The sequence below is a fragment of the Microtus pennsylvanicus genome, chromosome X (genome assembly GCF_037038515.1).
Source record: "Microtus pennsylvanicus isolate mMicPen1 chromosome X, mMicPen1.hap1, whole genome shotgun sequence".
NCBI lineage: Eukaryota > Metazoa > Chordata > Mammalia > Rodentia > Cricetidae > Microtus > Microtus pennsylvanicus.
Genome location: NC_134601.1, coordinates 15,314,594 through 15,458,772, shown reverse-complemented (window position 1 = coordinate 15,458,772; position 144,179 = coordinate 15,314,594). Strand labels below are relative to the sequence as shown.

Here is a 144,179-nt window from a genome sequence, read left to right as displayed (position 1 = left end):
CTTCTGTAAAGCAAAGGACACTGTCACTAAGACAAAAAGGCAACCCACTTACTGGGAGAAGATCTTCACCAACCCCGCAACTGGCAAAGGTCTGATCTCCAAAATATATAAAGAACTCAAGAAACTAGACCGTAAAAGGCTAATCAACCCAATTATAAAATGGGGCACTGAGCTGAACAGAGAATTCTCAACAGAAGAACTTCAAATGGCCAAAAGACACTTAAGGTCATGCTCAACTTCCTTAGCGATCAGGGAAATGCAAATCAAGACAACTTTAAGATACCATCTTACACCTGTCAGAATGGCTAAAATCAAAAACACCAATGATAGCCTTTGCTGGAGAGGTTGTCTAGAAAGGGGTACACTCACCCATTGTTGGTGGGAATGCAAACTTGTGCAACCACTCTGGAAAGCAGTGTGGCGGTTTCTCAGGAAATTCAGGATCAACCTACCCCTGGATCCAGCAATACCACTCTTGGGAATATACCCAAGAGAGGCCCTATCATACAACAAAAGTATATGCTCAACTATGTTCATAGCAGCATTATTTGTAATAGCCAGAACCTGGAAACAACCTAGATGCCCTTCAACGGAAGAATGGATGAAGAAAGTATGGAATATATACATATTAGAGTATTACTCAGCAGTAAAAAACAAGGACTTCCTGAATTTTGCATACAAATGGATGGAAATAGAAAACACTATCCTGAGTGAGGTAAGCCAGATTCAAAAAGAGGAACGTGGGATGTACTCACTCATATTTGGTTTCTAGCCATAAATAAAGGACATTGAGCTTATAATTCATGTTCCTAGAGAAGCTAAATAAGAAGGTGATCCAAAGACAAACACATAGGCATCCTCCTGAATATTAACCTTCATCAGGCGATGTAAGGAGACAAAGACAGAGACCCACATTGGAGCACCGGACAGAAATCTCAAGGTCCAAATCAGGAGCAGAAGGAAAGGGAGCACGAGCAAGGAACTCAGGACCACGAGGGGTGCACCCACACACTGAGACAATGGGGATGTTCTATCGGGAACTCACCAAGGCCAGTTGGCCTGGGTCTGAAAAAGCATGGGATAAATCCGGACTAGCTGAACATAGCAGACAATGAGGAATACTGAGATCTCAAGAACAATCGCAGTGGGTTTTTGATCCTACTGCACGTACTGGCTTTGGGGGAGCCTAGGCAGTTTGGATGCTCACCTTACTAGACCTGGATAGAGGTTGGCGGTCCTTGGGCTTCCCACAGGTCAGGGAACCCTGATTGCTCTTCGAGCAGATGAGGGAGGGTGACCCCAGAAGGATGTAGTATTACCTAAGTTAACTGGAAGTACATTGTAAGCAACTTCCAAAACTCTAGAATTGACAGAGACATCTTGCTGCCTGAAAAGTCACACAAATTTCCTCTGTAACATTGGGACATCCATCTTCAGCCTACAGGCCCATGGTATCTGGTAGACTTTTCCATGAAGCAGGAAATTTCAAAGACAATTCCACCAATATTGGCAGTTTGTCACTCACTTTTTTCTGTATACTGCAGAATGTCTGGCAGACTTTCATGAAGCAAAACCCCTGAAGGACCGTCTCACCTTTAGGCATGTTCAGCAGTCATTTTTCTGTGGGTCCTCCAGTTCATTAAGCATACCATGAAGCAGTCCAAGCAAGAGCAGTTTGTGGCCCAAATGACTAGCCAACGCCATAAGAACCCTCTTCAATACCCATCATCCTCTTGAAGTAGATTTGTTTTGCCAGGATCAAATGTGTCTCATTGTCATGAAAAGTTCCAAGTTCTTAAAACACTTTAAGTGCCATATTCTGTTAATCTTTGAAAGTTTTAAAGTTTATCTATCTAACTGAAAAATATTTCTGTACATCTAGAAAACCTAACATGATGGGGGAAGCTTTGTTAACCAATCATCTTTAAGAGATGGATCCAAGGATGAGGTGTGGATTTTTGGGACCCAGAGAAAAGAACATGTGCACAGACAAGGTGCCCTCTCTCTGTGTGGTTCTGCCGTGACCAAGCAGAGCCTGGACTTTCCATTCTTGTGGCCTGACTTTCCCCTTATAATAAATAAAAATCTGTTTATCCTTTAAGCTAGCCTGGTTATTTCACAAATCGAGTTAACTTCTACAGTTGACACCCAACGTCTGCCAGCTCGTTCTCTGCCAGGATCTGCACACATCCAGCCCATGTTACCTCCTTCAGCTCACCTCAGCCATGGTCTGTGCACAGAGGCAGTGTTCATTTGGATATAGAATTCTCACACAGGAGCCTTGAGTAGCCACAATTCTTTATATTTTCTCACGAAACGCCTCAGAGCCGATTCAAGTCCCTATGCCCAATCCCACACACCCCTGTCCCTGTGCCCCACCATTCATCTCCCACTGCCGTGCACCACAAAAACTTCAGATGGGACACAGGTTTTCCTGGGTGCCTCTGTTATCTTGTCATTCCTGTGCTTGTACAGCTGCTGACCAGTCAGGGGCAACCACAGAGCACACAGTCTATGATTTACACTAAATAAATGTTTTTAATCTTAGCATATCTTTTAACATTTAACTCTAAAATCAGATTCAGACCAGTCATGTAGCTCCAAGTGCGCCAACGACACCTACTGGCAGGTAACGGTTACTGCATGTACTCCAGCTCAAAATCAACCACAGGTAAAATTTAAAATTTGAAATATAAATTATGAATTTACAATTTAAAAGGGCAAGATGACGAACAACTTAACCATCCAGGGTTTCAATAGCCTTTTTACTTATACCATGTATGAGGTTATGCAAGACTTATATGATTTCCCTCCTACATCATTATCTTTGAGTCTGGGGATTAGTTTTGTCCTCCATAATTTCTCCTTAAAAACATGGTTTGATAATAGGGCCAAGAATGAGGCACTTTAAAAAATAATATAGTTTTTACAGACTGACACTTATCAATTAAAAGAAAAATTCATAACTCTGGAGGAGGATACAAACAATTTGACTAACAAAACCCAGTCGAGTGTGGTACTTTTAAAAATAATACAGTCTTTACAGACTGATAATAATCTACAACAAGAAAAATTCAACACTCTGAAGATGGATACAGCCAATTTGACAAATGAATCCCAGTCAACTTCATAGGGTTCTAAGACATTGTCTGAGAAAATTTGTACTGTTAAATGCATTAATTGGACTCTGTCAAAGGGTTATGGTAGATTAACTAATAAACTGTTTCTCCAGGAAGGTAATATGCATGCTATAAAAACTATGTCCAAGGATGAGACATTATCTCTACTGGACAGACTTTTTACTTCAACATTACAAATGAGACCTTGGGTGATTGCTCAGGTAGCCAATTGTCTCTGTCATATACTGCTCACTTTGAAAGCTGTTTGATTGTACTTCCTACCTACTAAATTATATTTTCTCCCTTCTCAAGCCTACAATGGGGTTGAAGATTAGATAGTTGTAGCTATCTTCCTCTTATGACTTAGATGAGACTCTTTGGAATGGAATGTTTATAAACAAACATTTGTCATGTGTTCCTTGATTAATATTGTTTGTGTTGGTTGTAATTTTATTCTTAATATCTGTTCCTATTGTATATAGTTGAATTGGGTTTGGATCGCTCTTGTTTAGACAAAAGGGGGAGGTGATAGGGGAAGCTTTGTTAATCAATCATCTTTAAGAGGTGGATCCAAGGGTGAGGCATTGTAAGAGGAGGGCCTGCTTGTTCATCATGGCCACCCAGCTAGCTTATCCCCAAAATAATCACACAGAAACTATATATATTAATTCACTACTTGGCCCATTAGCTCTAGTTTCTTATAGGCTAATTCTTACATCTTAATTAACCAATTTCTATTAATCTGTATATCGCCATGTAGCAGTGGCTTACTGGGTGAAATTTAGCACATCTATCTCCAGCAGTGGATCCATGGTGACCCCTGACTTTGCTTTCTTCCTCCCAGCATTCAGTTCTGTCTTCTCTGCCTACCTATGCTCTGCCCTATCAGGCCAAGGCAGTTTCTTTATTCATTAACCAATACAAACAACACACAGAGGGAACTCCCACATCACCTCCCCTTTTCTGTTTAAATAAAAATGAAGGTTTTAACTTTAACATAGTAAAATTACATATAACAGGTATCAAGCAAGAATTACAGTTATAATATTTCTATTTACTTTATCTTTTATCATAACTAAGGAAAACTAGATCTGCAACTATCTATCTATTCTTCAACACCATCAAAGACTCCAGAAGGATATAATATTACCTAAGTAAACAAGAAGTGCATTATAAACAACTTCTAGAACTCTAGAATTGACAGAGACATCTCACTGCCTGGACAGTCACCCAAAGTCCTTCTGTACGGTTGGGGCATCCATCTTCAACCTACAGACCCATAGTATCCAGCAGACTTTTCCATGAAACAGGAAACTTCTAAGATAGTATTGGCAGTTTGTCAGTCACTTTCTTCTGTGTCCTGCAGAATGTCTAGCAGACTCTTTCATGTAACAGAAATCCTGAAGAACCATCTCACCTTTAGGCAAGTTCAGTAGTAATTTCTCTTTGAGTCCTGTATCCAGTTTATACAGCTAGGCAAGAGCAGTTTCTTGCCCACATGGCTAACTGGTGCCCAACGTGGGGCTAACTGAGTCCACAGAAAGCCTGAGAAAGCTTGGAAAAGAATAGAGTAAAGCATGTTTCTTGTGGCAATCTCTTGGGTCTACTCTGCTTGCCAGAGGCAAGCAAGCGCCTCATCTGAGAGAGGCTTCCTGACTCAGCTTTAGCTGCAAAGCCTGCAGCTCATTAAGAGGTCCTGCCACACAACACTTAAACTGTGTTGAGGAAAAGCTGAACGCATGCTTTTCTGTTTTCAGCCATAGCAGGAAAAAAGCTGTGCCGTTTAAAAATGCTGGCTTTCTGGGCCATCCTGCCAGGGCAAACTCTGACTGTTTGAGGCAGGAGGGCCAGCTACCGAGAGAGGACTTGAGTGTTGTCTGTTGTAGCTTGCTGGCTGGCAGGGACCTTGCAGCCAGTACCTCAGCCATGAGGCTGGAAAGCTAAGGAATGGGCTGGATCCAGCCGTCAAAGCCACACCTTTAGTCCTACTGAGATTACTTGGTAAATTAAAGATTCATGTGGTCAGAAAAAGAGAGATATACAGTAAAGAGAGATTCAAAGACAGAGAAAATTTCTGAATGGTTTACTATGTGTTAAAAATATATGCAAGCTAAAAGTTGAAGTTCTTAAAGTAAAAAAGAAAAGGAAGAGAGTTGTTGTGTATACACACCTTTAATCCCAACACTTGGGAGGCAGAGGGAGATTGAACTCTGTGACTTCAAGGCATGGTAGCACATGCCTTTAATCCCAGTGCCTAGAAGGCAGAGACGAACAGATCTCTGTGAGTTCAAGGTGTAGTAGCAAACACCTTTAATCCCAATGCCTGGGAGGCAGAGACAGGCGGATCTCTGAGAGTTCAAAGACAGCCTGGTCTACAGATCTATGCTCAAAAAGCAAAAGGTTAATTTAGGAATGTCACAGCTTAGATTCTTAAGTGCCTAGTGATTTAAAGGCGCAAATCAAAAGTGCTCCTGGATAGTAAAAAATTGAAGATTCACAATAGGACAGATTCAGACCACTAAATGAGTCACACAGTTGGATGAGTGTACATAGGCTTGGGAGAGAGAAGAAAAAGAATATAGAGAATAAAGTTAATGGTTTAAAAAGAAAAAAGTAAAAGTAAAGTCTTTAAAGAGACAGAGTACAGATAGTTATAGATATAAATAAAAATAAGCCGCGTAAAAATGAAATATTCACAGAGAGTCTGGATTATGTACATTGTGTTTTCTTTAAAATTTTTGACTGTGAAGGAGCTAAGTACAGAGAGACATTTCATTATATGGGCTGCCCAGTGGAACCAGAACGGATATCATGAGGGTATGATTTCAGAATTTGGATCTAAGGATATGATACTTTGGAAAAGAGATTCTTCTTTTGTTTTCACAGAGGATCAGACCTTGTGGATTGCATTTATCCCGATTTGGTATGATGGACCACGTCCTCCTGAAGGGTTGCTGTGAACATCTTCAGAAAATTGCTCTGCTCAACTGCCAACTGAGATGAAACTAGCACACAGGTTATACCATGAAAGACCTAATTAACGACGCCCCCATTCAGCAGGAAGCAGTTTGGAGAGAAAAAACTGCGCCCATGTTCCCAAATACAGTTTATAAATGTTCTTTTACATTTAAAGGGGGATATGATATAGATATGAATAATTTGCATTAGTATAGATTTTGCTTTATTGATAGAGATTTACGGTCAATTTTGTTATATGTATAAATGTTTCTGATGTAACTTTTACTTGATAACTGTTTTGTTATATGTAATTTTGCTATGTTAAAGTTAAAGCCTTCCTTTTTTGTTTAAACAGAAAAAGGGGAAGTGATGTGGGAGTGTCATATATCAATCTGTTGATTTCATTGGCTAAGCAATAAAGAAAACTGCTAGGCCCATTGGATAGGCTCACCCTTAGGTGGGTGGAGTAAACAGAACAGAACGCTGGGAGGAAGAGGAAGTGAGGTCAGACTCTGCAGCTCTCCTCTCGAGAGCAGACGCAGGAGAGACGCCATGCTACCTGCTCCAGGGAAGACGCACGCTATGAAGCTCCGACCCAGGATGGACTTAGGCTAGAATCTTCCTGGTAAGACCGGTGCTCACAGATTGTTAGAGATGGGTTGATAGGGATATCAGAATTAGCCAGTAAGGGCTAGAGCTAAGGGCCAAGCAGGGTTTAAAAGAATACAGTGTCTGTGTAATTATTTCGGGCATAAGCTAGCCGGGCAGGCGGCTGGGGTTTTGGGGACACAGCCCCGCCGCGCCCCTATTACAACAGCTAACAAACTCCATAAGGAGCCTCTTCGATGCCCATCTTCTTCTTGAAGTAGTTAGTGCTACCAGGAGCAGATGTGTCTATCATGAAAAGTCTTAAGTTCTTAAACATTAAATTCCATATTCTGAAAGTCTCTGAAAGATTTGGAGAATATCAATCTAACTGATATATGTATATGTACATGTATATACATGAAAATACCTATCTAACTGATATATATATATATAACCTAAGTATCATGACTACAATCCTGACTATTATAGACGACTATTAACCTATATTTCTTAATTATACATTACATTTTTAAATGAACCACACAATCACAATACCTTAATCAAGACCAGAAATATACATATAACAAAATTGACCTTAAATTTGTATCAATAAACCAAGATCCATAACAATACAATTTATGCATATTTATATCATATCCCCCTGTAAATGTAAAGAAGCATTTATAGACAATATTTGGGAATATGGGCATAGTTTTTTCCATACTACTTCCTACTGTTTGGGGGTGTTGTTAATTAGGTCTTTTATGCTATATCCCATGTATTAGGTTCTTCTCACTCAGCAGTTTGGTGAAGTAATTTTTTGAGGGTTTTCATGGCAACCTTTCAGGGAGCGTGGTCTATCAAACCATATTGGTCTATAAACAATCCACTGGTTCTCATCTTCTGTGAAAACAAAAGAAGAATCTCATTTCCAAAGCAACATATCCTTAGACCCAAATTTGGAAGTCATGATGCCTTTATAATATATATGTTGTTTTAGTTTAGCAGCCCATACAATGAAATGTCTCTCTGTATTTAACTCCTTCACAGTCAAAAAATTCAATATATAATATATATAATCCAGACTCTCTATGAATTTTTCATCTTTACATGGCTTATTATTCTTTATTCCTTTTAATCTATGACTGTCCGTACTGTCTCTTTAAAGACTTTTTAAAAAAATGATTTACTTTTCCAACTCTCTGTCGTCTTCTTCTTCTTCTTCTTCTTCTTCTTCTTCTTCTTCTTCTTCTTCTTCTTCTTCTTCTTCTTCTTCTTCTTCTTCTTCTTCTTCTTCTTCTTCTCTCTCCCAAGGCTATGTACATTTATCCAACACTATGACTCATTTAGAGTTCTTTTATGTCTGAATTTGTCCTATTGTGAATCTAAATTTGTTTTCTGCCTAGGGATGTTTTTTAAGATGCTAAGCACTTCTTAAAAACTTAAGTTGTGTTATTGCTAGGTCAAATATGATAGTGCCTACCTACCTCACCAAGTCCAATAATGGTGGAGCCTCTTGAGCCTCTGAGCTGCTAGTGCCTCTGAGCTGTGTGCACCGCCCCACTTCTAGGCACACAGAGAGTCCACATTGCCATCAAGCAAGCCATAGCACTTTGCTCACAAACCCAATTCAAATGCTCTGTAGCCGGACCTCCTTCCTGAGTCAGAGGTTGCGCTGACAGCCTGGCACAGAAAGCCTGCATTTCAAAACAGCATGGCATTTTTTCTGCTGCTGCTTCTGCTGCTGGGTCAGGAAAATCTCTCTTAAAGGATCTGTGGCACAACACCAGCAAAGAGCAAAAATCTTTGTTAAACTCTGTATTTTTTTCTAGAATTCCTTTTCAAGCTTTCTCAGGTTTTACCATGAAGTTAGTTGACCATGTTGGAGCGCCAATTGTAGGAGGGCCTGCTTGTTCATCCCAGCTGCCCTGCTAGCTTACTGGGTAAAGTTCACAGCATCTGTCTCTGGCAGCTCCATGGCTTCTCTCTAACTCTGCCTTCCTCCTCCCATGCTAAAGGCAGGCTACTTTGGTATAAATGGACAAGAACTTGATGATTTGTATCCTATGATACAGTGATAGATACAGATAACAACACATGGATAGCATACGCATATTGTATGAAATGAAAGATTAATACCACCTCTGACAAAGAAGAGGTATACAAACCCAACAAGATACATATGATTAAGACCCGATCACCTAGTTTATGATTGCTAATTACTACTTTAATATTATATGAAGCAAATAACCCAGACTCTGAAAAATAAACAATATTTGTCCTCTTTATATGTGACTTGTACATTTTAATTTTTACATGTGTGTATATGTGGTAGATGTCATGATACAAAAAGGCAAATGTGAGAAAGGAAAAGAACTCTTGGGAAAATGGGGGAGGAGAAAAAGATGGAAATAGATTAGATATGAAATTAAAATGAAATGAGGGATCCTGGGATGAGGAAAGAGATAAGGGAGGGGAGAAGGCTAGAAGAGAGGACTCAAAGAGAAAAATCAGCAAATACAAAATATGTATGAAAATGCTATAACCAAACCCACTATATTCTGTTCTAGCAATTAAATGTAAAATAAAAAATAAAAATAATTCCAAAGTGAACCTGGCATACAAGACTGAAGAATTTTTTTACTCCATTGTATATACATTGTGGGCCTCCTTCAGACCATAATCTCTGGTGTCTTCAAAGATATCTTACTTTAGAGGGGAGACAAGGCAGCGAGACACTTGAAATCCGTGCAGTATCCACTTGTCTTTAGGGTGCTATGCATCACTAGCCCCAGTAATGGAGCCTTCTCACATGCCATAAATGGGAAAGTCCCACTGAAAACCTAAGTGGTTTCTGGAAAGAGGAGACCATTCAGCTAGAAAGCAAGGGAGTATAGATGTAGCATGAATTCTAATTGGTTTTAATGATAAAACTCTTGAGTGAAATATAGGGGTAAATGCTGAAATATGACAGAAGGAGAATAAATTCACATATTGAGTAGATGATCCTGTCTCTAGGAATCCTTAGATTGAATGCTCTATCTATGATACCTCAGACTGCATCTGAGTGCCTGCCTCCTCGCATCTTATATGCCTCTCTGCCCAGCTATATTACTTCCCATCTCCATGTCCCTACAACTGGGATTAAAGGTATGAGCAAACACCACTTGGCTGTTTCTCTTTTAGACTGATTCAATCTTGTGAATCCCAGGGTGGCCTAGAATGCACAGATATCCACATGCCTCTGTTTCCTGAGTACTGTAATTGATGGTGGGCTAGAACAATCCCCAGAAAGGGGAGAGACAGGTCAAAAGGACAGAGCTCCAGACACTGGGCCCCGTTTCTGAGCAGCTGCTAATGAAATGTGTGAGACAGTAGCCTGTAATGAACAAATGCTCATAGTACTGATCAGAAGCATGGAGGCAGGTGGTCCTCCACCAAAAGGGGGTGACTTGTGAGGATGAGAACTTTGTAGATGTTGGTCTCTGCATTCTCATCTGTGTCTTTGGGGAGCTGTAACTATTTTGTGAGGTATCTGGATGATGGCGTAAGTCACAAAACAATCCCACACCAGTTTGGATTAATAAAAGTTATGATTAATAAAAGGGTTATTTAAAAGGAAAAACTTACAGATCACTTTCCTAGACAACAGCCCTCTGCATGACCAGGAAAGGAGTCTAGTAGCCGGAAGCGGAGCCGGAAGCAAGAGAGCAAGCACATGGCTACCGCTGCATTTTAAAGCCAAAGGGACCACGCCCAAGTAGGCTGGTTTCTTAAAGGCTATTGACCGAAGGAGCAGGAGGAACTTCGACAGCACCTCCCCCTTTTGTTCAAGTAAGAGAGTTCTAAACCCAATACAAAACAATATACACTAGGAACAGATATTAAGTATAAGATTAGAATTACAATCAGCATAAACAATATTAAGCAAGGAACATATGCTAAAACTTTTAATAAATATTCTATCCTATGGAGTCTAAGTCTTGTATAGGAAATGGCTTGGCTAGATCATAAGAGGACAGTAACTGTGATTATCTAATCTTCAACCATATCGAAGGCCTGAGAAGGGAGATAATATTACTTGAACAGGAAGGAAGTACAATCAAGTAGCTTCCAAAGCGAGCAATATATGACAGAGACAATTAGCTACCTGAGCAATCACCCAAAGTCTCATTTTGCAATGTTGATGCAACCAACTTTGGCTATGGCCTAGCGTAATTGACAGACCATTTTCAGAGGCAGAAACTTTTCAAAACCGTCTTATCCTATCTTGGCAAGATTTGAAATCCTGCTTACCCATTTCTGGATATCAGGTAACTTATCAGTGGTTGAGGCATTGTCAGTCCTTGCCCAAAGGCCAGTTTTGCCAAGAAGAAAACAAGCTCCAACTGGAGTGTCTTTGGTGCTCAACATTCTCTCAGGAATATTTGGTGCTGTCAGAAGCAGTCATGTCTCATGTCAACAGAACCCTAAGTTATTTAAATGACATGTTCCACAGAACCTTGAAGTAGTTGAAGATTACCTATCTAGACAGAATATAATCTCTATGTATCTAAAGAATCTAATTGATCTAACTCTATGTACAGCAAGCATGAACAATTGACCTATAATAATTAATACCGGTATAACTTAAAGTTATAAGTTGACTTAAACTTCATGTCAGAATATTAAATAACCTGTAAACAAATGTGCAACCTGTAAATAAATGTGCAACATATGAGGACAATGACCTCAAAATGTAAATAATATATAAGTATCTATCTAAGTAGGAGTAATACATAATTCAATATGAAAATATATCCTAAAAGTTGTATTAATGTACAAAATGTCCTAAACAGAGATAATAACATACATATATACAATCTGACAAAATAATTTTGTATAGGTGTACAAATAAACAAAAGTAACATATAATTTGAACTTATATCAATATACAAAAATTATACCAACATAAATTATCCATGAAAATTAGCTCACAAGTATTCACTCTATTACCCACTATTACTATCCTGTCCCTTTTTAAAAACAAACATAGTTTTTACCCTAACCCTCTATCTAATACAAATAATAATCAATAACTCCTAAACAGTGTTCCCAACCCTATGGACAAACTTTTTGGGAATGGGGGCATCATCTTCTAGAATTACTTCCTGCTGTCATGGGGGTGATGTTCTCTTAATGGGATCCTGCAAAATTAAAGTGATGGTTAAGTCAAAATTACTGTCTAGTATAGTTGGAAATAATTTCCAAGCAGTCGATAGATAGGTTTCTTTTTTTGTTTGTTTGTTTCAAAGTTCTTATTTGGAGTCCTGGCCAGAATGTCATGAGAAAGTGCACCATTTCAGCAGCTGGTACCCAAATAAAGAAGTGGTCTTATAGTAGCGCTGTCTGCATCATGATGTCATCTCAACTAGGTAGAGTTGTTGATGTGGGGCCCTATCTTATTCCTGGAAACTTCAAAGATTACCGCAGGAAAAGGATCTATAGAAAAATCTATTGTTCATCATGAAAAATTTAAACATCATACATATATACATACATTCAATGAAGAATATGATATAGACAAAAAAGGCATGAAGAAAGTAAAAATTCTTCCTAAAGTCTTTCTTCTGTCCCATACCAGATGGCTCCTGATATGAGACAGAAACTCTGAATGTTCCTTTTAAAAACATGCTTGGATTTAGAGAAGTACAGAGCCATTGTCCAACTCCAAAACCAGCTGAATATATTAATATACATATATATATATATGTGTGTGTGTGTGTGTGTGTGTGTGCGTATGTGTGTGCATGTGTGTGTGTGTGTGTGTGTGTGTGTGTGTGTGTGTAAATGTAAGTGTAACCCATACCTGGATTCATAAACCATATTCTGTTTTCTAGATGCTTCTTAGTGGATAGTTATTTTTTCTTTTGTCAGCATTCAAACATCAAGGGTCTCTTGAATTTTTGATAATGTATATTTTCCTGCAAAGATAAGAACATAACCCTACACTAACCCTTATGAGCTTTGCTTACCACCTGTATGATAGTAGTCACCATTGTGGATGTGATATCATTTCTCTTTTTCAAGAGGTCTCTCCTTTCCAAAGCGAATCTTTATTAATTTTGATGGTATCTATAATTTTTTTTCTCCTGTGGAAACAAGAGTGAACCCCCTTCCCCATTGTAGTACATCTCCTGGTTTCTATTGTGAGGTCTACACATCCTTGAAATATACTAGTTGATTCAATTCGGAAGTTTTTTCCATTATCCAATGCCTCTCCCACTGCTGTTGTTCTTTTCTCATTAGTGTAGTAATAAGGAGCGGCGGCGGGGCTGCGTCCCCAATACCCCAGCCGCCTGCCCGGCTAGCTTTACCCGAAATAATTACACAGACACTGTATTCATTTAAACACTGCTTTGGCCCCTTCCTATCTAGCCTCTTCTAGGCTAATTCTCACATATTAATTTAGCCCATTTCTAATCATCTTTGTAGCGCCCCTAGGTGCGCTTACCGGGAAGATTCTAGCCTAAGTCCATCCTGGGTCGGAGCTTCATCACGTGCGTCTGCCTGGGAGCTGGGCATGGCGTCTCTCTGAAGCGTCTGTTCCGGAGAGCAGAGCTGTCGAGTCTGACCTCACTTCCTCTTCCTCCCAGCGTTCTGTTCTGTTTACTCCACCCACCTAAGGGTGGGCCTATCCAATGGGCCTAGCAGTTTCTTTATTGCTTAGCCAATGAAATCAACAGATTGATATATGACACTCCCACATCACATTAGCATTAAGAAAATTCAAGGTTAATAAAGCATTATGCAATCTATTTCTGGGGATATTTTCCTTCACTTTCTGTTTGTTCAGCATATCCTTCATAGTACAATTTGTACTTTTTATAACCACCTGAACTGTAGGATTATTTGATATACCTGTAATGTGCTTTATATTATAATAAGCAAAGAAGCATTTCATTTTCTTAGATACATATGCTGGACCATTGTCTGTCTTTATTTGTGCAGGAATACCCATGATGACCATAACTTCCAATAAATGTGATTACTAAATCAGCCTTTTCTGAGCTTAAGGCAGTTGCCCATTGAAAACCTGAATATGTGTCTATGGTGTAGTATACATATTTTGATTTACCAAATTCCATAAAGTGGAACACATCCATCTGCCAGATTTTATTCCTTTGAGTACCCTTTGGGTTACTTCTTCCAGGCAACAGTGTTTGATTATAGAAAGAACAAGTAGGACATCTCTTTATAATCTCCTTAGCTTGTTGCCATGTAATAGAAAACTCTTTCTTTAAACCTTTGCTATTGACGTGATGGTTTTTATGAAATTCTGAGACCTGCAACATGCTTCCAATCAATAATTAAATTTTTGAATTACCTTGTGCTAGAGGACCAGGCAGACCCGTATTGGATCAGTTGTGTGTTATGTACATAGGACAAATCCTATTTCTGATTATGTCTTGCACCTGGATAAACAATGAAGTCAATTCTGTACCATCTGGTATAAATTCAGTGGTTTCAATATGCAAGTTGACTCTTTCTGCATATTGTGAATCTGTAACTATATTAAGAGGTTCTTTAAAATCTCTTAGTACCATAAGAATGACATATAATTCTGCCTTCTGGACAGAATTACAAGGGCTTTGTTTTACCTTACTCAATTCTCTGATTAGTAACCTGCTTTCCCTGATTTAGTTGCATCAGTATAAAATGTATGGGCTCCAGTTATTGGTGCAACATATACAATTCAAGGACGAATCCAAGAAGTTCTCTTTATGAGGTTAAGTCTATCACTTTTTGGATGTTGCTATTAATTGCTCCAAAAAAATTAGCACAAGCTCTTTGCCATGGTTCATTGTCTTCTCATACCTTTTTTATTTCATCAGTAGTGAAAGGCACTATAATTTCTGCTGGGTCTATACTTGCTAGTTGACAAAGTCTCAGTTTACCTTTTATAATTAATTCAGAGACTTTTTCCATATAAGTTTTTAATTTTTTACTTGGTTAATGTGGTATAAATATCCATTCTAAAATAATATCTTCCCTCTGCATTAAAATTCCCATAGGAGAAATTCTGGAAGGCAATATGACTAAGATACAACTAGGATTTGGATTCACCCTATCCACATGTGCCTCGTGTAACTTTTCCTCTACCATTGTCAGTTCCTTTTCAGCTTCAGCTGTTAATTCTCTGGGACTATTCAAATCTTTATCACCATCTAAGGTTTTGTTTAAATGAACTATTAGATCAGGTGTTATCCCAACAGCTGGTCATATACTGGAAATGTCTCCTAACAATCTTTGAAAGTCATTAAGAGTTTGTAACAAGTCTCTCCTAATTTGTGCCTTTTGTGTTCTAATTTTCTGTAAACCTATTTTGTAACCTCGGTAATTAACAGAATCTCCTCTTTGAATGTTTTCAGGAGCTATTTGTAATCCCCATTTAGGCAAGACTTTCTTTTTTTGTTTTTTTTTTGTTTTTTTTTAATTTATTTATTTATTAAGGATTTCTGCCTCCTCCCCGCCACCGCCTCCCATTTCCCTCCCTCTCCCCCGATCAAGTCCCCCTCCCTCATCTGCTCGAAGAGCAATCAGGGTTCCCTGACCTGTGGAAAGACCAAGGACCGCCCACCTCTATCCAGGTCTAGTAAGGTGAGCATCCAAACTGCCTAGGCTCCCCCAAAGCCAGTACGTGCAGTAGGATCAAAAACCCACTGCAATTGTTCTTGAGTTCTCAGTATTCCTCATTGTCCACTATGTTCAGCTAGTCCGGATTTATCTCATGCTTTTTCAGACCCAGGCCAGCTGGCCTTGGTGAGTTCCTGATAGAACATCCCCATTGTCTCAGTGTGTGGGTGCACCCCTCGTGGTCCTGAGTTCCTTGCTCGTGCTCCCTTTCCTTCTGCTCCTGATTTGGACCTTGAGATTTCTGTCCGGTGCTCCAATGTGGGTCTCTGTCTCCTTTCATCGCCTGATAAAGGTTAATATTCATGAGGATGCCTATGTGTTTGTGTTTGGATTCACCTTCTTATTTAGCTTCTCTAAGAACATGAATTATAAGGTCAATGTCCTTTATTTATGGCTAGAAACCAAATATGAGTGAGTACATCCCATGTTCCTCTTTTTGGGTCTGGCTTACCTCACTCAGGATAGTGTTTTCTATTTCCATTCATTTGTATGCAAAATTCAAGAAGTCCTTGTTTTTTACTGCTGAGTGGTACTCTAATATGTATATATTCCATACTTTCTTCATCCATTCTTCCGTTGAAGGGCATCTAGGTTGTTTCCAGGTTCTGGCTATTACAAACAATGCTGCCATGAACATAGTTGAGCATATACTTTTGTTGTATGATAGGGCCTCTCTTGGGTATATTCCCAAGAGTGGTATTGCTGGATCCAGGGGTAGGTTGATCCCGAATTTCCTGAGAAACCGCCACACTGCTTTCCAGAGTGGTTGCACAAGTTTGCATTCCCACCAGCAATGGGTGAGTGTACCCCTTTCTCCACAACCTCTCCAGCAAAGGCTATCATTGGTGTTTTTTATTTTAGCCATTCTGACAGGTGTAAGATGGTATCTTAAAGTTGTCTTGATTTGCATTTCCCTGATCGCTAGGGAAGTTGAACATGACCTTAAGTGTCTTTTGGCCATATGAAGTTCTTCTCTTGAGAATTCTCTGTTCAGCTCAGTGCCCCATTTTATAATTGGGTTGATTAGCCTTTTACGGTCTAGTTTCTTGAGTTCTTTATATATTTTGGAGATCAGACCTTTGTCAGTTGCGGGGTTGGTGAAAATCTTCTCCCAGTAAGTGGGTTGCCTTTTTGTCTTAGTGACAGTGTCCTTTGCTTTACAGAAGCTTCTCATAGGCAAGACTTTCTTTACTTCTTCAAACATCCTTTCTAAATTATCTTTCTTTGAATCAGATAACAAAATGCCATCCATGTAATGGTGAATTTTAGACTTAAGAAATTGCTTACAAATTATTTCCAATGTCTGATTTACAAAATATTGGCACAATGTGGAACTATTGAGCATCCCCTGTGGGAGGATAGTCCATTGATATCTCCTAATAGGCTGAGAATTATTATAAGTAGGCACGGTGAAGGCAAATTTTTCTCTATCCTTTTCTTGTAAAGGTATAGTGAAAAAACAATCTTTCAAATCAATAACTATAAGAGGCCTTTCTTTTGGTAATAGAGAAGGGAAAGGTATTCCAGATTGTAGAGGACCCATAGGTTGAATTACCTTGTTGACAGCTCTTAGATCTGTCACCATTCTCCATTTACCAGATATCTTTTTTTTACAACAAACACAGGAGAATTCCAAGGGCTGGTTGATTCTTCAATATGGTGAGCATCTCGTTGCTCTTGCACCAGCTGTTTCAATGCCTGTAATTTATCGTCAGCTAGGGGCCAATGTTTGATCAATATTGGCTTCTCAGTTAACCATTTTAAAGGTAGGGCTGTTGGTACCTCTAAAGGTTGGCTAGTTGCTGTATGTTCTTGTACATCATGAATGGCTGGTGACCATTTTCCATAATACCTCATTATATCCTTCCCAGAATTATGAGTCCCTGGGACTGCAGGAGTGTTAATCTGGGTATTCCATTGCTGTAGCAGGTCATGGCCCCATAAATCTATTACAATATTGGCTATATATGGCCTTAGTCTTCCTATTTGCCCTTCAAGCCCTATGTATTCAACCCATCTCGTGCTCTGTTTTACATGAGATAGGGTTCCAATTCCCAGGAACTGAACAGACATCTACATCTTGAAGAGGTCAATTCAGATGCCAAGATTCTGCAGTAATGATACTTGCATCCGTACCCGTGTCTAATAAGCCTTCAATAAAAATGCCATTTATACAAACTCTTAGCTTTGGTCTTTGATTGTTAATAGAAGTCTGCCAAAATATATGTTTCCTCTGTCCTACTGGATTTTCTGACTCATCCTCCACGTTTAACCCATCATTCAGACCAGTACTGCTTTTTACAGCAGGCACTGGATTTTTTAGTTTTCTTGGTGAGACATGTTCTCCACTGTAACTGGGAATGACTAGGCCACTTTTGGCTTGGGGGCCTGTAATAAGCCCCTCAAGGAGTTTCCCAATGCTATTAGGTTGCCTTATCTGTCTGTTGTTGACCCGCATTCATTGGTTCAATGTTGTCCTTACTACATCTCTTACATATACCTGAAGGCCGAGGTCTCCCATTTTTGTCATTCTCAGAAAAGATATTATTTCTAGAAATTCCTTGCCTGCAATCCCTTTTCACATGTCCTAATTTACCACAATTAATACATTTGGCAGTTTGATGTTTCCTCATTTCTTTGGAAATTGCTTCTCCTAACCAAGATTCATTATTATAGCCAAATGTCTCAACATTCATTGTATGCTGAATCCATTCATCCATAGGTGCTAATATAGACCTTAAAGGCCCAATTATCTTTTTACATTCTAAGTTTGCATTTTCAAAAGCCAGAGATTCAAGAATTATTTGACTAGCTTCTGGGTCGGTTGCTCCTATTTGCAGAGCCTTAACTAATCTTTGCAAAGAGTCAGTACAGGGTTCTCTCTGTCTCTGCTTAACCCTGGTATATGATTCAATCCTTTTCCCTGATTTTTGTATCCTATACTAAGCATTCAAGGCTGCTTTGTGGCATAGGGACAATACTTCTTTATCGTAAAGAGTTGGGACCTGTGGATCAGCATATGCTCCTATGCCAAGAATTTGATATTGGGAGACCTCCACACCTTTTGCTCTTCCTTGCTGTTCCATATGTTTGGATTCTTCTCTGAAATAAATTCCAAACATCAAGGAAGGTCCATTATCTAAAACTTCAGACACTAACTGATGGAAATCATGGGGGGTAGCTCTAGCATTAGAAGCCCAAGTCCTTATCATGTCCTTAAAAAATGCAGAGTATAAGCCATAATTAATGAGGACTTGCTTAATTTCTTTTATATCATTCATTCCTATTGGCATCCATCTACCTACTTTGGCTCCCTTTAAGCCTTTAGAAGTTGATGCTTTGTCAGTATAAATTACAGGGTATGATGCTAAAACCCTTGGTAAACCAGTTCTGACAGCTGGTAGTGACGTTGTATCCTGTCCTCGGGCTTTCTTACCCTGTTCACCAGCTCCAATAATTTCCTCAATCATTTCAAATATTTTTATCATTGTCTCTTGTAAAGCCTGAATCTCTTTATGCATATGTTTCTAGTGATTTCACTAAGGTATCAATTTTTTGGTCCACATTCTGCACTTGTGATTCCAAGGTTTTAATGTTTCCCTTCAAAGGTAACATGTCCTTCTTGAACTTTTCTTGGATATCATGTAGATTGCCATCCTGGAGGAACATTCTGTCTGTTACGTTATCAAAATTTTGTGGTAACTTCTAAATGTCAAATTCAACAGTATGAACCCTTTCAGGTAACTTCCTAGTACCTTTGAATATGGAGATTTTGCCTATCATAGTATCCACTTGTTCAGATAACCTCTGATTTTCAATAATTTTAATCCATTCAACTAGCTGTTCATTATTACTCTGTAAAGATTGTATTGTTCCTAAGAGTGCCATATTCTTCCTTAATGATAGAATATAGAGAAGAAAACTGAAACCTAGTAACCAGTAAATTGAGGTATCCCAATAGTCATATAAACCTCACATGAAATAATCCACTGTATTAGTAAAGAAAGCAGTAAAAGTTGCAATGGAAATGAAAATTGCCAAATTACCTATTATCCAGCAGGTGGCGCTGTTGCTGAGTTGCACCTAGAACCAATGCAAAGGTGACAAAAACAGGGTCCTATTTCAGTGTCCGCCTTAGTATTTGTTAAAGACTGGGAAATATGAGTTGCTCAACCAAGTAAATGTAATTAAATCAATTTCATACATGGAACCAGAAACCCAGAATCCAGGGGTAGAGAACAGCAACTGGAAACTACTTATGCCTCCAAGTGACAAAGATTTGCCATGAGGGGTTGCAGCATTCAGCAACCGGTTGTGCTCTGACTCATGCTGCTTAAGCGCTGTGCTGCAAGGGGGATTTAAGCCACTCAGAAAAGAGCAAACCAAGCAGCCAGAGACTGTCTAGGCCTGTGAAGCTTGGGAGGTGTGGAGTTTAAATCCACATGGGGAGTCAAACAATAGGGTGTGGAGGGACTTGAAGAAATCTGAGGCCTGTAAAGAAAAAAATATAAAGAATTGCAGGAAGAAAAGCTACTGAGCAATATTCTGTATTGAACTGCTGGCTCCACGAACAGGCTGTGGCTGAGGGAGGGCTTGTGCCAAGCCGAGCTGATAGCAGGCAGCCTAGCTGGGGGGGGCAGTTCTAAAACCAAATGTTGGGCACCAGATGATGCCATTAGTCACAAAACAACCCCACACCAGTTTGGAATTATGATTAATAAAAGGGTTATTTATTTAAATGGAAAAAACTTACAGATCACCATCCTAGACAACAGCCCTCTGCACAACCAGGAAAGGAGACTAGTAGCCAGAAGTGGAGCCAGAAGCAAGAGAGCAAGCACATGGCTATTGCTGCTTTTCTCTCTTTTTTTTTTTTTTGGAATTTTGAGCCAGGGTTTCTCTGTAGCTTTTGGTTCCTGTCCTGGAACTAGCTCTTGTAGACTAGGCTGGCCTTGAACTCACAGAGATCCGCCTGCCTCTGCCTCCCGAGTGCTGGGATTAAAGACGTGCACCACCATTGCCCGGACTATTGCTGCTTTTTAGAGCCAAAGAGACCATGCCCAAGTAGGCTGGTATCTTAAAGGATATTGACTGAAGGAGCTGAAGGAGCTCCCACAGCACCTGGAGGTTGGGGGGTTGCCTTATTGCAATAGGCAGAATGGAGTCTCCTCTCCACCCGTCACTGTGTACATTCTGGTTAGGGGTGGAATGTGGACCACTTTGAGGGCTTTCAGGAAGATAGATGGCCATAACACACTTTCAGAGTGGAGGTGAGCCCTTCAGGAAGCAAGAAATGGGCCCTTTGAGGAGAAGCAGACCCCTACAAGGCAGCCCTTGCCTGTGGACAGCCTAGACACAAGCAGGGCCCACATGAGCAAACAGGAACCATCTGGTTCTGTTACTGCTCTGCCTGGGCTCCACCTTCTAGAAGGCATTCACTGATGAAAAGAGGGTCACTTAAATGGCAGGGTGCAAGTAGGTCCTGAGTGGACCCTGGAAGGCTGGCTGTGGTCAGCGGGTCCCCAGGAGCCTAGTGAAGTCAGTGTGGTGTGTGCTGCCCCAAACAGGGTTATCCTGTGGAAACTAGCCTCTTCCCCTCCACATGGACCATCAGCCTTCCCTCTTGGGGTCCACTTCTGAGGTCCCAAAGATGTGGAGACATGTGGCTTTCTCGGGCAATATGGACATAGGGTCTCAGAAGCCAAGCTGAATGGATGTGGGGTCTCAGAAGCCCCGATGAATGGACATGGGGTCTCAGAAGCCCAGCCTAATGGACATGGGGTCCCAGAAGCCCAGCTGAATGGACGTGAGGTCTGAGAAGCCCAGCTGAATAGACATGGGGTCTCAAAAGCCCAGCTGAATGGACATGGGCTCTCAGAAGCCCAGCTGAATGGACGTGGGATCCCAGAAGCTCAACCTAATGGACATGGGGTCTCAGAGGTCTGGCTGAATGGATGTGGAGTCCTAGAAGCCCAGCTGAGTGGACCTGGGGTCTCAGAAGCCCAGCTGAATGGACGTGGGGTCTCAGAACCCCAACTGTGATAGAGGAAGGTCATTGGTTAATAAAGAAACTGCTTGGCCTGATAGGTTAGAACATAGGTGGGTGGAGTAAACAGAACAGAATGCTGGGAGGAAGAGGAAGTGAGGCAGATGCCATGCCTCTGCTCTCCAGGACAGACGCAATGAAGCTCTGACCCAAGAAGGACGTAGGCTAGAATTTCCCTGGTAAGTCACCACCTTGTGGTGCTACACACATTAATAGAAATGGGCCAAGCAGTGTTTATATGAATACAATTTGTGTGTTGCTATTTGGGGGCATAAGCTAGCCAGGTGGCTAGGAGCTGGGTGGCAGGAACGCAGCCCACAGGTCCTTCAACAGAATGGCACCCACATGGATAACTACATTCACAAAAAGCCTGAGAAAGCTTGAAAAAGAATAGAGGAAAGCATGTTTTCTTGGTAGCAGCAGTTTCTTGGGTCTGCTCTCCTTGCTGTAGGCAAGCAAGTGCTCTTATCTAAGAGAGGCTTCCTGACTCAGCTTTAGCTGCAAAACCTTGCAGCTCTTTTAAGAGGTCCTGACACGAAACACTTAAACAGTATTGATGAAAAGCTGAAGGGTTGCTTTTCGGTTTTCAGCCATAGCAGGAAAAAAGCTGCGCTGTTTGAAAATGCTGGCTTTCTGGGCTGTCCTGCCAAGGCAAACTCTGACTCTTTCAGGCAGGCGGTCCCTGTGATTAAGCACACTGCTGCAGCTTGCTTGCTGGCAGGGACTTTGAAATGCCAAAGAGCTGTGGCAACAAAAATGGCTCCAGTGGTACCTCCACCATGAGGCTGGAAAGCTAAGTAATGGGCTAGATCCAGCCGCCAAAGTCACGGCTTTAATCCTACCCATATTGCTCAGTAATTTAAAGGCTCATGTGGTCAGAAAAAGAGAGAGATACAGTAAAGTGAGATTCAAAAACAAAAAAAAAAAACCCTTTAAATGATTGACAGAATGTTAAAAATAAATGCAGGCTAAAAGTTAAAGTTCTTAAAGTAAAAAACAAAAAAAAGAAAAAAGAGAGTAATTGGGTGTGGTAGTACACACCTTTAATCCCAACACTTGGGAGGCAGAGGTAGATTGACCTCTGTGACTTCAAGGTGTGGTAGGACACACCTTTAATCCCAATGCCTGGGAGGCAGAGACAGAAGGATCTCTGAGAGTTCAAGGACAGCATGGTCTATGGAGTTATTCCAGGACAAAGATATACAAAGAACCTGTATCAAAAAAGTAAAAATAAACGAAATAGAGGTTAAAATAAAACTGCACAAAGATGGAAAATACACAGAGAATCTTGATACTGTATGCTATTATGCTCTCTTTGAATTGTTTGAATGCTGAAGAAGGAGCAACAGCTGCTAAAAGATATTTGTTTATAAATGCTGTTGAACTTATCGAAGATAGATATTTTGAAAATACCTTGACTTTAAAATTTGGATCTAAGGACATGATGCTTTGGGAAAGTTTCTTCTTTGTTTTCACAGAGGATGAGACCTTGTGGATTGCTTCTATCCCAGTATGGTATGATAGACCACACCCTCCTGAAAGGTTGCTGTGAATACCTTCAAAAAATTACTTCACTCGACTGCTGACTGAGATGAATCTAGCACACAGGTTATACCATGAAAGCCCCAAATAACAGCACCCCCTCAGCAGGAAGCAGTTTGGAGAGAAATAACTGCACCCATATTCCCAAATGTTGTTTATAAATGTTCTTTTACATTTAAAGGGGGATATGATAGAGATATGAATAATTCGCATTGGTGTGGATTTTAAGGTCAATTTTGTTATATGTATATGTATTTCTGATCTTGATTAAGGTATTGTGATTGTGTAGTTCATTTAAAAATATAATGTTTATAGGTTGTTGATGGATAATCATTGATAATATACAAGCTTGTAGTTATGTTAGATTTTCTAGATGTGCATAGATATAGTTCAGATAGGCATTCATCATATCTTTCAAAGACTACAGAATATGACATTTAATGTTTTAATAACTTAGGGCTTTTCATGACAACGGGACATGTCTGCTCCTGGCAGCACCAATCTACTTCAAGAGGACAATGGGCATTGAAGAAGATCCTTATGCAGTTTGATAGCCATTTGGGCAAGGAACTGTTCTTGCCTGGACTGTTGCATAAACTGGACACAGAGAACCTGCAGAGAGAGGACTGCTGAACTTGCCTAAAGGTGAGATGGTCTTTCGGGGTTTCTGATTCATGAAAGTGTCTGCAAGACATTCTGCAGGACAAAGCAGATAGTGACTGAACTGCCTTTGAAATGTCCTGCTTCATTGAAATGTCTGCTGGAAACAATGGGCCTGTAGGCCGAAGATGGATGCCCCAATGGTACAGAGGAACTTTGGGTGACTGTCCAGGCAGCAAGATGTCTCTGTGATTTCTAGAGTTTTGTAAGTTGCTTACTTCTCATTTACTTAGGTTATATTATATCCTTCTGGAGTCTTTGATGGAGTTGAATAGATAATTATAGTTGTTTTCCTTTGTTATGGTAAAAGATAAAGTATATGTAAATATTGTAACTGTAATTCTTGCTTTATAACTGTTTTGTTATATGTAATTTTGCTATGTTAAACTTAAAGCCTTCATTTTTTGTTTAAACAGAAAAAAGGGAAATGATAGAGGAAGGTCATTGGTTAATAAAGAAACTGCTTGGCCTGACAGGTTAGAACATAGGTGGGTGGAATAAACAGAAAAGAATGCTGGGAGGAAGAAGAAGTGAGGCAGATGCCATGCCTCTGCTCTCCAGGACAGACGCAAAGAAGCTCCAACCCAAGAAGGACGTAGGCTAGAATCTCCTTGGTAAGTCACCACCTCGTGGTGCTACACACATTAATAGAAATGGACCAAGCAGTGTTTATATGAATACAATTTGTGTGTTGTTATTTTGGGGCATAAGCTAGCCAGGTGGCTGGGAGTTGGGTGGCAGGAACTCAGCCCACAGCTCCTACAACACAACTGAATGGACATGGGGGTCTCAGAAGCCCAGCTTAATGGACATGGGGTCTCAGAAGCCCAGCTGAATGAACGTGGAGTCCCAGAAACCCAGCTGAATGGACATGGGGTCTCAGAATCCCAGCTGAATGGACGTGGAGTCCCAGAAACCCAGCTGAATGGACATGGGGTCTCAGAAGCCCAGCTGAATGGACCTGAGGTCTCAGAAGCCCAGCTGAATGGATGAGGAGTCTCAGAGGCCCAGCTGAATGGACGTTTAGTCTAAGAAGCCCAGCTGAATGGACGTGGGGTCCCAGAAGCCCATCTGAATGAACGTGGGGTTTCAGAAGCCCAGCCAAATGGACATGGGGTATCAGAAGCCCAGCTGAATGGACGTGGGGTCCCAGAAGCCCAGCTGAATGGACGTGGGGTCCCAAACCCCAGCTGAATGGACGTGGGGTGCGAGAAGCCCAGCTGAATGGACGTGGGGTGCGAGAAGCCCAGCTGAATGGACGTGGGGTCTCAGAAGCCCAGCTGAATGGACGTTGGATCTCAGAAGCCCAGCTGAATGGACTTGGGGTCCCAGAACCCCAGCTGAATGGACATGGGGTCCCAGAAGCCCAGCTGAATGGACGTGGTGTCCGAGAAGCCCAACTGAATGGACGTGGTGTCCGAGAAGCCCAGCTGAATGGACGGGGGGTCTGAGAAGCCCAGCTGAATGGACGTGGGGTCCCAGAAGCCACATCTGAAGCACACAGGCCTAGAGCATACAGGCTCGACTGTATGTGTTCACAGTCCTCCATCCAAGGTGAGAGCAACTGTGGGCAGAAGCCCCCTCAAGCTTCGGCAGCATCCACATCCGGGGACCTAGTGAGGCTCAGAGCCATTTTGTGACGCTCCAGAAGGACCCAGCCAGGCTCGTCTTCCTACATCCGGGGAACTGGAAGGGCTCGGAGCCATCTTCCTTGGGAACCAGAAGGGTGTCAGCCACATCGCGCTCCAGGTATCCGGGCATTGAGGGTCTCACAGGCATTTTCTGAGGGCCCTGAAGGGTGTGAGGGATGGACGAGGCGCCTCCGGCATCAGGATATGGGGGTTTGGAGCCATTTTCCTAAGGGTCTAGAAGGTTGAAGGGTGAGGGCCAAAGTGGGCTCCTTCTATCCGGGGCTGAAGGGCTTGGAGCCATTTTGTGAGGTTCCCGGGAGGGAGACCATCAGGCTGGGCTCCTTCCATCCGAGGCCTGGGGGACTTGGAGTCAATTTGTGAGGTTCCCAGGAAAGAGACTATCAGGCTGGGCTTCCTATATCCGGGGACGGGGGCTTGGAATCATTTTATGAGGTTCCCGGGAGGGGGACCATCAGGCTGGGCTTCCTACATCCGGGGATGGGGGGCTTGGAGCCAATTTGTGAGGTTCCCAGTAGGGAGACCATCAGGCATCCCATCCTGCATTGGGCACCTTTAGGCCAATGTCCTAATTTTAGTGCCTGGGGTCAGTCAGAGGGCTCTTCCTGCTCCCTGGAATTGGGAGCCTGGAGCCATTTTGTGACCTGACTAGAAGGGTGAAGGCCATGCTGTGTTTTCTGAGTGGAGGTGAGCAGTTTCTGGGTCATCAGAGGCCCCTTTAGAAGAGAAAGTTGTCAAACATGCTAGTGTTGACCCTTTGCTTAGCTTTGGAGTTGACCTTAACTTTGGAGTTGGCTAGGAGCAAGTTCAAGAGTTGCCTAGACAGAAGCTCCTCTCATTTCCATGGTCAAAGTCAGTGGGGAGAGTAGACAGGGGAAGAAGCTCCAGAGAGAGGGGCCTACAGAGTTTCTACTGTGTCCCGGTAGTGAGCACTGCAACAAATGAGGGCCCAGTTGCCCTAAAAGCATTGAACTAAGTCAGTCACTGTAGACAAAGGAGCGATGTTTTTCTCCTCTTTATTTTGTTGTTCTGTTTCTTGAGACAGGGTTCCTTGGTGTGAGATTTGGCTGTCCTGGAACCAGCTGTGTCGACCAGGCTGGCCTCAACGTCAGTGAGGTCTGCCTGCCTCAGCCTCGCTAGTGTCGGGGTGAAAGGTTTGTGCCACCACCACCTCCGCTCCTCTCAAAGGAGTGACTTTTAAGAGGTCCGGTTAACCTGACAGTGGCTTTACATTCAGCATGTCTGTGGGACCCTACTGGACTGAAGAAACGCACTCTGCCTAGAAGGTACCCAGGTGGTATTTCCACTGTGGTGCACCTGGAGGAATTAACCTGTTTCCCCCTCCTTCCTCCTTGTATGCTTTGTGCCTTTCCTTCTACTGCACTCTGTGGAGGAGGGGGATTTGTCCTAGGATAAGGCCTCAGAGATGTAGTGGGAAGGATCCAGGGCCACCAAGGAGGAAACAGTCAGACCTCTGATATAAGACATACAAAAGCAGCCCTTGCTGTCAGCACAGACTAGCAATGGTGTCGACTGTGGAACGCAGGTATCACCTCTGACTTGGGGTTGAGGGGATGAGGTGGAGACTCACAGGTGGCTTGGACCTGAAAGATGGATCTGAGAGTCAGGAAGGGCGTTGTGAGGAACAAGGAGGAAGGAAACTTCAGAATGTGTGAGAAAATGCAGGGCCTGCCCCCTTTGCCCATCTTGAGCAGTCGGGGCCCTGGCATATCCAGAGTCGAGATAAATTCACTTCTGTGTCCTTTCTCAAGACTGTGAGCCTTTTCAGCGTCGGGGACCACCACAGCCCAGAGGGGAGCAGGCCTGATCGCCAGATCCATTTTCCATCAGGACTCCAGGTGAGCTGTCACGGTCGGAAATGAACATGCAAAGAGGGCCTTGTCCCCCAAACAAGAAGACTTCATAAAGCATGGGCACCGCTCTTCTCATGCAGGGGGGGGGAGGGGGGGTGGGAGGGTGCGAGTGGGGGCTTCTGTGCCTGGCTTCCTTGGACTGCATGACTTGGGTTGAGAATTCTACCGGGAATGATGATTTTGTTCCTAGGGTTGATATCAGATCAGCAGTGGCAGCCACGTCTGGAGAGCAGCAGGATTCTGCAGAGTGTGGGCCTCCCCTGAGGACTGAATCTGAAGGGAAGAGCCAGAGGACCTCATTGCCTGGGTACGACCCGGATTCGATGCCCAGGGGCACCAAGGGTTTGCGTACTTCAGCACGCTAGAGTCCTTGTAGAGGTGGGAGCCCTGTAGAGATGAGCCCTGGACACGTGGCCATCATGGCTGTTCCCCCACCGGAGTTGATGAGCTGTGCCACCAGCTCTTTTCTCCTGAGAGGATGGTTATAGGGCCCCCAGGTATGGAACTTCACCGGAGCAGGAGACCTTGTCTGAGCCGAGTTCTTGGTTAAGTCAGCCCCTGGGAAGTTCCAGGAAAGGATCCCAGGAGGCAAGTGAAGGAGACAGTGGTCCCTCCAAGGACTTCCCTGAAGCCCTGTCTCACAGACATCCTGGGAGGGGCTGCAGGGCTGAGTCTTCTGCCCTGGTTCCAGGGAATAGTCTAAGGGAGCTGAGGGGCCTGCTAAGAGCACCTTGGCCTGGGTCATCAGAGGGAGGCTCGGGTCTGTGAGGAATCATGATGAGAGTTGAGAGAGTCCCATCAGCCAAAGACAGAGAGTACTGCCTACCTATCTGCCTTCCTGATGGCTGTGGGAAAATGGAGACTTTCTTCCCCTCTCCCATTCTTCTTTCTTTCTTATAGGCATAGTCTCTTGCCTTAAAGACGTGGGACCCAGGGGTCACGGGGAAGCTCCTGGAACAAGCCATTGATATAGGTGAGAATCGGGCTGGTAGACTGTTCTAGACCAAATGAGTCACACTGAATCGACCTAGCTCTTTTAGCTCTCTTAACTTCTGCCCCCATGAACAGGTGTCAGGAGGTCTAAGGTGTCCTCACTGCCTTCTGTTCCCTCTCAGAGACACAGAAACTTGTTTTGAGACTTTACACGAGAAGAAGCACACACCTGGGGAGCTTCCAGCCTCTCAGAGGCACAAGCAGTACCAGAGTACTTTGGCCATAAGTGCACTCCCCAGGCAAAATCCTGTGACAGGTGCTTTTTGAGAGTTGCCCAGGGAATAACTGTCAGAGTCCTCTCATCCTCTCCTTTCCTCCCCCAGGTCTGTGAGTCTTCATCTCTGTGAACCGTCCCTGCCTGTCCTGCCTGTGTTCCCAAGGGAACTCAGCATGGATGCTACCAAGACCAGCCAGGGCCTCCACCTCCCTGACAGTGCTCAGTCCCAAAGGGAGGCAAGAGGTCTGGTGGGAGCCCAGGTCCCCATATCCGAGGCAGGGGAGGAGGAGGCCACTGCCACCACCTCGGGGTGTGTGTCTCTTGGAGGAATGCTGAGTTCTCCCCACAGTGCTCAGAGAGCCTCTTCTCCCACCGCCATGGGCTTCATTGCAGTGGCACCGTCTGCTCAGGCCTCTGGCAATCAAGCTAGCCATGTGGCTAACCCCGAGCCTCCACTGCAGAATGGGCTCAATAGCAAGAGTGTGGATTTGGTTCTCTTCCTACTCCTCAAGTACAGGAGGAAGGAGATAACGACTAGGGCAGAAATTCTGCACATGGTCATCGGAGATCATGAGGCACACTATTCCCTGATCTTTAGGAAGGCCGCTGACTGCATGCGGCTGATGTTTGGCCTTGAGATAATAGAAAATAACCCCCTGGGGAACCCCCGTGTCCACTCCTACTCTCTTGTCCATGCTCTTGGGATCACCTATGACGGGATGCAGCATGGTTTCCCAGGCATACCCAAGACAGGCCTGGTAATAGTCATCCTGTGCATCATCTTCATAGAGGACGACTGTGTCAGTGAGGAGGTGTTGTGGCCTATATTGAATAGGATGGGGCTCTATGCTGGGAGGGATCATTGCTTGTGCGGGGAGCCCAGGAGACTCATCACTGAACATTTTGTGCAGGAAGGGTATCTGGAGTACAGGCCGGTGCCAGATAGTGATCCTCCCAGCCATGAGTTCCTGTGGGGCCCGAGAGCCCATGCTGAAACCACCAAGGTGGAAGTCTTCAAGTTTTTTGCCAGAGTTGTTAAGCAGGATCCTATATCGTACGTTTTCCCTATGCAGAGAGATGAGATTGAGAGGTCTGAGGCCACGATGCCCCAAACAGTGGCACTCCTGCCCTGACCAGCACACATTCTACTGCACTGGCAATTTCCAACCAACATCAGGTTGGGCGGAGTCACATCTAAGAGCTGTACCCTCATTGAAGTGCAGGTGGGAGGAGTTGGGACCCTTTTCTTCTTGTTGTTCTGACTGGGTGATTTGGGCATTCTTGGTATTTCAAAATGTTGCTACTTTTACTGCAAGGTTCATTAGGTGGAGATGTTTTCCTTTTACAAATGGAATTAGGAAAGCATGTATTGTTTATGCTGATTAGGAGAATTTTATCATTCTGTAAACACTTGAGAATGACTCATATCTAACTTGTAACATGTTTCAAGATACTGTGGCATTCTAATTGGGATTACCCACTCAATCTGAATGAACTTGGGATTTTCATGAAACAAAGAATAAAGTTATTTTTGATTGCCTTATTAGTTTAAGCTTCCTGTTCTTGTTAGCTAGTGAAAATGAGAGTTAAAGTAAGGTGATTGCTGACTTTGTCCCATTTCTTCCCTGTAAATAGTATACAATATACTGTACTTTTGGGGGGGGGGGTTCGAGACATGATCACTCTGTAGCCCTGGCTGTTCTGAAATTTGCTCTACAGAACTAAGAGATCCACCTAGCTTTGCCTCCCAAGTACTGGGATTAAAGGCATGCACCACCATGTCCAGCAATGCTGTACTTCTCAATAATCTTATTTGGCATAAGATATAGCTTGTCCTATATCTTCTGACCCCAGCTTTTATCTTCTCTGTCTTTTCTATCTTTATTTCCTGGCACCTTCCTGTTCTGTGATGTTTTGTTTGTGTTCCAACAAATAAAGCTTGCTTGGATTTAGAGGGTGGAGCTAGCTGGTAATTAACCATAGAGGTCTAGAAGCCTGTACAGAGAGACAGGAAGTGGAGCAGAAACAGGAACTCTACCTTTTTGGATGGAGGAATGGGAGAGAGGTAGGTGTTAGTATTCAGGCACACCCTGGCACAGCACTTCACATACTGTGCCTTCGTACATAGCAGAAGGTACCCTGTCCCTTTAAGAGACATACTCTGACCACTTCCAGTTTCCTTTCCTTCCCACCATTCTTCTAAAGAGGCAGCTCTCTGTCTCTCCCCCTCATTTCTCTCCGCTCTCTGTGTTTATATCTCTCCCTTTTCTCCCCCCGCCCCCCACAATACCCGTTTCTCAAATAAATTACACACTCAAGTTCTCTCTCTCTGCATGGCATATATTGTTACCTGCTGCTGTTCCTCACTTACCATGGCACCCACCGAGTTCTCTCTCAAGCTGTATCTTACATTGGTGTATGAATCAGCCAGGCTCTCTCCATGTTCCTTCTGCCTGCCAGTGGGCAGACAGCTTGAGGCACATGGAGATCCTGGACACACAACTGCCCAGACCAATACTTAGCAATGAAATTTCGTACAATATCAGCACTAACAGTGGGTCCCTACCCCTGCTTCTGGCCATGCCCCCATGAACACAGGTTCATCTTGGCTGTGGTTTCATGTGTGAAAAGACCCAGTAGTGGTCAACTACATGCCTATTGTGCTTAAAGCCCTTCAGGCCCCTGATCCCACCTTGTGCTGACCCATTCCCAAAGCTCCTGGACCTTGTAGGTGATGCCTCAAGGTCAGTTTGAGTCACAGTCCATACTCAACCTCTGGGATGCTGGAGTTCAGTCACCAGAACTTTTTCTTTTCTACCTCACTCATGGAAATTGCGTCACTCCCACACCTTATAAGTCAAATTACACACCTGTTTACATTCTGCCAGTGAAAGTAGGGCCTCTGCTCTTTATTTGTGTTCTCTTTGATTATCTGACCCTCTCTCTTGCCTGCTGCAGGAGCTTCCTGTGTTGTGCCCTGATCCACAAAGTCCCCACCAAACCAGCAAGGAGCCTGAGTCCCATATGTAAAAGCAAAGAGCCTTTATTTTATGCAAGTTTGCAAACTCGTTCTCTGATCATGTCCAATGTATTAGAATAATGGAGAGCCCTGAGCTAAGTTAGAGTTGGGTTTTTATAGTTTTAAAGGTGGGTGTGAGGGGTTTCTGAGGTTCCAGACCCTTGATTGGCTGACATTTGTCTAGGGGTGTCCAGGTGATTGTGTGCTGGCAGGTGATCCTAATCTACATAGGTTGGAACATTGGGCATTTCCTTTGGATGCTCTGTTCTTGGGTGGTGCTGGGGTAATCTCAGTTTGTGGTCCTTCCTGTAACCAGATATTGTTTCAGGGTAAACTACTGAGAATCAGGCCTCCATTAAACTTATCAACAGCTGAGGCCTACACTGGCAGGAGATAATGGTAGGAAGTGAAGGACTTACTTTAGGTGGTCTGTTTCTTTTTAGCTTATCATGGCTGGCTCCTACACCTGGTGCCTCCCACTGTGGCTAAGCATGTCTGAGGCAGGATCCTTCCTCTGCCTGGAATGTTCTGATCCATTCACTGTAATTATTCAGCCACAAATAAGGCTGCACTTTTGGGTTCTAGAATTATGCATGCCCTCAGGCAGAAGTGACTGAATGTTAAAGGGCCCAGTGTGACTTATGGGTTACATCCATTACGACTCAGCTAAGCCCTTGACCGGGGTAAGTCCTCCTGCTACTGGAGGCTCAGAGTCCCTCAGATTCTTTTTTCTCTTTTCTTTTCTCCCCCCCCCACCCCACCGTGTTGTTTGTTTTTGTTTTTGTTTTGGTAAAGGCCACTCAGAGGGAGCCTCTGGCCTCTCTGTCTTCCAAGAGTCACCTTGACCAGATCCAGTCAGGCAATAGCACACCACCAGGAGGCAGGAGATGCTCTCCCACGGATTCACACCAATTTACACCCCACCTATAGAGGAAGAGACATCTCCCTGTAGGCCTTGTGGTGTTGCTGTTTCATTTTGCAGGTTTACAGGATTTCAGCTATGGGTAGCAAGCCATCTATGTCCATTCCCCCTGGGACAGATGCCCCAAAACCCCAGGTCTTAATGCCCTACTTCTTCAGTTCCTATCCTCACTCTGCCAGTGTCCCCCCAGCTCCACTTTTACGGGAGCTTTCTAACTACTGTCAGAGCACAGGCAAATGGAAGAAGTTTCTTCAAACTATCCCTGCCATTGCTACTGCTGCCAACAAGATTGGTCAGATCCACAAGGCAGCTGTTTTCAATTCCAGCCTTTTGCTTCCTGCCGCAGCTTGTGGCATGGCAGCTCAGCAACAGGGTGGAACACACCTCTAGGTCTCTCTTATTATTAAACTTAAAATCCCTGCAGCTCAAAAAATTGTGGCTTTTCCATACATGTGACTGCTGCCATTTTGACTGAGGTTAGTGATTTCACTGTCATCTTAACTGAGTGGCTTTTCCATACAACATGAGATTGATGTCATTTTTACTGAGATCAGGTGACCTTACCGCCATCCTAACTGAAGTTGGGTGACTTCACCACCATCTTAACTATAGGCCCATATTTCAGACAAGATATTTCCAACCAAGTTCTCTGGTCATGCTTGGTCTCCAAGGCAGTCACTATCCTGCCAGACAAGCTGTGGCTACCTAACAAAGCCTCAGGATGTACAGCTGCTCCTTCTCTTTTGTTAGTATGTAGATCACCTGGGGAGAGGTGTGGATTCCAAGCTGGTGACTGAGTTGCAGGTGTGATGCTACATCCCCAGAAAGAGAATATTAATGAGTTTCCACCTTGTTTTACCGAGGGGAATAAAAGGTGTTTGAATAAAAACACAGGTGATCTTCAGGAATAAATGAAGCCTGAAACTCCTTTCCAATATTGCTGTGTGAACTGTGTCTAATTTTTTCCCCCACGCCTCGGCACTGGTCCAGTTAGGGAAAAGTAGTTTTTATGTTGGGGTATCGGACCCCAACTTAACTCAGTGGCTTTTCCATACAACATGTGAGCACTGTCATTTTGACTGAGGTCAGGTGACCTTACCTGTGGGAACTGCAGCCCCGAGTTGACATCCTTGCCCACATTTGAGGTGCTTATCTGCAAGGAAAACATAATAAATTCCCTCTGCTCCTGGAGCGGGGGAAGGAATTTTGAGTGCATGATGACCCTTCCTTGATCTCTGCCAGGTTCGGTTTACAGTCCCTTCGCAGCCCCCTCCTCATTTGGTGCCATGGTATAAAAGCCAGCCCCAGCAAGACAGTAAAGCAAGTTGTTCCACCTCAACCTCGTGCTCTGTGCATTCATTCAACCTGGTGCTCTGTGCATTCATTCAACCTGGACATCCCCCGCCGAGATTCTTGGTTCCAGCCAGCGCTGGCGCAGCACTTAACACCATCTTAACTGAGGTCAGGTGTAGTAATAAGAGTGGCGGGGCTGCGTCACCAGCACCCCGGCTGCCTGCTAGCTTATGCCCCGAAATAACAACACAAAAATTGTATTCATTTAAACACTGCTTGGCCCTTTAGCTCTAGCCCTTACTGGCTAATTCTGATATACCGATCAACCCATCTCTAATAATCTGTGAGCACCGGTCTTACTGGGAAGATTCTAGCCTACGTCCATCCTGGGTCAGAGCTTCATCGCGTGTGTCTGCCCGGGAGCGGGGCATGGCGTCTCTCTGAGGCGTCTGCCCCTGAGAGGAGAGCTGTCGAGTCACTGAGCTCACTTCCTCTTCCTCCCAGCATTCTGTTCTGTTTCCTCCACCCACCTATGTTCTAAGCTATGAGGCCAAGCAGTTTGTTTATTAACCAATGAAATCAACAGATTGATATATGACACTCCCACATCAGTCAGGTGACTTTAACACTGTCTTAACTGAGAGCCAGATCAAGTGACCAAGTCCTGCCATCTTTACTGAGGTATACCCTGCCTGTTCCCCTGATTTACTTATGTTTTTCTCTCTAAATTCTTCTTATTGACTCTGTTGCATGTGTGTTTTGTACAGTGGCATGCCTTTGGTAGGGCCCACCAAGAGCATCCACTTCAACCAATGCCTGTTCACTCTGTGTGTGCATGTTGATTCATGTAACTTAAATGAACCTATGTTTACTGTTAAATGTTATAATTGTCTGTTTCTTGAATCTCATTTCAGACTACAAAAAACAATAAGTCTCATGTTTTAAACTGGTATGTACTTTTAAGTCTCTTACAAAAATACTTTATATTTAATACAACCCTCATTTAAAATATATTAAGCTGTTCACTTAATCCAACCCTCATTTAAAATATATTAAGCTGTTCTCTATTATTGTCAGTTCTGCCATTAACCTTTTATTGCAAGCAGTTTTTTCCTTCTTTCTGTCTTTTTATGAGTATAAATTTTACCTGTTAAGCTGAGAGTCAGGCTTGGACCCAGCTCTCCAGGCAGATTCTATACTGTAGCTATACCTGATAAATAGCCCTCAACTGTTCAGAGATCTGGGGAATATGACATTTAAATATTTAATTATTAAAAAAATTATCCAAAAAGAGACAGGTTGGCTCCTAGCAGCAGCACTCTATTTCCTCCAAAAAAGAGAGAAGACAAATGGGCACACAACAACATCCATCTGCAATTCGCTTCAACTGCCAAGCGCTGACCACTGGGCAAGATTGCCTTTCATCTAAACTAAAGATCACCAGACAGCCTAGTTGCTCAGGTCAAGGTAGGCTTGTCTTCCTATAGATTTCTTAGACCACAGGATCTTCAAGAGCCTGGCAGGCCCAGCGCTAAACAGCAAAAGGCAAACACGACCTTCAACGAATGTGGAGGACCCTGAGAAGTTGCTCTAGGTGCCAACCAAGTAAGTTCTCTGTCATTTTTTAATCAGTAACTCAAGTAAAATTTTATTATCCTTCCCAAAGATCTCTGATGCAGTTTGACAGCTGAGAGGTTTTGACAGTTTAAAAGGAGAACCTCACTAAACAAATTTCAGTAAAATACAAATACAAGATCTGCAAGTTATAAAGGTATGAGGACAAATACAAGTTATCAAATTTCTCTCACATGCTGCCTTCCATAATCTCAAAAATACTTTTCATTATACAAACATATCTGTCACAGTCATTCTGGCATAAATATGCTGCTGTTTATACAATATATATGTCTAAAACTTCTGTTTTCACAAGCCCAAAGAATTCTTGTTAAATTTTAGGGAGCCAAAATGAAGAATCCACCTTAAACAGGTCAGATACACCCCTCTCAATTCCCTGGTCCTAATATTTTTTTCCTTAACTTTGTCCTCTGTTCTGCCAATATCTTAAATAGGTGTAAGAGACACCAGACATTTCTATACCACAAACACCAGACAGGAGCAAAGAGACCAGTTATGCCAGGATGTGACAAGCACCCAGCCTTCTCAGGTGCCCCCCAAAGACAACACCCACAAATAAGCAGGAAGCAATCTTGAAAATCCGGCACCCCAATTCCTTTAACCTTTGGTGCTTAACCTCCTGCCTTTTTATTATAAAAAAAAGAGATGGGAATGTAATGATCCCTCCTGTTCCTTTAAGTGACAAGCCCCGCCCACTCCCTCCCCTGTTAACTAGGCAGGCAGATCTTCCTTCCTGCTTGGAGCCTGAGTCTCTTCCTTTTCCATCTCTCCCCCGAAGAGGCAGCATCTGCCTCTCTTCATTCTCCCCACTTCCCCTTTCTTCCTACTGTTTCTCTTTATGTGTCTCTCTATGTGTCTCTTTCTCTCCCTCCTCTTCTCCCTCTCCCCTTCTCCCTTCTCTCCTTCCCTTCCATAATCCACTAAATAAATATCCATCCTCACTCTGTATAGTGTGCCTATTCATGTCTCTGTCTCTCACCTGCCATACAGCTCCCTGCCCAGGACCAGCCACCTTCAGAGACCTGCAGCATGGTCTCATGCACCATCCCTGCCTGGGACTGGCTGCTCTGGGGCCTACTGCCTGCCCCCTGCTCGGGAACCTGTGGCATAGTTAAATGGCCCTCTGCCCACTGCAGCCACTCAGGATCCTACAGCATTTTACACTCACCTGTTTAAAATGAATTCTCTCTCTCTCTCTCTCTCTCTCTCTCTCTCTCTCTCTCTCTCTCTCTCTCTCTCTCTCCTGTTCAAGCCACCACTGCTATCGTACCATTCAGCCCAGAGGGCAGGTCCCTCTTTCCCACCAAACTGCAGGCTGGCAGTGTATTCTGGGAAAGTTTCCTGTCTACTTCATGTGTGAATGGTGTGTGGCCACATGGATGTAATTCTGTTTAAAATATGTTTTACACATTTTGTATGTCTGCCTTGTTATTTGGAACCCTTTTGAAATTTGCATGACTGCTCTAAAAACCACATGGTTTCTCCATGCCTTGCAACATATATGCAGGCACCCTCTTTGCTACACACATGTCAGATGACCTCACCACTGCCTTTGCTATGGGTGATCATGTAACTCCTGCCATCTTGACTAAGGGCAAAGAGAGCAGAACAGATGACCTCACCACCATCTTTGCTTTGGGCAACCACATTACCACTGCTGCCTGTTAGCTCTCCCAGCTTGCAGTGACCCCACCCACCTGCATCAGATCTGTTCACTCCAAACTTCTAGGAATCTGAAACTTTGATTCTCCACTTTCTCTCTCTCTCTCTCTCTCTCTCTCTCTCTCTCTCTCTCTCTCTCTCTCTCTCTCTCTTCTCTCTCTCTCAAAATTTTATGTGCAAATGTAAGCTAGTTTTAACTATAAGTGAATATGTAAATGTTATGTATCATGTAAAAACCATATCAAAATTAAAACAAAATATTAAAATTAAGCATAAATATCTTTTTAAGTGAAAAGCTGGGGTCATAGGCAGTTTATGGTGGCTGGAGAAGAGAGGGAAATGACAATTTTTAAGTCTCTAAGGAAATCGTACCTGCTCAATTTTAACCTTTAGTTTTGTATTTATCCTTTAGGATGTTCTGTTCTCCTTTTTTTTCCTGTCACAGAGCCAGAGGGCCAACCTGATGGTTTGACCCAGGAGAAGGCTTTAAAGAACATTTGGAGAAAAGGCATGTTAAATCTGAAATGGGAGAACCAAACCCCATATTCTAGACTTGCTTTTGGGCTTAAACAGCCCAGGGCATTTTGACAGAAGCAGCTGCTCTGTTTTGATTGAGAGGGAGTTCGTTGGCATTATTTGCATCCAAACGAGTGTTTAGAATTAGAAGTTGGAACTTATTGTAAGACCTGATTGATGTGTAGAAATTGAGTGGAGAGCAGGAGTGAGAACAGAAGAAGGACTGGAAGGTGAGAAATGTTTTAGAACTTCTGTCATGAAGTTGTCTGAGTTAGTGCCTGCCTGTCGCACTCAGGCACTTTTGCCCCACCTACTCTGCACCAAGGCCGTGGCTCCACAGGCCTGTACTTTTGAGAGGCTAGTAGGTAGGTCCAGAAGCTAGGCTTGGGCTGCTGTGTTTTGCGAAAGCAGCCCGGGGCTCCAGTCTTCTCAGGCACCATCACTCTTCTGGCCATCTTTAAAAAACACATACACACAAGCTTCCTCACTTTCTAGTGGTTTAGCTAACCTTCCAGAGTTGATGCAACCACTGACCAGCATGGCCTCCAGCTCCTTGCAGCTGCTGTGATTTTGTTGTTGTTTTTATTTGTTTGTTTTGTTTCGTCTTTTCTCCATTTGTCTGTAAAATACCCTGCTGTAGTAGGGGCATTTGGCTCAATCAAAGTGGTGGGAGCCATTTTTGGTGGTTTTTATAACAGTATCATCAAACAAGGAAATTTTTCTTTTTTTCTGTAACATCATGATGCAAAAGAAATTTAAACACTGGCATCACATTTTGTTTTTAGGATCTTTTTATCCCTATTTTTTGACTTTTTATTTTTTCCTTTTGTTCTCTTCCCCCAAGTCTATTGTGGAAAAGACTCAGCAGAAATACGAGGCTGTTGAACTACAATTAAATCAGTTTTAGTCTGTGGATCTGTTAAATCTAATTTCATAGTGCAAATCCATTAATAGGGAACTTATTTGGGCTTCATAGGTTTTTAAATTTTTTACCTACATGTTCACATGTGTTTAAATTTACAGGAAATTTGTCAGAGAAACAAGGGCAGATTTTTAGAATGAAAATAAAAACATTTTGAAGTGCTTTAGCAATTCATTCTAAGAACTGAAGAAAAAGCAAACAAAGCATCTCAAGGGGAAAAAGTGCTCTTTAAAATTTAGCTGCCCCATGTTTTACTTCTCTTATTTCAGGCAGTTTTTCTACCATGATGTGAGTGTGTATGCATGTTAATATATATAATATATTTATATACATATATCATGAGTTTCACTGATTATATTGTGTATAATTGTATATCATATCATATACTATATATAATATATAATGAATATTGCTGACTATATATATATATAATGTCTTTCTCTTGTACTCAGGAATCCTTGCTCATGTACAAGTTTGACCTGAACCAGCAGGTTCATTTTTCACTGACTAGATCCCAAGGGGAAGGCAAAGTGTAAATCTAATTAATCTTATCAATAAAAACAGGAGTCAGAAATCAGTGTAAACACCTGAAAGATCAGAGAAGCAGAGGAGCAGCCACAGTCCCTTCCTACTGTAAGATACAGCACAAGAGAGACCTTGGTGGGTCCCTGTAGTGGCATTTCATTTGTATTTTAGTTAATAAAACTTGTCTTAGGATCAGAAAAGTAAAACAGCTCCACTGTTCAGCCTTACAGACCCTTTCCACTCTGCCATCTTGTGCACGTGAAAAGAGCAACATCCCTTTAAGTGCCCCAGACAACTGTCCACTTTAGGAGACAAGTGGTCCACCAGAAAAGGCTGCATCTGAGAATAAGAGAGTCCCCATTGGCCACTCTTAATATGGAAGGACTGAGCATGTGCACAGTAGCTCCTCAGGGTACCTCAGATATGCGTGTGTGACATCTCTATACAACACTTGCCATTCTATCCTGAAAGCTGCCCTCTCTGCTGTATCCTTAAGCCAGTTGATTGGGGAGGAAGAGGAGGATGAGGAAGAAGAGGAGGAGGAGGAAGAAGGGGGAAGAAAAGGAGGGGGAGGGAGATAATGAGGAGGAGGAAAAGGAGGAGGACTACTCAGAAAACACGTGTATAATCTGTGTACTGTTTAATAACCAAAAAAATCCATGAACTCGCAGGCCAAAAAGGACTGAGAAAAATCAGCTTTGTTTTTTTTTCCCCTGGAAATGAACCAATTTTAGTTCTTACTAAATACAGATCTTGTGGTGGTAAATTAAAATCCTAAATGTGCGCCTAGAATTTATGTGCTATCTAACCATCTGTATAGATTCTGTGTCCTTGTCTTCCTCACCCTAGGGTTCACCTTGCCCTCTCATGAGAAGCAGCTGCATTTTTATAACAGACAAAACGGGTATGGCTTATATCAGAGTAACTTCATACTAGTTAGGTATCTCAAATCAGGAGACTGTGTTCTCTCAGGTCCCCAATCCCAGTCAATGTTACCATGAACTTTCTGATGTCCAACTCTGGCTGTCAGTTTGCCAAAGGATAACTAATATTTCTTGGAACTCAATGATACATAGTTCACATAGCAAGTAGGGCATTTGCTTAAAATTTTGCTACAAGATAAAAACTACCACATAACACTTAAACTTCATGCTACCCGAGTAATATTTAGGATTCTCTAGGTAAAAAGTAGCTGAGTGACACCCATTCTTTACTGCCTGAGGGAAACTCTCCACAGAACAAGAGCAAGGATGGGCCACTGCTGATTTTCTCTTCATCACAGATTTCTCAGTGCATTGGTCTTGATTCCAGACTTGTGACATGGTCCCTGCATGTTGTTTATATGCTGCATGGGGTTTGACTATAATAAAGACATGGGGAAAAAGGGCAAAGGGAGTCCAGACACTAAACACTTATCATCAACACATTTATTTATGCATTCCAGAAAACAGTAGGACTAAGGTGAACGTCAGCAAAAAGCCATTTCGTGGCAGTTTTCCTTTTCCCTAAGGCCAAGGTTCTTGAAGCTTTGTGGGTTCACTGCCAGAGCCACCGCAGGAGGGATTTCCTCACTTCTATCCCCTTTCTTGACGGCACAGCAGCCTGGGTCTGGCAACAGCACAGAGTGGGATGTAGCCTGCATGGCAGCAGGGGCTTAGAGTCCCCCTGATATTTAGAGGTTTATGCTCTGATGGACTAATGATAGGGCCATTATTTAGTTTTCCTGACACTGTTCTGCAGAGCATTCACTGCTCCAACCCTTCCCCAAAGGGATCAGGTGCTCTGGGATGTCCACCTGGAATACATCTTTCCCCCCTTTTCTAGGTATGGGCTCTAGCAACCATCTGGGGTTTGAAATCGGAGTCAGGTACTTCTGCTGCACATTGGTTAGCACAGCTTGGGTTTCCAGTTCAACAACCTCATCAGCAGCTAAGGTTTCTGGACACTGCAAAGTCTCTCCAATGTCAACAAGTCCTGGGAACAAAGAAACATACAGATGTATTCTCTTCTATCCAGCAAGGTTATGGTTCTGACAGCAGGGTCTCTACAGTGTCATTTGATGGGGTATAACATCACCAAATGACAGGAAATAGGAACTGTTCTTGTTGAATACTGGTGACAAAACCAATTGAACTAAGGAACCCTGGGTGAGGCAGCCACAGGCATCAAGGAAAAGGAGAGTGGCTTGTCCTCTGTGCCTCCTGTTTTAAGTGAAAGTCAGATTCTAGCATACTGTGAAGGCTGGCGTTGATCTACTAAAAGAGCATCAGCCCCAGCCAGGAAGCCTACCATCAATAAGATTCCTAATTAGGTCACCAGGAGACTGAATTAGATGTTGATTGCTGTCTTACCCAGGGTCCTTGTGACAGGCATTAGAAGTCAGGAAAGCACCCTTACTCTAGACAGCACACCACTTTTTTAACGCCTATGCTGAACTGTCATAGGCAATGCCTTTTGCATATATTCATGCTCAAATAATCCAATACTACAAACAGGTACTGACTTGAAACAGGCTTTCAGGTCACAACATAAACAGGATCTGACACCCAGAATCAAGAGTCTGTGAGTCTGTGGAACTCACGTGAGTCTGTGGAACCCAGGCCTATGTACACCCACCTAGTTACTCCAGCAGCTCTTAAGACAGGCTGCTTAGAAACTTTAGCCCATACCCTCTAGCTAAAAGCAAAACAGAGTGTGTTTTGAATTATTTTGAATCCTGTATCAATTGTCTACTTCATATTTGGTACATCCTCACTTACCAGCAATCACACCTCGGCCATATTTTTCTCCTTCCTGTAGTAAGGTCTGAATCTGCACCAGGGTCATTCCCAACCTCTCTACCAGCACCTGCTGCCAGGCATCATCTTCCCAGTCCCTGTGAGCAATATGGATGGCGATGGTACATTTCTGATGGTTCCTCAACAAGGGACGCCAACGAGTCTCAAGAGTCTTGACTCCATTTAAGATTAAACCAGCATAGGGCTGCCGGAAGGAGAGGCAGGGAAACTTCATTTTCCTCAGAGTCTTTGCACCTAAACACAGAAGCACATCACAGCTCAGCTCTCCAGGCTCATGTTCATGAGGCCTCACCTTCCCCAAAGGCTTCCCATGTGTCCTGAAATGCCATTGAACTTGACATGCTTCCTGTTACAAGTTAATGGTGCCCTGCTCAATGCCAGGCCCAATGCCAATGGTTGCAATTAGGATGATGCATGGTCCATGTAGTCTTGGGGAGCTCACAGAATAGGATGGAGATAGCTAGAGGAAGGTACCATAAGAATAGCGTGATCAGTGCTGACAGAGGTCACTGAGCTCTAGGGAAACACAAAGGAGGGAAGGCCATCTTGACCTAGTCAGGCTTCACATCTGAGTAGGCTGGCTTTTTAGCAGAGAGGGACAGTCTAAGCTTTTGTCTTTTTCTTTCTCTCTATGTCACTGTACAATACTCTTTGATTCCTGGTCCTGTCATTATAGGTCATATAGGACTGAAACTGTCCAGTTCCAATCAGAGTTACTGAACACCAATCCTTGAAATGGAAACTAGATTTACTTTTGGGATTCCCTTTGAACTCAAGTAGCCTCATCTATGTCTTCTCCTGGGTCCTGTGGGTGTCATGCTTCTCAAGCAGTTTGTTGCACCCCATGACCGGAGCCTAAGGAAACAAATGATGACACGAGGCACTAGGGTACCAATCCTCATACACTTTCTATGTTCCAGTTACTAGGTGATCAGAATCTTTGGATAGTGAATCACATCTTCAAAGGACGCAGCAGAGTCAGTATGACTATTAAGACCCTAGTATAGCCAAGGGGACAAAGATGCTGAGTGAGAAAGCAATGGCCTAGGGTGGCAGTAACCTGATTTTGCACACCTCCTATCCAGTTCCTTGCAGTCGTGTGTGTCCCTTGGGAGAGACACACTGTGCCTTAGAAACTGATAGGGTCGTGCTGACAGAGCCAGGGACATGAGGTCAGAACCTCTGCTCAGTCTTAGCATACCACCCAGTTTCCATTTGCATGAAGTGCCAAGAATACATTTTCTGTGGATAGAGCCAAGGGTGACCATTTTCAATATCGTGGCAGCAGCCAAAACAGGGGCACTGAGCACAGGGCTCCATCCTGGCTCTGCTGTCTACGCATGAACTGCCCCCCCCACTCCATTCTGGTTTTGGCCTTTCTGACCTTTTTAAAGTATATTACCGTAGTCTCATGGGCCTCCATCAGTTACACGACATGGCCCTTCCAGGATAAAGGCAGTGTGCCAGGCATCCCTTTCTCCCATCATATTTCAGCTTGTCGAGGCTGGCAGCACTAACAGTCCTACTTAGTTTTAACTATCAACGTGACGTAGCCTAGACTCACCTCAGAAGGGACTGTCCAGATAAGATTGGCCAGTGTGGACATCTGTGCGGGGAGTTTTAAATATTAATTATTGTAGGAGGGTCCAGCCTACTGTGGGCAGTAGCACATCAAGGAATGTGATCTTGGGCTATACATGAAGCTAGCTAAGCCTGAGTCTATAGGCAGGCAATCAAACAGCATGCCTTCTTGCTTTCTGTTCCTTGCCTGGGAGTGAGCTCCTTGGTCACTACGCTGAATAGTATACAGGTCTGGCTTCAAGTTTCTCTCTTAAATTCCTGCCCTGACTTCCTCCAATGACAGGCTGCAATCTGTAAAGTAATTTTTTTTTCTACATCGGATTGGCCTGTGGAAGAATGTCTAGATTATTAATCCCCAGGCAGGTGGCCCTGAGCTGTACAAGAAAGCTAGCTAAACATGCGCCTGTGAGCGAGCCAGAAAGCAGTGCTCTGCCTTTTACATTCCTGTCTTGACTTCCCTCAATGATGCACTGTGACTTGGAAATACAAGTCAAATAATGCTACTCCCCCCACAGAAGTTTTTTGTCAATATTTTATCACAACCAACAAAAATCAAAGTATAACATTTTCCTATATTGCTTTTGGCCATGGTGTTTGTCACTGCAACAAAGTGAAACTAAAACATTTCCCAAGTCAGTTCTGTGTCACTCAGGACCAGCCTATGGCACTCATTCTAGGTCCTAGGATCTAGAGCGTCTGTCCCGCCAGCATGCTCTTGCTCGGCATCACTGTCTGCACACCTCTTTTACCACACAAAGGAAGTCTCTTCTGCGAGGCACTCATGCCTTCAGGCTTAACCTACCTCTTTAAAAATTGTTTGCTAGATTTTAATGTTCTGTTCTAATTCAGAATTTTATAAACAACAAAGGATATCTTCTTATTACTTATGATTGAACAGGCATGACAAAAATAATAAACACATCTTTCTCCATAAGATTCATGCCATGACAATGTATAAATATTTTCCACATTTTAAAATTAATTTATTTTTAAAAGTATCTTTTCTCATTTTACATACCAATCCCAGTTCTGACTCCCTTCCCTCCTTCCACTCCCTCCATCTTTCCCTCCCATTTCACCCCCATCCATTCCTCAGAGAGGGTAAGGCTTCCCATGGGATGTCAACAAAGTCTAGCATATTGCTTTGAGGCAGGATGCAAGCCCTCCCTACTATATCTAGGCTGAGCAAGGTATCCCTCCAAAGAGCATGCTATCCTACCTTCTTTACACAGCACTCACAGCAAAAATCTCACAAGACTGCTGCACACACAAGTCTCTGACCTCCCTTCCTTTCATGCTCCATCCCCCGACATGCCTCACAAACCTGGTTTTATAGGAAGAACAACTGGCCTACGGCAACTCTGCCTTCACAACACTTAATACCTCAGCATCCCCGGTTGCTCCCTTTCCATGCTCGCTGGCCTGCTCAAGCTCCTATGACTTGGCCCACACCTTCTTACTCAGGTGACTGATCCAGGCTGTTGGACTTGGGAATTCAACTTCTATGAACCCAAATCCACTGGCTTCCCCTTTGTAAGTGCGGTCATAGTCTGCCCTATTTTTGTTGCCTAAATGTAGTAGTAGCTCCTATGCTTTCTCTTTCCTCCTCCCACCACCTGGTATACAGCAGTACTTGCCTATGAATGCTTCCCTCAACATCTTCCCTTATCTTCACAGCCACCATCCTATCAGGCCCCCACCATCCACTGCCTCTCCAAGCACTAGTTTTTGGAGATTCTGGGCTGTGAACCTTGCCTGCTGCCCTCTACTATCCACACTGCACTTAGAATGACCTTGGTATTGGGGTCAGCAGATCACCTCATGCTTTGGCTGAAACCTGCCAAGGGCTCCTGTCCCACCCAGCCCAGACTCCACCCACTTCAGTAGGCCCCTCAGGGTCTCTTGGAATCTGGCTGCCCACCCCAGACATTTCCTCTTTCCCCACTTCATTCACTGTCCTGCAGTGAAACCAGCTGAGTGCCCTTCTTCAGGGCAATGCAGACAAGCCTGCTCTGAAGATGAAGGAGTTGCCTGCTTTCCCTTGTCTTTGCTTCTCCACTTGCACAAGCAGAAGGCAGATAAAGAGAAAACAGCAAGTAAAAGATAGTTATATTGGCTACTGGCAGCAAGTTTTAGAGATAAGAATTAAAGCTGACCTAATTCTTTGAGTGAGAAGCAAGCTGACACATGCTTCTCACTCAAAGATTGGTTCAAAGTCCCTTTCTGGCTGGGACAGGGACACCTGATGTAGAAAGTTAATTCTGCAAGTGGTTCCCATTATTGATCCAAGCACGCACGATCTAACAGGAGAAAAATAATGCCACACAGAATGTGGTTGCATGGAAATGTTCAGGTATACCGAATACCAGTGTTTTCAGTCTAAAAGTAAGGAGGGTCCGGGGCCTGTGGAGTAGCATGGTGTTCATCCGCCTGCATCCACACTTCGGAGAGACAGTGAGATGCTGCCAAAATGAAGCAGGCAGAGACCAACCAGCTTCGAGCTATACCAGCCTCGTGGGATGGCCCTGCATGGGTAACAAGTTGCACAGTGGGGGAAGCCAGAGCCTGGGGTACCTTCAGTAGGGATGGGGAAAGCTCACAGACTGACTCAGAGGTTACCTGTCCTTTGCTGTGGGTCTCTTCAGTGTTACTGCTTAGCATTCAGCAGACTCGAGTTTACAGCAGTCTTCCGCCTTTCAGCGTTCCCGGAGGCCTCCAGTACCAAAGACGCCTAAGCTTGGGTGGCTAACATTGGCTTGAAAGGAAGGAAAACATTTGGCTGGTGCCGTCCAGTGTTCTGGGACTTTTTAACTCTAACTGCTTTAAACAGAGGAACGCTCGCAGAGACGAATCCACATCCTGTGCACATAATCTTGCGAAAGCACGCACACCACGTCCTTCAACGTGCTTAAACATTCGCAGCCAATTAGAACTACAGATACCATTCATGCATCAAGGATAGGAGGGCATGGACTTACGTAATTGAGCAGTAAGACACACTGAATGCTAGGATATGTTGTAGGACTTACCGGTTTCTTAAAGCAATCTGGCAGATAAAGCTGGGTCAGGGGCTGTAGTAGGCGGCTGAGAAAGGAAAGAAGTGAGAAAAGGAACCAGATATTTAGTCAGATGGGTCTGCAGAGACATTCGGAAGTAGGAACAGTGTGCCCTGGTGCAGCGTGGGAACTGTGACGGGAGAGGCTTGTTGAGGAGGGGCTTGGAATGAGTCCAGGGAAGAGCTGTGAGTTCTGAGGTTAGGCATTGGTCTGGAGCGGGGCGGGGCGGGCGGGGCGGGCGGGGCTGGGCTGGGCTGGGCTGGGCTGTGAGTACCAGATAGGAGTTGGGAATGGGAGTTTCTACACCACAGAATCCCTTGGGAACAGACGGATTTGCCAATGCTTGTAGTCTGGGCCAGGCAGTGATCCGAGTTGGGCGGGATTGTGAGTACTGTTCTGCTTGGGTGAGGCTACCGGGGTACTGGATCCCAATTTAATTTGGCCCAGATCTGCTAAAGGAGAAGGGAAGGGCTGTGCGTATTGAAATGGCAGTGGTAGCCAGACTGAATATTTAGCAAGGTGGGCAGGACCTCAAAGTACCAGCCAGTGAGCGGTGAGATAGGTTGACGGAGCTGAGCTTTGGATCCTGGCAAGTGAGATGAAGGGCTACAGGAGGGGAAGAGGAGGGAATGGCTGTGCTTGCTGAATTAGGAGTGGTGGGTGGGGCTGTGTTTGCTGAGGTAGACGTTGGAGGCGGTTTAGGGATTGGTGACGTGCGAAGCAGGAACAGGGTTTTGGACATTGACATAATAAAGGCCTAGAAACTCTGAAAGAGAAGGGGAGGCGTTTGTGGTGATATAGGAGTGGCATGTGGGGCGTGCATTCTGGGTTAGTAGTGGTGGGTGGTACTGCGCCTGTTTAATCCCCGGGGGTGGGCGGGGCTCTGGATGCTGAGGTTGGAGCGGTGGGCAGTGCTGTGCATGCTGAGGGCGTGCATTCTGGGTTAGTAGTGGTGGGTGGTACTGCGCCTGTTTAATCCCCGGGGGTGGGCGGGGCTCTGGATGCTGAGGTTGGAGCGGTGGGCAGTGCTGGGTGGTGTTGCAAGTGTTGCCCTAGGCATGTAGGGTCTACAGAGTACCAGGAAGAGGCTGTAGTTATTAATTTACGGAGGGGGAGGGAGACCTTTGACTACTAAGTGACTATGGCAGAGGGCCGCTAGAGGGAGAAAAGCTAGACTGTATGCTAAAGTAGGAGTGGTGGGTACAGCTGTAAGTGCTGACCTAGGGTATGTCTCAACAGTAACAGGCTTGGTTCTCAGTGGTGCCATACCCAACGGTGCTGGAGCTTTGGATATTGATACAGTATGATGCAGGGAGTGGAGGACAGAGCAGTGCATGCTGAAGTGAGAGTAATTGGTAAGGTAGTGAGTGCTGGCCTAGGTGGGCAAGTCTTTGGGAGAACCAGGGCAGTGCTGCTAGTGGCGAAGTATGATGTGGAGCTTTGGCTGCTGTTTAGTGGAGTTCGGACGGCTGCTGAAGGCTGTGCTGTGACTGCTGACTTCTGGGGGTGAGTACCTGGGAGCAGTGATGTAGGAAGTAGGGAGAGAGTTTCGGCTTCTAACGTGATGTAGGCTGGTGCTAATGGAGAAACAGGGCAGAAGGGGTTGAGGATAGCCAGGGGCAGAGATGAAGGAGAAGCAGGGTGGGCCAGTGGGTGGTGTAGTACAGGTAGAGGGGCTTCTGAGAGAACAAGGTAAGGCTGTTAGTGGTTGAGTACTGTGGGACAGGAAGAAGTTCAGGGCAGACCTGTGGGTTACCAGGTAAGGCATTTGGAGTGGGGCTGCGGGAAGAGAAGCAGAGCAGGTTGTGAGAGCTGAGGTAGAAATAGGAGCAGTGATATGTGTGTTGCGGGATAGATGCTGGTGAGGCCGTGGAGGAGCATGGTAGGTACTGTCAAAGAGGCTTGGGAGTGGCTAGGTGTAACTGGAAGGAGACACTCAGAGATTGTGAGGCTGATCCTTAAGTAAGGCAAAATGACAAGGAAGGGGTAACTTAGGGACCTAACCATATCCTGAGGGTGCTTTCCAGGGGAGCACCATTGAAGGCATGGGTGCTGTAAAAGGGCCAGAAATTTTTGTCTGGGACTCCGGTGGTCTTAGGCTGAGTGTTACAGGTCATGGCTGAATTCCTGAAGTCAGCATTCTTTTCTCCAGGTACACTGTCCAAAATTGCCAATGGCCCTGATCTTATTAAGGCTTATTTCAAGTGTGGACTTGGCAGCCAAGCTCTAGGTTCTTACCTCTGAAGCACCTTAAGGAAACATGTCCTCTTCCAGGTTCTTAGGGCTCCTTCTTGAGGACAGTCTTTATCTGCTGCTTGACTCTCTCCTGAGCCTCTGGATGAGACTGTCCTGGAGAGCTCCTCTCCAACCATCCTCCACATACAACCTTCTACGCTACAACGCTACAACTTCTCCTAACCCCATCACTCTTTGAGGTCTTCTTGTTTTGGGGTCCCAGCACAAGATCTCAATCCTAGCTCTCTTCATCCATATTCTCTAGTGTGGATCAGGGCCATGCTGTGCACTTCCTTGTTTCTGACCCAGTAGACTTCACTAGGTCAACTTCTTAGGACTTCTCAGTGTTCATACTCTGCAATACCTATCTCAATTCTGTCTTAGCTGCCCCAGTCCTTCAAGACCCAACTTTTCATCGAATGCCCCAGGTTTAGGCACTTTTGTCTCTCAGCTCTGGTAGCATTTTGCAAGGGTCCCTATGTTTCTTGTGTTAGACTCATGGAAGCCACCCAAGACTGTAGCTGTTCTCTCAGAGAGAGAAAGAGTTCCTGCATTCTCCAAGGTAAAGGGGAGAGAATCTGCACAGCATGTCAGGGCATTAAAGACCACTTGTCAAGATTCCCTTCTGGGTTGGCCTCTCCTGGTGGACTTCTTCCTCCTTGGATGGCAACTGGCTTCCTTCTGACACCTGAGCACATGCTTGGAACAGTTTCTAATCATGAGCCAGGGCACTCCAAATGTGGACTGCCCCCTTACCCCATACCTGCTGTGTCAAAGAGCTGGAATTTGTCTGAGGAGCCAAATTCTTAAAGTAGGTGTTTCCTAGTGAAGAACTGTAGAAGGGCTCTCTATCCTGATTCGTACAGCTCCCCCAGGAGTATGTTGAGTGGGGTACACACTATAACACAGTTTCCTTGGGGGCCAGACTGAACAGCAGAAGCCTGACCTGTTCCCTGGAATGAAAGTACAAGGTTAGTTTTCTACTGCGGTATCCACAAGGCCTTGGAAGAATCACCTTACCAGGTGCAGGGAGAGTCTAATGGCATTTACCCTGGACACCAGAATGTCAATCTGTCGTGACTTTCATTTGACTTAACAATTCATAACTGTGGTAGCTTGAATATAATTGGCCCCCACAAACTCATAGGGAATGGAGATGTGGCTTTGTTGGAGTTGGTATGGACTTGTTGGAGGATGTGTATCACTGTGGGGGATGAATTTTGAGGTCTCACACATGCCTCAAACTCAAATCCATGCCCAGTACTTTAGAACACTTCCTGTTGCCTCTGAATCAAAATGCATGGACTCTCAGCTCCAGTACCATGTCTGCCAGCGTGCTGCTCTCTCATCATGATAATGGACTGAACCTTTGAGAATGTAAGCTACCACAATGAAATGTTTTTCAGTTATGAGTTGCCATAGTCATGGTGTCTCTTCACCGTGATAGAAACCCTAAGACAGCTACCAGTCCTGGAATGAGCTGCTTTCCTAGCACTCCTCTCAGACCACCTTGTCCTTAGAGCCTGCCTTCCTGACTACTGCTCTCATAGTGGGCACTCAGCCAGCACTCTGGGATCATCCTTGGAACATCAGCCTGAATTCCTCTACCCACCAACATTATATGGCCCTTGCCCAGTTGCTAGGGGGATGCTGCTCCATAACAACTCCCGTGTTCCTCGCCCCGTGCTTCTCAGCCTTTCTAATATTAGTGCAACCTTTTGATGGGCCTTCTCATGTTGGGGTGACCCCAACCATGACATTATTTTCATTGCTATTTCATAACTGTAATTTTGCTACTGCTGTGAATCATAATGTAAAGCCCATAACTCCTTTGTCTTAACCCTTTTGCACCTCAAAAAACGCTGCCACCATACCTTCCTTACTTATTTGACTCAGAAATACAGGATGAAGGTGCCCTCCACCTGAGAGGGTTTGTTTTTGTTTTTGTCCCGAGTCCTAGGTTCCCTGAGTCTAGCATCCCTTCAAATATTCCTTACTCAGTCCAGCTTCCTCCTCTGGGGAACATCTTTGGCATATTTACCCCCTGCAGTTACTTCTCTTGTTTGATTGGAATGATAGGGGGCCACTTTCTCTGTGTTATTCCTGTGAGTATCTATTTCAGTACCTTAACTCTTCCTCCCCAGGGATCCTTTGTCTCTGTTTAAAGGCTACTTTTGACTTAGAATTAACTAAGTGCTTGTAAAGATATTTGCATATCAATGAATATCCCTTTCCAGGTCCCTGGAGCCTGCAGCCTCCCAGGGCTGGTGAGTTTTTCCCCTGAAGGAGCCTTCCAGGGCTGGTGAGTGTTTCCCCTGAAGGAGGTGCTCAGGCACTGACTCCTGGAGAAGAACTTGCCTTTCTTCTCTCACACACTTAGCGCTTAGACACCACATGTGCTGGAGAAGATCTGGCCTTCTGGGGGCCTATGTGGTGATTGGATTTTTTTTTCTCTCTCTCTAGCCATTCCTGTTGTGTCTCCTCTCTTCCTGATCCTGTGCTGCCCTGTTCCCCAGATTCCCTTCCACCACCTTCTTTCTTCCTCATCTAGGCAAATGAGATCATATGGTACTACCCTGAGTCCTACATTTACTGCTGGTTTTGTAAGCCCAGTAAGTAAGACATGGACAGGCTACTTCCACTCTCTTGGGTAGGCTTTGTTTTCTCATATACTACATGTGGATGGGAAGAAGTGGCATCCCAGTGACTCTGCAAGATGTGGCAGGCTGCTTTTGCTTCACTGGAAAGCTGTGGTGCCTGCAACAGGCTAGAGAAGCATACGTTGGATCTTCTGAGTTACTTTAAACTGGCTTGTTGAGTTTTGAATTACAAATGTCCTCCTTAGGCACATATATTTGAACAGTTGGTCCTCGGTGGTGCTCTTTGGGAAGGTTGCGGAACCTTTAGGACATCAAGCCTTGCTGGAGGAAGCGTGTAACTTGGGGTGAAATTGGATGGTTTATAGCCTCATCACACTTCTGCTTCATTCTCCCTGCTTTCTGTGTAAAAATGAAAGGTGATCAAGCAGCTTCTTGCTCCTGCCACCATGCCATGCCTTCCCTGCCATGTGGAGTCTATTTCTCTAGAACCATGTGCCACAATAGTCTTTCTTCCTTTAGCTTCTTTTGGCCATGGTATTTTATCAGAGCCACGTGAAACAGTAGCTAAACTGTTGTATGAGCTTTATGTTTGAGGCATTCATTCCCTTGCTTCTAAGACTTTGCTCTCTTCAGCTATTGTAGTAGTAGGAGCGGCGGCTGAGTCCCCGCACCCGGCCGCCTGAACGGCTAGCTTTACCTGAAATAATTACACGGAAATTGTGTTCTTTTAAACACTGCCTGACCCATTAGTTTCAGTTTCCTATTGGCTAGCTTTTACATATTGATCTAACCCATTTCTATTAATCTGTGTAGCCCACAAGCTGGCTTACCAGGAATGATCTTAACCTGCGTCTGTCTGGAGTGGGAGAACCATGGCGACTCCTTGACTCAGCTTCTTTCTCCCAGCATTCCATTCTGTTTACTCCGCCTACCTAAGGGTTGGCCTATCAAATGGGTCTAGGCAGTTTCTTTATTAATAAGAAATCACTCCCACATCAAGCTATCATTCATTTTCTTTTAATACTTAAATCATGAAATTCACACATGACCCACGTATTATGCTGGAGGGAGGGCTTCCAATGGCCTGTGACTGTGTGGTCCTGCTCACTTGTTTATATGACTCAGAGGTTGGTGCACTGAAGGCCAGTAAACAAATTCAAAGGAAATGGATCATCTCACTTTGAATTTAATGACATCATTTGTTCAGAAGTGTAAGTACAGGAGATCCTACTGAGCCCATCTTTCAGATGGACTTCCTTGAGAAACCAGGTATAAAGCTCACATAGGACAAGGCATACAATACCGTTTTCCTGGTGTTTCATGACCCAGCACACAGCTGTAAGTCACTTGGGATGCTCTTTGGGGCCATTCAAGCATCTCCATGTTGTGATGCTGCAGCATTTTCTCTTCTGGGGACCTGAATTCCTCTCTAGTCATCAGATATAGGTCTAAAAACTGGGAACAGGGCTGAAACAAAGCAGAGTGGTGGCTGGTTTGTTGGGGTAGAAGCCTTCATACATCCTTTCTCTCTCAGTGACCATCCTGGACTGTTGGCCTTATGCTCTGTGCATCCATAAGGAGACATTTCATCTGCCGGCTATATCTAGAGCTAAGCTGTGAGCCTGGGCTGCTCAGTGGTTTTCAGTGTTGCATATGACCTTTGCTTTGCTTTGGTTGCTATGAAGAATGGGAGTGGGAAGAGGAGGGGACTACATCCAGGACAGGCTTTGTTTACATTGAGAGCTGCTCTAATAGTGTCTCATGTGGTCTTTCAGGCGGAAGGAGGATTTCCGAGCCCTCTCTCCTGATACCTGCGCCGTAGCATGGCCTCTGAGACCTCCAGGGGCTGCTCCAGTCTCTTCTGTTTGGCTTAGTTACAGAAGTGTACTTCCCTCAGCCTAGGTCATTTCTGTTCTGCTGTGCTTATGAAGGCCTTTCAAGCCTGGTCGGTATGGATAAGATTTGTTTCCAGGCTCAGGTACCTTCAGCATTCCCTGAGACCCATGCCAGAGATTGAAGACTTATTTCCCAATTGGTAACCCCCTAGTCCCTCATGTCACCTTATTTTGCAAAGCCACTGCTTAGCACCTTTTATTCCCATCCTGTGTTGATATCTTGCCCATACTGATGCAGGAGCATGCTAGTCCAGTGTCTCCTACATGTGCAACCCCTTTCATAGTGTATTGACCCTTCCCTCTGAGTATGGCTTGGCAGCAGCTTCTCTGACCCTTCCTGATTTACCCAAAGCAACCCTGGCATTTGCATTGCAATTCTAACACTCAACCTAGATGGGCAAATACACTCTAAGAGACAGGTAGGGCCACCTCACGTGAGGGAGGGCCTCTAGGGGGAGAAAAATTATGTAATGTTTTTCTCCCTTAAGTGGCTTGCATCTACTACATTTTACAGGAAAGGAGGAGGCATTAATCAGGCTCAAAATTTCAGAAGCATTTGGGGTGTGCAATATTCAGAAACCTCTACCGGGTGCCAGTGTCCTATACCCAGGACATAAGCTTCAAAGATATTTGACCTGACACTGCAGACGTGCTTGGTTCCTTAGACCTTGGCTATCTTTGTTCTTCAGCTACTTATAAGAAGCTGGGTTTGTTTCAGCTTCTCCTGCATGCCAACCCCTGAGATGTGGAGCACTGTAGGCCCGAAGTGATGATTCCTTACCAAAGCCACTGAGTCACCTCCTGTTGGTCACCATAGCAACGCAGACACCAGCACCCTTATCCAGTGTCATTGGAGATGGCATTTCCAAATGTCCCCGGTATCTGGATGTCCTCAGCAGCAAATGGTCTGTCTCTCCACAGGACAGCCAATTTCTAATGTGACGTGTACAACTACCGGGCTGCCACGTCATGCCTGTGCCTAACTGCATGCCACTTAATCCTCATGGCTTCCTGTGTAGATTCAATGGTCTCTAGCAGTCCTTAATTGACCCTTTCTTGCCTAGAGCCCTCTGGTAGCAAGTGTGTCACCTTGGGTCATCCAGGAAGCCTGGAACTCGGGAGCTAGAGCTATGCTTCTATTTAGATCCACCTCCCACAGTACAACAGGAAGTGGGAGAATTGAAAAGGGTGGGACCCAGCATGTCAGTCTTGACCAGTCAGTCAGGCAGGTGAGAGCAAATCTTCCTGTGTTGAGCCTGGATGGAGATGTCACATCCTTCTAACACACGAAACACAGCAGGCCATGGGGTCCATAATGACTGACTGCTGACTCATTGACTGATTCACGGGGTGCTTTGGAAACGGGAGAGTCAGTGTTGGCTGAGAAGCACAAGGACGCTGCAGCGCTCCTCATACACCACATTCAGCTTTTCCCCGCGGTGCCTTTTCCCCAGACCACACTTCCTAGAAGATGCTTCCACCTCCCCTTGTGGGTTAGTCAGCTGTCTGGACGGGAACTCCTTCCAAGGCAGGGCATCTGGAGAGCTGTTAGCATGGATGTGCACAGCCTGCTGGAAGAGCGCGTTTCTTCCAGCATCAAGACACAGCACAGAGAGAGATGAGCAGACACTATCCCGTCTGATACTCCCTGCAGGTACATACCGCCCCCTCCATTGCCCACTGCCCACAGGGCCGCTGGCTGTGTTGTCCTCCTCATCTGTCAATAACGTGACTTGAACAGAGGGAGCAGGAGTTAGGAATGAAAGAAAGAAGGGCCTGATCCATGGGCAGAGAGCTCCCAAGACCTCACAGAAGAGAGGTCACTGCAGCTGGCTTGTGAGGTCCAGAGGATTTTGTTAGGCGGGGCTTCAGGAGGCCCAACCCAAGATGGTTTCTAGAGACTCAGACAGGACCAAGGATGGAATAGACACACGTGTGAAGCAAGGTGGTGGCAGAGAGGGGAGAATATCGGATGGGCTTCGATTCCTGCAGAAGTGTGGGCCCGACTAAGGTCTGTCCTTGGGTTTCACAGCGATCACTGGGTACAGGTGAACAGTCTCTTGTTTCCCTGATGAGATTTTGATGCTGGGCTCATTTGGCTGGTCATCCTCTGACAGAACTTTGTGTGCTTCAGATGCGCCCTGAGCATGACGCCAGAGCCACGGAGATGATAAGCTGCAGCCCAACGACAATGTGTGGGCAAGAGACTTCTGCTTGCTTCACCTCCTGCTGTGTCCAGAACATGCCAGAGTAGCTGCTGCTGCTGCTGCAAAGTCAGTCACAAGGATCTGCTGCATTGCCTGAGCTGCCACTGTGTCCAAGGCAAGGTTAAATTTAATCAGAGTCCCCTCACCCACTGCCTCTAAACACAAGAAGCGGCAGGGGTGGATACAAGATGATGAGGAAGGGTGGCCTTGATTGTGTGCAAATGATGTTTGCAGAAAGCTGTAGGAGAAAGGCCCTTTTGCTGGATGAAATGCCACTACTTAGTGTTTTTCCACTGTCTTGAGCAGGACATTTCCTCATAGTGCCACCTGCTGGCCTAATCCTCCAACTTCACTGTGAATTAAATATGGGGTGATCAGAGGCAGGTTAAGAGAGCAACTTCTGAGGCAGAAGTTCTGTCATGCTTAGGAAGCAGGAGTAGAGGTGGGGGTGTGTAAAAGGAAGGATCGCTTCTTGGTTCCCACCCACCTGGCTAGCTCACACATGAAATAATCACATAGGAACTGTATTAATTAAATCACTGCTTGGCGCATTCGCTCTAACTTCTTATTGGCTAACTCTTACATCCTAATTTAACCCATTTCGACTAATCTGTGTACCACCACATGGTTGTGGCTTACCGGCAAGGTTCTGCGTCTGACTCTGGTGGCAGATCCATGGCATCTCTCAGACTCTGCTTTCTTCCTCCCAGAGTTCAGTTCCATCTTCCCTGCCTACCTAAATTCTGCCCTATCAAGAGACCAATGCAGCTTATTTAGTAACCAATGAAAGCAACACACAGACAGAAGGAACTCCTACACCAGGGGTGCTTTGCCTTCTGGGTGGATAACTTAGGAGACATTTCTTCTCCACTCCCCTCAGGGTCTTCCCTCCTCCACTTCCTTCTGGACTCCATGTTTTCTGATGAGAAGCCCATCTCTAGTTGTTTTAGGCATGTCAGTATAGGATCAATCCTCTTTTGCTGCTTCGAAGGTTTTTTTTTTTTTTTTTTTTTTTTTTTTTGTTCTCAGAATTCTGGTGTGTTATTGCTGTAGGTTTATTTGGGTTTGATCTGCTACAGGCTTGTTCGCCTTCTGAAATGTGTCTTTTGACAATGTTTGTACTTTTTCTGTTCTTGCTCCTAGCAGTGTGCTAAGTACTGCCACCCTCAGCTTCTGGAGACCCTGTGACAGAGACATTAGATTTATCTCTATAGTCGTATAGTCTCAGAAGCACCTATTATGTGGTGTGTGTGTGTGTGTGAGCATATAATTTCATTTTTTAGGGTGAATCCTTCAGTGTGGAATTGCTAGGGTTATTAGGTATACATTTGATTACTGAGATATTGCCAAACTTTGTTGAAACTCCTTCTTGTTTTCTTGGTATATTTTCTCTGGGTCTTCACTCTGCTCACCCATTGCTGCTACTGACACTCCTCCTGGTGATGTCTTCACACTTCAGCTCTCATATTTTTAAGTTTAAATTTTCAGTTGGGTTCTTTGTTCATTCTATTATTTACTGAGACTAGGTCTTTTAGTTTTTCTTTCTCCAAAAAAGATTTATTTATATGTTTTTATTTTATATGTATGAATGTTGTGCCTGCATATAAGTATATTCAGCACATGCTTGCAGTTCCCCCAGAGGCAAGAAGATGGTGTCAGAGTCCCTGGAACCTGAGTTGCGCTCACTGGTGGGTGTGGGAATCAAACCGGAGTCCTGTGGAAGAGCACTGAGTACTGCTAACTACTGCGCTGTCTCTCCTGCCCCCGTCTTACTTTCTTTAAAAGTGAGTTTCTGTGGCTCAGTGAATCATTTTCCTGATGGTTCACATGACAGAGAGTGCTACTATGTATCTGCAGTGTGGACACTGCTGTTCTTTGATGCTACATGGTTTTCTGTTGAAATCCGCACTTGCTCATGTTGTCTGTCTCAGGATCTTATTGAAACTGGGTTGTAACTGGCGTCCTGTGGCACCGCCACATCAGAGGAAAGAGGAGGGAATTGTCTCCTGAGTGAATGGTGGCTTTACACCTTCATCGCTGTACTTGGCCTCCACGAATCTCTGAATCTCCAGAGAAACTTCATGTGATTTCTGGTCAACTGGAATTTGGGTTCTGAGCAGGACTTCATTGTTGCCTTCTGGCCTGGGAAGGTTGGTGATGCCTCATAATTGCCCTCTCCCGTGTATGTAGCCTGCTATGATATCTTGGAGGATTGGTCTTATATATTATATATGTTATAGGTAGCTGGTGTTTGACCAATATAAATATATATGATTATAACTATATAGTATATATATTTAACCAATATATAATATATAATTATCTATCTGCTAATCCTCTTAACACCATAAAGATGGGTAAGAGGTGACCTAGTGTAATGGTCTCTAAACAGGATTGGAATCTGATCATAGCTGACACAGCTCCCCTATGAAGATGCCAAATTGAAATGACCTTCTGAGCAATCAGCGATCAGATGAGAGATCGTGACATTGTGGATATTTGAGGGTTGTTGTAAGCTGTGTTTGGAAAGGGGGTGTTAAGTGATGTAGTGTCCATAGATCAGTCAAGCAGACTGGGTGAGGGGCAGCCCTCTCTGTCTCTGTCTCTATCTGTCTCCTGTCTCTCTCTCTCTGTCTCTGTCTCGCTCTCTCTTTCTCTATCTCCAGGAGAGTAAGGCAGCATTGAACCACAAAGTTGAGTGCGTTTTCAGTGAGGTCCTGGAGCATTAGCAGAGGATTCGATTTATTCTCATCTGGCAGGAAGCTAAGAGGTTGTGAGTTGAGAAGCCCAGGGTCCAGGAAAGTAAGAGAAGCCAGCCGTGGGAGCACGGGAGTTAATACTGGAATTCAGGAGTGAGGTGCATGGACAGGTTCATAAAGTATATCAGCCAAGCTGCCAGTGCCACTCCGGGCCTGCATGACTTGGCCAGTCCTGGTGCGGTGCCTGTCACCATGCAAAACCAAATCCTGGGCCCAACACAGATGCTGGCACACAACAAACATTTGGTAGACAGCTGCTGTTCATAGCTCTCAGCTGCAGCAATATTTTCACTCGTCAGCTTACACTCTTTGAGCTCGGAGCAAATATGTAAGATCCCGGGTTCCTGAGCTCCTAAACAGGCTAATTAAAGAGCAGGAAGGTCGAAAGTTGGAATTCCTGGGCAGGAAGTTCCCAAGTTTGCTGGCTCCTGCTCCAGAGTCCTGGAGTAAGGATAGGCAGCCCAGAATGGCCAAATAAGCATAAGTTAAAGAGGAATTTGAGCCACCGGAGGCTGTTGTAAAAGGGTTCATCTCTTGTGCCTAGATTCGTGACATCTTGAGCATACACACACACACACACACACACACACACACAACACACACACACTCACACACTCCACTTTCTGATCTTACTCACAGAGTGGACAGTAGCACCCCAAACTTAGCCCTTTCACTGGGTGGATATCAAGTACACACAATATTTTGGGCCCCATGTGAGGTCCTCCCATGTCTCCTCCTCACCCATACTTTACAGATAGAGCATAAACATGGCAAAGAGTCAGGCCCCCAAACTGAACTTACATCCAGTATTTCTTCCCACAATTAGAGCCCTCCCCAACGCAACCAAGAAGCAGAAGGACCCTAAAGCACCACTACAGCTTCTAAATGAGTCTAAGCCCTTCCTACCTCTTGGCGCTTTCACGGTGAACCAAAAGTCAGGTGGAAAAGTGGTATTTTTTCTTTTCTTTCTTTTTTTAAAGGGCATCACTGAACAGAAAGGCATCCAGCTGGACTGAAGAGCTTGCTGCAAACAGGGTTATAACCAGCAAAGGATCCCAGCACTCAGTCACAAAAACCAGGAACAGAGACTTTGGGTATAGAGCAGCAGCAGGGAGATTTTTTTCAACCCACACAGTCATTTAGTGGATCCACCTGAGCTGCAGGGTGGCCTAGAGGCTTTTCCTACACCCACCTCCAGGAGGCAGGTGGGGTCAGCTGCCTGCGGGGGAGGAGGGATACATGGCATAGTGTACAGACTGCTAGTTGTTAGGGAGCAGAAACGGGTGAATGTCACCACAGAAAAATACCTCTGCAGCCTTGAATGCAACCGAGCAACTTTCACATGTCCTCAGTAACAACCTGGCAGCTCAGCCATGCAGATATTAAAGCCAAATGGAGGGGTTTGGGCTTTATCTACTTGCTGCATGTTGCAAAGGGAAGGCAGAAATCAGTCTCTTTAACCAGCACATGCTGAACCCTGCTAAGTGATGCCGTCCCAAGGTGTGCTCAGAGGACAATGGTCTTGAGAGTCCACCTGAGCAAAGGCTCAGCGAGGAAGGCCACTATGGCCCACGCAGCTCACTTTTACCCATTCACAGGTCAGTCAGCAAACCCACAGTGACATTCTGAAGCTCAAGGCAGTTCCCGTTTCTGGGAGAAACCTGAGCAGGCCCATCTTGAGTGTGTCAGGGTCAGGCCACAGCCTTCATTCACTTGAGGAAGAGGGGAAAGCTCACAGGTACTAACTTTCTCTTCTTTTAAGGTTGATTTGTACTTAGTGTGTGTGTCTGTGTGTGTGTGCATGTTTTGTGCGTGTATGTCACAGGTGTGTTGCTCTCCTTGGAGGCCAGCACAGAGAGGGGTTTCCCTGAAGCTGAATGTGCAGGTAGTTGAGAGCTGTCTGCTGTGTGTCCTCAGACCCAAACCCAGGTCCTCTGGAAGAGCAGGAGGTACTCACCTGCTGTGCCGTCTCTTCAGCTCTAGCTACAAACCTTCTTATGAGCAGACAAGACACTTTCCCAAGCTACAGTTTTCTGTACATTGTGCTTCCTTCTTTCATGGAAGTGTCTAGAGCAGTGAGAACCCCCTAGAATTAGCTAGACGGCCCCCAATTCTTACTTGCAAGAGGAGGAACACAGCCAGGCCTGTCAATCTGCATGTACTTGGGCAAAGACATCCTGGAAGATTAGACTCTGGGACACCCCGTGGTTGATATTTTGGGAGTTCTCTAGATTGCAATGACTTTACTCGATCTCCTCACAGGAGTATAGATGACCCACAAACAGCTACATCCTAAAAAGTCCCAACTTAACGTGAATGGCAACTTCCCCAAAGCTTCAAAGATGGGGTCTTCTCTTTATTAACTTTTCACCGCCTACATGCTCTAGAACCTCCTGAGACCACACGCAGCTGGGAGGGGTGGCAAGAGGGAGTAAGTGACTCTAGTCTGAGGAGAGGATCAGATGACCCCAGCCCCCACTCCTGTGAATGAGTGCTCAGAATCCCAACCTTGGCAAACAGACACAGCTGCAGTGGTGAAGGGGAGATGATAGCCATGCTCTGCCCAGAGGTTCGCATTCCACAACAGCTTCTTTGTGTTTGCCCTTCCCTGAGAAGCTTTAGGAAGACAGGTCAGTTTGGAAATTCAGAACCCTTCCTGGGTCAAAGTTAGAGAGTAAAGGGAGGTGACCAGAAAAGCCCCTCCATTCAGACAAAATAGAATGCAATGGCGACAGAGGGAGCCTGCTCACTTAGTGACAGTGACATACTTCAAAAGATCTGGTGGGGCATTTGAAGCTTAAATATTTGGTTTTGAGCTTATGTTTCACAAAGTAAGGAAATCTGTTGCCTTTCAGTGTTAATAGCTGAACATCTGCCCATTGGCGCCCTCTGGTGGATACATTTAGAATTTCTGCTTTAGTCTGGCAGCCCTGGGCTTGCCTGCTCCAAACAGCTGGCCCACCAGGAGCTGAGCTGGCTGAACCAATGAATGGCATGAGGGGAAAGTGGGCTCAGAAAGGAGGAGGGAGGAGAGTGGTGAGATCTGTACTGAACGTGGGGAGAGTGAAATGAAGGGCCACTGGGAAGGTGATGTGCACGCCAGAAGCAAGCAAGCGTGTGTGTGGCCTTTTGCACGAGCTGTTCATCTCAGAAGCTACTTGACATGTGTGTGAATGGGAGTGGTTGCTAGGCAAAGGTCAGGACTGCTGAGTGGTGCAGCCCTAGTCTGTCTGCTCCTGTTCCATGGGCTGCACATGCACCTTTCGGGAAGGAAGACAAGGTCAAAGTCTGATGCAGTTTACTTTCACTGTCCTCTGAAGCCAAGAGCAGGCCGAGCTGCCACAAACCATGTGACCCGGATATGTCCATACACAGATCCACAGTTTCCAGACAGCACGAGAGGAGAGTCCCACTGCTTCCTTGTGTATCTCCACACCGCCAGTCCTTTGAACACTGAGCTGCCTCCTCAGCATACTTAGCTAGTGCAATGAATGTTATATTCCAACAGGAGACATAATTTCAAGTGTTCACAGAGTCTACCCCTGCCCTTCTTACTACAGAATGAGTGTCCTTACAGGCTGGGTACACACACTGGGCTATTCACTCTCATGGAGGTTGTTAGCATCGTGCTTTTTTTTTTGTTTTTAAAAGCGATTTACTTATTTATTATGTATACAACTTTCTGCCTCTGTGTAGGTCTGCAGGCTAGAAGAGGGCACCAGATCTCATTATAGATGCCTGGTGGGAATTTAATTCAGGACCTCTGGAAGAGCAGCCAGTGCTCTTAACCTCTGAGCCATCTCTCCAGTCCAGCATCATACTTATTTTTTTATTGATATTTATTGAGCTCTACATTTTTCTCTGCTCCCCTCCCTGCCTCCCCCTTTCTGCTTCAACCCTTCCCCAAGGTCCCCATGCTCCCAATTTACTCAGGAGATCCTGTCTTTTCTACTTTCTACTTCTCATGTAGATTAGATCTATGTAAGTCTCTCATAGTGTCTGCATTGTTGTCTAAGTTCTTTGGGATTGTGGTTTGTAGGCTGGTTTTATTTGCTTTATGTTTAAAAACCACCTATGAGTGAGTACATGTGATAATTCTCTTTCTGTGTCTGGGTTACCTCACTTAAAATAATGTTTTCTAGCTCCACCCATTTTCCTGCAAAATTCAAGCTGTCATTATTTTTTTTTCTCCAGCATCATGCTTCTTATTCTTGTGAGTCCTTGAAGTCTACCAAACAATGCAAACAGGGATACAGCAGTGAGTGGAAGCCTACCTCAAAGAGCCATCCAACGAGCCCTGGAAACTAAAGAAATAAAAACTTGAATTGTCTTCAAAGATTTCATCTTATGAGTGGAGAAGAGGCTTTCAAAAGCTACAGTTTTCTGTACAATGTGCTTTCTTCTTTCTTTCATGGAGGTGTCTAGAGCAGTGAGCAGCACCTAGAATTGGCTGGAGGGCCCCTAATTTGTACTTTCAAGAGAAGGCACACATCCAGCCCTGGCAATATGTATATGCCTGGACAAAGGCATTCTGGAAGATTGGAACTGCTAGAAAGATAAAAACAATAATGTGGATAATATTTAAATAAGATATAACATACCAACCCCTGGGCTGCACATGCACACTTGCAAGCACATACACATAAACACATACAATAGCCACATCCTGCCACAGTGGCAGGGTAGCAGACTGTTAATTTACTCATGTGTTCTGTCTCTTGTTCCCCTTGAGACAGAATCATAGGTGGGGATACAGTAGTAGTCTAAGGGCAAGAGGACTTGTAGCCCCTATCTGTGTAGTATCTCAGAAATTTCCTGGAGTCTCAGAATTGTCTTTTGCAGTACATGAGCATAGCTCTGATACATAGGTGCCTTGAATATGCCCCTATGAATCCTTGATAATATAAAAACATATGAAGGCTGCTTAATTTTCCCATGCCTTCAAGAAGTATGTCTGGGTGTTATTATAAGGCAATGCACCTTGGACCAAGGTTAGTGTGAGGAAGACAGTATAAATGTGTACTGCCTCTAAGGGCTGGCTAAGATTGTCCTATGCGGGTCTTGTTTGTTTATTTTGCAGTAGTACGGATTGAACCCTGGGCCTTGCACTTGCTAGGCTAGTTCACTACCACTACCACTGGGCTGCATTCCCTCCTCTAGATAGGCTCTAGGTCAGTTCCCCAGCTGCCTTGCACTTGCACTGCCCCTGCCTCAGCCACCTGAGTAAGTACAATCACAGGCCCGTACCTCTAGGCCCAGGTTACCATCGATTGTCTTAAGCTTAAGTTGCTTTTAAAGTTGTGTTTGTTTTCTAAGACTGTTGTGTTAAAGTATTTGTGCTACAAATTGTGTGGCTTAGACAATTGTGCCTCACCGTTCTGGAGGGCAGAACTCTTAAATTCAAATGTCAGCTGACTCTACTCTCTGAAACCGATGTGGGAAGGATCATTTCTTGCATGCTCCTAGCATCTTGTGTCTCCAATGTCTCTGACATTCTTTAGGTGCAGCAATTCATTTTGCTTTCTTCACATATACCTCTCTTTCTCTCTTGGTTTTTTGAACCAGGGTTCCCCTGTGTAGCCCTGGCTGTCCTGGAACTCACTCTGTAGACCAGGGTGGCCTCAAACTCAGATTCATATACCTCTGTCTCCAGAGTACCAGGATTAAAGGTGTGTACCACCACGGCCTGGTACATGTATATCTCTTTATGTGTATTTGTGTTCAACCTGGCTCTCATATTTTTGTGTTTGTGTATGTATTGTGTGTTTTTGTGTGGATGTGCCTGCACGTGTGCATGTGGAACCCAGTGGTTGACATGTTGTATCTTACTCGAATGTTCTCCACCTTATTTTTTTTTTTAAGTTTGGTAGATTTTATTTTGTTTTGACATTTAAAGCAAGTCAACATTTGAACAGAACTATTTTCTTTGACAGAACAGTTTATCACCCCAAATTAAAGGTTGGCTTCATTTAGAGTCCATTTTCCTCCCCCTCCTCCTACTCCTCCCCCTTCTCCTCCTTCTCCTCCTCCTCCCCATCATCATCATCTATACCCTTCCAAAAACCCAGTGGATTAAGAAAGTGTTGACGCCATCATTTATTTCCCAAATGAATTTCTCCTGCATTTGCTCTGCCATGCTTTATTTTTTTTTTAATTTATTTATTTATTAAAGATTTCTGTCTCTTCCCCGCCACCTTATTTTTTGAGACAGGGTCTCAGTGACCCCAGAGCTCACCAACTGGCCAAGAGTAAGTGGCTAGTGAATCTTAGGAATCCTCCTGTATCTGACTCCCCAACACTGGGACTACAGGTGTTCTCTGCTGTGCCTGGCTTTTTACGTGGGTGCTGGGGGTTGAATTCATGTCCATTTATTCATCAAGCACTTTACTGACAGAGCCAGCTCTATAACTTCATAATCTTTTACATTTTATAAGGATACTAATCATATTGGATCAGGACCTACTGTACTTTAACTTGGTTACCTCTGTAAAGACTGTCTTTTCAAATAATGATAATATTTTGAGTGTTAGGATTTCAATGTATCTTTTCAGGGTCAATAATTCACTGCATACTAAGGTAACACATTTTGTTGTTAAATAATAAAAATCCTGGGTTGGCTGTAATGTAAAAGCGGAGGCGGTTACGCGAGGAAAAGACACAGACATGCGGCGGTCCCACGTGGGTGCACTTTAATGGGGGGAGGGGCAACAGGCAGGTACAGGTGTGCAAAACACTAGGAGAACAAGGGGGGAAGGGAAAGGAAAGAGAACTCATAAAGACCTTCGCTTTTAACGGGGAATGCAAAGGCTTCTGGGAAATGTCCGTATCCAGGAGAATGCTGGGAACTGTAGTTCAGCAAAGGAATAACATTACACCCTTTTGGTTTGATTAAAAAAGAAAAAAAAATTGGGGACCTTGAAGGGTAGGGAGTAGGGGCGTAGTCCGGTCTCTAACTGCTTCCTGCTGGCTTTGGGCGTTGAGGGGTCCAGGGAATGTTCCATTGGCATTTGAAGTCGCTGATTGATGGTGCTTGAGATCGCTGGTGTAGCTGCTGGTTGTTTGAATCGCTGATGTTTGAGATCGCTGATTGAAGAAATCGCTGTCATCTGAGGTAGCTTCTATCTGGCTCTCCTGAGTAGCTGGGTCATCATTAAGACGCTGGAAGGCAAAGTTGCATTAGTAAAAGGAAAAAGATTAAAAAAGTAAAAAGGAGGTTAAAAAATTTGGGGGAGATACTTATCCTTAGTGGTCCGCTTGTACTTGATTTGTTTGGATAGGTTGGGCTGGCATCCTGGAGCTTAAAGAAACTGTCTTAAAAGAAATAGATTCTAACCATACATTTCTTAACATTTCAGGGGCCACTGCTACTTATCCTTAGTGGTCCGCTTGTGCTTGATTTGTTTGGGTAGGTTGGGCTGGCATCCTGGAGCTTAAAGAAACTGTCTTAAAAGAAATAGATTCTAACCATACATTTCTTAACATTTCAGGGGCCACTGCTGCAGTCAGTGGCTGGCCTGTTATGTTAAAGAGTTTGTAGAGGAGAATCTGCTTACCACTTGACTCCGTGTTTAGTGAGGGTACCTGCACATGACAGCTAGATTATTTATGGATTTAACACAGCGACGGATGGGGACCAGTGTTCTCTTCAGCCTGTGGTAGGGGGACTGGATCAGGTGTTCTTTGGAACTTAAGAGAACAGGCTCCAGTTTGAGTTACCGTATATGAAGGATTATCTTGAGCTGTGGAGATAAACGGTTTAAGATGTGACAGGTGAATCCAATGAGGAATCCCTTCAAGCTTGGCGGCTGTAGGAGTTAAAAGAATTACTCTGAAAAAGCCGCAAACGAGCAGAGCTGGAGAGCGGAGAGCGGCCTGCGGAGAGGATCGCGTTGCACCTGCGATCCCGGGAACACGCGTACCCAGACTCTCCGCCCCTGTCCTGCGGTCCCGGGAACACGCGTACCCAGACGCTCCGCCCCTGTCCCCCCCTGCTCGCGATGGTGCGACCCAACAGGGAAAGGCGAGCAGGGTCCACTGCGGGAGCGGGGGTGGGGGTGGGGGGGCGCGGCCGGCGGCTTGCAAGCCGCAGCCGAGCGGGACCGGGCTTCTCTGGGAGCAACGCCCCAGAGGCGACAAGGGGAAAAGGTGCAGGCGAGTAAACCTTGGGAGGAGGAGGAATGTGTGAGCCAATCGCTATTGCTCGACTGGGCGGAGCGAGAGCGAGTGGCCCCTCCAGGAACGGTGGGGGGGTATGGAGTTTGAGGTTTGTCCGGGATCCATGTCCATGGCGGCAGGAGCAGAGGGTCCCTGGAGGGATGGCATTGTACCAGCCTTCCAGGTGCGGGGGTTGGTTACAGAGCCCATGACTTGAATGAGGGCGTGAGGCTCCAGAGCTTTCAGAAGCTGCCTGAGCGGGGAGGATGGAGGGATTGGCTTTGAGTGCTTGAAACCCATGGCTAAAGCGGAGGTCACCCACGAAAAGGTACCCGAAAAGTACCGCGAACACGGCAGGCCAAAAACACAGGCGTCCGAGTGTTCTTGGGGCGTGCTAAGGCTTAATTGGCCCGAACCCAACAACCGTACGGGGGAGAAAGAAACCCCGGTTGGAAGGAGACAATTAAGCTGTTTGGGGCGTGTTGCCCGAGAAGCACCGCAACGTAGCGGGCCGGAGACAGAAAAGTTTAGAAAAAAAGGAGAATAAGGCCGGAAGCACCGAACTCCCGGTTGTGGGTGACGCAGGCCTAGGCCAAGGGCAAGAAGCAAGGGGGGGGGGTGGGAAAGGAGGTTGGCGACCCAGTCCGGGACACAGCAGAGAAAGCTGGCCGGACAGTCTCTGAGCGCCCCGGGGGAAGGGAAGCCAATTCAGGTTAACTCACGGTTGAGGATGAGGCCGTGGCAAGCAGGTGAAGTCGGGCGCAGTAATCGGTCGAGATGAGTCAAACGGCACCAAATTGTTGTTAAATAATAAAAATCCTGGGTTGGCTGTAATGTAAAAGCGGAGGCGGTTACGCGAGGAAAAGACACAGACACGCGGCGGTCCCACGTGGGTGCACTTTAATGGGGGGAGGGGCAACAGGCAGGTACAGGTGTGCAAAACACTTGGAGAACAAGGGGGGAAGGGAAAGGAAAGAGAACTCGTAAAGACCTTTGCTTTTAACGGGGAATGCAAAGGCTTCTGGGAAATGTCCGTATCCAGGAGAATGCTGGGAACTGTAGTTCGGCAAAGGAATAACACATTTGGCATATAGAATAAACGAAGGTCATCCTTTCTACTTATTTAAACCATACTTTTCATTTTAAATGTTTCTCACATCAATTTTGAGACTTTATTTCTATCTAAATTCTGTGTCTATATCTATACTGTTATTTTGTCTTATTTCAGCTTTAGACGTTGTCTGCTGACTACCTGTTGTGATACATGAGATTATAGTTCATTTATTTCTTCCTATTTCTATGTGCATATTTTAAACTCTTGATTATGGAAAGTGATCATATATATCATGACTCAACTGATTCTGGTGTCGATTCTTGTTATTCTCCTTTCTTTCCACAAATGTTTCTTCTGATGGTACTACATAGCAAACATCATGCATATTTAACTTTAGAGTCAGTTTTCTGTTTTTCCTGCTTTTTTGAGAGTGAGTGATAGGATGTGTGAAGTATACATACACGTGTGTGAGAGAAAATGCATATGTGCCTATGCTTAGAGGCCAGAGATATTGGGTGTCTCTTTCTATTACTCTTTGAATTGTTCCTTTGAGACAAAGTCTATCAGTGAACCTGGAGCTCCTTTTTTTTTTTTTAATTTGTTTTTCAGTTAGGCTGGTATTCAGCAAGTCTCAATGATGCTGGTGTCTCTGCTCTCTCTACTCTCCTCAGTGATAGGGTTACAGATGTGCTTGGGCATCTTGTAAAGATTTTACTTCAGTTTTAGCATATGAAATCCAGTACTTATGCTTGCAGAGTAAATGCTATTAATCACTGAGCCATCTCTCCAGCCTCCGGAGTCAGCTTTCTGATGAAATCAATCCACAGCAAGAGATAATAAATGCATGTGTTTCTTGTTGGTTGTTTTACTTTTTGTCTTTTCTGGAAGGTCCACCATCCAGCTCCCAAATAAACCATACATATAGGCTTATTATTATTTACAAAGGTCCAACTTTAGCTTGACTTATTTCTAGCCAGCTTTTCTGAATTTAGATTATCCCATCTACCTTTTGCTTTTGGGCTTTTCCCTTTCTATTACTTCTGAATATCGTACTTTCACTCTTACTCCATGGCTGGCTGGACGGCTGGCTGGGCGGCTGGCCCCTGATGCCCTCCTCCCCTTGTTCTCTTGCTCCTCTATCCTCTTTCTTTTTCCCTCTTACTTATTCTCTTTGCCTGCCAGTCCCTCCTATCCTTTCTCTTGCCTATCTATTGGCCATGCAGCTCTTTGTTAGACCATCAGGTGTTTTACCCAGGCAAAGAATCACAGCTTCACAGAGTTAAACAAATGCAACATAAAAGAATGCAACATATCTTTGCATCATTAGAACAAATGTTTTACAACATAAACAAATAATATATTTTAAAATAATATTTTACAGCATGCATTGGGATTATTAATTTAAATTGGAAGGGAGTCAGTAACAAATTATTTAACATTCTAGAAATTTGTTTAATATTTTTGTATAAATTTTATAGAGAGAATTTCTTGTTTTATTTGGATGTGTTTATTAAATCTCATGCAGGCATTGACCTATACAGGAGTGTTGACCTTTTCCTGTTTTAAAGTTATTTGTGTCATTTTATGAGTACAAATGTTTTGCCTGCATGTATGTATGTGTGCCACATGTGTGACTGCTGCCTGCAGAAATCAGAAAAGGGTTTCAGATCCCCTGAAAATGATGTTATGGGTGGATGTGAGTCATTATGTGGGCACTGGGAACCTGCCCCGGGTCCTCTGCAGGAGCGCAAGTGCTCTTAACCATAAAGCAATGTCTTCAGCCCCTAGAGGCCTGATTTTATGATGGTTTCAGTTAAACATTTTCGATTTTAGTGAAGTTATGTGATTTCCTTAAAAATGTTCAATGAAATAAAACATGAATGTAGATGATGGAGGACATTTCATATTTTGTCTGTTGAAATAAATATTTCAGTTCTTAGAAAACACGAGTTTTGACTTTTCAGTAGTAGTAACCATTCAAGGCCAGAGAGAGTCTACAACCAATTAGGGCCACTTTGTGTTCCTTAAGCCAGACTGTGTGTCATCCCAAAGCTTTGACTTTCATTTCTCCTATGCTACCATTGCCATCCTCTTCTGTATTCTTGGCTTCTACGTTTCTCTGGTTGCAATATCAGCTTCAGCTGTGCTTCTATTTGAAACTGAACCATGGCCATGATTGTGGAAAAGACTGAGGATGTCTTCAATATTCTTATTCCTTATGTTTCGTCCTACCCTAAAGCTGGATGTCAGAGTGCTCAGAAAACTTGCTTGTGAACCTGAAGAGTCTACCAAAGAACTGCAGACATTTTTAGAAGTAGGAACCACATGTGACTTTTGCTTCTTATCTCTCATTCACCATGGGGTTATTTAGACTGCATGTTTTGATGGCCATTTGATAAGCATGCTCTGGCTAACTCCTAAAGAGGTGTGCCCCTCATGGAGACTCCCACTGTCCCCCATTTCCTGATGAATGGCTTTGTTTTAGGCTTTCAGACTTTTCAGTTTTGAACAGTAATGGAAATATTAGTAGCATATAGCACAAAGTGTTGATATGAGAAGAAACTATTGCCCTTGGTTTAATATGTTGCCTGGAGGGTAAAATGCCACAATATCAATGTTTCTGCAATAACAAATGCTAGATTATTTTATGGGCAGGGAGGGGTTAGGGATGACTCATAGATAGAGGGTCTAGTTTTTCAGAAGTTCCATTTGGTAGAGATAGGACACAGAGTCCTTCTTGGTCTTCAGTCCAAAATGAATAGGGAATAATTGTTGCCACAGGAGTTCAATTCCCAGTCACTGTGCCTATTTCTGCTCTTCTCTCTGGTGCTCTTCTCCTGTCTGGCTCCAGCTGCCATCACTCTTAACTATGCTCCATTAATTGCTGGTCCCTCTTTATACAGACTTCAAGTGGCTTGTCCTTTCCTTCTCACGTTTGTTTAGCTATCTCTTTACCAGTGAAGCTCTGCCTAGACAACCTCATATAAAATAATAAGATCCTCCCAGTTTTAGTTTGTCCAGATCAGGAATGCCCAGGAACGTTCTATAAATTTATTTTAAGCTCAATCAGAGAACGAACTGAGAACTCCAGCACCAACAGCGTCTATTGTATATGCACGCGCGCGCGCGTGTGTGTGTGTGTGTGTATGCAGTGTTTAATAAGGATTTGTTTAACTGATAAATAGGGGGAAAAGGTCCTTTTAGGTATATAGGATGGAAGTTTTCAAGGGGCTTCTTCGGAAAATGGGCAGCAAGGAAAATTAACATTTATAGAGAGATAAGGGTAAGACTGGAGTTCCAGCTAAAAGGCACAGAACTATCACGGGAAAAGCAAGAAACTAGTTCAATAGCAAAACCCTCACAACATCAAGAGTCCTGTCACCGCTTCGTAAAAGGTGCTCTGGAAAAGCCACAGCCCCTGTGCTTCCGGTTAAGGTCCCGCCCACTACGGCTGATTATGTCTTCGTACCTCCGGAACCACAGACTCCACCCTCTAGAGGGAGGGGCTGGGGGCAGTTGCGCAAGTGCGGGCCTGCGCCCGGGCCTTTGGGCCCGAGGCTGTGGTGTCACGCAGTTTTCTCAGATTGCGTCTGTGGCAGCTGCGGCGGCGGCGGCGGCGGCGGCGGCGGCGACAGCTACCCAATGGTCCAGTTGTAACCCGAAGCCACTTTTCTTCAAGGTTGCACCAAAGCAGCAATGTCTCCGCAGCCGCCGCCGCCGCCTGACTGGCGCCTTCTTGGCTTCAGCTTGTTGGTAGGCTCCTTCTGTTTCGCCCTGGAGTCCGCAGCTCAAGGCAACTCTGCTACAGGTGCCAATTGCTCGTTCTTTGCCCTGTCCAACTCTGTCTCTGTCTCTGCCGATGTTTCTTCTTCCATCCATCCTAGGTTCTTTTTTTGGCATCCTTCATCCCCCCCCCCCCATTTTATTCCTGCTTACACTCTAGCCATCTTTCCTTCCTTCCATCTGTTCAGCTGGCATTAATCTTTCATCATTCCTCATTCCTACCTCTTCCCCTCCTTTCTGTCCTATCATGTTTTTCTCCATCATCCTATCTTTCTTTTTTCATTAATTTTTGAAGAATTTCATAAGTGCATGCAACATATATTTTTGTCTCATCCCCATTCCTCCCTCCTAACTCCACCCCCCTCAACTTCACGTCCTCTTTTTGTTTTTATAACCCACTGAGTTCAGTTTGTGCTTCTCATACTCACATGGGTGTGGGCCCATCTACAGGTGCGATGCACAGTCCATCTGTCTAGCAGTCCATCCTTTTCCTTCCATCCCCCTCCCTCCCTCCGTTTCTCCCTCCCTCCTTCCATCCGTCTTTTCCTTCCTTCTTCCTCCCTTCTATCTGTCCTTCCTTCATTTAACTGTCTTTCCATTTTTCATCTGTCTCCTCTATACCTTCTCTTTGTTCTTTCATCCCCCCACCTCCCTCCCCAAGTCCCTGTCTTTCTTCTTCATCTAGGTGTGAAGACATGGTTGACACATAAGATGCTGACCTTAGCTGAAGCAGAACCCTGGTTGCTCCTCTCTAGATGGACTGTTAAGGAGCTGGGGCCAGCCTTGATCTTCTCATTACCTTGATGGTGGTGGTGGTGGGGTTTCATTGTCAGTGCATGTGATGTAACCAAAGCCCCTCCCTCCTGTGCAGATGCTCTGAATGTCCTTCTGATCATTGTGGATGATCTTCGCCCCTCCCTGGGCTGTTATGGCGATAAGCTAGTGAGGTCCCCAAACATTGACCAGCTGGCATCCCACAGCATTCTCTTTCAGAATGCCTTTGCACAGGTATGTTTGGGAATCTTTTGGTGTGGGTAAGTGTCTCTTTGTGTATACACAGCAGGGAGTTGCATGTTGCTGCCCTAGAGATGATCTTCAAAGAGGGAAGCAGAGCTTGGAAAATGGAGGCCTAGGCTAGCCTGTTCTCCACTTAAAAGGAAGCTTGTACCTGCAAGGCTCCTCTCCTCCTTGGGTGGAGACTATGCCTGCTGTTTGGAGAGCCTGATGAAGACAATAATCTCTAGTACCTGGGCGAGGCCCAAATCCCACTGGTTAGCCTGGAGATCTGCATGACTCAGCTGCCTGGCGGTTGCTGAGGACCCAGGGGGGTTGCTTAGTTACCTTGAAGACTGCAGATACATTTGGCTGTGATGATGTTGACATTTGCTTCTGCTCCCAACAGCAAGCAGTGTGCGCACCAAGTCGAGTGTCCTTCCTCACCGGAAGGAGGCCTGACACCACCCGCCTGTATGACTTCAATTCCTACTGGAGAGTACACTCGGGGAATTTTTCCACCATCCCCCAGTACTTCAAGGAGAATGGCTACGTGACCATGTCGGTTGGGAAAGTCTTTCACCCTGGTACTGTCTAATTACCAAAGCCTGGGCTCTCTGTTTCTGTTCCTGAATAGTGGAATTCCTTGCTGGGTTGGGGCTGTTTGTAGTTATCTTTCCTGACAGGCTGGGTAACTTGGTCATTGCGACATTTCTATGAAACAGCAACACCAACAAAACAGTTCTTTAGCCTAGTTTCACGTTCATAGTCTCAATGAAAGAGAAGAAAAAGAAATTGTTTTTCCTCTAGCTGTTGGAGGTGACGCTTTGGGACTTGAGCTGCTTGGGTTGTGGAAGTGCATTAGCTGTTGCAGACGCAGCTCTGGTGACAGTCCAGCCCTGGACCTGAGCCTGTGCCTTGCAGAGTGCCTGTCTGTAAAGCTGAGTATGAGGCAACCACATCTCAGGACCTCAGATGTCTAGAGGGCCTGTGTGGACTTGATGTCCACGTAAGAGCTACAGCTTGGTGGAGGTAATGCTTTCTCTGTGAGTCATGTCAGAAAGAGGAAGGAAGTTGGGTGTCAAGTTTTGGCTTTGAATACTGCCTGATAAACTGGTTGTTCACTTCCTAAATGAAGCATAGCCATCACTTTAAAACACTGACAGAAAGATCACTTGATTTCAAGAATGGAAAGAAAGCAAAGAATATAAAGGTGTAATTGCACCATGCTGAGGAAAGCTGTGTTTGATGTATTCCTGCCTGTTTTTTGGACATAGTATTTTTCTGATTTGTACTCATGTTGTGTAGCATGAATAATAAAATCCCAGAGGCAGAAATTGAGGTTCAACCTGAAAAGTAGAAAAGAAAGGCAGTCAAGCTACTAGAGAAGTCTTACCTCTACCAAGGCTAGGCGACCTCAAACTAAGCTGACAGTCAAGCTACTAGACAAGTCTTACCTCTACCAAGGCTTGGGTGACCTCAAACTAAGCTGACAACCTCTTTTTCTTCTCTCATTTCCCTCTAGTGCTGAGATTAAAGGCCTGATTCCCTACTGTTATCATTCATGATGCGGGTGACCTTAGGCTGTCCTGGTCCCACGAGGGGCTGTGGCTGGTGACCCATAGCAGGTGCCCTGGTGGGTGGGATACGGACAGATACACCAAGCAGAGAAAGCTTAGGTATAAGAGTTTATTTAGTGGGTATTGGGAATGGTTTAAAAGTAAGAGGTTATGGAGGCGGGAGAAGGGGAGACTGAGAAAGACAGGAAAAAGAGGGGAGGGAGAGGCAGAGACTGCCTCTTCAGAAGAAGGGTGGACAGAGAGAGATAGAGAAGGGGGGATTAGGAGTGGGCAGGGCTTGTCTCTTGAAGGGACAGAGTACCCAGGTTACAGACCAGGCCAGCAGATTGCAACACCTAGTACTGGGGTTATAGGTGTAGGCCACCACCACCTGGATTTATTTCTGCATTGATCTTGTGTAGCCCAGGGTGGCCTTGAACTCACAGAGATCTGTCTGATTCTGCCTCCCAAATCCTGGGATTAAAGGTATGTGTCATCATTGTCTGACCTCTAGTGGCTTTAGCGTTGCCTCTGGTCTTCAGGCAAGATTTATTTATCAAAATACAAATAATATACCACTACATTGTCAATTTTATAATTTTTTTTGTTTTGTTTTGTTTTTCGAGACAGGGTTTCTCTGTGGCTTTAGAGCCTGTCCTGGAACTAGCTCTGTAGACCAGGCTGGTCTCGAACTCACAGAGATCCGCCTGCCTCTGCCTCCCGAGTGCTGGGATTAAAGGCGTGCGCCACCACCGCCCGGCCTGTCATGTTTATAATTTTATAACCCGAGTGAGAGTAAATATTTCCCATTATATTACACTCCACACAAATCCCTTTTTAATGACAGCATTCACATTATTTTGGCTTTTCACTGCCGTGGGCATCTCTGGAAGCAGAATAGACTACCTGGGCAATAGATAGCATCAAGGATGTGGGCACCTGGTTGTGGTCTCAGTGCTGCCACGACTTAGCCATGCTGCTGACTTTGACTTTCATTCCTTACTTGGGAAGCTGGGACTGTAGTTATTTTGATGTCCTACCAGGGGAGCTTGTCAGTGCAGGCATCCGGGAGTGTAAAGTGTCTTCAAAGTGCTAGATCCATTCAGATGATGATGCTTATCACCAGAGGGGACAGCTTGAGTGTCTCCAAGAGCCTTTTGTACATTGATTATAACTGCTAGGCTCAGGAGCTTTTTTCTGAAACCTAGCTGGCAGTTCAGGATAAGAATAGTCATCAGGTAGACTATGCCCTGCTCAGTTTTGAAAATAAATGTATCAGGAATCATTTTGTGTGGACTAATGCTGAATATCAGTTGAACTTGCTAGTTTGGTACTTAGAACACTTGCTTAAGGGCATTTGTAGTAATAGGAGTGGCGGGGCTGCGTCCCCAGCACCCTGGCTGCCCGCACGGCTAGCTTTATACCCGAAATAATTACACAGACACTGTATTCATTTAAACACTGCTTGGCCCATTTCTATCTAGCCTCTTCTAAGCTAACTCTCGCACCTGAACTAGCCCATTTCTAATAATCTGCTGTAGCCCGCAAGGTGGCTTACTAGGGAGATTCTAGCCTACGTCCATCCTGGGTCGGAGCCTCATCACGTGTCCAGGAGAGGGGAGCATTGTGTCTCTGCTCCAGAGAACAGAGCTGTCGAGTCTGTGCTCATTTCCTCTTTCTCCCAGCATTCTGTTCTGTTTACTCCTCCCACCTATGTTTTAACCTATGAGGCCAAGCAGTCTTTTTATTACTTAACCAATGACCTTCCTCCATCATGTCCCCTTTTTCTGTTTAAACAAAAAGGAAAGGCTTTAACTTTAACATAGCAAAATTACATATAACAAAACAGTTATTAAGCAAGAATTACAGTTACAATATTTATATCTACCTTATCTTTTATCATAACAATGGAAAACTATAACTATAACTAACCATTCTTCAAGTTTATCAAAGACTCCAGAAGAATATATTACCTAAACAAACAAGAAATCCAAAACTCTAGAAATGACAGAGACATCTTGCTGCCTGGACAGTCACCCAAAGTTCCTCTGTACCGTTGGGGCATCCATCTTCAGCCTTCAGGCCTGTAGTATCCAGCAGACATTTTCATCAAGCAGGAAATTCCAAAAACAGTTCAGTCACTTTCTGCTGTGTCCTGCAGAATGTCTCCCAGACTCTTTCATGTGTCAGGAACCCCAAAAGACCGTCTCACCTTTAGGCAAGTTCAGCAGTCCTCTCTCTGCAGGTTCTCTGTGTCCATTTTATGCAACAGTCCAGGCAAGAGCAGTTTCTTGCCCAAATGGCTATCCAACTCCATAAGGATCCTCTTCGATGCCCATCTTCCTCTCGAAGTAGATTGGTGCCGCCAGGAGCAGACATGTCTCATTGTCATGAAAAATCCTAAGTTATTAAAACATTAAATGTCATATTCTGTACTCTTTGAAAGATATAAATGCCGATCTAACTGAAATATATCTCTATATATCTAGAAAATCTAACTAACATGACTACAAGCTTGACTATTACTGATGATTATCCATTAACCTATATTTCTTAATTATACATTACATTTTTTAATGAACTACACAATCACAGTATCTTAATAGCAGAAATATGCATATACATATAACAAAATTGACCTTAAATCTCTATCAATAAAGCAAAATCTATACTAATACAAATTATTCATATCTATATCATATCCCCCTTTAAATGTTAAAGAACGTTTATAAACCATATTTGGGAACATGGGCGCAGTTTTTTCTCTCCAAACTGCTTCCTGCTGAATGGGGGCATCGTTAATTAGGTCTTTCATGGTACAACCTGTGTGCTAGTTTCATCTCAGTTGGCAGTTGAACGAAGCAATTTTCTGAAGATGTTCACACCAACCCTTCAAGAGGGCGTGGTCCATCATACCATATTGGAATAGAAGAAATGAACAGGGTCTCATCCTCTGTGAAAACAAAATAAGAAACTCCTTTCCAAACCATCATGTCCTTAGATCCAAATTTCAAAGTCAAGGCATTTTCAAAATAACTATGTTGAATTAGTTCAGCAGCATTTATAAATAAATATCTTTTAGCAGCTGTTGCTCTTTCCTCAGCATTCAAATAATTCAAAGAGAGCATAATAGCATACAGTATCAAAATTCTCTGTGTATTTTCCATCTTTGTGCGCTTTATTTTAACCTCTATTTCATTTATTTTTACTTTTTGCTTTTTGAGACAGGTTCTCTGTATCTTTGACCTGGAATAACTCTGTAGACCTGGCTGTCCTTGAACTCTCAGAGATCCGCCTGTCTCTGCCTTCCAGGCATTGGGATTAAAGGTGTATGCTACTCTACCTTGAACTCACAGAGATCTGTTTGTCCCTGCCTTCTAGGCACTGGGATTAAAGGCATATGCTACCACACCTTGAAGTCACAGAGGTCAATCTCCCTCTGCCTCCCAAGTGTTGGGATTAAAGGTGTGTACTACCACACCCAACTACTCTATTCCCTTTTTTTTGTTTTTTACTTTAAGAACTTCAACTTTTAGTCTGCATATATTTTTAACACACAGTAAACCATTTAGAAATTTTCTTTGTCTTTGAATCTCTCTTTACTGTATATCTCTCTTTTTCTGACCACATGAATCTTTAATGTACCAAGCAATATCAGTAGAACTAAAGCCTTGGCTTTGCCAGCTAGATCCAGTCCATTCCTTAGCTTTCCAGCCTCATGGCTGAGGTACTGGCTGTAGCCATGTTTACTGCCACAACTCTATGGCATTTCAAGGTTCCTGCCAGCAAGTAAGTTGCAGCATTATGTCCATAGACAACACACAAGTCCTCTCTCTGTAGTTGGCCCTCATGCCTCAAACAGAGTTTGCCCTGGCAGGATGGCCCAGAAAGCCGGCATTTTTAAACGGCGCAGCTTTTTTCCTGCCAAGGCTGAAAACCGAAAAACATGCGTTCAGCTTTTCCTCAACACCGTTTGAGTGTTTCGTGGCAGGACCTCTTAATGGGCTGCAGGGTTTTGCAGCTAAAGCTGAGTCAGGAAGCCTCTCTTAGATGAGAGCGCTTGCTTGCCTCTAGCAAGCAGAGTAGACCCGAGAAATTGTCGCTACCAAGAAAACATGCTTTACTCTTTCCAAAGCTTTCTCAGGCTTTCAGTGGATTCAGTTGTCCACACTTCTGGGCGCCATTTTGTAGTAATAGGAGTGGTGGGGCTACTTCCCCAGCACCCTGGCCACCTGCATGGCTAGCTTTATACCCGAAATAATTACACAGACACTGTATTCATTTAAACACTGCTTGGCCCATTTCTATCTAGCCTCTTCTAGGCTAACTCTCGCACCTGGACTAGCCCATTTCTAATAATCTGCTGTAGCCCACAAGGTGGCTTACTAGGGAGATTCTAGCCTATGTCCATCCTGGGTCGGAGCCTCATCACGTGTCCAGGAGAGGGGAGCATTGTGTCTCTGCTCCAGAGAACAGAGCTGTCGAGTCTGTGCTCATTTCCTCTTTCTCCCAGCATTCTGTTCTGTTTACTCCTCCCACCTATGTTTTAACCTATGAGGCCAAGCAGTCTTTTTATTACTTAACCAATGACCTTCCTCCATCAGGCATTGGGAGGGAAGTGAGTATTTTCTAGCAGAGGAGATTATACTTTAGGAAGGGAAATCAAACAAGGCCTGTTTGTTGATCTCCTTCCTGATGACTAACTAGATTTAAGGATGAGCTTCTCTGTGTCTTACAGACCCTTACTTCTAAGGCACTTCTGCACTCTTGGCAGGTGACAGTTCTTTCTTGGTTTCATATGCTATTTGTTTTGCTTGGTACACAGTAAACTACTAAGTTTGGGGCTGCAGTTATGCTTTACAATTACGTACTTGGTCTTGGTGCTGAAGGCATGGGTTTGAGTCTTGGCTCTATCATCTATTGGTTGGCACTGTGAAAGGCATGAGCCTTCTCTTAACCTCTCTATGCTCATCTGTCTCATGGTGGTGACAGTGCTTTTGCTTTCTTCTTAGGTGGTTGTTGCTTCCTTAGGGTGGGCAAGAGTCTCTAACTTGAGCTCCAGGGAACTGCAGGATGTGGCTGGGCAGAGAGGGGACTATACGGTGGGAGGAGACAGGAGCTCAGCCCATTCAGACTAACTGATCTTGTCATTTTGAGGCTTAAGAATTAGGAAGTTAGATGTTCAGTACTAAAATGATGATCTGGAGAGTTGGTCTTAATGGAAATGTATCATCTAGCTTGAGCTCTTGATTTTATAGGTAAGGAAACTGAGGCCCAAAGAGGGGGGAAGCTATTTGTATAGTTGTTCAATTTTAATCTGGCAGTGGGTATTAAAGGACCTTTCACATTTTGTTCAGCAACTTTCTTTTCTCCAATTTAAGGTATCTCTTCCAATCACAGTGATGATTCTCCGTATAGCTGGTCTTTTCCACCTTATCATCCATCATCAGAGAAATATGAAAACACTAAGGTAAGTCTATCCAAGGGCCGAGGAAACACTGTTTTCTTGCCTAGCAAATGGACTATTAAATATATTGCATTTTCTTTTAAACTGGTTATGCTGTGATGTGTGTAGCTTTTGCTTGTTGTAATGTCTTATAGAAACAAGCATTAGGATATTTAGCAATTGGTTTGATAGGCACAATGATTATTTTTTTGTGAAATTCTTTCTTTATAATATTTTACTAAATAGTTCATGTAGGCTAGTTTGGAGCTTGCTCAAACCCAGGCTGGCCTCAGACTCAGAATCTTCCTGCTTCAGCTTCTCTCATGGTGCTGGAATAAGAGGCATAGGCCACCACACCTGGCTTATGGGATGTTTTTTATTCTAAAACTTTAAGTTGGGCCAAAGACATAGTTCAGTCAGTAAAGTACTTGTTCTAGAAACATGAGGACCTGAACTCAATTCCTAGCACCCATCAGAAATCTAGTTCTAGGGACTCAAGCAGGTCCCTGGAGTCTGCTGCCCAGCTACTCTAGCTTAAAGTCTCAGTGAGAGCCCCTGTCTCAAAAACCAAGGTAAATCACTTCTGAGGAACAACTGAGGTTGACCTCTACTTTTCTTGTGTATTGCCCCCCCCATGTGCACTGGCAAATATACAAATGCACATGTGTACACATACACAAGTAATAAATTAAAACCTTAACCTTATGTCTAATCATTTCACTTAATGGATTCTTGATGTTCACTCTGGATTGAACTATTGAGCTAAGGATCATAAATGTTGAGATAGTTTTCGATAGTTTATTTGAATATCCTCTAATTAGTTATGGCCTGGAGACAGAATTCACAGGAATAAACTGAATGGTATGTGTTTTTTTGCCCCTGTCTGGAGAAAGGACAAACACTTCTGGTTCAGTTTTGCTTCCAATGTTTGTGTTCGTTCTAAGTGACTTAACAGTTTTAGGGCTGGTGATGTGCTATTTGTTCAGTGTGTGACTATCAGAATTGATTTATTGAATTTAATAGACCGATGTTATGCATTTTGTTTTGAAAGACATGTAGGGGACAAGATGGAAAACTCCATGCCAACCTGCTTTGTCCTGTGGATGTGGCAGATGTGCCCGAGGGCACCTTGCCTGACAAACAGAGCACTGAGGAAGCCATTCGGTTGTTGGAAAAGATGAAAATATCAGCCAGTCCTTTCTTCCTGGCAGTTGGGTATCACAAGCCACACATCCCCTTCAGATACCCTAAGGTGAAGAGCTGCTTGAGGGCTGATCCAACACAGTCACTATTATCTGTGTTACTTATTCATCAGAAAGGCATTTGTGTATCGAAGGTGGTCATAACCCACTGGGATGCCCAATGGCTACTGGTGTACTTGCAATAATGGTAGTCTTAGAACTTGTAAGAATCTTGTAATAAATGCTTAGCTTTCTTCCGCTGGAGGTTTGATTTCTTTTGTTTGAGCTCATCATGTGAATGGGATTGTATAATGATGTCCTGCAGAGGTGAGATAAAGCCACCAAAGGGATTGTCTTTGGGAGAAAATATGAGGCAACATGAAGCCAGCTTCCCCAATTGTCAATTCCTCCCTAAGATTCTCATATCAGACCCTGTAGGAACAGGAGACAGAATTGCTTGTTGGCACTTCAAATCCTATGCTTCTCTATATTATTTAGAATGTATAGTCCTTTTAAGTAATCCTTTCTAGATATTCTCTGTTTTCTTTTTCCTGGGCCTGAGCAGCCCAGCCTTTTAACTTTACAAAAAATGTCACTTGGTTATAAATGAGAGTACAGACCTGGAAGTATGCTCTTTGATGTTGTAGGCATCTTGTTTGATGAGCCTTGAGGATCTTGCCCTCACAGCAGGAGCTCTCAGCCCCTTTGGAAGAAGCTTGTGACACTCAGTCTCTTCTGCTCCCTTGCAGAAAAGAATTCTCAAAGCTGCCTAGCTGCAAGCCTTTCAGAGGTCTGCTTATGAGGCTGGCCCTTATCTGGCAACTGGGACCTTTGATTTGGGAGTGCCTAAGTGGTTTTGGCAGACATGGTATATGCTGGATCACTGCTTGCCTTATGAAAGATTGAAATTTTGTTCTGGTTCAGGCAGAGTGCCTACACGATCAACCCCATGTCAAAACTGGGTGCTGCAGTTTTTATGAGCTTCACTAATTGGTAGTATTTTATATGCATTGTCTTTGAACTAACTGGGGCAATAAGAGCCTCCTATGTGAAATCCGTGGGAAGGACTTTGAAGCTTGTCATTGGTTTCCTCCAGAGTTAGCCACATGTTTGGTTTTGATGGTTTTTTTCTTTTTTTCTTTCTTTCTTTTTTCTTTTCTTTTCTTTTTTTTTTTGCTGATTGGGTGTGAAATCTTTTCACTCTAATAAAGGATCACTGTAAGTGGGACCTTCTGCCAAGTCCTGTGAGCTCTCCTCATGACTCACAGAAGCTGAGGGAGGTTGTGGGAGCCCACTGTGCTTCGCCATGCCTTTGGATGTTGGGAGTAAGATAGGGACAGGAGAAGGAGGGCACCTGTATATGAGAGGAGAGGACAGTTGCTGCTGTCATTGTAGAAAACATGTTTTAGCAACAACACTTTGTTGCTGTTTGAGCCATATGAGAGTGGCTTAAGGTAGAGAGTAGATAAGGGTGGGTGAGTTCCTGGGGAGTATTAGCACCAAGTAAATGGATTATAGGCTTTCAGAAAGCACAACCTTGTGCTTTTGCCAAATGAGCAGCAACATTGTGGCTTTGTATGTTTTTCTCCTTAGGAATTTCAGAAGTTGTATCCCTTGGAAAACATCACCCTGGCTCCTGATCCCCAGGTCCCTGATGGCCTACCACCTGTGGCTTACAACCCCTGGATGGACATCAGGGAGCGGGAAGATGTCCAAGCCTTAAACATCAGTGTGCCCTATGGCCCAATTCCTGTGGATTTTCAGGTACCAGTGGTTTACTTGGAGAGATATGTCAGGCACTGATGGTGTAGTACCAATGGTGAGGCCACATTTGAGTTCAAGGCCAACCTGTTTACATAATGAATTCAAGGCCTGCCCAGGCTAAGTAGTAAGCTCCTGTTTGAAAAAGCCAAAACAAACAAAAGCCTTCTTTGTGGATTTCTGTCGGTGGATTTCTGGGCAGTGGTAGGTAGACCAAGTCTCCTTACTAGTACCTTAGCTTCTAAAGAAGGTAGCATCCAGGCTTGCTATAAGCAGACACAGGTTTGGGATGTAGCTTGGGTGAACCTCCCTAGCCCATGGGGGATTAATATGAACCACAGTTCAGTAATTATAGGATGTTAGCAGCTGTGTAGAAGCCCAGACTCCTTCATTTGCTAGTACTTTTGTTTCCTCTGTGGGAAAGCCTAAATTGGAAGCTGCCACTCTTGGGCTGACTGAGTGAACTGAGCCTTGGTACAGAGGGAGGTGGGATACTCTGGTTAGTGCTGCCAGCTATGGTGTCTGGCATCTCTTTGCTCTGATACAGATATAGGGCAGCCTCCAAGTTACTCATTTGTTAATATTGACTCATCCCTCCTCATCCCTCAGCTTCTTTCTCCTGTAAGTAAAAACAACACGAAGAGCCATATTTTGTCTGAAGTTTTATGACATGAATGCTAAAGCAGGTGGTAGTGGATAGAAGAGGGCAGCATTTTCAGAATGTGTTCCTTGGACTGATGGTATCAGACTTATTGGACAGACTTGCTAAAAGTACAGAGCTCTGGCCCACCTATAAAAGTCTATGAGCATCCTTTTTCTCTCTTTTCCCTCCATTTTCTTTTTTTAATTTTTGCAGTACTAGTGATTGAACCTAGGGCCTCACATGCACTAGGCAAGTACCCTGCTACTGAACTATATTTCCAGCCCTAGAGCTGAAGAAACCAGATTTCCTGAGAAAGCATATCAGGTGATTGTGATGTATTCAGTCCAGCTGTGAGAGCTGCTGGGGAGAACCTCTGTTGCTACTAAGCAGATGTTCTCAGCTGCCCAGGTGAGCTCTCTGCTTGTTTGGTGAGGTCTGTTTCTACTGATGTTTCTGCAGCCTCTTTGCTCACATCCTGCTATCTTCAGAAATACCATTTCTCTCATCTCTGCCCTGTTTTCTTCTCTTTCCTGTTTACTGCTCTGCTCCCTCAACTATTGTTTGAGGGCAATGAAGAGTAATCTATTCTGGCTGTATCCATGATCTTCTTGGTCTGCGTGGGTTTTTGCCTTCCTGGATCACTAAGAGTTCTCACTGTGGCAGACTCTGATCTTGTTGGCAAACTCTCTTCTAAGTTTTCACCTTCCCTGAGCTCAGTGCTACTTTCTCATTGTTCACCAATCTAATATGGGATGATTTGACACACACGCCTCCTTCTTGTGAGTAACTCCCAGGCAGATGATTGTGGAGACCCTGGTTGTAGTGATGAGGTGAGCAGGCCTGCTTTTCATCCCGCCTGGCTCCTGCATGGCTAGCTTAGCCCTGGAATAATTACACGGAAACTGTATTCATTTAAATACTGCCTGGCCCATTAGTTCTAGCCTCTTATTGGCTAACTCTCACATCTTTGTAGTGATGAAGCGAGCAGGTCTGCTTTTCATCCCGCCCGGCTCCCACATAGCTAGCTTTATACCCGAAATAACAACAAACAAATTGTATTCATTTAAACACTACCTGGCCCATTAGTTCCAGCCTCTTATTGGCTAATTCTCACATCTTGCTTTAACCCATATTTAGTAATCTGTGTAGCACCATGAGGTGGTGGCTTACCGGGAAAGATCTTAACCTGCGTCCATCTCAGGTCGGAGAATCATGGTGTCTGACTCACTTCCCTTCTTCCCAGTATTCTGTTCTGTCTACTCCACCCACCTATGTTCTGACCTATCAGGCCAGCAGTTTCTTTATTAATTAACCAATAAAGGTAACACATAGAAAGAAGACCCACCTACATCACATCTTGATTAACCCATTTCTAATACTCTGTGTACCACCACGAAGTGGTGGCTTACTGGGAAGATTCTAACCACTGTCCGCCTTGGGTAGGAGAAGCATGGTGTCTGCCTGACTCTGCTTTCTTTCCCCCATAATTCTGTTCTGTCTACTCCACCTATCTAAATCTGCCCTATCAAAAAGCCAAGGCAGTTTTTTTTATTAACCAATGAAAGTAACACATAGACAGATGACCCTCCTACATCATTTCCTCTTTTTCTGTTTAAACAAAAAGGAAGGCTTTAAATTTAACATAACAAAATTACATATAGCAAAACAGTTATCAAGCAAAAATTAGTTACAATATTTATATCTATTTTATCTTTTATCATACCTAAGGAAAATATAACTATCTATTCTTCAACTCCATCAAAGACTCCAGAAGGATATAATATTACCTAAGTAAACAAGAAGTAAGCAACTTCCAAAACTGCAGAAATCACAGAGACATCTCGCTGCCTGGACAGTCACTCAAAGTTCTTTTGTAACATTGGGGCATCCATCTTTGGCCTACAGGCCCATAGTATCCATCAGACATTTCCATGAAGCAGGAAAATTCAAAGACAGTTCAGTCACTTTTTTCTGTGTCCTGCAGAATGTGTGGCAGACTCTTTCATGTAGCAGGAACCCCGAAAGACCATCTCACCTTTAGGCAAGTTCAGCAGTCCTCTCTCTGCAGGTTCTTTGTGTCCAGTTTATGTAACAGTCCAGGCAAGAGCAGTTTCTTGCCCAAATGGCTAACCAACTCCATAAGGAGCCTCTTCGATGCCCATCTTAAGTAGATTGGTGCTGCCAGGAGCAGATGTGTCTCATTGTCCTGAAAAGTCCTAAGTTATTAAAACATTAAATGCCATATTCTGTAGTCTTTGAAAGATATGAAGAATGCCTATTTAGCTGAAATATATCTCTGTATATCAAGAAAATCTAACATGACTACAAGCTTGACTTTTACTGATGATTATCCATTAACCTATATTTCCTAATTATACATTACATTTTTAAATGAACTACACAATCACAATACCTTAATCAAGATCAGAAATACATATACATATAACAAAATTGACCTAAGTTTATGTCAACAAAGCAAAATTATACCAATGTAAATTATTCATATCTATATCATATCCCCCTTTAAATGTAAAAGAACATTTATAAACAATATTTGGGAACATGGGCACAGTTATTTCTCTCCAAACTGCTTCCTGCTGTATGGGGGCGCTGTTAATCAGGTCTTTTATGGTGTAACCTGTGTGCTAGGTTCATCTCAGTTGGTAGTTGAGTCAAGTAATTTTTTGAGGATGTTCACAGCAACCTTTCAGGAGGGCGTGGGATATACCATATTGGGATAGAAGCAATCCACAAGGTCTCATCTTCTGTGAAAACAAAAGAAGACCCTTTCCAAAGCATCATATCCTTAGACCCAAATTTGGAAGTCATGATACCTTTAGAACATACGTGTTGGATCAGCTTGGCAGCCCACACAATGAAATGTCTCTCTGTATTTAGTTCCTTCGCCGTCAAAAACTTCAAAGAAAATACAATATACAGAATCTAAACTCTCTGTGAATTTTTCATTTTTATGTGGCTTATTTTTCTTTATTTCTTTTACTCTATAACTATCTGTACTCTGTCTCTTTAAAGACTTTACCCCTTTTTTAAGGCATTAACTTTATTCTCTATATTCTTTTTCTTCTCTCTCCCAAGCCTATGTATGTTTAACACTATGACCCATTTAGAGGTCTTTTATGTCTGAATCTGTCCTATTGCATTGCTTGTAACTTTTTTACTGTCCAGGAGCACTTCTTAAAAACTTAAGTTGCACCATGAAGAGATAATACGGTACGGCCTGTTTCCTTCCCATTCTAAACCTTAACTGCCCTGTTATTATGATAATTACGATAGCTCCTGCCTGAAATCAGCACAGTTCAGCATGGTGGAGCTGCTGCTCCTTCCTCAGAGCCATTTGGTGCCCATGAGCCAGTGTACAGTTTCAAGCACACAGCAAGTCCACATTGTCATCAAGCAAGCAAGCAAGCATTTTACTCACAAAACCCCATTCAAATGATCTGTCTCCTGCAGGAGCCAGAGGTCGCGCTATCAGCACAGCCCAGAAAGCTGACATTTTAAAACTGCATGACTTTTTTTTTTGTCTCCAGGTAGGAGCCATACTCAGCACTTTAACTCTGAGAATGAGCTTTTTATCTGAGTTACATCCAAATCTGCCAGGCAGAGCACTGTGCAGCCTGGAAACATCTCTGTGTATGGTGGCAGAAATCCGCCATGCTCTCCCGACTGCCTAAGACTGATCCCACTGTCTGTCCAGGTGGGGAGTGCAGGCATGGTCTCAGAGTACTTTGTTCCCAATCCCAAGCAGGAACACAAACATCCAGTCTTTTTTTTTCCATTTGAATACTGCCTGCATTAGTTATAGCCTCTTATTGGCTTACTCTTACATATTGATTAACACATTTCTAATAATGTGTACCACCAAGAAGTGGTGGCTTACCGGGAAGATTCTAACCACCATCTGTCTTGGGTAGGAGAAGCATGGCATCTGCCTGAGTCTGCTTTCTTTCTCCCACAATTCTGTTCTGTCTACTCAACCCACCTAAGGGCTGGCCTATCAAAAAGCCAAGGCAGTTTCTTTATTAACCAATGAAAGTAACACATAGATGACCCTCTTACATCACCTGGTTCTGTTGTTTTCCACGTGGCTAGGTCACTACCCCTACTCTGCCTTTTCTCCTTCCTCTTGTACTATCTCCTATCAAATGGGAGCAAATCATGCTGTTGCTGACTGTGAAATTTTGTCACCCTTGGCTTTCTCATCTTCCTCTGACACCATGTTTCTTACCTGTCTCCACACCTGCTTGATCTCCCCAAATTTCAGTTCTGCCCTGTTCTCCGAACACATCTTTCTGGACCAATGTAGTATATTTTGTTTTTTATTTTTTTTCCCCATTTTTAAAGAAAGGTCTCACTCTGTAAACCTAGCTGAACAAAAATGCATGGTGATCCTTCTGCCTGAGCTTTCCAAGTGCAGGGATTACAGGTATACACCCCATGCTTTTCTGATTTTCTTCTAGCAAGTGTTCTGAATTCTTCTTAGGGACCAGCAATGGCCTGATACTATTTTGTCTAAAGCCCTTGGAATCTGACTGCTGTTGCCACAGGACTTTTGCTAACCTGCAGTCTATATTGCATTGCATCTATGTCTTGAAAGACCTTCTTGGCCTACAGCCTGAGGCTTCCACTTTCTTGAAGAAATTCCAATTGTATGTCATCTGGCCCTAACTTACTGTTTTTGTCTGCCTCTTATGTCATTACATAGCTCCAAATGAACCCTGTTCTTCCATGACTCCACTCTGTTGTATGCTGTTGCTTTAGAAGCCTTCTGTGACCCTGATTTATCTACACCAACTAACTTGAAGGGTCATTCACCTGTCTCAACCCTGGCCCTTCCCATAATGTGTATGTTTACTTATCTGTAGTTGTATCCTTATTAGCTAGTGGCTTAATAAGTCTGAGCATTATACTTGCTTCTTTATTGCCTTCTTTCTATGACCAGCATAGGCAGAAGGTGTCTGCCTAAAGTTCTCCAGGCTCCAGACTGAAAAGTTAATTTACTAAACAGTAAATGTAGGTAGAGGTTCAGCATGATCCTTCTGTAAGCATAGCAAGCAGATGAAGGGACAAGTCTCATGACTGCCATTATCCTAGCAATGACAAGTAGCATATCTTACAGGTCCATCTCATGAGTTAGAGGCCCTGAGGATAGTAGAAGATGGGGCTGATTTGGTAAATGGTTCTTTTGTTTCTTACTGCTTGGGGCATAGTTGGGAGGAAGAATAGTATTTGCCTTAAGGCCCATGAACAGTATTCAGGAGTCAGTCCAGGAAAGGCTTATGGCTCTTTTACTTGTGGGTGTAGGCTGGCTATCAGTTCCAGCAGTTCCTCTTGGGTTGCCCTTTATTATTCTTCTGCTCATTGAGAGTTTGTTAGAAACGAGCTACACTTAAAACCTTGGTCCATGAAGTTAATCAGTTGCCATTTCTTGCTTGGTAAGAGTGTAGGCAGAGGAGAGGCCTACTTCGGGTCATTATTAGAAGTTAATTTGTGTCACCCCCAGAAAGCTATATTGAACTCTTTAACTCTTTATACCTTAGAATGTAGTCTGCTTTAAGTTAAGATGTACTCATACTGATCAGGTAAGCCCCTAACCCAATGTGACTTTTGTCCTGATAAGGAGATCAGGTAGGGAGGACAGAGACAGAAACAGATGCAGGAAGAGCTCCATGTGATGATGGAAACAGATTTTAATGACTGTTGCAAGCCAAGAAACACAGGTGGTTCTCAACTTGTGGGTCTTAACCTCTTTCGGGGCTGAATGACTCTTCCACAGGGGTCACCTAAAACCATCAGAAAACATAGATACTTACATTACAATTTATAATGGCACAAAATTGTAGTTATGAAGTAGCAATGAAATAATTTTATGGTTGAGGAGTCACCACAACATGAGGAACTGTATGTATTAAAGGGTTGCAGTGTTAGGGAGGTTGAGAACCACTGCTCTAGAACATTCAGAAATGGCACTCCCCAAACCTTGATTTTGGACTTTTGGGTGTCCATGGCCGGGAGGCAATCGATTTCTAGTGTTTCAAGTCACCTGGTGGCTTGAATGGAGAAGAGTGGTATCTTTGGCATCCTCCTCATTAGAGAATGGGTGATTCTGGAAATGCAAGGATTAAGGGATCATTTTCTGTTTCAGTGGTCATTTCTAGAGACTCCAGAATATGCAGACCAGAGACAGGAACAGTTAATGCCATCCATTTGTCTTGACATGTATCCTAAAGTGAAAGCTGATTTGTTTTCAGACATGTCAGTTTGGTCCTGCGGCTTGTTAGTCTGGCCTCTGGAGCAAATGGCTGCAGAAGGGAGGAAAAGGAATGTTAGGTTTAGGCTAACAATATCATCAGTCAATGGAGAGGTTGAGATTGGGAGAGATGTTCAGGCATACTCTTTGTATGCTAAGGCATTTAAAGTTGCTTTTACTCTTGTAATATTCTTTTCATTTGCAGCGGAAAATCCGTCAGAGCTACTTTGCTTCTGTGTCCTATTTGGATACTCAGGTTGGGCATCTTTTGAGTGCTTTGGATGATCTCCATCTGACCAGCAACACAATTATTGCTTTCACTTCTGATCATGGTAAGCATTTTGCAGTGCACTGTTGAATTGAACATCTCAATTTCCTGTAACACCCGATTTTGTGTTACACCCTCGGTACAGTTCGCGCACCCCTGTACCTAAAGCAAGTCGAGCAAGGGCCTGGAGATTGAAAAGAACACACAGAGAGACCAGGGTCATTCGAAAGGAGATCAGCCGAATGCCAGTTTATTCAGACTTGGGGAAATCCTTATGTATCTAACTGCTGCACAAGGATCTCTGCCCAGGCAGGTGGGAAATTACCATTACCATATTAACAATGGAGTAAATGCCCTGCAGCTAACCAGCAGGTGGGGCAGGGAGAGCATAGAAACACACAGGAAGCTTAGTTAGCTGATCATAAACTGTCCCCGCGAATGCACCCCAGGAATAAGGGAGACCAGGGCCCTACAGGTCCCCCTTTTATATAAATTATGACTAGGCCTGTCTTGGGTGGCATTGGACGTCAGGCAATACCCCTTACCCGTCATGGGAAAGCATCCATGTCAAAACACATTTCCTGTCTTAGGTTGAGGCAACCCCCCAAAAGCCTTTCCAGTCTTTGGCTCACTAGTCATCCATCACCGAGTTCAGCCAGATTTGTGCTGAAAGATTCTCTGGGCAATAGCTAATAGGACTTGCCATGTGGCAACATTGACCTGAGCTTGCCTTTGGCTCTGGCATCATAACCATGAAGATGATGCTCCAGCACATGTAAGCATCCCTTAAGGAGACTGTGTTTGCTCAATCCTTAATAATTCTGCCCAAATTGGAGCCCTCTAAGTAAGGTCTCAGTGCTGGTGAAAGGAACCCTGGTATAGCTAACTAGAATAATTTCAAGAGCCAATTTGTAAATTGTACACCTTAGGGTCCGTGAATAACGGCAATAAGCTTGTTACTGTAATATCTAGCAGTGGTCTTTAACCACAACCAAGAGCAAAATCAACTGCAATATTCATTTGTAAATTTAGCTCAATTTGAATGGCTAAGGCATTTGCAATCTGCCCTGAGAAGGTATCCTTTGTGCTAGCAGGAAGCAACTGACTGACTAATGAAAAATCCAGCAGCTCTAGCCGCTCTGGCAGCAACAGCTATGGCTGCCAATATCATGGGACGGGTAGATGGGTAGAGGAACAATCCTTGGCACTCGGACCACCACAGCCAGCTCCTCAGGAATCCCGCAACTCTTCAGTTGACAAGACAGAATCTCCTTGATCTCTTGGCTCTGTCCTGTCTTCAGGCTTCTGGACAGGAAAATCCACAGCAAGCACCAGCCGCTCAGGTACCCATATTGGATTGTCAGCGTCCTGCGGGAAAACACAAACAGCCCCTCTTCCCCACACCAGTACAGGATCTGGACCATACCAGGTGCCATCTGATAGATTCTTCCATTTGACATGAGGCATCCCGGCAGAATCTGGTTGCCAATGCCGTTCAGCAGCAGTATGAGATTGAGCATCAACAGTCAAAAAATTTAAAATGTATAAAATAAAAGATAAATGGTCTCTGGGGATGGAACCATATTCCCCCTTTTTTGTTTTATGCAAATAGGCTTTGAGCATATGATGCGCTCGCTCCACTATAGCTTGTCCTTGAGGATTATAAGGTATTCCCGTTTTGTGAGAAATTGAAAACTCAGAGCAAAATTTAGCAAAGCCAGTGCTAGTATAGGCTGGTCCATTATCAGTCTTTACAGTTTTAGGAACTCCCATGTAGGCAAAAGCCTGGAGTCAATGACTTCTAACATCTCGTAATCTTTCTCCTGTGTGAGCTGAGGCAAAAATGAGATGAGAATATGTATCCACGGTTACGTGAACATATTGCATGCGCCCAAAAGAAGGAACATGGATAACATCCATTTGCCATAAATGACTGGGAGCAAGCCCACGAGGATTAACTCCCAAATGGGGAACAGTTAAAAGTTCTGTACACAGTACTTTTTAACAATATTAGTGGCTTGTTCTCGAGATATCTTAAAATGAAATCTTAAAGATCCAGCATTGAGATGAAAACAATTATGAGCTTTTTCTGCAGGTTCATAAGATTCCTGACTCACTACATAAATTTGACGAGTAAGCTGATCAGCCAAAGCATTTCCTTCACTCAAAGGACCAGGGAGGTCAGTATGAGCCCACAAATGCCCTACGTAAATGGGAACAGATCGGGCCCAAAGCAAAGTTTGAATAGCCAATAACTGCATCTGGACTCGAGATACAGAGGCAATATAAGCTGCAGTTTTCAACGGTGCAAGAATTTTGCTTATATACTGACTGTCAGTAAAAAGGTTAAATGGAATATCAGCATATTTCTCTAGGGCCATCTGTACAGCAATCAATTCAGCCACCTGAGCAGAGTTAGTATTAACAGACCGAATGTCAAAATCAGGAGGGGAGGCTACTACAGCTCTCCCGGTGGAGGATCCATCAGTAAACACATTTCGTGCCCTGCCAGAGGCTGCAAAGAAATAACTTAAGGGAAACATACCGGATGATTTTTAAAGAAGGTGACTAACCTATCAGAAGGATAATGATTGTCTAACTTGCAGGGATTAGTGCATAAAAATAAGGTCCAATCTTCAGCAAAATTTTGCAACCAAGTTATTTCTGCCTGGGTATATGGTGTAATAACCTTATCAGGTAACATTCCAAAAGTTTGCAAACTAAGCTTATACCCTTTCTGAGTAACATGTAGCACAGCTGATGGATAGGAGACAACAATTTTTACAGGTGACACATGTTCATGTACCCACAGGATGGGTCCTTGCTGCCAAAAAACTCCAGTAGGACTATGCTTGGAGGGGAAAATTATCAACAGCAGTGGCTGACTATAGTCAATATAATGAATATGAGCAGAGGCAAGCTTTTCTTCAATTAAAGTAATACATTGCCTTGCTTGAGGTGTTAACTCACGAAAGGAGGTTGGGTCTGGATTCCCCTGCAGAATGTCAAAAAGTGGTTTTAAGTCTCCAGTAGGGATTCCCAGACTGGGCCGGACCCAATTTAGGTCTCCAAGCAATTTTTGAAAATCATTCAAAGTTTGTAGTTTATCTAGGCGAAGAGTAACTTTCTGCAGTTTTACTCCTGTCTGTAATAGCTGATGCCCCAAGTATTGATATGGAAACTGTTGTTGTACTTTTTTAGAAGCAATAATTAACCCAGCATGTGCTAGGCATTCTTGCAAGTCAGCAAAAGCCTCAAGGACTATCTCTGGGTCCTGTCCAGCTAATAGGATGTCATCCAAATAATGACTTATATACAGTTGAGAATATTTATATCTTATTGGGGCAATAACCCGGGCCACAAACATTTGGCAGATTATAGAACTATTGGCCATACCCTGGGGCAATGTTACCCATTGGTAGCGCTTGTATGGTTCTTTGAAATTTATAGATGGTACGCTGAAAGCAAATTTATCAGAGTCTTTTGGTGCAAGGGAATGGTGAAAAAACAATCCTTCAGGTCAATAACTAAAAGATGATATCCTGCAGGAATACCTACAGGCTGAGGCAACCCAGGTTGGGTTGTCCCCATAATTTCCATACAATCATTTACTGCTCTAAGATCTTGTAGCAACCTCCATTTACCAGACTTTTTCTTAATAACAAAGATAGGAGTATTCCAGGGAGAAGTGGATGGCACTATGCGTCCTGCCTCTAGCTGTTCCTGGACCTCACTCAGTAGACCAAGCTGGCCTTGAACTTAAGAGTTTTCCAAATGCTGGGATTAAAGGCTTGTACCAGCACACCTGGCTTATTTTCTGGGCTGATTAACCATCCCTTTATCAGCAGGGCAGTTCCTTTTGAGGTGTCCTGACCTTCGGCATTGAAAACAATTTCTAGGCCTAGCTCCACCTTGGCCTTCCTTAAGGGCAGAAACAATTACCTGGTCCATCATGTGGGTGCCATCAATGTCTCTGCATAATCGGATAAAGTCATTCAAATCTCCATCTCTATGGGGGCATAAAACTTCCTGACAAAACTTATTTGCATTTTTGAAGGCCAAATGTTTAACGACTGGCATAGCTGAATCCACATCCCCAAAAATGCGACTTCCCACCTGTAGAAGGCGGTCAATAAACTCAGAATAAGGTTCTGAAGATCCTTGAAGGCTCTTAGAAAGATGTTCTCGTGATCCTTTGTTAGGTAAAGTTTTCCAAGCTTTAACGGCTGCTGCAGCTATCTGAGCATAAATCACAGCATCATAAGCAATCTGTGCTGCTAAGCCAGCATATTGTCCTTCACCAGTTAACATGTCAAGGTTATACTGGGGGAAACCTGCTTCGGCATTTTTCCCTGCTGTCTTTTTGCAATTTTCCTGCATTTCACCTCTCCATAACAAGTAATCTCCCCCTGAAAGACAAGCTGCATCCAGTCACTGGGTATAAGGTTGAGTTCTGCAAAGGATTCCAATAAAGCTACAGTGAAAGGAGCATGAGCTCCATAGTCCACAACTGCTTCTTTTAACTGCTTAATATCCTTAAAGGCCAGGGGGTTATGTTACCTGTCCCTCTGTCCTTGCTGATCAATCTTTTCCACAACAGGACAAATCTGCTTCTTAGATTATTTAACCTGTCCCGGATCTCTCGGATTTCCGCCTCTAAGTCCATAGGGGCAGAAGCAGTAGTGCAAGGATTTTGTGGAGGAGGTCTCATGGAGACATCTCCGTTTGCTTCCTTCCTTTCCTCTTTTTCTAACTTCTTTTTTATCAGTGCGATCTCCTTTTCTAAAATTTCTTCTTCTTCTATATCCTTTCTATTACTTCCTGTTCCTAAAACTTTCTGTTCCTCAAAACTCTTAATAGAACTCACAGATTCTACTTCCTGAATATCCTCAAGGGTTTTGTTTAAACTTTCTAATTGCTCTTTCACTTTTACATCATCACTGAGAAGAGCATCTCTGACTAAGCACCATAGTGAAAATATTGCCATGGGGAATTCTTGTGGCCCTCACTCTTTCAGTGCATTTTGAAGATCAGCCTTTACCTGCTCCCAATCAGTAATATTAAAACCCCCTGCATGTAGGAACCAGGAACTAAACTCTAAAACCGTCTTAATGATCTCTTGTGCTGTCTCAACTTTAATACCGGTACCTTTATTTTCTAAAAGAGCTAACAACTGGCCTGTTAACCGGCCCTTCAACACTGGAACAGAATAACTTGCACCCATAACCATTTCACCCTCGCTGCACAATTTCTTACCTGCTGGCCAGCCTTCCCGAGGGTGACCTCTCAGGGATCCCTACTTCCCGATCTCACAGATGGGTCTAGTTGCCGATGATCATCTCGCTGGGGCCTCCAATTGTAACACCCGATTTTGTGTTACACCCTCGGTACAGTTCGCGTGCCCCTGTACATAATGCGAGTCAAGCAAGGGCCTGGAGATTGAAAAGAACACACAGAGAGACCAGGGTCATTCGAAAGGAGATCAGCCGAATGCCAGTTTATTCAGACTTGGGGAAATCCTTATGTATCTAACTGCTGCACAAGGATCTCTGCCCAGGCAGGTGGGAAATTACCATTACCATATTAACAATGGAGTAAATGCCCTGCAGCTAACCAGCAGGTGGGGCAGGGAGAGCATAGAAACACACAGGAAGCTTAGTTAGCTGATCATAAACTGTCCCCGCGAATGCATCCCAGGAATAAGGGAGACCAGGGCCCTACAATTTCCTATGAAGCACATGGTGGGCAATTTCTACATACACAGGGGTATACTGTTGTGTAAAACAGCAGTGCTCTGAGTTCAGGATCATGGGGAGCTTTTAAGAGCAATTTACTTGTTCTTGGCCCTCCATCTTGGATATATGAGATGAAGGCAACCAGCTAGAAGAAGAGCAGAGGGTACAGGAGATAACAGAAGAGGGTTTCAGATCCTCTGCTGCTGGAGTCATAGACAGTTGTGAACTGCCTTACATGGGTGCTAGGAATTAAACTTGGGTCCTCTGGAAGAGCAGGAAATGCTCTTCCTGTGAACTGCTGAACAACCCCTCCAGTCCTCATGCACATTTTAAAAAAGTTAATATATATAGTTATGGGCTTCATTACAGCATCATCAAATATATGTCATTATTCTCTATTAAAATTAATCTTCCCCTCTGTTGCCCTCTCCTGTACCCTCTGCTCCTCTTCTAGCTGGTTGCCTTCACCCACTAATGTGGTTCCTTCTGCTTTTGTGTCACATGTATTCCAATGATATTATCCAACTGTCCTTCCTTCTCTCTTCCTTAATATCTCTTTCTTGGAGGAAATTGTTTTAGCTCCCATTTCTAATCTAGAGATCTGGAGGACGTTTATGTGGAGGTTCTCTACTTCTTGTCTAAAGACAAATCCTTGGTCTTTCAGGGATATGTGCTTTCTTTCTTACATATTTTTATCTTTTATTTTTTCCTTTTCCTTTATTGAAAACAGATTTTTTTTCCTCACATAGTATGTCCTGATTAGAGTTTCCCTTCCCTCTGTTCCTCTCAGTTCCTCCCCACTCCCTTCCTTTCTGATTCCAAGGGATATTAAAATAAAATATAAGATAAATTAAAAGCTAACACATTGGAGTTGGACAAGAAAAACAGTGGGAAAAGAGCCTAAGAGAATACACAAGAATCAGATCCACTTGTTTGCTGATGGAGGAGGGTCAGGAATCCCATAAAAACATTAAACTGGAAGCCATTATATATACTCCGAGGACCTGGTACAGACCTGTTTAAGCCCTGTGCATGCTGCCTCAAGTCTCTGAGTTTACATGAGCTTTTATCATGTTGATTCAGATGGCCTTGTTCTGGTGTCCTCCATCCCCTCTGGCTCTTACACTCTTTCTTCCTCCTCTTCCACAGGGTTCCCCGAATCCTGAAGGGAGGGAACTGATGGAGACATCCCATTTAGGGCTGATGAGTATTTCAGGGTCTCTTACTCTGCATAATGTCTGTTGATCTTTGTATCTGTTCATATATTTGTTCCTGGTTATAGCAGCCTAGAAAGAAGCTTAGCAAAAGAATATTTATTTATTTAGTTATGGACTAATAACAACAGCTCTGTGCTGAATGTTGTGGATTAGGCTAAGTGCTGTGCCCTCTAGAGTTGCTGAAGGCCTTTGTACTCCATATTTTGAATGCCAAATGAGAGCTCAGTTTATTTCCCTGCTAGTTCTGTGCATGCACATCAGTCAAACTTCCCAGAGCTGACTCCTGATGCTCCACTGCTGGACTTCTCACTTTTGTGTCTCCTAAGCCTCTTAACCCGCAACCTTTTAGCTTCATGCTACACAGGAACAACTGTGCTAGTGCCCTACAAACCCACTGGGTCATGGCTGCTTTGTCTTGGAGAGAGCAGGGCTTCCCCTCACCCAGTCCACAGAGGTGATAATCTGGAAAACTTCTTATTGAGCTCCTTCAGACTTTTTGAACACTCCTGTCTTACGTCTCCAGTGTTATAGACAGAAGGATGGACAGATTGCCAGAGCCCTTGCACATCCTCAATGACATGATGTCCTTCTGAGTAGAAGACTGCTAAGGAGATCAGTCTGAGTTTCTAAGACCTCTCTAATCCCCCCTCTCTCCCCCTCTCTCTCAAGAGTTATTTTATCATCATTATTTGATTTTTAAATGTATATGGGTGTCAAAACTGCATGTATGTCTGCACATCACATATGTGCAGTGCCTCAGATGGCCAGAAGAGAGTCAGATCCCCAGAGATTGGGTTAGACAGTTGCTTGTGAGCCTCTATGTGGGTACTGGAAGGACTCAAACCCAGATCATCTGAAAGAGCAGCCAGTGCTCTGAACTGCTGAGCCATCTCTGCAGCCCCAGTTTATCTTACCTTTATTTATGTGTGTATGTCTATATAAGTATCTGCTATGTGAGTGTGGGTATCCTTGGAGTCCAGCTGGAAGTGATTCACCAGACATAGGTCCTGGGAACTGAACTCCAGCCCTCTGCAAGAGCAGTAAGCACTCTTTCCTCTTGACCATAATCTCTTAATAGTTCTGACACTTGTTTGTAGCTCCAGCATTGTTTGAAGAATGAATAAGGGAATTTGCAGGCTAGTCTCTGCAACCTCCCTTGGCAAAAGTCACCAAATTTGACTGTGATAAAGTACAGGTGTATGCCTGCACTTTTCTCAATTCACTCAAGCTTTTAGTGTCTGTGGTTATTTTTATAACATGAGATTCTTTACATACAATCATTGTCACTCACTTTTGTCTTTAAAGCTTGCTTATATATAAGTAGGTTGAGACATTATCTTTTAGAGTGGACACTTTAAATGAATGCTGAAGATTTCTTTTTCTTTCTCAGGGCTGAAAATTTGGATTATTTTTTCTTTCACATATGAATGTACATGATATGTCTTTAAAAAATTCAAGGTATTCTTATCTTGTGCATAGTTCTGTTGCTCTTCAGTCATTCAACCTCAGTATTAAGAACTTGAAGCCCATGTCATAGCCAAGAGTTAGGACACAGGGCAAAGTAGTGGAGTGATTAACTTTTAGGACCCTATCATCCAGGAAGAACTGCTCAGTACAGCTGAGTGATAGAATATGTGCCCAATAGGTACTAAAGTGTGGACAGGTAGTTGGCTTGGCAGGAGAGGTGCATTTATTTGGAGCCTTTTGAACAGATAAAATTCAATGTGTGTGTGAATTTCTAGTTACTTTAAAAAAAAAAGATAATGTAGTTTGAGAATTTAAGGTTGTCCCATTTGAAGGTTTCTTCTTTGTGGATAGATATCTGCCTTCTAATAAAGCAGCATTTATGTGAACTAGCTTTTATAATTCTAGAGGAATTTCCTTAAGATATCAGCTTTAGTGTTCTCTGCTTTTTACATTGAGAAATGAAATGTTATCTAAAGTAAACAAACCATAATATTGTCACTAATTCTCTTTCATTGTGTGCTTTTTATGGCCCAGGGTGGGCCCTAGGTGAACATGGAGAATGGGCTAAATACAGCAATTTTGACATCACTACACGTGTGCCACTGATGTTCTATGTTCCTGGAAAGACAGCCCCACTTCCTGGAGCAGGCGAGAAGCTTTTTCCTTACCAGGACCCCTTTGATCCCACCTCAGAGTCGATGGATCCAGGTATAATATATATAGAAATGACAGTGCCTTGCAGTGAGAGCACCTTTGGTTTAGATGGGAATTACTTCATCAGACACTAGCTGTCCCACTTTGTGGTGTGTTGGAATTCATTCTCAATATTGTTTAGTGTTCATATATTTTTTTAAGCATCTCCCGTGTACTAGGTTGAGAATGCATGGCAGAGCTAGAGTTGACAAGAATGGTCACTGTATATCGGGGCCCTTAGAAATTACAGAGGGTAAGGAGCAAGTGATATTCCCAAGGTGGGGAGGGCTGTTTGGAGGTGATAGCAACATGTCAGACCTTAGAGGAAGTGTTTGTAGCCTGCTGAGACAAAGTCTCTCAAACCTATGAGTGGAATGTTTGGTGTGCATGCTTTTTTGGGGGACCCAGTGCTTACTGAAAGGTGTTTTCCATTTTGGAGCTCGTTGATCTACTAAAACACACCAGGTTAATATGCTCTGTATCCCCAGCAGCAAAGGGCATTTTCTTTCATTTCTACATACTATGCCTTCACAGCCTTGAAAAACAGGCACTCTTCCTACCTGTGTGAAATGGCAGATGTAGGTTCTTGAGAGTTATATCCTGACTTTCCTGTCTGGTACACTTTCAGGTGCCAGTTACATACTTCCAGTGACATTTCTCTTTTCAGAGTGCTTTTCTGTGAGCTACACTAAGTCAGGTGTTCCCTTTTCTAGACTGACTGGCCCCGGGCTCCATCTTTAATACCTATGTCTTGCACTTTATGTTCATTGCTATGTAAATTGATCATGGTTTTAGATCATCATTCTGGCCTTTCTAGATTTCTGAGTTTGCTTATATCATCCAATTTTCTTTTTGCATTTTTAATTTTGTATGATTCATGCTCTATGTTTCTTTCCCAACACCAAGAGAAAAGTTAAAGAGTTTCATGGCATGAGCTTGATTCTTTATTGCTGGGACAAATCTGATAGGACTTTTTTTGAAACTTGTTGGCCCCCAAACAAAATAAAAGCCTGCAGCCACGACCCCCCCCCCCAAAAAAACCCCCAACAATCTGCAAACCAACCAACAAAAAAATCCTATAGAGAGATTTGTAATCATGGCTACTGAGAGGCTGAGGTATAAGAGATCACATGCTTAAAACCTGCCTGAGATGCAGATTGAGTTCAAGGCCAATCTCTGTAACTAACTGAAAACTCAACTCAAAAATCAAAATTCAGGCTCAGGATCTAGCTCAATGGTAGAACATTTGCCTAGCATGCATAAGGACCTGGTTTGAATCCCAGGTAATGAAAAAAGAAAATTCTGAGTCTTTTCAACCCATCTTTTTTCTTTATTCCATATGTGCTATGCAGTCCATCAGCAAGCATGCTCCTTTCCATTCAGAATCTGTCTCTGCCCCATTCTCATTAATTCCACTGCCACCAGCCTTCTGGTGTAGCAAGTTTCTGAAGTCTCCTTGCTTGTGCCCTAGACTATTTCCTTCTCAAGTAACAATTTTGAAACTCAAAGCAGAGGTAGGGATATAGCTCAGTGATGGAGTTCCTATCTGAATGGACTGAGCCTCGACTTTTATCCCTATCACTGTAAAGGTAAAAGTTAAAACCAAAAACGGAACCGCCAAAATCCAGCCCTCCTGTGTGCCCATCTCACTGAGGAAATTTCTTTACAATGGCTATCAAGGCCTTTCATGACCGGTTTGCTTCCTCATCTCTTCTTCCTCTTGATGAGTATCCAGACCATTCTTTCTGTGCAACGTCCCACAGTCCTAGTTCCTCTTGGCTAGATTGTTTTCTCCAATGATGTATACATTAGGTCATGTTGCCTTCTGCTTTCATAGTGGTGTTTTTTTTCCTAGGGAGATGCAGCACATATGTGCATACACATCTCCTCACCCCTGGAAAGGGAACCCACAACAGACCAAAGTAACAGTTACACCAAAGCCTAACTTGGTGAATTAGTGAGTTTTATTGGGGTTACTAATAGGAAGATGGGTGAGAGGATCCTCACAGGAGCACTGATGACTCAGAAGCAGCTGCATTGCTGAATAGCCCACATGAACATGGTTGATGACTCATAAAAGCTATGGCCCTAGAGTTCTCGACATAAGTTGCAAGGGAGCTTGGCAATTCTAAGAGATGGCCTGTAGGCTTGTGGTGAGTCTCCTTCTCCAGTAGTTGTTTTCTGTTCTCAGTCTATGGTGGATATACATAATGTGATATATGTATTCAGTAGAATATTATTCATCCTTTAAGAGAAAGGAAATGCCAGTGTATCCTATAGAATAGATGAACCTGGAGGACTCATGTTAAGTGAATTAAACCAGGCACAAAGGATCAAATGTGGTCTGAGACCATTCCCATGAGATATCTCTTGTAGTCTAGTAGTCAAATTCATAGTTCTAGAAAGTAGAATGAGTGTCCTCAGTTGATAGTAAAGAGTTAAGTGCTGAGGTGGTGGGGACAGATATAAAATGAATTGCAGAAGTGATGATGATGATGACACAATGTGAATACATGTATTGTGACTAAAAAATGGTTGGGTTGTGACTCTCAAGTTTTGTGTATTTTACCGTAATAAAAACAAAATACGAATCAAAAACAAATATTTAGAAATGAATAATCTTCAATAGACTTTTACACCATGGGTAGAGGTGTAATTGGTTGAACTTGTCTGGATCAATTATTTGGCTCCAAAATTTAAGTAGTTTAAAAATGCTTCCAGCAGGCAAGAAACACCTTCACTGTTACTGTTAGTGAAGGGAAACGTCCTGTAGAGGCAGCATTTCTAAGCTTCCTTTTCTAAAAATTGGATGTTGTATATGAAAATGAAATGGGTTCCAGGTGGTGCTTAGAAAGGCTCTGGTTTGGTTGGCTCTGCGGTGTACCAGACAAGCTGTGCTGCTTCCTGTTTCAGGTGGGCACGTCACGGACCTTGTGGAACTTGTATCTCTCTTCCCCACACTTGCTGGACTTGCCGGACTACAAGTTCCTCCTTGGTGCCCCATCCCTTCTTTTCATGTTGAGCTCTGCAGAGAAGGCCAGAATCTCCAGAGGCATTTACAGCTCCATGACTTGGAAGAGGATCCACACTTTCTTGGTAATCCCCGGGAGTCAATTGCCTATAGTCAGTACCCCCGGCCTGCAGATTCCCCTCAGTGGAATTCTGACAAGCCAAGCTTAAAAGATATAAAGATCATGGGCTACTCTATACGTACAATAGACTATAGGTATACAGTGTGGGTTGGCTTTAATCCTGCTGAATTTTTGGCTAATTTTTCTGACATCCATGCAGGGGAACTTTATTTTGTGGATTCTGACCCACTGCAGGATCACAATATATATAATGACTCCCAACATAGAGATCTGCCCCACTCATTGAAGCCTTGAGTTCTGCCAGCCTTGGAGGACTGCATATGTGTCCTCTTGCCCCCTTCTGTCTCATGAAAGGTGGCATTAGAGGTGGCTATCTTTTACTACCTATTGTATTAGATATAACCTTAGTGGGTAGCAATCAAAACAGCATCATCAGTTTGGCTTAGGACTATGTGGCAGACAAATCTTTTCATTTAGTTCTTCTTAAGTTATAAATGATCATTGGATTTAGGCTAGGCTGAAGCGCTTCCATTTAAAAAGCACTCATCACTTAAGTAAGTACAAAAGTGAACTTAACAAAATGTAATCATAGCTTTGTATATGTAATCCATGGTAGCCAAGAAGAGTACTGTACTAAAGAAATAATTTACTGTTGAATTTAGTGCATTTCAGAAAGTGACCATATTATCTTTGGTAGCCCAGTGTAGTCAAAACATGCTAACATGGGATTTAGTTCTTTCTCAAATATGAAATTAAGTACTATTTCTAGAAGCAACTTCTGTATGATCTATGATCAACTTTTGTTTATAAGACTACAGATTTCAAAATGAAAGATAAAATACACATGGGATTATTAATGCAGCATTTCTTCATTAAATAATAAATAGTGTGCTTAGTAAAGTATGAATAAAGGTACAAAATTCAGTTAACTATTTCAGTACTTGCTGACCCAAATAATAATTTGCTAGTAAATAGTATAACTCTTGAACTTGGTATCTGTTAAAAAGTCTGTTATTCACAATGAAAAGCATTTAAAATGTAACTATACCCATGATTTGAATCATTCAAAATCATATTCCTATTCCTTGTTAGAGAATTGCAAATACCCACTTATCCTGGAGGCAGGAGCTATTCTACTTCTACTTTTTGGTAAAGAAAACATAAACTTATGAAGTGTACATTATCTTATGGCTTGTGGAAACTTTAGAGTATAAGTAATTTTCAGAATGTACTTCTGCATTCCCTGAATATTCCCTAAATATGGAAGTAATAAGAAGGTATGTAATAGGGATAAGGTTATTTCATTACCTACCCTTGTTTTAAAAAAAAGTCAATTCTGTAATGTGCTGAAAACTGTTCAGTTATCATTAATCAACAGCTTTCCAACATACAGTGCTTTTAATCTTGTATTAAATGAGTAATTTCAATAATTTTCTCCTTAAAAATGCCTCAGTCTTTCAAAGTAAATGTTTTAAACACAAAATATAGCAAATAGTTAAGTAGATTTAATTATTCTTGTATATTAAATTGTAACCCAAAAGCCAAGATATTATTTTTAAGTCTGTAAAATCTCAAAGACAGATTGTCTTTATGAGTTGACCTACAGTAGAGGGGTAGCTGATAGCACAGTTATTTTCCTGAGCAATCAAGTGACTGTCTTGGCAACAGCAATTTGTATTTGGGGATTGATGGTCCCATTCGTCTCTCCTGATCCCTACATTTGCCTCTCATCTAGAAACTGGCTTTTGTAGATGGTTTATTTCAGTTTCTTCTTGTTCTTCATCTTTATTGCTCTCATTGTATTTACTCAGTGCCATTTTTACAATTTAGAAGTTCTTCACAGCATGTTTTTATCTTGCTTAGCTTCATCTCTTACTCCACAGTTATAGGGACAGATTTTGATAAAAGGTTTTTTTTTATTTTACATTCATTTATTGTTTGTTTGATCATAGTATATACATTTCAGTTTTCTTATTTTATCTCCTGAATCACAGTTTTAGTGTCAGCCCCCTCCAAAGTCTGCCTCTGATGAAATCATAAGCCCAGTGGTGCTATCCACATAGTAGTTACAAGACATTTGTGATTATTCACATTTAAATTCATTGACATGAAATAACATTTTAAATGATTTCCGGTACATCATAATTCAAGTGCTCAGTAGCTAGACATAGAGCTTTTCCATCATAGCAGACTATTCTACTGGGCAGAACTATCCTGGATTCCAACTGATTAGCAGGTTCCTACTGTCATGCATTTGCCCACAATGAGCAAACTATGTTTTGTTTAGGCATAGAGTAGGGAGTTTGCTGTGGCCATCGGCCTCTTTCTTTCATTATCATCACCATTGCCTCTCTCCTTTTTCCTCTCCTTCCCAAATTGTTTACCTCCCCCCTTTTCCCTCCCCTGTTCCTTAAGGAATCCATGTGTCTTCCTAAAAAATTCCTCTTGACCCTGCCCTTTGAGAACACCGTCAGTGCCTACTAAGGGTCTAGAAAGACCTCCGCTGAGCAGTCAGAGTCTTCCCTGGCTCCACAATGCCCCTTTCCTTGGCTAACTTTTCCTTGCCAATCCCTGCCTCCCTGGCCCTTCTAGCTTGTGCCCTCACTTCTTTGCTCCAACCACTTCATGGTCATTATTCATAGCCTGGCTCCCCTACCCCACTGCTTAGAGGCTGAGGCTTCTGGGACTCTTTAGATTATATTTTAGGGAAACTGAATGCTTTTAAAAAAATCTTCTATTTTCTTCACTTTTTAAAAGGAGCTTTTTTTATCATCATGAATTTTATGTGTTAATTATAGAAAATTTGGAAATCAGAAATGTAATAAAACACAAGAAAATGTCTGAGTGCTTTATCCTGAGATTGTCATGTAATATCTTGTTCTTTTGGGTGTATGATGTTTGCCATTTCTTGATCCTCTATGTTCTTTATAATGCAATTTCTGTTCTTACGTTTTCTCTAAATATTATGTATGGTTTTTTAGTGACTTTCTCAGATATTTTATATTGCTGGTAATATGTTTTACTGTATAGTTTTATTGTAATTTTCTTAATCTTCTTTCAGTTATTGGAAATTTAGGTTATTTACAAATTTTTAGTATTACACATAATGCTATGATCAACTTTGTGAATAAAATGTTGGGTTTCAAAGTATTACCATAGGATGGTCTCTCACTGCCGAGTCATCGAAAACAGCTCTATTTTGTCCTTTATTGCTGATATAGCATACTAAAGTTAGAAAACAAAGTCAACAAGCCTATACATAAAACCATAGCACCGAGAAAGCAAGCCTGTGGTCCAAAATAATAGGTGAAAGTTGTATCCTGCTTTGACTTCTGATTCTTTGCATATTAGTGACATGAGCCATTACTCTCTCTGTGTGACAGTTGAGCTTTGCATTTCTAGTTGTCTGACTTTGTGTGGTCATATTATGGGTGTTACCTTTTAATATAATAAAATAAATTGCTCTTTTCTGGTGTGATAATTTTTCCTTCATTTTTGTATTAACCATACAAACAATTCCATTTGAGAACTGAATAAATACTTGTTTTCCTTTGGGTTTTTTTGGGGGGGGTCTTGGTGTCATTGTCTTTCCACCTACTTATAAGAGTAATGGATGTTCAGTATTTAAAAAGGTAAAAAATGATGAAGCTAGAAAGAAGCCTAGTTTCTCAGTTGGGTTTTTGAAATTATTTTTATTTTCTTTGTATGAATATTTTGCTTGCATGTGTCTCTGTACACCTTGTACATGCCTGATGCTGTCAGAGGCCAGAACAAAGAGTTGGATCCCTTCGAATCGCAGTTACAGACTGTTATTAGCTGCGTGTGGGTGCTTGAATTGAACCCAGCTCCTTTAGAAGAGCAGTCATTGTTCTTAACTGCTGAACCATCTCTCCAGCTCCCTTAGTTTCTTTTTCAGTTTTGACAGCACACATAAGCAAAGGGTGTTTTAGCTCCTAGTCCATGAGGTTGCAAGCAAAGGTATCACAGTCCACTGACAGAAGAGAGTAATTGATATGTGTTCGCTAGTGTGCTTGCTCGCTCTGTCAGTCCTGGGTTCTCAGACAGTTAAGGTGGATCTTCCCCACATTAGTCAATGTAATGAGGATAATCCCTCACAAGCATGCCTAGATGTCCATTTCCTGGGTGATTCTGAATTTTTATCATTGTGACAACACTAAAAATCATGCCAACCTTCAGAATATAGCTAATGTTGACATCTATATGTATTTCTACTTTTTTGTGTCAAATACATAGGAGTAGATAAGGACATTTTATCTTTTCATAAGTGGAGTCTACTATCACATAGTCTCTGTCTTAATTGTGATCTAGTGTAATGTCAGTAGCTTTTGGAGACAAAAATTTATTATGTTGCCCAGGCTGGCCTTAAGCTCAGTATACTCTTACTTTTACAGTTGTCTGTTGCTATAGCCTAAATAACAAGATATTTTTTTTTCCAGAACTGGAGATCACACATGGGCTTCATCCACTCTAAGCAACTGCTATAGAACCAAGCCACACTCAAGCTTTAGCATGGTTTTTCACGGTAGTTGGCAGGTATTGGTTAATAATTGTAACTACCACTTTTCCTGCACTAGTCTGTTTTTGACAGAAATTCTCAAATTTTAATATGCATTTAAAAATCAGTAAAATACAGGTCAGAAAATTTACCATCTTAACCAATTTTTGTTTATTTAATTTTTACATCCCAATCAAAGTTTCCTCTCCTTCCCCCATCCCCCATCCCATCAATTCCTCTTCCTTTGTTTCTCTTCAGATACAGGTAGGCCTCCCATAGATATCAGCCAGCCATAGTATATCAAGTTGCAGTGAGACTAGGCACCTCTTCTACTAGGACTGGATGAGGCAATTCGGTAGGAGGAAAGGATCCCAAAAGCAGGGAACACAGAGGCAGCTCCTGCTCTCACTGGTCAGAGTCCCACATGATGACCAAGTCACACAACTGTAACATATATGCAGAGGTCCCAGGTTAGATCCATGCAGGCTCTCTGCTTGTCAGTTTAGTCTCTGTGAGCCCCTGTAAACCCTGATTAGTTGGTTCTGTGGGGTTTCTTGTGGTGTCCTTAGTACCACTGGCTCCTACAATCATTCCTCCCCCTCTTCCACAGGATTTTCTGAGTTCTACCTAATGTTTGACTGTGGGTCTCTGTATCTGCATCCATCAGTTGTTGGATTATGCCTCTCTGATGACAGTTAGGCTTGGCATAAATCTATAGATATAGCAGAATATTATTAGCAGTCATTTCATTGATTTCTTTTTGTTTTGCAATTTGTGTTTGGTTCGATCCTAGGTCTCTGGGGTATCCCACCTCTGGCTCCTGGCCCTCAGGGGTAAGTTCCCTCTCGGGGTATGTGTCTCCAGTCACAACTTTTGTGCCATCTTTACTGTGGTACATCTTGTAGACAGGACAAATTGTAGTTCAAAGGGTGTGTGGCTGAGTCGGTGTCCCAGTCCCTACCCTGGAAGTCTTGCCTGTTACAGGAGGTGGGTGGTTCAGGCTCTGTTTTCCCCATTGCTAGGAGACTTAGCTAGGGTCACCTTCAAATTTCTGGGAGTTTTCATTGCTCTAGGTTTTTAGCTCATCCCAGAGATGCGATGCCCCCAGATTCTAGTTGTCTCTCCTAGTACTCTCTCCTTCCATTTCTCCTATCCTTCCTGTTTCCATCAACACCCTCCATCCCCATGTCCACTGGCAATGTCCATTCTATTTCCCCTTCACAGGGAGATTCACGCATCCCCCCCTGAGCTCTCTCTGTTACTTAGCTTCTCTGGGTCTGTGGGTTGTAGCTTGGTTATCCTTTACTTTACAGCTAATATCCACTTATGAATGAGTATATACCATATTTGTCTTTCTGGGTCTGTTTGGGTTACCTCACTCAGGGCAATCTTTTATAGTTCCATCCATTGGCCAGGAAATTTCCTGATGTCATTGTTTTTTTTTTTTTTTTTTTTTTTTTACCACTGGGTAATAAATACTCCATTGTGTAAATGTAGGACATTTTCTTTATCCACTTTTTGGTTGAGGGACATCTAGGTTGTTTCTAGTTTCTGGCTATTATAAATAAAACTTCTATGAGCATAGTTGTACACATTTCCTTGTGATATAGTGGACCATCCTTTGGGTATGTGTCCAGAATTGGTATTGCTGGGTCTTTAGATATATTGATAATCAATTTTATGAGAAGATACTGATTTCCAAAGTGGCTGTACACGCTTTCACTCGCACCAGCAGTGGAAGAGTGTTTCTTTTGCTCCACATCCTTTCCAGCATGAGCTGTCCCTTGTGTTTTTTATCCTACCCATTTTGACAGGTGTAAGATGGGATCAGAGTCATTTTGATTTGCATTTCCTGATGGCTAAGGATGATGAACATTTCTTTCAGCGGTTCTTGGCCATTTGAGATTCCTCTGTTGAGAATTCTGTTTCGATCTGTACCCCATTATTATTTATTTATTAAAAAATTCCTGTTTTATCTTTTTAAAAGGTTTATTATTTATACAGCGTTCTGTTTGTATGTGTGCCTGCAGGCCAGAATAGGGCATCAGATGTCATTACAGATGGCTGTGAGCCACCATGTGGTTGCTAGGAATTGAACCCAGGACCTCTGGAAGAGCAACCAGTGAGTGCTCTTAACCACACCATCTCTCCAGTCCCTTACCCCATTTTAACTGGTTTATTTTTTGATGTCTAGTTTGAGTTCTTTATATATTTTGAATATTATTTCTCTGTCATGATGAGGGTATGGTGAAGATCTTTTCCCATTCTGTAGGCTTCCATTTTGTCTTTTGACAGTGTCCTTTGCCTTATATAAGCTTTTCAGTTTCATGAGGTCCCATTTGTTGATTGTCAGTCTTAGCGTCGGCATTATTGGTGTTCTGTTCAGGAAGTTGCTTCCCGTGCTAATGTGTTCAAGGCTATTTATTCCTCACTTTCTCTTCTATCAGGTTCAGTATATCTGGTTTTATGTTGATTAATCACTTTTTTTTTACACAGTCTAATTGTGTAGTCCTGGCTGTCCTGGAACTCACTCTGTAGACCTGGCTGGCTGTAAACTCACAGAGATCCACCTGGCTTTGCCTCCAAAATACTGGGATTAAAGGTGCACGCCGCTGAACTGTCCTATATTTACTACTTTCAATGGTGTACTTCTGAGGCATTAAGTAAAATTACATTTAGTGCTTTAATCACCTCTATCCATCTAGAGAACTTTGTTCTAGCAAAACTGACTCTGTTCTATTAAATAGTAACTCTCCATTTCCCCCTTTTCCAACTCCTACTACCATGATACTGTTTTTGTGGCTTTGACTATTCTAAGGCTCCATAGATTTTTAGACATACATTTGGGTCCTTTTGTGACCAGATTATTGCAGTCCTTATAATGTCTTCAGTATGCTACCATGTTGTAGGATGTTAGAAATGTCCTTCCTCTTGAGCTGAATATTATTCTGTTGTATGTATATACTACATTTTGCTTAGCCATTTATCTGTGGATGGGTTGTTTGTATCTTTGACTATTACTCACAGGGCTGCTATCAACATGAATGTAAAATGATCTGTTAAAATTCATGATTGTGGTTCTTTTGTTGTGTGCTACATTAGTCATTTATTGTTAAGATATGCGAGTGTGGTATGAGAGGTGGCAAAGTGACTGGAGAAGCCTCACCTGGGTTACAGAAGGAATTTTCTGCACAGCTGTAAGTGGGTGGGTCCAACCCAAGCCAGCCATAACTACCCTGTGTGAATGGCTTCTATTATAACTTCTCAGATGGATGCTTGACTCCTTTTTCTTCCAAAAGGCCATCATTTTGGTTCCAGTTTCTTTGGAGGGGTCTCGTGAATTCTGGCCTGAGATCTGGGCAGACTGGGATTACCCTTGGGCCTCTGTCCTTTATCTCCTTTTGTCTATTATAAAAAAACTATCAGCTTAGCCTACTCTGAGCTGTCTCTGGAGACTACAGGGTAGTTCTTCTCTGCTCCATATGTGTATGTGAAACAGAAATCTGTCATCAGTGGTTACAGTTAGGTCACCTGTGTGGCTACTGTGGGTCAGAGTTCTCACCACTTTGGGGTATTGCCTTTACACATGTCACTGGAAGCTCCAGCTAGCTTCCTTGTTCCTTCATGCACTAGATGTAGCAGATGCTATGTACTGCTTGAGGTTTTGAAAAAATACAGGGCAGTCTGTTGTGGCAAGGAGGCCACTGTCAAGAGTTTCCTTGAGGGTTCAGAGTTTTCCAACTGTAACTTCAAATATTGCCTGAGACCATTGTTAGCCATAATGCAAGTCTATTTTTTATTGATTTTTTTAAAAGGGGGTTACAGGTCTGCCTATGTAGCCTAGGCTTGCCTCAAATATTCCTGATTTAGCATCCTGAGTGCTGAGATTTTCATGCTTGGCAAAGATGCGAAATTTAGACTCTGGATTCTAGGCAAAGGTTCTTATCCTCTGATGGGAGAAAAGTCCAGATTAGAGGAAACAAAGTTAGTTAAGATTGACACCAAATGGGGCATCCTTGAGACTAACCTCAGGAGTCGGATACTGCGTGGTGCAGCAGAGTCCACTCAGGAGTCTCACTGATAAGAGGAGTAGTAGAAAATCATCACATGCTAAGGAAGCAAGAGTTAAGATGAGCCTGGGCTTATTTACTTTGCTTTCTTCCTTCTCTAGAATTCGGAGACTATGATTTATGTGGGTAAGAGGGTTTGGAGCAGGACTATTGTGGCATTTACAAAGCCCTTTCACTAATTTATTGCCCTTTTTGGTATGTTTGGAAGGAGCATTTTTCAGGTTATATATATTCAAAACTCATTATTTACTTAGCAGGTTTTATGTATTCATCTCTTTTACACTATTAGAAGCATGCCTTTGTATTTGTGTTAAGAGCAGCCTGAGTTTTCATATGAATAAATCCCTCTAAATTTGCCATTTTTTTTAAAAGATAGGGGTTCTCTGTCTAACAGCCCTAGCTGTCCTGGAGCTAACTCTTTTAGACTAGCCTGGCCTCAAACTCACAGAGATCTGCCTATCTCTACCTCCTGAGTGCTGGGATTAAAGGCATGTGCCACCACCACCTGGCTTAAATTTGCCATTGCTAGTGTGTGTACAGTTCTTGCTGTTCTGTCAGGGCTTTTCAGTGCTTCATTTAAATGAATGACACTATTGATCAGCTACCTTTGATCAAATTGTGATAGCACTGACCATGTTTGTTCTTTCCAGGTCCCTAACCTGTTCTGTGTGAGGCTGAGGCTGCTGTGTTGTGGATATTGCTCAAGACTTCCTTTTCTTTTGCTTATTTTTAGTTATAAAATGGTGTGTTTTGTTTGATATTTTATACCTCTATGTAATTGTGCTTTGCTCTTATTTGCTCCTCTGTTCTCTCTTTTTTGTCTCCCACTCCCATGTTGGTCTCCTTCCTCTGGCCTTCTGTCATAGTTTTGGGAACTTGATACAAAGTTAGACATACCTGGGAAGAGAGAGTCTCATCTGAGGAAATATCTCCTTCAGATCGGCCAGTGAGAACATCTGTGGGAGCATTTTCTTCATTGCTAATTAATGGAGGAGCATCCTGGCTGTGTGGATAGCAGGAGGGCCTGTGCTTTAGAAGAAGGTTCTTATCAAGTCATGGTGAGCAAGTCTGTACTCAGTACGTCTCCATGGCCTCTACTACAATTCCTGCCTTGAGCTCTTGCCCCTATCTCCTTGATGGTGGACTATCATATGTCAGTTACATAACCCTTTGATCCCCTTGATGATGGACTATCATCTGTCAGTTACATAGACCCCCACTCTCCTTGATGGTGGACTATAATCTATAGTTATATAACCCCTCTGCTCTCCTTGCTGGACAATAATCTGTCAGTCACATAACCTCCAACTCTTCTTAATGGTGGATTATAATCTGTCAGTCACATAACTCCCCTGCTCTCGTTGAATGTGGACTATAATCTTTCAGTTAAATAGACCCTTGCTCTCCTTGAGGATGGACTATAATCTGTCAGTTACATAGACCCCTGATCCTCTTGATGGTAGACCATAATCTGTAATCTGTCAGTTACTTACCCCCCGCTTTTGATGGTGGACTATAATATGTCAGTTACATAATCCCCCGCTCTCCTTGATAGTTGACTATAATCTGTCAGTGACATAACCCCCCACTCTCATGATAGTGGACTATAATCTGTCAGTGACATAACCCCCCACTCTCCTTGATGACAGACTGTAATCTGTCAGTTACATAACCCCCTGCTCTCCTTGAGGATGGCCTATAATCTGTCAGTTACATAGACCCCTGATCCTCTTGATGGTGGACCATAATCTGTAATCTGTCAGTTACTTACCCCCCATTTTTGATGATGGACTATAATATGTCAGTTACATAACCCCCTGTTCTCCTTGATGATGGACTATAATCTGTCAGTTACATAGACAACCATCTCCTTGATGGTGGACTATAATCTGTCAGTTACATAACCCTTTCTCCCCTAGGTTGTTGATCATTTATCACATCCTCAGAGAAGCAGACTGGAACACCATTTTCTCTCTTCCTCTCTCTGGCTATCTCTGTTTCTGTCTGTTTCTCTCCATGTCTCTTTGTCTCTCTCTCTTTCATGCATATTCTAGATTTTGTATATGACAGAAAAAATGATATTTGTCTCCACTTATTATCTTCTCTTGTTCCCCCTCTCCTCTCCTGTTGGTCCTCTTTCTTCCATCATATAAGGACTTACATCTTGAGGATTGGTAGTGAGTTGCTCATGAGTAAGCACCTCTGTGGACAATGGCATGCCTCTTATTTTGCTTTGTAGTTTTGCAGTAGAAAAGAGGAAGCAGGCTCATTCACTCCTGTTGTAAATCTAGCTGTGCAGCTGCAGTTAGGTAAAGGGAGAAACATTGGTTCAAGGTAGGAAGAGTCTGCTCCTATGTGTGGTATATTCAGAGACAGCAGGCATGAAAACATTTCTTAGGCCTGTGGTCTGCAGGGTGTCATGGCTTGAAAGGTGGTGGCATCTGGGAGGATGGAGTCACTAAATGAGGCAGACTACAGTCTCATGCAAAAGCCAACTTTATTCAGAGCATCAGACAGTTTATACTCCAAGGGCTAAGAAGAGTCACATGAGTAAAGTGTCCAATAACAAGAACAAAGTACACATGGCAAAACCATGATTTTCCATAGAGACATATAAACAGATAACAATAGCCCCTTGTAATAAATAATTTGAAGGAAAGTCACCTTTATCTGCTACATCTGGGAGGCACATGAAAGCATAATCCAAGGACAATTCCTTGTTTTTGAAGAAACTGAGGTCATAAGATTTGGTTTCTTGGAGTTTTCTCACTGGCACTCAGAATTCTTCTCATGCTACTGCATGTTTGGACCATGTTCTGATATCAGCGGGCATTTTCCTTTCTTTTAAAAAATATATTTACTTTTGAGAATCTCATATGTGACTACTATATTTGCATAATTTCTCCTCTTCTCCCTCCAATTCCTCTCACATTTACCCCCATTTCTCAAATTCATGACTTCTTTTTGTTTTTTTGAGATAGGGATTCTCTGAGTTCATGGCTTCTTATCATTAATTATTACTGTTACATACACACATATCCACACACACAAAATCGGTGGAGTTCATTTAGTGTTACTCACGTGTGTGTGTGTGTGTGTGTGTGTGTGTGTGTGTGTGTGTGTTTGCGCGTGTGCTGTTTTTAGCGCTGACCACTTGGTGCTGGATTACCTCAAGTGTCTCCTCTCTGGAGCAGACTGATTCTCTCTTTCTTAGCAGTCATTAGTGGCCTTGTAGTTCCTCATTTAGGGATTGGGCCTTTTGAGAGTCTTCCATTCATGCTGGCATGCCAATTGTTATTGCCAATATTCATGTCTTGTAAGGCAATTATAGTCTTGACATTTCATAGGTACAGCTTCCCTGCCATATGTAGAAGACAGTGACTCATAGCCAATGTCCTGACATCTCTGGATCTTTCCACTCCTCTTCTGTGATGTTCTGTGAACCTTAGGTGTATGGGTGTGCTATAGATGTGTCAATAGTGTTTGTAATCCAGGTAGTTATTCTTTGCGTTTTGGCCACTTAATGGCTTTCTATAATGGTCTCCACCTGTTGCAAAAAAGAAGCTTCTTTGACGAGGGGAGAAAACTACACTTACTCTGGGTATAAGGCTAAGTTTTAGAATGCTGTTAGAAATTAAACTGGCTTAGGAAGGTGACAATAGTAGTTTCTTTTCTAGGGTCCTTGACTTCACCAGGCACAGATAATAGTTCTGGACTTACTGTGTTAACCGTGATTTCCCTCCTGTTGAGTGGGCCTTTAGTCCAACTAGACGGCTGTTGGTTACCGTCAGGATATATCTGCTGCCCTTGCACCTTTCACAATCTTTTGGTATTCTGCTTACTGTTGTGATTCCTAGGTGTGATAACTGGGTAGGACTGCTGATTGCTTTTCTCCATTGGCAGCTCGCATAGCTCTTTTCAGTGCTGTGAGAGCTTGTCAGTCCTCAGAGAGGAAATTTCCAGGCCAGTTACAGCTCAAGTCTTCCAAGTTCTATGGCTGAAGTGTATGGTGTCCTCAACAGTATAGTGTCTTGACTTCATATTTTTGTGTTGTTTTGGGAATTACTTGGACTCCTTTGAAAAGGTTTCCCATACCTGATAATGTGGTTTTTGTTAGATAGTCTGTGACTTTGGAAGGGAAGCATTGTCACCGTAAGTGATGTAACTTTATTTTTTCTTTAAAAATAGAAGTGTATTTGTTAAATTAATTCATACACATGTAGGTATAAATATATAAAATAGCAAGTGAAGAAGAGTTAATATGATTTCCCTATGGCTTTCTCAGATATCACTCTTCGCTCCATCTCTCTTTTGTTGCCATTCCACCCCTTTTGCCAGGAACCTCTCCCCCCTTGCCATTTCCCCATTTCCTCCTTCATAATAGCACCTGTATTCTGCTCTTCCCATCTCGAGCCACCTCCCCATCACCCCTTTTTACCTGTCTGGTCTCTGCAGTTGTTCCAGGTTACATGCTTGTATTATAAAGGTTTGGAGCTAGGTTTCGCAAATAGGAGAACAAGTGGTGTAGTCAGAGGACACTTTTCAGTAACCAGAGTCTCTTATTTATTTATTTTTTCATTTGTCATTGCTAGTACCTAATGGATGGAGGCCAGGAATTATAGGAAGCAGGCATTGATTAGACCTCCACAACATATAACTATCTGGCCCAAAGTATAGTCTCTAGCATTAAGTAACCCTAATCCATGCTGTTACTGCACAGAGAATTAACTACTAAGACTTCTGTCTTTTAGAGTTTTGGTTGAATAATGAATATTAATTATTAAAAATAATATGCTTAACTGTATGAAGTCTGGGGAACTTCTCATATAGCCTTGGAAATACCTTTAAAAATGGTAAAAGAGTTCAAATATAAATAAAAATTCATAGTTTTTCTCTAGTGGTAGTCAGTTGGATTTCTTTCTATTTTCTTTATGCCCTCTTCCATCCAGGTTTTGTCTCTTATAGAAGTTGAGTGATTTCTTTTAAAGAAATAATATATTCCTAGCCGGGCGGTGGTGGCGCACGCCTTTAATCCCAGCATTCGGGAGGCAGAGGCAGGCGGATCTCTGTGAGTTCGAGACCAGCCTGGTCTACAAGAGCTAGTTCCAGGTCAGGCTCCAAAACCACAGAGAAACCCTGTCTCGAAAAACCAAAAGAAAAAAAAGAGAAAAGAGACAAAAATAGAAAGAGGGGAGACACACACACACACACACACAGATGCTTTCTGGTAGGCTTGAAGGCCAGCTCAATCAGATGGAACCCATGCCTGCCACTGCTAGGGTGGACAAGAACAAAGTCATCATCAGAGAAGCTTCTCCTTGTAGTAGATGGGAAGTAACACTGAAAGCCACAACTGAACAATAGACAGAGTAAGAGACATTGGAACAGTCAGTCCTCATTGGGATGTTCTCAACAAACTCCTCCCCTCAGGGCTCAGGATCTATGAGGAAGAGGAGGCAGAGAGATTATAAGAGCCAGAGGGGATGGATGACTACAAAGAAACGGTATTTTCCAGACACAGCCTGATGCACACATGAACTCACAGAGACTGTGGCAGCATACACAGGGCCTACACAGATCCAAGTCTGATGGGGTCCCAGGCCATCTGCAACTGACACCTGCTTACAAAGGAAAAGTTAGTTTTCTCCAATGGAATATCACTGGGTATATTAGCCACACTTAATGGTAGACATGCCAACACAAAATGAACTCAGTAATATTTTTGTATACTTTTTATCTCATATTGTTGTGTTTAGGCATTTTTGCCTCACTGGCCTTTTGCTTGTATATTATAGTTTCTGATTTTGTTTTATGGTATGTGTATTGTGTTGTGTTTTTTTTTTCATCTTCCAGGTCCATCTTTATCATGGGTGCCTTATTTTCTGTCAGTTCCTTAAACTGTTGCTGACTCTTTGGCTTGTTTTCAGGGCTGTTGCTCCTGTAGATTATGACATGGAGAATTCCATTGTGTGTTCTTCTGTGTATTAACATATCTCTAAAGGATAAAATTTCAATTGTAGTTAGCTGGTCCAAGGCATGTGTCAAGGACATAAGTCAATATTTTGGCAACTAACCTTGGGAAACTCCTGGCACTGTCATTTTGCCAGAGTGGGGAGACAAAATGCCAGGTGCTCATGTTCTTTACACATTATAATGAGACTGTGCTACCTATAAAGTTAATGCTGGAAAACTGTGCAATCTAGTTTTTAAAATATCATAAAAAGCTTATGTTTAAGTAAATTTATGATTTTGTGTTAGGACACATTCATAGATATCCTAGGGTGTATGTGACCCATGGATCACAGGCTGGGTATGTCAGGGAGGGAGGCTTTCCATGCCCAGAAGCAGGCATGTGACTTGGGACCTAAGCTCTCATTCAGTTTGCAGTAGGGAGCAGTGGTGTCATGGCTCTGTTGTAATGGTGGCCGCCACTGTTCAGCAGAAGCAATAAACATTGCTGCTAAAATGCTTTTTGTGTATGTGTGTCTGGACCTTTGGTGGTAGTTATTGGAATATTCCTAATCACTTTCTCTTGCCCATTATTAAGGTCTAAAACTGTGGCCTTCCTTGGAATTTATAAGTCACTTAGTAGATTTTCTAAAACAAAATAAAATAAAGCAAACAGCCACAAACAATTGCAATCCAACAAAATAGCTTTTCTAACTAACTATAGCCATCAAAACACAGCGTATACATTTGAGTATGTAGACTCCTGTGCCAAATTGACCTCCAAAGAGGTGACAGAGGTTCTTATTCCAGTCCGCAGGGTCCACTCATTCAGATTCCCGTGTCTTTCCTCTAGAACTATATTTATTGTCTTGCAGTGATCTGTTTCCAAGAGGGATATTTCTTACTCTTTCTCCTGTATTAAGCCTGTAACCTAGAGACTGACACATACTCATTTATGTCTGCTAAACGAATGAATGAAATGAATTGTCTCGAAAATGCTTGAGGCAGGCCAAAGACAGTATAGTCAGAACAGTGACTGGGAGTTGGAAGACTGTCCACTCAGCTCCTTATTTTGAAGTGGGAGCTAGTACCCAAATGAGGCAAGTGACTTGACCAAGAGTTCATAGTTGGCTAGGTTGAAGCAGCTGTCACACCCATGTTTGCCAGGTCTGTTGGAAGCCCACCTCCAAGTCCTCTGTGCGGGAACCTGCTGCTGCTTCCACAATGTTTTTTGTCCTAGGCCTTATGACCAGGGGTAGATTTTAGCTGAAATGATGTACAGAGCAGCCAGCCCAAAGCTGAGGCACTGCCAGAAAATAAAGCTGGAAAAGGAGAAATGCTGTCGACCACCGGTTTGGAAAATTGCCTTTGTGTGTAACTGGAGGGCACGAACATGTGCGTAAAGATCAAGCGCCCTCCTTTCTGTGCCTAGATTTTTCATTTCCCTTTTTACTTTGTATTGCTTTCAAATCAAAGGGAAGCCACAGCAGAGAACCTGAGCTACATATATGAAAATGAAGAAAGTTATGGGATGGGAATGTTTTCAATAATGGGTCGGAGATATGGTCTTTCATGGAAGTGAAGTGAGGCTGTTGCTAAGCTGTTGCTGAGGAACTGGGGTGGGGTGGGATGGGGGCTACTAATTCCAGTGAATTTTATCCCCCACTCCCAAAAGCCCCAGTTCTTTTATGTACAACCAACTGGTTGATTAAGAATCAATTTTGAGTGGAATGGGCAGTTGCTTATCCCATTTAAGGGCTCAGGGTTTTTTTTTGACATTTCTATTACCACAGCTTGATTGCTAGAAAAATATTCTTAAAGCCAAGTCCATTTTGAAGAGAACATCTATAAAATTGGGTCAGCAGATACGTTACACGATGGAATGAAAGATGAAATACAACCCTGTCTGGTCTGTGCTTCACAGCAACAGGGAAGAGCTTTGTTTCCAGGGCGTGTGCTTGGATTGGTGCCTTTTGGCTCTGATGACTCTGACCTGCCACATAAACCAGGCCTCTCTGCAGCCACCGCCTTTTGCCCTGGCTCTATGGGCTTAACTCCAGCCCAGAGGCAAAGACAGCAAGCATGTGGTTTCTCAAAGAAACCACTGGAGGCCGCTGTGGCACCAAGAACGCAGTAAGGGTGCCCTTCTGGTGGCGCGGGGTGTCTCTAAGGAGTAATGATTGTCACGCATACAGACTGTTTTTGAATTCTAGTCCAGGATTTTAAAGACACTGTTGTGAATTAACGTGAATAAAATATTCGGTAGATGAAGCTCAGGTCCTGGACCCCATGGAGTTCATTTCTAACTGCTTTCTAACTCGTTTTTAGCCCTCTGGGACTGGGTCTCATTTGCAGCCCAGAGGCACGGGCTTTATCTATGGCGAGAACGTCCTCCCCAAATGACACAAAGGTTGCTGCTGCAGCCTGTAGTATTTATTCTCAAATATTTTGCAAAGCAGGATATTATGCAGTCTTCTCTGTCAGCCATTACTGGCAGCAAGTATCAGCCATCATGTGGACCAAAGAACCAAGCTTGCCTGATTTAATGTGAAATACCATGTTAATATGAATTTCAGACAAGCGGCTAAGAATTTCTTGATAAAATACATCCTAAATGTTGAATGAGTCATGCATACCTACATTGAACAATTATTTATCTCCCATTCAAATGAGTCGAGATGTCTAATATTCTTGACAAAACCTGCTCTTTTTACACAGGAAGAGTAATTAACTCAGGTTTGGCTATTGGAAGTCATCCAGGGGGAGCTTGGAGTCAGGATCATCCGCGCTGAAATCGGGCTTTAAGAGTTCTATTTCAAGAAGGGTGGGAAAAAGTGCCACATGTTCACAGCAAGAGCAGACATAACCCTACAGCACGGGAAGGCAGTTCAGAGCAAGGAATTTGCTGGCAGCTAGTCAACTGAAGTAATGCTCTATTCCCCCTCTTTTCTCATTTATTCAGGTGCACATGTGCAGTGCATGCATGTGTGTGTGTGTGGGGGGGTGATGTGTTGGTGTATGGCACATGTGTGGAGGTCAGAGGACAACTTGCAGGAGTCTAGAAATCTGTTTTCTTCTTGCACTATATAGGGTCTGGGGATCTAACTCAGGTTGCCAGACTTGGGAGCAAGTACCTTTATCCACTGAGCCATCTTGCCGGGCCCAATTTTCTTTCTTTTAGGTTATGCCCTTGTGTTAATGTTTATACAGGTATGCCAGCTTCTGGTGACTTTATTCTAAAGGCATGGTTCAACTTTAAACAATGGCCATATTGCATTGGCTGTGAGAGACCTTGTACACACACATGTACAAGGCTAACCCTGGCATGATCATTCTAGGACCCTGTGTGGGTCTGGGTCTTTGATCTTGTAAGAGAAAACCTGGAAACACCTGGAATTTGGAGTGTGAATTCAGACCTATCCTTGACTAACGGTGTAGTTTTAGGCAAGTGTATAGTCTCTCTGAGTTGTTAGCCATGTCCTCATGTGTAAATGCTACATGAGTCTGCTTACCTCAATGTGTTGTTTTATCAGAGCATGTGAGCTGTCAGCCTGTAGCAAACCTGAGCATCAGAATGTTGATACTGCTGTATTATCACCTTGATTTTGGCAAGTCCTCAACCATGGAACATCCAGGGAATGGGTAGTGATGCTGACATTAGGAGTTTGTTCTTCTCATCCCTAGATGATTTTTGGTTCAGTATTCATGGCCTTATCAAAGTGACATTGATGAACAGTATGCACTTTGTGGGAGGAAGATTCAGCTTGGAAGTACTAATTCACAGCATCTTTGATTTCCTACCTGGACCTACATTGCCCTTCTAACAGGATGACAGACCAAAGATAGGTATGATGGAACTGAAGGTGGGCCTCATTTGCTAAAATATTTCCTCTGGTGAAGGCTCTGATGGTTAGTTTGAACTGTCAACTTGATACAATCTAGACTTACTGGGGAAGTGATCTCAATAGGGGACTGTCTGGATCAGGTTGGTCAGTGGGCACGTATCTCTGGGACATTGTCTTGATTACTTTAATGGATAGCAAGACTCAGTCTAAAAGCAGGTGACATGATTTCCTGATTTGGGGCTTGGCTGTCTAAGTAGAGAAAGGCAGTTGAGTATTAAGCATGCATGCAATTATTCTCTTTGCTCCTGGGCATCATGTGGCTACATGCTTCAGATTTCTACCCTGGCTTTCCTGCAGTGATGCACTGGAACGTGGAAATCAGAGCTAGAACACACCCTCTCTCACCCGTTGCTTTTTGTCGGGGTACTTTACTACAGCAAGGAAAGGAAACAAGAACAAAGACTGTGCTCTCTCACTGTTTTCCACGGAGTCTGCCACCTGGGCTGTTTTCCTTGTCTCCCTGGCAGTCTCCTGTCAGGCTGCAGCTGTTTCACTTGCAAGACTGTAGCATGCATAGGGTAGGACTGAATTTGCTAAGGCTGAAGGCACACCCTGACCAAGGCACTGTGCATTAGGAGCTGCTCAGACCAATGCAGACAGCATTGTGCTAGGAGATAGTTTCAAGAAGTCCAGTTGGGCTGGAGGGCCTTCAGCAGCTCCTTTGGCTGCTATTAACCTGCTTGCCATCGCAGTCAAGTTTATCTTGTAAATCCACTTCCCCAAATCAATGGCCTTCATTAGATTGTAACTAAAGAGGTTTCAGCATCTGTAAGCACTCTGGCAAATATATGAATGAGCTTATATGTGGGGTCTCTAGAGTAAGAGGATCAGCTTTGTGACTACTTTTTTGCCAGTTGTCCCCAGAGCCAATTGAAAAAGAGATTTTGAGGTATTTCATCTCTCTTAGAGGTATTCATTCATTCCTTTTTTTTTAAAAAACTGTTAATGTGGGATACTACCTGCACTTGGCCTGGCCGTGATCAGTTTAGAAGCTTAAGAGTACCCAGGGGAAAGGTGCCCGAGCTGCGGCTGGACTATCATAAGATCTGGGCCCTTGGGCTGACACTTCATTTTAGGCTCTGGTCACTTGGGATTTTTTTGGGAGGGAGATTGAAGGTTTCATATATTGCTTGAGGAAATGCAGTAAGATTGAATCAACTTGTGTGTTAACAGAGAATGGAGTAAGCTAGAAAAGAATAGAATGAACATCCTGGACTAGAATACAGAGCAGAACAGAGCGATGGAGGCCTCTTCTATACCAGGCACAACTGACAAGGTCTGCACAAGGATTCACAAGGCATATGATGGCTGACACATTTCTTGAGACTGGAATGAACCTGGAGGAAGTGATCAATTCATAATAACAGCAGCAATGGGTACAGGAAGGGGAGTGGCGGGCAAGTGCTAAGTCTTCATATATACAAGCAGTGTTTGTTAGCAGCTAGGGATTTAGTTTGAGCTTAGATATAAATAAGTTTATGACCTTAGCCAGTCAACTCACTGTTTTCTGCTATAGAATATTTATCTGTGAGATGGGCTCTCCTGGAGTCAAATGATAAATTAAGGTTTTGGATATAATCAGTTTATTCGAGAGATTGTACTAGTTAGGATTCTTCAGGGAAACAGAACCAATAGGAAAGGTATATTATTTCACCAGTACATATATACCTCACATACTTATCTATCAAATTCATATAGGTTAAGGGGTTTGCTTATGTAGTGGTGGGGGCTGACAATCCCAAACTCTTTTGACAGACCAACAGGATGGAGACTTGGAGAAGAGTTACGATTGCAGCTTTAGTTCAAAGGTATCTTGGAGGTGAGGTATCTTCCTCCTTGGGATAACTTAGTCTTTTTGTTTTAAGGTTTTGAATTTTTGAATGATTCCTAAGCACATTATGAATGGTGTTATGCTTTATTAAAAATAGAATGACTTAAATAGTTACATTAAAAAGCAATATGCCTTCATAAAGCATTACATAGGTATTTGACCAAAAACTCAAGAGTCTGTGACCTAGCCAAGCTGACACACATGATGGACTATTACAGAAGTGAGCTCTGAGATACAAGTAGAGGCCAGACATAGTGACACACACTTTTAATCTCACTACTCAGGAGGCAGAGGAAAGTAGATTTCTGTGAGTTCAAGGTCAACCTGAACTACATAGTGACTTCCAGGCCAGCCAGTGCTATATAAAATGTGATACAGGAAAGTAAATATAATCAATGAAATGTGTACTATCAAGTAAGTTATTGTTTTGGGCAATTGGAGTTGAACCCTGGAGACCTCTGGATATCCCACTAGAACACATGACACAGGGTGAAGGACTTGAGTTGCTGTGTATCCACTAACAATGTCTATTGGTTCTGGGTTCAAAGCTTCCTCATTTGGAGAAAAACTCATTATTCTTTGGGGCTGCCATGTGACTCAGACAAAGACAATCTCAGATTTGTGGAAGATGTACTCATATGTTATGAGGGCTATGGGGTATGAGTATATACAGAAAGTCTATAAAACAGTCTTCCTCACTGAGAAATTGTTATTGTAATATGAGAAAATAGATGTGAATGCAATTTTAGTGTATAAATGAGGCATTCATTATCTAGCTAAAAGTCTAGAAGTTTAAATAAAATAAATATAATCTGTCTTGAACTCAATTCAATCAATATTGTATTGATAGATGCCATGCCAGGATTATCAATAGTCATCTTCTTCAGTGTTGTGGAGGATGCTGTATTTCCTAGGGACCTTTTCTTTCTGTCACTTCTGACCAGGTCTCATATTATATACTATTAAAGCACCCTGCTCCTTTCCTAGTGAACACTTGTCTGTAAAAAAAAGGAACCATTCACTTCTTCTTTATCTCTGACTCCCCAGCCAAGCAAAGTCATTGGGATGCATGTTTAATAAATACCTAATTTTAAATTTAAGAAAATGTGACAGAAATCTTTCTTAGACTCTACAAACAAATTAGTGAAAACTAAAATAACTGTGGGCAATAACTCAGGTAAGGATTCGATATATCTTCAGGATTCTGCCAAAATAAGAGAAGATAATACATTTTAATAAACATAATAATTGTTTATAGGTAAATGGTCTCTTTTCAGGTATTTCAGGAAACCTTCTTTGGTAGCTCATTTTTTAAAATTATTTTTTTTTATTTTTAGTGTTCTAGTGATCAGACTCAGAGGCTCATGCACGCCAGGCAAGCTCTACCACTGAGCTGTTTGCCCATCTCAGAATTATGCTTTAGCAATGTTCTGGCCCCGAAATTCTGTTTACATTTCTTCTTTCTTCAAAGACAGTGTGAGTTAATCATCTGAGTTAGGTTATGCCCCCGTGATCATAGTGTAGTGCTATTGAATGACAAAGTCCAGCTTGTCATTCCACAGAGGCCTTCCTCAATGTAGATCAGCAGGCAGAGTCACACCTCATAATCACTCACAAATGCAGGTCATTGGAGGCCCCAGAACAAGGTTTGGAGTCTGAGAATTGTGGGAAGAAGACTTCAATGGCTACATACACTACAAAGGAATTAAAAGACTTAGGGAAATTTTTCAGCATTCTTCTACAGCAGGAGTTGAAGGACCCAAGACCTAAACATGGCCTCTTGTTTGCTTTTGAAAGTAAAATTTTATTGGAACATGGTTAAATGAACTCATCTATATGCTGTCTTTAGCTACTTTTTCTCTATAAAGGCAGACCTAAACAATGATCACAGAAATTATATGACTTGAAAACCATAAAACATTTACTCGGTTTTGTCCTTTACAAAGTATTTCTAACTTCTGTCCTAGTGGGTGCACAGGACTGGGGCATTTACATTTGTAGCAAAGGGGAGGGAGGATAATGATTTCTGTAGGAATTGACACCAGCATTGAGTGAAGAGGCTGAGATCTAGAAAGAAAGGCACCCGAAGACAAATCCTGTGGCATGTAAACCAAAGGTTAAGTATCTAATTTTTGGTTGTGATTTGTGTTCTTTTCTGTGCTCTATGCAGTGTTCCTTTCCAGTGTTTACAAGCATAAGAAAACAGTCTGTTATCAGAATAACCTAGTTCATAAGTGCTTGAAAGAATGAAGAAAACGGGCTCTGCTGCAAAAACAATGAAACAGGAAAGGAGAAGATAATATTGGGAAAGAAGGTGTCACGAGGTGGAAGCACTTTAGAGAATGCAGATGGAATTTTCTTTGGGCTGTCAGCTCACAAAAAGTTAACACAGAGACTTAATAATTATAAAATCCCAGTCTTTGGTTTAGGCTTGTTCTTAACTAGCTCTTATAACTTAACCTTTTTATATTAATCCATAGTCTATCATATCACCTCTCTTCCATATTGTACCTCCTGTTTCCTCTCCATGTGGCTGACAACTCTACCTTTCTTTCCAGAGTTTTCTACCCATAAGTTCCTCCTATATCTCCCACCTAGCTATTGGCCATTCAACTTTTTATTACACCAATCACAGCAGCACATTTTTTGCACAGTGTACAAGTATCCCACGACAAGAGAAAATCCTGAAAAGCTTGAAGATACTTTTAGTTTTGTGTCTCATTACTGGGTCAAACACCTGAGGAAGACAACTTCAGGAAAGAAGCCTCCATTTTGGCTTCCAGTTCCAGGTCATATAGACTATCATGTTGGGGAAGGACATGGTGGCAGGACCATGAAACTGGTTGCTATGTCCATAGGCATGAACTAGAATGATGAGGGGCTCAGCTCTCTTTCTCCTTTTTATGCAGTCCTAAATCCCTGCTATGAAATAGTACATCCACATTTAGGGTGAGTGTACTCAACCTCAATTAACCTAACCTATAAATGCCTTGTAGACAGTACTCAGTGATTCTAAATCCCATCAAGTTATCAATCATGATGAACCATCCCAGATGAATCTATATCTTTCACTGTATAAACTGTGAGCTTCATTTTACTTAGATTTCAGAAGAAATTATGAATCAAGAAGCTTTTATGATTTGAGGTCATTTGTGTTATATTAGAATGTGTTGAAACCTTAGGGATCAAGTGATCACCCCCCACTTTATCAGTATTATGGTGGTTTGAATAAGAATGGTCTTACAGGCTCATGTGTTTGAATACTTAATCATCAAGGAGTAGCACTCTTTGAAGGAGTTAGAAAGATTAGGCGGCATGACTTTGTTGGAGGAAGTGGGTCATTAGAGGTGTGCTTTGAAATTTCAAAAGCCCATGGCAAAGCCTAGTGTAGAGATACTAGGCTTGTGCTTTGTGGATCAGGATGAAGCTCTCAGCTACTTCTCCAGCATATGCATGCTGCCATTTTTACCACCATCATAGACAGAAGTTTCTGTCCAATCTGGTCCTGCAGCTGTTCAATACCAAAGAAATACACAGAGGCTTATCATAAACTGTTTGGCCTATTATCTCAGACTTATGATCAACTAACTAGCTCTCACAACTTAAAGTAACCATAATTCTTATTTATGTTTAGCCATGTGGCTTGGTACCTTTCCTCAGTGAGGCATTCTCATCTTACTTTCTCTGCTTCTGGATGGCAACTGCATCTCTGCCTTTTCTATTCCCAGAATTCTCCTATTCTGGTTGCATCACCTATACTTTCTGCCTGGCTACTGACCAATCAGCATTTTATTAAACCAATACGAGTTACAAATCTTTATGGTGTATAAGAGCATTATCCCATAATATAGTTGGAGGCTGTTAGTTCGTTCCCACATGTCCAGACTCCAGAAATAATTACAAAAAAATCTGTATTGATTGCAGTACTGTTTGGACAATAGCCTAAGTGTATTTTAGCTAGTTCTTATATCTTAAATCAACCAATCTCTATTAATCTGTGCATCACCACGAGGTTGTGGTCTATCAGCAAGGTTCCAGCATCTGTCTCCTTCAGAGGTGGCTACATGGTGTTTCTTCAACTCTACCTACTCTATATATCTTTTCCAGTCTGGCTATGTTCTATTAAGCCATTGGCCAAAAGCAGCTTCTCTATTGGCCAATGGCAATAAAACATTGTAGTAAAAGGAGCAGCAGGCTGTGTTCCTTCCACCTGCCTCCTGGCTAGCTTTACCCAAAATAATTACACAGAAACTGTATTCATTTAAACACTGCCTGGCCCATTAGCTCTAGCCTCTTACTGGCTAACTCTCACATCTTGATTAACCCATTTCTATTAATCTGTGTTTACCACAATGTCATGGCTTACCGGGAAGATTCTAACCTACGTCCACCTCGGGTGGGAGAGCCATGACGTCTGCCTCACTGCCTTCTTCCTCCCAGCATTCTGTTCTGTCTACTCCACCCACCTAAGGGCTGGCCTATCAAAAGGCCAAGGCAGTCTCTTTATTTAATCAATGAAAGCAAAACATAGAAAGAAGACCCTCCTACATCAAAACATATTCATAACATACATCACCTCCCACATCACCTCCCCTTTTCTGTCTAAATAAAAAAGGTTATAATTTTAACATAGTAAAATTACATACAACAAAGCAGTTATCAAACAAGAATTATAGTTACTACATTTATATCTACTTTATCTTTTATCAGCTATAACTAAACTATACCTACAACTAAAACTATCTATTCTTCAACTCCATTAAAGATGCCAGAAGGATATATTACTTTAGTTAAAAGAAGGTGCATTGTAAACAACTTTCAAAACTCTAGAATTGACAGAGACATCTTGCTGCCTAGACAGTCACCCAAAGTTCTTCTGTAACATTGGGGCACCCATCTTAAGCCTACAGGCCCGTAGTATCTGGCAGACTTTTCCACGAAGCAGGAAATTTCAAAAACATTTCTGCCTATATTGGCAGTTTGTCAGTCACTTTCTTCTGTATCCTGCAGAATGTGTGGCAGACTCTTTCATGAAGCAGGAACCCCAAAAGCCTATCTCACCTTTAGGGAAGTTCATCAGTCATTTTTCTGTGGGTCCTGCATGTTCAGTTCATATAGCATACCATCAAGCAGTCCAGGCTAGCAAAATCCATAAGGAGCCTCTTCGATGCCCATCTTCCTCTTGAAGTAATTGTTGCTGCCAGGAGCAGAAGTGTCTCATGGCCATGAAAAGTCCTAAGTCCTTAAAACATTTTAAATCCCATATTCTGTAGGTCATTGGAAGGTTTGAAGATTATCTGTCTAACTGAAATATATCTATATATTTAGAAAACCTAATTAACATGACTACAAGCTTGACTATTATAGATGACTATTAGCTTTTTTAAAATTTTATATTACATTTTTAAATGAGCTGCACAAACTCAGTATTTTAATCAACAGCAGAAATATACATGTAACAAAATTGACCTTACATTTGTATCAATAGACCAATATCCATTACAATGCAAAGTATCCATTTCTATAGAATATCCCCCATTTAAATATAAACCAATATATATATATACATATATATATATACATATACATATATATATAAACAATATTTGAGAATTTGTGTATAGTTCTCTCCAAACTGCTTCCTGCTTTTTGTTGCAAGAAGTATTTTGGGGGCTTTTCACGGAGTCCTTTCAGGTGGTCTTGGTTCATCAAACCATATTAGTCTGGAAGGAATTTGCAGGTTCTCATCTTCTGTGGAAACAAAAGCAGAACATCTTTTCCAAAGCAACAAATCTTTAGACCCAAAATTTGAAGTCAAGATACCTTTAAAATATATATGTTGGTTTACTTTAGCAGCCCATACAATAAAATGTCTCTCTGTACTTAGCTCCTTTGCAATCAAAAAATTCAAAGAAAACACAATAATACAAATAATCCAGACTCTCTGTGTATAGCCTTTACATGGCTTATTTTTCTTACTCCTTTAATCTATAACTGTCTATACAATTGTTTATATTCTTTTTCCCCTCTCTCTCTCTCTCTCTCTCTCTCAAGCCACATACATTTATCAAATACTGTGACCCATTTAGAGGTCTTTTCAACTGGATTTTTCTTTATCACATATCTGTAATTATTTTTTGATCAGGAGCACTTTTTTAAATATAATAATTTTGATTTTTATTTTCAGGAAGGGAGAGTCAAAACTTTTTTTTTATTTATTAAAAATTTCCACCTCCTCCCCTCCTCCCATTCTCTCCCACTCTCCCCATTCCCCCTCCCCCTTCCCTCTCCAGTCCTAAGAGATGTCAGAGTACCCTGCCCTGTGGGAAGTCTAAGGCCCTCCCCTGCTCCATCCAGGTCTAGGAAGGTGTGCATCCAAACAGACTAGGCTCCCAAAAATCCAGTACATGCAGTAGAATCAAAACCCAGTGCCATTAGCATTGGCTTCTCAGTCAGCCCCCGTTGTCAGCCATATTCAGAGAGTTCAGTTTGATCACATGCTCGTTCAGTCCCAGTCCAGCTGGCCTTGGTGAGCTCCCATTAGATCAGGCACACCGTCTCAGTGGGTGGATGCAGGATGCACCCCTTGCGGTCCTGACGTCCTTGCTCATGTTCTCGCTCCTTCTGCACTTCATCTGGATCTTGGGAGCTCAGTCCAGTGCTCCAATGTCTCTGTCTCTATTTCCATCCATTGCCAGATGAAGGTTTTATGGTGATATGCAAGATATTCATCAATGTGGCTATGGGAGAAGGCCAGTTCAGGCACCCTCTCCTCTGCTGCCCAAGGACCTAGCTGGGAACATCTCCTTGTACACCTGGAAACTCCTCTAGAGCCAAGTCTCTTGCCAACCCTAAAATGACTCCCTTAAATAAGATATCTTCTTCCCTGCTTCCCATATCCATCCTTCCTCCATCTCAACCATCCCACTCCCCCAAGCTCTCCCAAATCCTCCCCTTCTCCCTTCTCTCTACCCCTCTCCCCTTCCCCCCACCCCACCCCCATCCTTGTGCTCTCAACTTTTGCCCAGCAATTTTATCCACTTCCATTTTCCAGGAGGATAAATATATATGATTTCCTTTGGGTTCACCTTGTTATTTAGCTTCTCTAGGATCAATGTCCTTTGTTTATGGCTAGAATCCACTAATGAGTGAGTACATACCATATTCATCTTTTTGGGTCTGGGTTATCTCACTCAGTAAAGTGTTTTCTATTTCCATCCATTTGCATGCAAAATTCAAGATGTCATTATCTTTTATTGCTGAGTAGAACTCTAATGTGTATATGTGCCACAACTTCTTTATCCATTCTTCCATTGAGGGGCACCTAGGTTGTTTCCAGGTTCTGGCTATTACAAAGAGGAGCACTTAAAAAAAACTATGTGGGCATGGCTAGGACCAACTTTTCCCAGTTCAACATTGCAGAGGCATGTTTACTGCCTCTGAGAGCCATGCTCACAGCCCCATTTTCAGGCACACAGTGGGTCTATGCTCTCATTAATCAAGATGTATTACTCTGCTCACAAACCTCATTTAAATGTTCTGTAGGCAGACCTCCTGAAAGAGTCACAGCTGTTTATGCTGGCAAACCAGGAAGCCCTTGTTTTTGAAAGACTGTTTCAAAAACATCTCCCTTGCAAACAGAGCCTATCTGAAAAAATGCTGTTACCAAGAAGCTGTGTTTGGCTCCCATTTTTGTGGATCTAGAAGCATTTTCTTTTAAAGCTTTGTTAGACTTTACGTGGAGATTCTTGTCCCACGTTGGGCACATGATGAAGATGTACTCTAAAAAGAAATCTCATACTTGCTCAGAGTTTAGTATAATAAAGGGTTATTTATTTAGGGGTAGATGCACAGATCATGTTCTGCTGCATGAACAGGGAACAGGAACCAAATCTAGCAGCTGGGAGTTAGAGCGAGTGCTTAGATTCGGCATTTATGTCTAAAGGAATTTCCACACTACCATAGCATGCCATAATAATAATGAACTAACCTCTAAAACTGTAAACAAGCCCTCAAATAAATGCTTTCTTTTATAAGAGTTGCCATGGTCATGATGTCTTTTCACAGCAGTAGAACAGTGAATAAAACAAGTAGCATCCTTAGAAGCACTTTACTGTTGATTTTCAAATTGTGGCTCTGCCTGTAATGGTAGCAGAGGTTTGCAATCATCTGTGTAGGTCCTAGAAGGCCCATCTAGCCCCCTATAACCAACTCAACCACATGTCTTACAGTCTTTTCTTTCCCATCTTAAGAATTCACATTCAATAAGGTATTATGTTATCATATTCCTATGCAGACTTTTCTTGGCTGCTGAGACACCCATCTCAGAATCTTTCACTTTGCTTTTTCCTACCCATTGCTTAAGACTCTGAGTTGTAGAAGGAGCTGCAGGCTATGTTCTGCCACTTGGCTCCTGGCCGCCTGGCTAGTTTATTCCCCGAAATAACAACACACAAACTGTATTCATATAAACACTGCTTGGCCCATTTCTATTAATGTGTGTAGCACCACGAGGTGCACTTATCAGGAAGATTCTAGTCTACATCCATCCTGGGTCAGAGCTTCATCACGTACTGCCCTGGAGAAGAGCGGCATGGCGTCTGTTTGAGGTGTCTTACCTCACTTCCTCTTCCTCCCAGCATTCTGTTCTGTTTACTCCACCCACCTATGTTCTAACCTATCAGGCCAAGCAGTTTCTTTATTAATTAACCAATGACCTTCCTCCATCACTGAGTATATATCTACTTTACTCCAAGGATGTACCCTGGATGATTTAGGTATCTCACCTCTACCCAAACCACCAGTGCTTATCTCTAAAATGTCTTATCACACAGTGGATGCAGATTCTCCCACTGTGATTTTTAACTGACCTAAGATCATCTCTAAATTCACAGTGCCTGGTCTAGGTCAGGTGCAACTGATTTAAAGATTTAATAAAATATTGATGTATACCTTTTTGATGTATTATTAGTATAGTTTTGTAGCCATTTAAAAATATGGAAACATTTCTATTTATTTTGTGTAATTGGGATGCATTGCTAGGTTATAATTTCCAATATTTCAAGCATATCTTAAAAGGTTCCTCTTTTTTTATAATTGCACAGTCCATTTACATGTGTCTAGTGAGTATCCAATTAAGGATAAATGTTTGTTGCTTTCAAACCCTAATGATTCCTATCTATATCCCAAAATACTAAGATTGTGAGATCCATGTTTCTTATCTCTTGAATCAGCACTATAGTTTTTTTTTGTTTTCACTTTTTTGTGTAACAATAATGATATAAAACAACAAATAACTTTACAAAAATACTCAGAAAAAGAAAGTAGTCATGCTGAAACTGGCCTGGCAAGCACTAGCTTGAACTATTTTTTCATGGGCATTAGAGAGAAACCAGAAATTTACAAGACACAAAGTGGTTATATCAGTGCACAGTGATGCATGAGGATGAAGTTTGATAGTCAACCTCAGAAGAGCTTTAAGGAATTCCTGTTAATTTAAATTAGTAGTCTAATTTGGTCACCAATGTATTTCTAGTACCCCACCCAGTTCCTGATGTACACAGATTCCTTCTTTTCAGCAGGAGTTTAGTATTTTGAATTCCTTAGTTATAATAAATCAGTGCCTAAAAGATAAGAAGCAAGGCTCTCATGTGTTCTCTGTATATGGACAGAGCTATGAGTGTTAAGGAGGAAGGTTGTAGAACAATTAATAAAAACCCAGAGACAAGAGACTGAAGTTCAACCTGAAGGTCAGAAAAGCAAAACAGCTAGCCACTGGCTCTTACCTCCACCTTAGTTCAAAATGGCAATCCTGCCTCCAGGAATCTCAGAATGAGACTGTGTCTGTGAACTGTCTGTTGTCTTATATTCCTCTCGAGGGCTGGGATTAAAGGTGTGCACCACTACCACCTGGTTTCTATGCAAACTAGTATGGCTACTGAGATCAAACGTATGTGTCACCCCTCCTTGTCTGTAGGACTGACCAGTGGGGCTCGTTTACTCTGATCTTCAGGAACACTTTATTTATTAATATAAAAATGAAATATCACTACAGAATGTTCTCTGCCTTTTATCAGGTATTCTATCTCCTTCCCTAGTAGGTGTTATTCCTCAGAGGTTAGTCTCTCTTTTGCCCCACAGGTTAGAGTGAGCCTTCAGGATGATGTCATCTACTATGGTTATTATGATGTATTCTAGGTTCAGTGACTTTGTCACACAGAGTGCATACTTCTTAACTCCTATTTTATTGACTGGCCCTAGAAATTAACACATGACCAGGGCAGAAACAGCAGTTTTACTCATTTTTTTTTATCATGGTAGCAAATGAATCAATGGATTTCATTTTCTAATATCTTTTGTATATAACTACCAAACACAGAATCTGATGATCTTATTGGGAATGGTATTGCATTTGGACATTTTAGTCATTTTGCATCTCATAAAGGAAAGATTTGTCAATGATATCTTAAGGCTTTGTAAACCTTCATTGAAACCACAGAGCTAAAAGAGAGTATTGCTGATTTAGTGTGTGTCAGTATTCAGATGTGTGTCCCTTCAGCACAGATGGATACCTAGTCCTCTTTAGAAGTCCAAGGGATTACATAGCAATATTTTATATGACCTACTACTCTCCTTTGAATGCTTTGTTTTTACCCTGTTTTAGTAAGTTGCATATTTTTCTTTTCTTCTTTTGTTAAGCTAAACCCACTTTTAAGCAGTTAATGTGATAGCTAAATACAACTGTCTTTGTATTAACACCACAGGGAGAAAGTCATTTGACTGGAAATCACTGATTTTTGAGATAACCTTGCTATAGTCATGTTTTGGCTTTTGTTTATCGTGTTTAAAACAAAGAAAGGCTATACTATTTGGTTTTGGAAAGTCTTCATAGGTATAATATTGAGAGGTGGTTATTCCTGATATTTCAATACAGACCCCTTGCTAGTTAGAATTTCCTTAGAAGATAGAAAAAAAATCTGCTTGGACTGGAAGATTTTTAAACTGGATAAATCTCTATAGTTCATTTTCCTTTTCTTTAGGTGTCTAATACATCAAAGTCATATGACATGTCTCCCTGGAACCTATCACACACATACACACACACAGAGACAGAGACAGAGAGAGACAGAGAGAGACAGAGAGAGAGGGGGAGAGAGAGAGGGGGGGAGAGAGAGAGAGAGAGAGAGAGAGAGAGAGAGAGAGAGAGAGAAGAGAGGAGAGAAATTTGGTGGTACAGTTTATAGTTATTGTTTTTTTTAGTTGTAGTGCTGAGGATTGAATTACCAGATCTTTGTACATACTAGACAAAACCTCTATCACTGAGCTACTGTTTCAAGTTGACTGTTATGAAGTTTATTGATTTTTTTCCAGCATGAGAAGTGGAGAGAATATTCTAGAGATATACTTATATTTCTGGTTTAGGCAATTGGGTAACATGATATGGCCAATATGTGGGGAAGATGACAAAGAATGTAGACTGACTGAAAAAATGACATATTTTGTTCATTTTTTTGAGGATTCATTCTGTGGATTCAAGTATGATATTTAGACAGATTGCCTTTGAGGTGTCCATGGGATATACTGATGGAGCTATTCCAAAGTCTATCAAAAAATAGTATCTTTGTAAGGGGCAGTTATGTTTATTTGCATGACCTTACTTTATTCTTAGGCAAATTTTAGATAATTACCTAAAAGATAAATTTATTTATTTTTTTATTTATTTTATTTATTTATTTTTGTTGAAAAGATTTCCGCCTCCTCTTTGCCTCCCATTTCCCTCTGCCTCTCCCCACTCCTCTCCCCTACCCCCACTCCTCTCCCCCTCCTCCCACTCCATTCTCCCTCCCTCTCGAGTCTGGAGAGCAGTCCAGATTCCCTGCCCTGTGGGAAGCCCAAGGTCCTCCCCCCTCCATCCAGGTCCAGGAAGATGAGCATCCAAATAGGCTAGGCTCCCACAAAGCCAGTTTATGCAGTAGGATCGAAACCTAGTGCCATTGTCCTTGGCTTCTCATTAGTCCTCATTGTCCACCATGTTCAGAGAGTATGGTTTTATCCCATGCTTATTCAGTCCCAGTCCAGCTGGCCTTGGTGATCTCCCATTAGATCAGCCCCACAGTCTCAGTGGGTGGATGCACCCCTCGTGGTCCTGACATCCTTGCTCATGTTCTCCCTCCTTCTGCTCCTCATGTGGACCTTGGGAGCTCAGTCCAATGCTCCAGTGTGGGTCTCTGTCTCTATCTCCATCCATTGCCAGATGAAGGTTTTATGGTGATATGCAAGATATTCATCAGTATGGCTATAGGATAGGGTCATTTCAGGTTGCCTATCCTCAGCTGCCCAAGGAACTAGCTGGAGACATCTCCCTGGAAACCTGTGAGCCCCTCTAGAGTCAAGTCTCTTGCCAACCCTAAGATGGCTCCCTTAATTAGGATATATACTTCCCTACTCCCATATCCACCCTTCCTTTATCCCAACCATCCCATTCCCTCAAGCTCCCCAGTCCTCCCCCTCTCACTTTTCTCACCCCATCTCCCCTTACCCCCATCCCACCCCACCTCCAAGTTCCCAGTTTTTTCCCGGCAATCTTGTCTACTTTCCATATCCAGGCGGATGACTATATGTTTTTCTTTGGGTTCACCTTCTTACTTAGCTTCTCTAGGATCACAAATTATAGGCTCAATGTACTTTATTTATGGCTACAAAGCAATTATGAGTGAGTACATGCCATGTTCATCTTTTTGGGTCTGGGTTATCTCACTCAGGATAGTGTTTTCTATTTCCATCCATTTGCATGATGTCATTGTTTTTTACCACTGAGTAGTACTCTAATATGTAATATTCCACACTTTCTTCATCCATTCTTCCATTGAAGGACATCTAGGTTGTTTCCAGGTTCTGGCTATTACAAATAATGCTGCTATGAACATAGTTGAACAAATGCTTTTGTCATATGATAGGGCATCTCTTGGGTATATTCCCAAGAGTGGTATTATTGGGTCTTGGAGTAGGTTGATCCCGACTTTCCTGAGAAACTGCCACACTGATTTCCAAGGTGGTTGCACAAGTTTGCATTCCCACCAGCAATGGATGAGGGTACCCATTCCTCCACAGCCTCTCCAGCAAAGGCTATCATTGGTGTTTTTGATTTTAGCCATTCTGACAGGTGTAAGATGGTATCTCAAAGTTGTTTTAATTTGCATTTCCCTGATTGCTAAGGAGGTTGAGCATGACCTTAAGTGTCTTTTGGCCATTTGAATTTCTTCTGTTGAGACTTCTCTGTTCAGTTCAGTGCCCCATTTTTTAAATGGGTTAATTAGCATTTTAAAGTCTAGTTCCTTGAGTTCTTTATTTGATTTGGAGATCAGATCTTTGTATGTTGCAGGGTTGGTGAAGATCTTCTCCCAGTCAGTATGTTGCCTTTTTGTCTTAGTGACAGTGTTCTTTGCTTTACATAAGCTTCTCAGTTTCAGGAGGTCCCATTTATTCAATGTTGCCTTTAATGTCTGTGCTGCTGGGGTTATATGTAGGAAGTCATCTCCTGTGCCCATAAGTTGTAGAGTACTTCCCACTTTCTCTTCTATCAGGTTCAGTGTGTTCAGATTGTTATTGAGGTCTTTGATCCATTTGGACTTGAGTTTTGTGCATGGTGATAGATATGGATCTATTTCATTTTTCTACAGATTGACATCCAGTTATGCCAGCACCATTTGTTGAAGATGTCTTCTTTTTTCCATTGTAAACTTCTAGCTCCCTTATCGAAAATCAGGTGTTCATAGGTTTGTGGGTTAAAATCCGGGTCTTCTATTCGATTCCATTGGTCGACTTCTCTGTTTTTATGGCAATACCAAGCTGTTTTCAATACTGTAGCTCTGTAATAGAGTTTGAAGTCAGGGATGGTAATGCCTCCAGAAGATCCTTTATTGTGTAGGATTGTTTTGGCTACCCTGGGTTTTTTGTTTTTCCATATAAAGTTGATTATTGTCCTCTCAAGATCTGTGAAGAATTTTGATGGGACCTTGATAGGGATTGCATTGAATCTATAAACTGCCCTGGGTAGAATTGCCATTTTCACTATGTTGATCTTCCCAATCCAAGAGCAAGGGAGATCCTTCCATTTCCTGGTATCCTCCTAAATTTCTTTTATCAAAGACTTATAATGTTCCTGTCAAATAGATCCTTCATTTCCTTGGTTAGAGATACCCCAAGATATTTTATGCTATTTGTGGCTGTTGTGAAAGGTGATGCTTCTCTGATTTCCCTCCCTGCTTCCTTATCCTTTGTGTATAGGAGGGCAAATGATTTTTTGGAATTGATCTTGTATCCTGTCACTCTACTAAAGGTGTTAATCAGCTTTAGGAGTTCTTTGGTGGAGTTTTTGGGGTTGCTTATGTACACTATCTGCAAATAATGAAAGTTTCACTTCTTCCTTTCCAATTTGAATCCCCTTGATCCCCTTATGTTGTCTTATTGCTATTGCTAGAACTTCAAGCACTATATTGAAGAGGTGTGGAGAGAGTGGACAACCTTGTCATGTTCCTGATATAAGTGGGATGGCTTTGAGTTTCTCTCCATTTAATTTGATGTTAGCTATTGGCTTGCTGTAAAAAGCTTTTATTATATTTAGGTATGACACTTGTATCCCTATTCTCTCCAAGACCTTTATCATAAAGGGATGTTGAATTTTGTCAAATGCTTTTTCAGCAGCTAATGAAATGATCATATGGTTTTTTTCTTTCAGTTTATTTATATGATGGATTACATTGATAGATTTGCGTATGTTGAACCAGCCCTGCATCTCTAAGATGAAGCCTACTTGATCATAATGGATAATTTTTCTCATGTGTTCTTGGATTCAGTTTGCCTTTATTTTATTGAGGATTTTTGCATTGATGTTCATGAGTGAGATTGGCCTGAAATCCCCTTTCTTGGTTGAGTCTTTGTGTGGTTTTGGTATAAGGGTAACTTCATAAAAGTAATTTGGCAATGACTCTTCTGTTTCTATATTGTGAAAGACATTAAGGAGTTTAGGTATTAGTTCTTCTTGTTAGTTCTGATAGAATTCTGCATTGAAGCCATCTGGACCTGGGCTTTTTTTGGTAGGGAGGTTTTTGATAACAGCTTCTAATTCTTCGCGACTAATAGGTCTATTTAGATTGTTCACCGGGTCCTGGTTTAACTTTGGTATATGGTACTTACCTAAAAAAGTGTCCATTTCTTTTACATTTTCCAGTTTTGTGGCATACAGGCTTTTGTAGTAAGATCTAATGATTCTCTGAATTTCCTCTGTGTCTGTGGTTATGTCCCCCTTTTCATTTCTCATCTTGTTAACTTGTGTATTCTCTCTCTGCCGTTTGATTAGTTTGGAAAGGGATTTATCAATCTTGTTGATTTTCTCCAGGAACCAGCTTTTTGTTTCATTAATTCTTTGGATTGTTTTCTGTGTTTCTATTTTGTTGATTTCAGCCCTCTGTTTGATTATTTCCAGTCTTCTACTCTTCCTAGGTGATTCTGCTTCTTTTTTTTCTAGAGTTTTCAGGTATGCTGATAAGTCTCCAATGTGTGCTTTCTCCATTTTCTTTAAGTGCACACTTAGTGCTATGAACTTTCCTCTTAACACTGCTTTCATAGTGTCCCATAAGTTTGAGTATGTTGTTTCTTTATATGCATTGAATTCAACAAAGACTTTAATTTATTTCTTTATTTCTTCCTTGATCCAGGTTTGGCTCAGTAGTTGACTGTTCAGTTTCCATGAGATTGTAGGCTTTCTGGGGCTAGCATTGTTGTTGAATTCTAAGTTTAATCCATGGTGATCTGATAAGACACATGTGGTTACTAATATTTTTTTGTAACTGTGGAAGTTTGCTTTGTTACAGAGTATGTGGTCAATTTTTGAGAAGGTTCCATGAGCTGCCGAGAAGAAGGTATATTCTTTCCTATTTGGGTGGAGTGTTCTATAGATGTCTGTTAAGTCCATTTGCTTCATTTACTCCATTAATTTTCTTATTTCTCTGTTAGGTTTCTGTCTGATTGACCTGTCCTTTGGTGAGAGAGGAGTGTTGAAGTCTCCTACTATTAGTGTGTGTGGTTTGATGTCTGCCTTGAGTTTTAGTAATGTTTCTTTTACGTACATTGGTGCTTTTATATTAGGGGCATAGATATTTAGGATTGAGACTTCATCCTGATGAATTGTTCCTGTTGTGAGTATAAAATGTCCCTCTCCATCCCTTCTGATGGATTTTAGTTAGAAGTCAACTTTGTTAGAAATTAGTATGGCCACACCTGCTTGTTTCTTAGGTCCATTTGCTTGATAAACCTTTTCCCAGCCCTTTATTCTGAGTAGATGTCTGTCTTTGTGGTTGAGTGTGTTTCTTGTAAACGGCAGAGTCTCTTAGCCTGCGCCTTTTTATAGATCAGTTGAGTCCATTGATATTAAGTGATAGTAATGACTCGTGGTTGTTAACTCCGGTCATTTTTTCTTTTTTTGGTAGTAGAGTTTGTGTGTTTCCCTTCTTTGAGTTGTGCTGGTGAAGGGTCTCTAGAAGTTTGAGTTATTTTGAGCATTGTTGGACTCCTTGGGTTGTGATTTTTCCTTCTATTACTTTGTATAAGGTTGGATTTGTGGCTACGTATTGTTTAAATTTGTTTTATTCCTGGAAAATTTTATTTTCTCCATTTATAGTGAACGAAAGCTTGGCTGGGTATGGTAGTCAGGTTTGCATCCATGGTCTCTTAGTTTTTGCAGTACATCTATCCAGGACCTTCTGGCTTTCATGGTTTCCATAGAGAAGTCAGGTGTAAGTCTGATAAGTTTACCTTCATAAGTAACTTGACCTTTTTGCTTTGCAGCTTTTAATATTCTTTCTTTATTCTGTATGTTTTGTGTTTTGATTATTATATGGCGAGGGGATTTTTTTTTGATCCTGTCTATTCAGTGTTCTGTATGCTTCTTGAACTTTCAAACAAATATCTTTTTTTTTAGGTTGGGAAAGTTTTCTTCTATAATTCTTTTTAAATATATTTTGTGAACCATTGTGCTGTACTTTTTCTCCTTCTTCTACCCTTATTATTCTTAGGTTTGGTCTTTTTATTGTATCTCAGATTTCCTGAATGTTTTGTGATGAGAATTTGTTGGATTTGCTGTTTTCTTTGATCAGTGTGTTTATTTTCTCTATGGTATCTTCAGTGTCTGAGATTCTTTCTCTATCTCTTGTATTCTGTTGGTAATACTTATCTCTTTAGTTCCTGTTCGTTTATCCAGATTTTCCATCTCCAACCTTTCCTCGGTTTGTGTTTTCTTCATTACCTCCATTTCATTCTTCAAGTCTTGAACCGTTTCCCTTACCTGTTTGATTGCTTTGTCTTGTTCCTCTTGGTTTTTTTTTTTTTTTGGGTATCTTTGAGAGATTTATTAATTTCTTCTACCTTTTTGTTTGTCATCTCTATTTATTTATGGCAGGTTTTAACCTCCTGTTTAAAGTCCTCTATTATTTTCATATAATTCACTTTTGAGTCATTTTCTTCTAATTCTTCTGGAGTAGGGTGTACAATTCTTGTTTCAGGATCCCTGGATTCTGGTGATGTCATGTTGCCTTTCAGGTTGTTGGAGGAATTCTTGCATTGGCGCCTGCCCATCTCTTCCTTCAAATGGAGCCAGGAGAGGCCTGGTGTCTTGGTCCAGTCTTTGCTGTGATTGACTCTCCGGGTATATCTCTTCAGTGTAGAAGCAGGAACCATTCCCGTCCAGATGGGATTCCTCAGCAACTAAACAGGGATGCTTGGTAACCCAATGACCCGAGGGTAAAAGGGCGAATGTGCGGGCAGGGCAGGGTCGAGTAGTACACAGGAGACCCTGCAGCACAAGCTGAAGGTGCCCACGCTCCCTTGCCGGGGACCTTGAGGCCTGCCGGATAGGTAGGCACTCACCGCTCTGGGTGGGTAACCTTAGTGTAGGATTGGGAAACTGTTCTTGAGCAAAAGACATATCAGACAGCAGGGCAGGCTTGGGGCGGGTGGTGGCCAGGGGGCTGGGTCCTGTGTAGGAAAGAAAGCCCTGCAGCAGGAGCTGGGGGAGGGGGGTTTATGCTCTCTTCTGGGACAGGTCGCCCCTGGATAGCACACACTCACCCGTCCAGATGGAACTCCAAAGCACCGAAACAGGGACATAGCCCAATGAGCCACAGACAAAAGGGATAAATTTATTTCTTAGGTAACTTTTATTATTTCTTTCTGGGAGATAAGAAATCCATTGAGACTAAGTCAAGTGAAATGAAGCGATGGATGGGACAATGTCATATAAACAACAAAGTGTTTTGTACTTGAGAAGGCTGATTAGCTCCTATGGGACACCTATAGGTTACTATGTTTAGATTAGATCCTCAATACTGGCATTTGTTCCTCTGTTCTCTAGAAATTGCATTATGCATCTATAAATCACTCAATACAACAGAATTAATGAGCCAATGGTTAATGGGCATCTACATGTGAAAAATAACCTGGATTCTGAATCAGTATCCTTTTTATGAGCTTCTATACTGTTAGGATACCCATTTGGAACAGAATTGTTGTAACTTTCATTCAGTTTTACACTTTTACTTGTAATGAATAGAATTTGGGTATGGTAATTTGTGTGATATTTTTATTTGAAAAACTTTCATAATAAACTTTATAAAGTTTAGAAACTAATAAGATAATTTTTGTCCTGGAAAAATTTTCAGCCCAGAGAAGAAGGCATACATATCCCACTATATATATGGGCTCTGAGTTTGACTTATCACTATAAAACAAAATACTCCCACACTTAGCTGATTAAAGCATCCATTTTATTTTGTTCACCACTTTGTAGGTTACAAATCTGGGGAGCTTCCAGTATATTTTTTCTCTAATTCTCATGGTATCAACTTGGGGGTGGTTAGGGTGGAATAGGTTTGGATATTCTACTTTCTAGTCTGCTCTTTCTTCATATGTCTAGTGCTTCAGTATTCCTCGACTTCTTTCCTTTCATGGCTATATATCCTCCAGAATGTCTATCTCTGGGAATTTAGATTTTTATATACAAACTGGTGGTTCACATTGAGGTCTCTATGAAATCCAGGCAGAAAGTAACTTAGATTTGGAAGTCCAAGTATTTCACTTTTTTAATATTCTATTATTTCAAGTTAGCCTAGACTCAGTGAAGGTGGCAGGAAGATTTTTACCTCTTGGTTGGAAAGTAGCTGTTAACAAAGAATTCATATATGTGCATTATTTTTCTAACTATGGTAAGGAGTTTGGTTTCCACTCCAAGTGGTTTTCTATCCATTTATAATGCTTTAATAAGAATGTCCACATGCTGATGAGATAAGAACTCTTAAAGATAAAATATTTTAATTGATTATTTGAGAATTTAATACATGTATGAAATATATTTTTGTCATATTCACACTGTAATCTTCTCCAAGCAGCTCTTAGATCTAATCCCCACTCCCTAGCTAGCCCCATCCTCTTTCCAACTTTGTGTCCGTTAAAAAATAATCCATAAACCCAATTTTCATGGGAGTAGGGCCATCCACCAGAGTGTGGTAGACCCACAATGAACCACACATTTAAAGAAAATGTTTTTCCTTTCCTCAGAGGCCATCAGTTGTCAATAGCTCTTCAGAGAAGGGGTGGGACTCATGAACCCTTCCCTATTATATGCTGGAATGTTAACTGACTTGAATCTTCTGCATTAGACTTGACTTTTTAATAGAGTCTATATGTCTGCAGAATAGAGTATAATATGGTAAGGAGGTTGATGTGAGTGGATGAGAGACCTGCTATGGAAAGTTTCAAGAGTCCCATCTAGACTCGATGACAAGATGATGGCACTGGTCATAGAGAAAATTGGAGGAATGACTTTCAAAATTTCAGGAGTTAAATCAATAGTTTTGTTTTAATGAATGAAATGAAGAAACACTGTTTTTTTATCTTTTGCATTCCTTTTACCTTTCCTTGTACTCCTCTCTTTTATTAATGCACATATTGAAAAACATTAATTGAACATTAATCACATTAATATTATCTTTTATGAACTGTGCTGGGTACAAAGAGGCATACTAAAAGTTATTTTCTCTCAGACAGCTGAGTCCAACTATGAGACAATAGCAATATTTTTCATGTATGAATACTGAGCCTATACTGAGATATTCTCTTTTCGTATTTAAGAGCCCTTTGTCCTTTGTACGTATATACATTCAGTAAGTAGTTTCAATGATTGTTTCATATAATACAGCCATATGTAACTCAGATAGAGGCATTGGGAGATTGGTGTGTGTGGAGGAGTCTAGCTTGCTGCTCAACACATGCAAGTCCATATGGTTTTGTTCCCTTGTACTTACTATTGCTCACAGAAAATCTCAAATTCATAATCCAAAAACACCTATGAAGAATGTGAACTCCGTAAGGAGCCTCTTCAATGCCCATCTTCCACTTGAAGTAATTGTTGCTGCCGGGAGCAGATGTGTCTCATGGTCATGAAAAGTCCTAAGTTCTTAAAACATTTTAAATGCCATATTATGTAGGTCATTGGAAGGTTTGAAGATTATCTGTCTAACTGAAATACATCTATATATTTAGAAATCCTAACTAACATGACAACTTGTTGACATATAGATGACTTTTAACTTGCATTTCTTAATTATATATTGCATTTTAATTGAGCTGCACAAACTCAATACCTTAATCAAGAGCAGAAATATACATATAGCAAAATTGATCTTACATTTGTATCAATAGACCAAGATCCATAACAGTGCAAAGTATTCATCTTTATATCATATCCTCCTTTAAATGTAAACAAACATTTATAATCAATTTTGGGAATTTGGGCATAGTTCTCATCAAACTGCTTCCTGCTTTTTGCTGGGTGAAGTATTTGGGGGTTTATGGAAACCTTTTAGGCTGGTCTTAGTCCATCAAATCTTAGTCTGGATGGAATCTACAGGTTCTCATCCTCTGTGGAAATAAAAGTAGAACCCCCTTTCCAAAGCATCATATCCTTAGACACAAATTTTGAAGTCAAGACACATTTAAAAATATTTATGTTGGTTTAGCTTAGCAGCCTGTACAATGAAATGTCTCTCTGTACTTAACTCATTGACAGTCCAAAAAATTCAAAGAAAACACAATAATATACATAATACAGAATCTCTGAGTATTTTCCATATTTACATGGCTTATTTTTCTTACTCTATTACCTTTTCTTTATTTTATTATCTTTCTTCACTTAATATATGTCTGACTGTACTCTGTTTCTTTAAAGACTTTACTTTTTTTTAATGACTGTCTACACTCTTTTCCCTCTCATTCTCAAGCCTATGTACATTTATCCAACACCGTGACCCACTTAGAGATCTTTTTCATCTGAATCTTTTTTTATTGTGTGTCTGTAATTATTTTCTGACCAAGAGCACTTTTTTTAATGTTAAGCAGATATGGCTAGGACCAACTTCAAGATACTGCCTGTTGCCTCTGCCTAGTCCAACATGGTGAAGGTGTGTTCACTGCCTCTGAAAGCCATGCTCATTGCCCCGTTTTCAGGCACATAGTAGGTCTGTGTTGCCATTAAGCAAATTGTAGCATTCTGCTCACAAATCCCATTTAAATGCTCCATAGTCAACCCTCCTGAAAGAGTCAGAGTGTTCTTTTTGAAACCACATAGGTTTGTTTTTTGTTTTTTGTTTTTTTTTGTTTTTTTTTTTTTTTGCTGCTAATGTTGAATCAGGAAGACTTCTCTTAAAAGAGCCACTGTGCTCCAGTTTGCTGCCAGTAAACAGAGCCCATCTGGAAAAAGAAAATGTGGCTAAACTTTGTGTTTTTTGTGTCTAGAATTTTTTTCAAAGCTGTCGCAGATTTTATGTGGATTTAGCTGGCACACATTGGCAGGCCAATCTGTTGGCTGAGGCTGTTTGTTCATTCCTGGCTGTTCAGACCTGAAATAATCACACAGAAACTGTATTATTTGCAATACTGTTTGGCCAATAGCTTAAGCATATCTAGCTAGCTCTTATATCCTAAACTAATCCATCTTCATTAATCTTAGCATCACCATGAGGTTGTGGCCTACCGGCAAAGTTCCAGTGGGGTCTGGTGGGGGTGTCTGTCTCCTGATAGTGAAATAACATTTTACTAGCTCTGCCTACTCTCTCTATATATCTCTTCCAGCCTGGTTGTATTCTGTTAAGCCACTGGCTGAAAGTAGGTTCTTTATTAGCCAGTGGCAATAAAACATATTCACAGCATATTTCATCTCCCTAATCAATTAACTCTGTGTATATCTACCTCCTTATTTCTGTAATTACAAGGATATATCACCATGCCTGGAATTTTGCAAAGTATGGGTACCAGAGATTAAACTGAGGTCCTTTTACTTGATTAGCAAGAGTTTTTACTTAGTGAGATTTCTTCTTGACCTCCATTTCAGTTTTTTTTTTATTCCAAAGAATAGTCTACAGTATTTCACATCTTGAGCAAAGAATAAGGAAGATTCATTCTCATGGATAGTGGATTTAAGACCATTTTCCATGGCCTCTTCATGAGAATGTCCCCTCGACCCTTTTAGGGGGCATGGACCCTAGCTGACCCATTTATTTGGAGTCCTATTTAATTAACCTTTCCCATTGTCTCTATTTG

General features: G+C 42.6%; 3 protein-coding genes and 1 pseudogene across 9 annotated transcripts; 3 read left to right on the top strand and 1 right to left on the bottom strand.

Annotated features, from left to right (window-relative positions):
* Positions 1-8,777: 8,777 nt before the first annotated feature.
* LOC142841903 (U6atac minor spliceosomal RNA) lies at positions 8,778-8,896 on the top strand (annotated as a pseudogene).
* Positions 8,897-28,495: 19,599 nt separating this feature from the next.
* Positions 28,496-29,455, top strand: LOC142841672 (melanoma-associated antigen 10-like). Its single transcript, XM_075958567.1, has one exon. The coding sequence runs from the start codon at positions 28,496-28,498 to the stop codon at positions 29,453-29,455; it is 960 nt and encodes a 319-aa protein (XP_075814682.1).
* Positions 29,456-40,223: 10,768 nt separating this feature from the next.
* Positions 40,224-46,365, bottom strand: LOC142841733 (protein EOLA1). 3 transcript variants are annotated; one of them, XM_075958694.1, is made up of 4 exons: positions 46,225-46,365; positions 45,815-45,950; positions 41,576-41,848; positions 40,224-40,790 (listed from the first exon to the last, which is right to left on the bottom strand). In XM_075958694.1, the coding sequence occupies exons 3-4, from the start codon at positions 41,826-41,828 to the stop codon at positions 40,531-40,533; spliced, it is 513 nt and encodes a 170-aa protein (XP_075814809.1). In that variant the 5' UTR covers positions 41,829-41,848; positions 45,815-45,950; positions 46,225-46,365; the 3' UTR covers positions 40,224-40,530. The 3 variants fall into 3 exon arrangements, with proteins under 3 accessions (XP_075814809.1, XP_075814810.1, XP_075814808.1); XM_075958695.1 differs by lacking the exon at positions 45,815-45,950 and having other exon boundaries at positions 46,225-46,355; XM_075958693.1 differs by lacking the exon at positions 46,225-46,365 and having other exon boundaries at positions 45,815-46,072.
* Positions 46,174-104,729, top strand: Ids (iduronate 2-sulfatase). 5 transcript variants are annotated; one of them, XM_075958690.1, is made up of 10 exons: positions 46,174-46,448; positions 70,835-70,963; positions 71,810-71,946; positions 72,341-72,518; positions 78,872-78,960; positions 79,988-80,188; positions 81,711-81,881; positions 88,995-89,121; positions 98,011-98,184; positions 101,083-104,729. In XM_075958690.1, the coding sequence occupies exons 2-10, from the start codon at positions 70,852-70,854 to the stop codon at positions 101,553-101,555; spliced, it is 1,662 nt and encodes a 553-aa protein (XP_075814805.1). In that variant the 5' UTR covers positions 46,174-46,448; positions 70,835-70,851; the 3' UTR covers positions 101,556-104,729. The 5 variants fall into 5 exon arrangements, with proteins under 5 accessions (XP_075814805.1, XP_075814803.1, XP_075814806.1 ...); XM_075958688.1 differs by lacking the exon at positions 46,174-46,448 and adding an exon at positions 46,518-46,635; XM_075958689.1 differs by lacking the exon at positions 46,174-46,448 and adding an exon at positions 47,239-47,757.
* Positions 104,730-144,179: the final 39,450 nt, after the last annotated feature.

Bases quoted from the DNA above. Each gene is read 5' to 3' on its own strand.
- Ids (XM_075958688.1), top strand. From the start codon at position 46,542: ATGGGAGTTTCTACACCACAGAATCCCTTGGGAACAGACGGATTTGCC. The intron at 89,122-98,010 runs GTAAGCATTTTG...TTTATGGCCCAG, and splicing joins TGCTTTCACTTCTGATCATG to GGTGGGCCCTAGGTGAACAT. The intron at 98,185-101,082 runs GTATAATATATA...TTCCTGTTTCAG, and splicing joins CTCAGAGTCGATGGATCCAG to GTGGGCACGTCACGGACCTT.
- LOC142841672 (XM_075958567.1), top strand. From the start codon at position 28,496: ATGGATGCTACCAAGACCAGCCAGGGCCTCCACCTCCCTGACAGTGCT.
- LOC142841733 (XM_075958694.1), bottom strand. From the start codon at position 41,828: ATGAAGTTTCCCTGCCTCTCCTTCCGGCAGCCCTATGCTGGTTTAATC. The intron at 40,791-41,575 runs GTAAGTGAGGAT...CTTTGTTCCCAG, and splicing joins TGGCCGAGGTGTGATTGCTG to GACTTGTTGACATTGGAGAG.